Source organism: Rissa tridactyla, chromosome Z (genome assembly GCF_028500815.1).
Source record: "Rissa tridactyla isolate bRisTri1 chromosome Z, bRisTri1.patW.cur.20221130, whole genome shotgun sequence".
NCBI classification, from domain to species: Eukaryota; Metazoa; Chordata; class Aves; order Charadriiformes; family Laridae; genus Rissa; species Rissa tridactyla.
In genome coordinates this window covers 17,489,615-17,633,793 of record NC_071497.1, presented here as the reverse complement: position 1 = coordinate 17,633,793, position 144,179 = coordinate 17,489,615, and the positions used below count along the sequence as shown (strand labels likewise).

The following is a 144,179-nucleotide window of genomic DNA, read 5'->3' as shown; positions in this document are numbered from 1 at the left end:
AGATGAAGAATATTCAAACACAAGTATTCAATAAAATTAATCTCTAAGTTAGGTTCCTTAAAGCGAGATGGGGTTATCTCAGAGTGTCATTTTAAAGTGTGAGAAGGTAATTTGTCTCTGGTTCACATCCATCTGCCTTAGTATTCATACATTCAGCAGGAGAAGCGGGAGGTGATACCAAACAAGAACTCCCACAGGCTCAGGCTATAAGCAGCATTTCTAAGAGCAAACGAGGTGCCGGGTCTCCGATTTCTTTCTCTGTTCTCCTTCTGTTGCAGTGCAACTGCAACAGCTAACGCAGCGGGGCTGTGCCATAGTTGTCACACACCGTGATAATTTTGGAAGCCTGATACATGTTCAGACAAGGAGTTTGCTTTGCAGTCTCTTGTATTTCGACATATGGACAATTGCCATCAGTCCTTTGATAGGGCCCAGTGTTGTTCCGCTCTAACCAAACTACGGATGGATGTAAACAGCCAGTGGTTTTCCTTTTGATTATAAGATCATCATTACTTCTTCAGTTCATTCTCATCTCTTTGTTGGAAACTAGGAGAGGACAGTGTTTATACTAAAACATATCTATATATAGAGAGGGTACTACTATAGATATACACTACTATACTATATGTATATATATAGAGAGGGTATAAGGTTATAAAACGTCAGCACTTTTTCTTTATGTAATGACTTGTAACGGCATTTTTCTCTTCCTTTCTTTTAAGACAGTAGTGGTCAGGCCTAGGATACATTGTACCAATAAGTCCAGGAGGATTTCTCCATTTTTCCTGAATATGTTTTATACGTTGACTTGCTAGAAACTCTGTTTTTTCAAGTTGTCTTTGGGCTCCTATCTGAAACTTTGAAGTAGGTGTTAACTAAGATGCTACCTACAGTCAGCAGTGAGGGATACAAGCTTCCAGAGGATGACTTAGACTTGCAGATTACAAAATCTGAAATTTCTGTCGTTTCAACAATGGCTTTATGTCCCTGCTCTGCCACCCACAGATCTCCTAAATCTTTCTTCTTCCCCATGTCAGACAAACTCTTCTTTCCAGATTGCCTCCCTGCACCGGAGTCCTTGATCTTCCCCTCCCTTTCCCCTAGGAGAAAATCTGCCTTGTCTCTGACTCACTGCCACGTTTAGCCCCCTCATGCCGTTGAGTGTTTGTCCCACAGATCCAAGGTTGTTTCCTCACCCCACCCCTTGATTTGTGACTGTACCCAGTCTACCCCTTGTATTCAACTTCTCTCTCAGAGATCTTCCTATACCTCTTTGAAGATTACCCATCATTAAAAGTCATAATTAACATAAAAGATAAAGTATGCAGGAGTAGGAGGCAAAGCACATACTCCTAAGTGCTGTTTCATACTGACTATATATCTCAGTTTTCAGGTTTCTCCTGCAAGTCCAAGCAAGCAACTCAGTAAGCTCAAAGTATTTAATATACTATATGGTGTTCTGTGCCTTGGTTTGCATTATTTGACAACCAGTTTTCAGGTTAGTTTATGTGAATCTTTCAGTAGTGCCAAGTTCTCTTCAAAACTCACTACACTTCAGCAGAAGTATTTTTGGGTATGTGTCTGTGCATGTATGAATATATACATAAAAATATTATATACATATGCACACACATTTATCCTTACAGTATGTTAAGATTTTTAGTATTTCCTTGTCTAAGCTAACTGTGCAGATACGCACGGCACTGGCAACGTAAACAACAGTAGAAAAAAGCATGCAGTTTCAGAGCGATTACTGATAAATGTCAAAGAGTTTTTGTAGTGACTAATATTTTAGAATGAGGAATTACCAATTAATTATCTGATGAGAAATGGGCAAAATTGACTGATTGCAGTCATGACTGCTAAGTAGCAGGCTCCTGTGTGTTATACTACCAGCAAAAGCTGCAATGTGGAATACAGCTTTCATTAGAAAACTGCTCCTTTTTTTGGTCCAGATAATCTTTCTCAGTTATTATTTGGATAAAACCTTCAATACTAGGACCAAGCTCAGTTGTTTCCCTTCTAAAAGGCATGATTCGGTACTTGCTTGTGGTGGAGTATGGGGCTTTGGGGATTTTTGCACTCTGTTTTGTGCCATACCTGTTGGTGGGGTCGGGGAGGGCTGTGGACGGTCTATCTCTAAGCAAAATTTGGGTTTAAGGGACCGTTCTGGTTTACTGGCAATCTTTCTAAAATGTCCTATGGACTTTTGCAATACCTTTACAATACTGTATGATATTGTGCAGCTTCTGACACATTTTTAAAGGCTTTTGATTAGATGCTAATCTGGTTTGCAAGAAAGTCCTCAAGGTGGCCAGGCAGAACTGCCTTCTTTGTTTCCTTTCCTTTTATTGCTCACCCGTGCCGTTGTGGACTTCTTACAGAAATCAGACTCATCCCAGTCTTCGCATAGCATCACTTTATTTTTCAGGAAGATTATGTTGAAGCAACCTCGTCCTTTTTTGTTTTCTATCTCCTCTGGTCTTTCACATCCCTCCCCTGAGTGTTGCATGAGTTAAGTAGATTCAGTCGAAACTCAACTCCTTTTGTATATCTCCTTGAAATCTAAGGAAGAGACTTGTTCTAAAAGAATCAGTCTAATAGTTTTGCATTCATGAACAGTGAACTTATCTTACCTGCAGGCACAAAGCGCAGCTTGCTTTCCTCCTGTGGTTGGTCTCTGGTTCATAATATTTATGTGCCATAGTTTGGTGCTAGCTGATAACCGCTGCCAGTGTAAATTAAAGTAGCCATGGGCTAGTGAATTTAGCACCCACTGCCTGTGGCCCCAAGGGACCACCCCAGAAGCCAAAGATGAGTTGGACTCTGTGGATGTCCGAAACCACGTTCCTTTTCACTGGTTCTGCCCCTTACACAAAAGCCCAGGAGGGAATGTTTAAAGATTATCTCCTGGGGATTTCCTTACGCCAAAGGCATAATTTGATGGGCAGCTGAGGTAAGTTTTGAACTGTATAATACCACTGGAACTGGTGCAAAGCAGGTGGAATAGACCCAAGATCAGCCCACAGGCTTTAATTGCATGATGACTCAGATAATGCTTCTTAGGCATTTTCTCCTTCCCCCCCCTTCACAGCCTTGAAAAAAATCGTGCTCCATATTTTTATTTACTTACCAAGCCCTAATTGCCTGGATTGAGCCATTTCATGCTCCACTTATTCCCATTTAGATTTTTATTTCATTTTTATTTCTTTTTTGCTGAGCAGTTGTCTAAAGGTATATCGGCTGTGAGGTGGAGTGGATATGTACTGATGAAGTAAAATTACTTGGGCCTGACTTCTTTTTTAGAAGATCTTCGACCTCATAGTGTCACTTGCCATAATACAAAAGTTATATTTGTGATTTTGTCCTTCAAGAGACAGACCTACCTCCCCCCTGTAACATTTTCTAACCAGAACATCAGGAGTACAGCTGCTGAATGAGCTAAATAGCACTTACTTCCTCCCCAATATTAAATATATAGATTTGTTTTACTAATGAACATTGAAAAACAATAATGGTTCGTATCATTTGAGATGTTTTGATAGCACTGAAACTATTCATATAGGTTTTCACCACTTACACTTAAAAGATTTTTAAATTTAAAGAAATTAGATGTAAAGAAATTCAGTTTAGTTTTACTTACAGTATTGGTTTATGTTTCTCCATGTTAGAGAAAATATTTTTAGTTACAAACTTTAAAACCAAATGTTTGGAAAGCTGGGTGAAAGTTGTGTGAAGAGATGACGGTTGTCAAGCTTGAGCTTTTCCTGGCAAACACTTGTTTTCAGTGAACTATCATTTTCTGATGAAAAAAGCAGGATCTGGAAAAATTCCCAGGTTGGTCCCTTCCTGATCAATCTGCCTTACAAATATATGTGAGGTGTATATTTTTGAAGCTGTTCTTTAATCACCTGGAACTTCAGATTCCTCTTCCTGCAGCCAATAGTCATCTGGCTATTGCACCCATATAGTGACACCTCTCTTCTGGAGGTATTATGATACCATCCCATGACACTTAAGGTCTGCTGCTTATCGCACCTGGACCTTTTTTATGGGCATACCCCTCTATTGTAAAGGTATGGTTTTTCTACTGACCCACCAACAGGATTCTTGTTTCCCACTAGACTGTTTTTCCTTGCACAGCTGGTCTAGATAACAAAATCAAGAAAAGCCATAGCTATTCCTATGTAAGGAATTGAGTAAAATATCACCTGCTTTCCCATGTCCACATGCTGCTACCCATGACCTTCTTGTTTCTTACACACCCTTCTGCAGCATTCTCAGCTCTCCCGTGTGGTGACACCATGACCAAGCTCATTTGAGGATTTACTCATTAGATGTTGCATGCCAGGAATTTTCGTGGATATGAGTCACCAGAAAACCTTGCAATTACTGTGTCTGTGACTTGTCAGCAATGAGTACATCGCCTGGGACAGAAGGAGAAGGCTTGAAGAACATCCAGGTCTTTAGATTTAGATTTCAGATTGGTAATCATGCTGGTTCTCTCATGCTGGTTCTCTCAGCTTGGACAAGCTCATTTATCTATTCCTAGTAATTACAGTTGAGAGGGGGTAGTTTCTTCTTTTTATGTAATTTCTGTCTTCTGAGACTGTCAGACACAGACAATTGCACTGGAGTGGTTGATATGTTACATGTTGCCAGTCAATAACTGCCCCATCAGTTGCTTATCAGTGGTGGAAAGGTAATGGGCTTGTTAACTTTGTGTGACTGAAAAAACGAGTCATGTCAAGAACATTTCTGTCTCCATCTAGCATTTAGTTATCAGTGGAGTTGTACCAGGATGCAGTAGGAAGAGCCTAATTGTCTCCGCACTGACAGGTTTGCTGTCTGCACAGGTAGCTGATCTGTCCCTGTGAGTGGCTTTGGAGCACTCTTGAGGAGACAGCCCATATGTATTCACCAGGTCCAAATCAGGATTTGTGCTGCTCTTTCAAAGCTGGGGAGCTACCCATGGCTGATCTTGGTACTTATGACTCAGAAAGAATAGGCTGGGGAGTCTTGGTGACAAAAGGAATCCCTGCAACTACGACCCAATGAAACATCTAATGTCACCTCTGTGCACCGGCTTGTCTCTTACATGAGATGTTGCTTCAGGTACATGGGAGCACCTCCAGAATGATGGATGTGTGCCATGCTGTTCTTTGGGTTGGACCGTGAGTCTTTTGGAGTTGAATCTATCCCATTTGTAGTTTTGTGTATGTATTTATAGATAAGTATATATAACATGTTCTTCTTTTCAAACAGCAGATGATCAGAGAGGCAATATTTCCAGTGCCCCTGGACATAAGGAGATAATACTCTCTTCAGTTAGGTCAGAAATCTCCAAAAGGCATTACAAACAGTAAACACACTTCTGAAAATTCCAGCGTGTGCGAAATTTCCTCCTTGCTTTCTTCCCAGAATGGCTGCTAATCACATGAGGGGAATAAAAATTAATATAAAGCATATTCAGACTCGGCTGCCTGCCATAGTGGCTGGCCCTTATGGAAAAAAAAAAAAAAAAAAAAAAGCAGAGGTAACACAAGGCAGCAAAGACTGTGCAATTTTAAGGAAAATTGAAAGAGGAGGCCCAATGGGACAGATGTCTGGTTTTCCCTGCTGCTGGAATGACAGCATTTTTGTCTCCTCATTAATGAAAACCTTTTAAAGGTAGAAAAGGAAATCACCACAGTGCTAAGGACTGAAGGGACCATAAGAGAGAAAATTCATACATTAGATGAAATGACAATCCACATGCAGACTTCCTGCCACCGGTGAGCTTTGCATCTGTATAAGCAAATAGGTATGACGGTAGGTAAGTTAGGAGACAGCAAGTACAAAAGTGGCTAAGTTGGCTCTAAAAAATCCAGCAGAAAAATGCATATTACCCTCTTTTGCAGAAATACGTGGAAGCCCCAGTTGGTTCTCCCACGGTCTACGCGGACATTGTAGAAAGGAATCCCAGCCCATGGAAGACATAAACATTCAAAAAAGGAGGTGGGAGAAGATGTGCAAGGAGTTATTGATAAAACACAAGTAAAACCCAGCTCTTCTGACAGGGGCATCTGTACAGAGCCTCATGGCTGTGCACTGGAACCCCTCTGAACACCAGTGTATGAATTTGTTCAAAGCAGAGATGAACCCAGGACCTTTCAAAATCCACCTACATATGATCATTTTTGTGAGGAATAAAACCACAATCTAGCTGTAATAGAAATGGGTGTGGTTAGAGCAAACCTCCTCACTGATGTGGGATGTGTGACGGGCAGCAGAGCACCGAGTTGGCAGTCATGCACGAGGGTACCTGAGGAATGGGTGGGCTGCTCAGAGGGTGATGCAGGGGCTCAGGGAGGCTTTTCTCAAGTCGTGTGCTGCTGAGGGACTGAAACACAGAAAGATATTTCCCAACAGCCAGCACTTCTGCTCTGCCTTTGAAAGGAAAGGTCTATGGTTGGCAGCCCTGCTCTGACAGACTGCCTTAATTTTAATCATTTGTAGCAGGGAAGCCTTATTGCCCACTACCACCCCTTAAGGACTGTCCCCTACATCTGACGTCTTTGCCCAGGAGCTCTGTGTGCGAAGGTGAATATGTTATACCCTGAGTTCACTTGCACCCAGTGGCGTCTGGGTCTCTGCGTGTTCAGACTGAAGTCCTGCAGTTGGAGATGTTGGCTGGAAGGTTTTATTTCATATCTTAGCAGACAACGCTACTGGGCCTGTAATCTAGCTAATAGGCTAGTAATCAAAATAGATGTCAGAGACATCAGTGGACCTTAGATGTAGATTGAAGCACTACGGTATGAGAGAATAAGCATCTACTTGGTCTAAGAAAGATCTAAATAAGAACTGAAAGAAAATAAATTTTTCATGAATGGAAAGTGGACCGGGTTATGCCTCAAGGACAGGACCACATTCAGGAGGTAGCACTGCCCATAAGGAAGGAGCCGTGATGGCCCAGTCTCCATGCAAGCAAAGCCTCATAATGCCATTACCACCTCGCACTGCTGCCCAGCGCCAGCTGCTCTTGAAAAGGCACCAGTCTCCAGATAACGTCACACAAGGGAAAAGGTGCCAAAAGAAATTGATTTTAGTCTGGCTGCAAGCTCAGCATGTTTCAAGTTTGCTTTCTTAGGTTAAATTTCAACAGTTTTTTTGTGCAGTAAGACCTTGGCACTAGCTTTCGTCATGTTCCTGTTGAAATAATTTTTTCCACTGCAGAGCCCTGGGCTGCCCTCTATTCTTTCTGTGCTCCATGGGGGTACTAGGTTGTGAAACTTAACCCTCCTTGTCCCACAGGACATGCTAACCTCAATCCTCTGTCCTGGTGGTGGCGCAGGCACCCCAGCATGGTGGCAACCTGTCGTGGCAGCCCATAACTGCTCTTGCTCAGCGTGCTCCAGAGAGACTTCCAGCCCTCAGAGTGCCATACCAAAATGTCCTCCTGCAGAGATTCTTCTACCAACATACTACAGCTGGGAACTCAAAAACAGTTTAAAGCTCACTTGCACCCCAAGGAAAGTCTTTGTGCAATGCTGTGCACGCAGCTAGGGTTTTTCATCCACCCAGGCATTCATCCAGGCTGAAACCCGTGTGTGGGAGATGGAAAGGTAGAGGAGATGAGAAACAAATGTCGTTGTGTTACCACCTGGACAAAGGTTCATGATCTCCTCTTGGAAGAATCTGGTTTTCTTCATGTGTACTTGTACCCTCTGCATGGTACTTTTTGCCTTCTTCCTTCTTAGATTCCTCTGTTGTAGCGTTTTTTGGAAATTGTGACAACTTAGTTTACGCTTTGTTTCTGTGTGATTGCTGTCTGCTGGAATATGTTTCTGCGATAAGGACATGTAGCTGCTCAGTGTTTGGCACTACCTTTCCCTTAAAATCTATTAGCAGCAGGAGCAAATCCCAGAACATAGCATTCACATTCTCAGCAGGCCAGAACTGATTTTAGTTTCCTTTTTATAGAATCATGTAAAGTACTGCTTACCATTCAGTACCTTGTAATCCCTTTTTGTGTTTCTTTAACACTTTTTACAGGGATTTACTGATTAAAGGAAAAATAGTAATGGCAGCTATCAGTTGGTTTCGTTGTCTTAAGATATCATTGAATGTTCCAAATGCAAAGAAGAGCCACTTCACATCCAGGAATCCGATTTTTCTAAAGGATGCAAATATCCTCCCAATTTGAGAGTAGTATTTGAATATCCACATTGTATGCAGGAGTGGGCAAACAAAACAGCCCATTTCTGCAAGCTTGTGGTTTTAGAGGAAAGTGCATCATTGGGATGGTGCAGCTCTGGCCCTTACGTTTGGTTTGAAGTAATTAAATAACTTGCAATAAAAGGGCTATTTCCTTTTATGAGTATTTTTAACCTCTGCCTCCAATGTGTATCAGAAAGATGTTAAAATATCTAATCATCTCTAAGTATTTATCATATTTTGAGTTAATTAAAGCAATTTTAAATACTCTATGGAAGATAAAGCTATAATACATAAATATGTATTACAGTATACACAGTGCGGCAAGTAAACTTCTCATTCAGACCATATTTCTGATTGCTTTTCTATATAAGTGTCACAGTCATCATTATCTAGACTGTATTTACAGAGCACATGGGGACCAAGACCACCAAATTTGCCTAGGGGAATTTAAGTGGGGTTATATTTTTGCTGCACTTGTGCGAGAAATGGTGTCTCGGCTTTGATTTGTATTTCCTGTTGTTTGTCAGTTTGTGAAGAAACATCCGTGTTATCTGTGTCTTGCAGGAAGCCTGCACTGCAGCTGGTCAATATGTCTGTGCTAAAAAAGCATAAAAACATTTTAATTTGCAGCACTTTTGTTTTAAAAAATGTGATACTGTTATTTCAGAAATTCTGCAATTTCTCTTTCCTTCATTTGTGTAGATCAAAAAGTACTGGCAGCTGCCAAAATTTTTACTTTCTTTGCTTTGTGTTCAATAGTCACTTATTTTTACCAAGGAACTGTGAAATCCTTTACAGCAGTTATCTACAAAAAGCTCCTGAGCTTTGTTATTTATGTTGCTTCTATTCTTTTCCCTACCTCCTATTCCACAAAAAGGTTCCAGATGCATTTATTTTCAGGCAGTTAATTATCCCCAGAGATCAGACGTTTGGCTGATTCATAGAGAAACTTACAGCCTTCCTTACGGTTGTGGTTTTTCGAGTAGGAACTAGCTTCCAGATTTCACCTTCTTTCCTCTCACGATCTGATTCTTATTATGAGTAAGGGCTTCATCTCACTTCACTCTTATATGACTGCAAGATTTTCACTGTAGGTAAGGCTGGGGTTTATTTTTTTATCTATATAAATTTATGTATCTATGTGTATATAGATTTTGTACATATACAGAGAGAAACTTCTATAAAAATATGTCATAGGCTTGAGTTCTCTGTAGAATTCTTAAAAATTGTATTGCTTTTTCTTTTTGAGTGGAATGATACAAAAGTATTGTGATACTTATAAGTAACTGTGATGATCTTTTTTCAAATCATTCATTTTAGCAAAGGGCACTGTGATCCTGTTTATAGTAACACTTGGAAGTGCATAGCTGAAAAGACAGAATTTTATAGCCATAACCTAAGAAATTGCAATTTTTCAACAGTTTCCTTTTTTCCCAGTTCTTCATATTATTTTCAAATATTGCCCAAAGCTGACATTATATTTTTGTTAGTAAAGTAAGCAAGCACTGCGTCCTCTTCAAAGGAAATTTGGGGCAAAATGGCTCATGAGAAGATCACTGCCTGAATTGAAGGGATTTAAGATGTGTCCTCTGTTCAGACCTGTTCTTAAATAATGAGTTTTTCAAAGTGATAATCTGCAAAGGGGCATTTGATCGTCTGAAAAATGTAGTGCTTTGTTCTCAACTTGTACCACACCAGCAATTATGCAGAAAGGCAACATGAAGATTCTGGAGGACACGGTGAGATCCACGGTAGGGTACATTCATTCCATCCCACGCGGACAAAATGGGATTACCTCCCAAAACCTCACAGGATAATCCCTGAACATCATTGGTCAAATGGCTAGCTGATTTAGCTGAGTTTTTATCTTACTTGCTGTCATTCAGAGGCTTCTGCCCTACCTATGAGTGATTCAAAATTATTTGTAATAGGCATATGCAGAGTTCCCCACAGCACTGTGCATGTAATGCAATTGTTTTAATATAATTTTGGAGGAGGTTTTTTGGTTGGTTGGGTATTTTTTCAGAAAAACTGCAACAGACTTTTCAGATTTCAGCAGAACCATGAGTTAATTGCAGGCATATTATTGTTGATAAGTGATATGGAGCATACTTGGAACATCTCAGTCCTCTGTAGGCGGCATAAACAGCTTTTGGTCTGGTGATTTTCATACTCAGAAACTCTCACTTTAAATAGGGGGTGGAGTGCTTTGTGGCAGCTTTGCATTTGCTGTAACAAGGAAAAGACACACAAATTCTCTCTTTGACACCCAAGATCGGCTGTTTAAATGCTACTGGTGTTTCTTTCTTCATCCAAAGTATTTTTTTCTGGTACTTTTTCAAGTATAAAAAAGAGTAAATGAACAACAATAGAGTGTCCGGTTCCCAAGTAGTCTCAGGGCTTCTTCTTTGGAGAGGTAGCTTAAATTAGGCAAATGAAAACAAGTTTCACAGGCTTATTCTGCATGTAAAAATGGCTGGTATTCTCAGACGATTATGCTTACTCACTTTATTCAAACCAGCAACTGGTGAACCTCTGCGAATTTTCTATGGGCAGCAAGGTTTGGTCCAGCTCTGAATTGGTGAATGACCACCTGATGTCTCTCCAAATTTTGTAACCATCCTTGCTTCCTGCAGTCTCCCTCTTGCCCTCATCTGCAGTCCTTCCCTGGAACAAATCCCGCATCCCACCCACTTCTCTGCCTTCAACTCTGCTCCCTCCCACCCAGCCCTTACTGCTGTGAGTCACGGATCTTCTGTGTCATGCTGTCCCTTCCTCTCTTCAGGAGGGACAAACCCAAATCTCTGGCTCACTAGCCAAGCTGTCATTAGCCAACTTTCTTGCCCCTCTGGAAATGAAGGCTATAATGGTCTTCCCTCTGTTGCCTACGGGGACCTTGTTTTCAGCATGAGAATGTTTTAGCCAGGACAATTGTGCTTTTATGGCCCTCATCTGAAACAATGTGTTTTCCGAGGGTTTCAGAATTTCAGCAGAGGTGTTCAGAAAGGAGTCAGAAAGTTGGTTATTGAGGACATTTTTTATAGTAGCAGTAACATTTTCCCTACTTTTATATAAACATTTTTCCCCCAGTAGAGGATTTTTCACACACAGACAAATTAAATCTTTGTAATACGATGGAATTTTTAATTTTATATGTTTTGCTTATTCTTTGGGGTGATGAGCTTCCCTCGGTAATACTCCTGGTACCTTTTATTCTGTGTCGCTGATGAAAAAATTAGGTATCTACTGATGGATATCAGTCAAAAAAAATACTTTTTCAAACCAAAAATTGAAACAATTGGACATCTGTGGATTCGTACACCCAGATGAGAGAGCCAAATATTAAATTAATATATTAACAATGTTTATAGTTTTATTACCCTGTAATTATATCATACTTCCTGATTGTTTTTCTTTTCATCCCAGTCTATAAAATGTAGCTGCCTGAACCTGTTTTGAATGTCTACGCTTCTAGTTTTAGACCTAGTGATGTTTTGCCAGGTTCAGTAGAAGAAAAAGGCAGTTGCTGGGATGGAATTGTTACTGTGGAGAGTGTCGATGCCTGCCAGACATCAGAAGCTGAACGAGACACAGCTGGAGACTTGGTTTGGGCCAATAGTTACGTTTGGCATCCTTTCTGCCAGGCTGAGTGTAAGGAACAGTTAAACCCAGCCTTGAATAGCAGTGGCTGCAAAGTTACAGCAGGGCCAGGTTTCAGGCATTTCACTGGTACTACCAGCAAAAACACAGGGAGGAGGGAATTATCTGTCAACTAAGCCATCAAAGAAAGCGATTGCGAATATGGTGCTCTCAAATGCAGAGCCCGCTGAGCACGCTGTTGACTGAAATTTACTGCTGTTGTTTATTTCTGTTAGATGCCAGGAAATTTGTATGTGTCTATATTTTTGTTAAACAAATATCCATAAAACTGAAAATTATACATACTATCAGTTCATCTTCCAAATTGAAATAACTCCACAGAAGCCAGCATATTGGCTAATCACTGAAGCCCAAGATGAAACATCATCATTACTTGGTCATAGCAAGAGAGTTCTTCTGATGGTTTGATGATCCACTGGGACTGGACTTGTCTGTGTTTCACGGTTGTTGTGCAATGGTTATTTCATCCTAAAATTCTACTTGCATGCCATGAAAAAGACTTTATTTTAGTTATTGATTATTTATTAATTTAAAATGCTAACATAAGTTTTAGTTGTATTTTGTGACTGACATTAAATGTTAATAAATACTAAAATAGAGGTTATGCACTGATTACATTGAATCACTTTCATCAACAGTCCGAGTTCCTTCTGTTGATTTTGGACAGCGGCTTCTGCAATGAATGTCCCAAAGACCTTCGTGGAAACAAATCTCATTACCCACATAATTTCATAGAAGTAAGGCAGCATTTTGCCATTGCTTCACCTATCTTCTGCAACTGTCTGTGGGGTGGAAAATGGGAGGGTTTTGGCACTGAAACAATTGTGTGGTAATTTTTAGGAGGAGTACAAAAAATTTTTTTCAGTTGACAATAAAGGCAAGATAGTTGGGTGAATGAAATAACAGAGAGATGCCTCCTCTTTGGAAGAAAAGCTGCAAGGCTTTTAACGATTACTTGGAAGAAAGATTTTGCTTTTATATTATACCTGGCGATCTCTGAAGTTTTTATGGGTTAAGTCTTATAACTCATGCTACACAGTTTATAGCAAATGTGCAAAACGCTGTACCACCATATATACCTGCCTTCGGTGAGGACAACTGCCTCCAAGTGGACAGAGCTGGAAGAGCTGGAAGAGAAATATCTCAGTTATGGTTGAATAGTATGACAATCCAGCAGGTGGAGGCTACTTAGCTTTCTGGATTTAATATGATATTAGAAATCCAGTGGTGGGAACTACAGAATAACATGCAAACAGGTAAAATTCCCCCTCCTCAGCTTCAGCTAACTTTAGGTGTTTTTCACACCATGGTTGCCAGTTAAGTATTTCTACTAGCACTACTGCAACCACCTCATCATCAGCCAACTTCCATTTTAAGGAACCCTATGGCTGAATTTAGTAGAAGAGCCTGACTCACTGGAGAATTAGATAGAGTTTTAATTAAGGACTGGAGAGGGGACGCCCATCTGATACATTCCCATAAGCCTGAATTGCTGATGCTTATCCATAGAAGCACTGGACCAAGCTGTCTGCCATTTTCAGCTTATTGTAGATCAGAGAGCTCATACCCACCGTGTTGACAGTAGAACGATTTAGCGAAGCTAGATTTTTGTAAATTTTTTGTAAATTACCCACTTGGCACAGAAGCATGGCAAAAAATAAAGGTTGAGCATTGGACAAAACTTCTGCTGAGTGACTTGGCCATGGTTGTAGAGGGGTGGTTAGGAAGGAAGGGTGATAAGTTGATGCATAAACTGTGTCAGGAGAGGGAGACCACACTTTTCCTCTTCCTTCGCTCCCTGTTCCTCAGATACTCTGCTGGAGGCTCTCTGGATTAGGATGCAACGCAGAGAATTATGAAGATGTGTGTAGCTCCTTGTTCCCTACAGAAGACTCAGCTCTGACCTTCACACAAATGGCAGACATGCACAGATCCTAGGGTAAAATTTCCACTGCTACCTGTGGGAACTTTACCACGGGAAGAAGTACAGGTCTGGGCCCGGCATGTGAGATTGGTCTGTGTTTGCCAGGGGTTTTGTTGACACAGAAGTTCCTAAAGAGAGATAACCATTATGACGGCCAATTGATATGTAGTGTCCTGTCTGGGCTTGCCTGGATGTATGATTCACTTGAAATGCTTTTTGCTTTGAGTCAATCGTATGGCTTCTGGCACCAGAATTTTTAGCAAAGCGAGGCGTTTGCTGATTTTGAAATCTTTTGAATACGCAATCATTGCATTAATTTATGGGGGTGCAAACATAGCCTTGGCTTCCTGTGATGGTGCAAATGTGGTGCTGTCTTCTTGGAGGTGTTTTTCTTTAGCCCTTGATCCTATGTGTCCATTGACTTGTGACCAAACATGATAACTTTAAATGGTGCAGCTCAGGGCTGTGGTTCAGGAAACGGCTACTGCCTTGGCACCTCTACCCTTCTTCTGACTGTGCTCCAGTCATTATTGTGGAATTTCCTCTCTTCTCTCTCTTATACATGTAATCCTTGGCCTCAGATCCAGCCACACATTTTGCATGGGAGTTATCATATTTGCTCCCATGGGACAACTCACATGCTTAGAAAAATGCATGTGGTAAGGGCTTTGAGTCCCCGAGACCTGACATTCTCATACCAAGATAGCTACATGACATTACCAATCAGAACAACTTGAAAGCTGCCAAGCAATGTGGCTCATGTATCATTAGTTATGATTTTCAAAACATTGGATTTAGAGAGATTTCTTCCCCAAAAATTAAACAGAGTATTAAGAGAATATTACAGGCAGACTTCACTAGACAATTGGGATATTATGCATTCTGGTCGATCCTTTGATCCACCTTTCAATTGCCATGTTAAACAAAATTTATGCCAGGTACAAACATGTGAGATCTCCTATCTATTCCGTTGCTGTTTCAGTAACTGCCCGTGTCTTTCTCTCGTATTTTGGTTCCTCCTGTGTCAAAGTTTGGAATGGTTGCTCATTTAGTAGCTTGGTTTGCAGCACTGTAGTCATAAATTACTTATTGTCAGACCTAATATAGTAAGAACAAGAAAATGATGTGTTATTTAGATATGAAGTGTAGAAGTAAGAGGGGGCATAATTCTGGCATTTTCCTTTTTCCAAAACCTAAAAAACCAAATTTCATTCACGTTTACATATTAATATGAAAGGATGCATGAAATACGGTATTTATAAATGAATTATACATTACTTTTATTGCAACTCAATTTTTTCTAAATAATCATTTTTAAATGTCAGCTGTAGTCCAGCTTCTGCATTTTTTAAATCTTATGAAGTGCTTTGTAGTAAAATCCCCTTTGCAGTATAACAAGCAAGAAAGAATCTGCTTTTCAATTCCTATATTCAGAATGTAGTTCCAGGTCCTGATCTTTGGAAATCTTTGCTTATGGGTTTTTATTCATGCAGTAGTCCCACTTGAAATTAGTAAGCCCTTAGGTGATTGAGGATTGTTCATGGATGTACAGATTCGTAGGACTGAAACTCAACTGTGTCCCTGTTGAAAAACAAAACAAAACTTCCACATAGTTTGCCCTATATGGAAGAACTGGCTAAAATAACTTCTCCTTAAATGAAGAGGCGTCTTTACAGTCATTAACTAGTTTCAAAAAAAAGTGTTTTGGGAGAGGGAGAAGAGGGAAATAACCACAAAACATAGCTTATTGTTAACCTTTATTGAGAAATGATTACATGACTTTGGACCCACAGCTCAATTTTCATTGCTTTAATCCTTAGACTGGAATCCCCACAAGGGGAAAACTTTAGAAATATTTCCTTTTTACTTTGTTTGGAAGTGATTTTGTTTCACTGGTTTGGTAAAACAAAGCGCATGAACAAAGAGCATTCTCCCTGTTAGATGCTAAAATACACAGCTATACTCTTTCCGTGTAGTCAGATCTTGAGCCTAAATTAACTGAAGCCTGTGGCAAGATTCATATTCTCTTGACCGTATTTTTCTCAGATTTATCACTGGAGCACTGATTTGCATTTTAGAAATCTAGCAAATTATGCAAATGGAGACCAAGTTGCGCTGCTGTATCTGCAGTAGTCCTCAGTGCGTGTCCAGATCCTCTCCAGAGAAAAAGGTTTAAGTTGCAATGACAGCAATATAGAGCTGAAAGTCCCTACGAAAGACTGCGCTTATGTGAACTGCTGTTAAAAATCTCCATGGTAGGTGATTGTGCACTGCCTTGGAAAGCCTGTTTGACTGTTTCTACCAGAATTCTTTTTTTTTTAATATTTCATCCAGATTTTTTGGCTGCTAATTAAGTCAGTCTCTTCTTTCCTGGGCATGGAGAGTGATTGATCGCTTCATTAAAATCTTTTACATAACCTCCCGTCTCTGTCTTTTTATACTGAAGTTAAACTTATCCACTCATCTCACTTTTTACTCTATAGGTTATATTTCCCCAGTCTGTTACCATTCTTGTTTTCTGAGCACTTTGCAATTAATCTCTCTTAAAAAGTCAGATCCTAGAAAGGATACAGCACTTAAACAGTAATGAATGTTATAATAATTAGCTCCCAAGTCTGCTATATACCACTCCTCTGAATAGCATTCCAGGATAAGTTCCTTTTCCTGATTCTTTCTAAGGAGCTTATGCTGTTCCCTATCCCACTCCATATCTGCCAGCTTTCTTGAACAAATGCTTAACATATTTGTCTATTTCAACCAAATTTGACAGAAGAATGCATGAGGATCCATAGTTCTTAGGAGTTTTGTGAAAATCAATGGCTGGGAAGGCAACAGAGAGCTCAGTGACCCTCCTGGAGATACCTGACTGCGGGAGGGGTTGGCATGTATGTCCTGTCCGCTCTGTCCTTATGCTTCACACCTGGTTTCCCCATTGCCTAGGAGTGTGAGGCAGATAAGGGACCATAAAGAAGGGGATTCGAAAAACGTGACAATGTACTGCAAGTATTTTTTGGGGAAGGTGAAACTCAGGAGGGAGTAGCTGCAGGTGTTGGTTTGGAAGAGAATAAATGCAATTTCACACTTCGTTAGTTCCACCGTTGACTGCAATTTGGAGAGGATTTTTGTTTGTTTTGATTTGTTTTGCTTGTGGGTTGGTTGGTTTGTTTGTTGTCAAAAGCTTTGATCTGCTGGCTAATTTTCGATTGTCATCCACTGTAATCCCTATACGATTCCCTTCAGTTATATTGCTGGACTGCCTGGTGTTTCAGGTCCTCTTCCTAAATGCAATTTGCACATCAAAGAACACGGTCAAAAAAAAAAAAAGTTTGGGGGATTACTTGAGTTACTGAAATGGAGCATTTGGATGAACCCGCTGGGCTGTGTTGGTTACTGGACGCTACAGGACAGAAAAGAAAAATGTTGCAAAAAATTGTTTTCCTATACCCTCATTTCATGGTACTTATTCCTGGAGGACATCCTTTCAGCAGCCTGAATTTACGCTGACTGCGTTTTTACAAATTTTGTACCAAAATATTTAACATACGCTGCTCCTTACTCACCCCAAAAGCTATGTTTACTGTATGAAAGCTCTTCTGTCATACAAATAGATTAGGTCAGCCTGCTGAGACTCCTCTTGCCCCGAGAAGTGGAACGAACTGAGCAGGGAGAGAGACCGACGATATTCTCATTACTGTCGCAATGATCGCCTTTAACTCCAAGGTTACCCGTGCACTTGGCATGCTGCAGAAAAGAGTTTTATTCTGTTGCCTGGGAGGCACATGTTGTTTGGACAGAGAATTTCAGCCTGCAGAGCTCAAAACTTTCAAGAGAGTAGGGATAATTCAAGTGTGACTATGAAGCAGACAAAAGTCAACTATTGCAGTAATATCACAGTTTAGTTGTTTAGGTTCGATATAAATTAACTGCTGATGCGTGTTGCCTATACTCTTCTTCCATTTCCTCTCTTACCAATCTGATGCTGTATTCATAATTCAGAGAAACTATAATAAAATAAATTATAATAATAAGAAAAATAAGACAAATTCCAACTGTAAATATTAGCATGTTCAAATGCTGTATACACTTGCAATATTTGCATTTACTGTGCTTATAAAATATGCCAGAGTAGACAGAAGTTGCATACTTGTTCTATTCATAACTTAATTTTGGAATTATAACAGAATGTTTATTTGTTTTTTTATGAGCTATGTTGTAGGAGATTAAAGCTTTTCCCCAAATACCGAGAGGCAAGAAATCAGAGCAACGAAGAGCAATAGAATCATTATTTGGTATGACTTGAAACAGTCCATTTGATTATATTAATTGCTCATCATGGTAGAAAAATAGCTGCATTTTTCATGTCCTTTTTAATGTCAGAGATAAATTTGAAGCATGTTACTTTGTCAAAGGCAAAACTCTATTGCTTTTCAAAGAACGGGCACTGGTCTTAAAAAAGCTCATTTTGAAACCAGGCATCATTGTGCGTCCAGTCTACATGGAGAAGGAAATTGTAAGGATGTGAACTGACAGAAGCACCCATGAAAACTGGGTCTTGCACATGTGCAGTGTCACAATAACTGTCAGGATTTTCACTTTGCTTGTTGGTTGTGGTGGGCAGAAGTGCAGTAAAAATATGTGATCATCTAAGACTCATGTAAGACACCAAAACCGATACTGATGGTTTGGTATGCTGACCATTGCTCCTAGGTTGAGTTTCCTCTTGAGCAGGGAATCACAAGGATGAGAATGTTCGCTTTCCTTCACATAGGCATGTTCATGCACGCATGCATCTGCACATGTGCATATGTATAAATTACATATTGACATTATGCAAAATTCAGACATGGCATGGAGATGCCGTCAGGCTGGAACGGAACCACTTGTGCAGCCACAGTTTGTACTCCAGAATCGCCTACTTAACGTTACATAGGATTTTAGCTGATGAACACAGCCGCTCGGGTATAAATGCAGCAAAAGAGGGCTTGAAGATTTCCCTTATGTGCAAAATCTCATGCATTCCCTGGGTATGCTCAACTCAAGCGCATTTAAAAACTAAGAAACCAGCATGCTAATTCAATGCTGAGGGCCATTCCACACTGACAAAAATTTCATAGACATTATCTTTATTTCAATGTATTCGTCACTACAGTCTCTGCTGCTCTGTGTTTGGCCATTTTAGAGAGAACTGAATTGATTTTAGGCCAGAGTTCCTGCAGAGGTTTCTCAGGATCCATATATGGTATTGGATGTCCAACTTATTTCTAGATAACAAATGAAATAAAGGCACTGCAAATAGGTTTATGGCGAGAGGCTTCTTTATAAGCAATTGTATCTGCATTTGTGTGAATAGGGAGAGAGGGGGAGTCAGTACATATCTGCTCCTCTGTGTATGTACCAAACACAGAAATATGCACACGCAAACATATATATTTATGTATAAGCACACATAAAACAGCAGAAGTGAAGGCTGGCCTATAAAGCTCAATCAAATGTTGATGGCTATGAAAAACAAGTGCCTTTTCCTTGAAATGAGACAGACTTAAGGACTTTGTGGTCTGCAAAACCACTTTTTGCCATTTTGGAGTCCTCCCATTTAGTAGTATCTGAAGCTTCGAAAGATTCATTTCACTTCTTTTGCTCCCCATTGCTTCTCTGGTCTTACACAGGGCTCAGAGGCACTTTGCAAAGAAAAGCACAGCATATAAAGCTTCAAACAGATGGATAGAGTTTGGAGTGGCAAAGGGAAGCACAGCATGAGCCGAGTGGTGTAGGCTGCTCTTCAGGGACGGGTTGTGGCTCTGTCAGACCCTTCTAGCCAGTGCCTGGTACAGAAATGACTGTTCCCAGCTCATACAAGTTGCCTGCAGCCGTTTGTGTAAAGTTACGGTTCGTCTTGTCTCACAGCCACCGCAGGCTGTCGGGTTTGGAGGAGTGGTATCCGAGATTAAATTGTTCCTGCCTGTCTCTGGAAGTCTCGTTCTGCTCCCAGACTCTCAACGCTGGTCCACATTCTGTGCCCCAAAGAGCTGTAGGATGGAGCCTGGGTTGTTTGCCTAATAACAGGTTGTGGTGTGAATTTGCTGGCTGTATTTTCTCTGAAATGCCACAGCTGATCCTCTTTTGCTTCTTGCATGTATGCCAGTGTCCTTATAAATTTGATATATTTGAAGCGGATGATTCTGTTCTTTCCTCTTCTTACCCTGAATTCAGGACACTGGATCCTGGAAGAACTTTGTTTAGATGGTATTTTGCTTGGATTTTTTTTTATTTATTTATTGCTTCTTTGAATACATTATTCAGATTTACACGCAGCAATGTAGACGTGTGAATGCACTTATAGGGGAGGTCAAAGGCTTTGCAAAGGTAATTGCATCCTCCTCTTTCCCGACATACTTAGCATGTTTTTTCATTTGTACACTAGGTCTCCCTTATTTCATTGTTTTCTGATATCATAGAAAGTACAGCATTTATTATTTTACATCCTTTGCTGTAATGAAAATGTTCCTGTGTAGGAGTAAAGGTGGTCTGCTGAGCATTTTTTGGTTTGACAGATCTCCAGTAATTGTCCATAAGACTATGCAATACTGTGATTGAACTTCATATTCCTTATCTAATTTACAACATTTAAGGCATATTCCCTATCACCTAACAAGTAGGTGCATGGTAAGTGAGACAGTCGTTTTATTTAAAATAGAAATAAAAAGATGTACAATTACAGTGCATGAGTCTACCACCCCTTTACACTAAAAACAGGTTGCTTGGGTGAGTAAGAATGACTCATGAGAGTTTGATAATGCTTAAAAAACCTGACATTAAATTTAACCTAAATTTTAAGAAATATTAACAGAAACTTCAGAAGCAGCTTATGTTGTTATGGGATCCTTTATAAAAGAAGTCATGGTATGGTATGTAATGTCTGGGACTGCCTCAGATCCGGGTTACACAACTTGCTTAGGTCTTTTTCTTCTCTCCTATTTATAAATTGTTGGTGGGGTAAGGTGCAAAAGTTCCTGCAAAACCTTTGGCCTTTCTTGGGGAGCCTGTTCACACTTTCTTATTGCTCTGTGTGTGTGACTATGAAGTGACCTATACACATAATGGTGTTTACTTAGCCCACAGTGACATCATCACCTTATTTCATTTTTCAGTGAAATTCTGTGGAAGCTGGAAATTAAAATATGCTTTCTTTAATAAATTATATCATGTGTGACTGCTATCTCATGTAGCTTTTGAAGGCTCCTATGCCAATGGATTGTTTCTTCTTTCTCAATGATTACATTTTTTCTCAGGAATTGAAATAGTTTTTTAAAAAAGGAAAGAGGGCATTTTGACTTCCTTGTGATTATGACCTATTTAGGGACAGAACAAAATCAACATGATACAAATTAAAAAATACAAGATTGAAAAAATTGTGAACCACTTGCTTGTATGTCTACTTTAAAAGAAAAATGGTGTTATTTGAATCAGCCCTAAAACCATAAATCAGGAGAAATATTACAGAAAGCTGAGTTTTGACATGCAAAGTGTAAGCCCCAGGAATCACACTTTTGTTTTAGGGAATGTAAGGAAAATAACTCTTTAATTTCTGAAGAAAAACATTTAGAGGCTTCTACTTTACCTATGTGCTTCCTACTAGTATTTTGCCAGCCAATATCCCCGTTGGCTTCAACTAGAGAAATTTGCGAGAGAGTCAATAATGTGAAGTGAAAGTGGTTTATGTAAGTAGGAGTGCACAATTTATAAACAATGCCTTATTAGCAGTAGTTAGAGAAGCACAGGCTAATATCAGCCCTACTTGAAGTCAGTAAGATTTATCTCTGATGTTAGTCAATACATAAGAGGATCAGGCCCTTTGTAGCATGGTGCTTTGATGCTGCACAGATTTGTCTTTGAGACTGTTTCTACATAACAATAATTAAAAATCAGAATAGCAAACTTCCCTCCAGTTAGGTAAAATGCACTGTATATACTTGTTCTAAAACAGCAACAGGTGGGTTCAGCAGGTTCTAAAACAGCAACAGCAACAGGAAGAAATAATAATTTCTTCTTATACTGTTACAGATTTTTCCACTGGTTTCTGGAAATAGCAATTTATAACATACCTCTGCCCAGGCATGTATTCAGAAAGGTGATTTTCAACAAGCCAGAGTTTTCTCTTCTCCTTCATGACTGAATTTTCTTTGCCCTCACAAGGGACAGCAAAACTTCAAGTACTCTGAAATTTCACGCATGAGACATTTCCAGGACCAAGACGATCTTTGCAAAGACGTTTTATGTAAACATCAAAACCTGAAAAAAGCCAAAAGTTTTCATTCAACCTTACATGATCATTAGTGCTAATCATGACTCAAAAGCATATAAAGGTGGGGAGAGCTGGTTTTGAAAAATTTCAGAATCAACTGAAAAAAGTTTTTTGTGTTTAGCAAGCCTGGTGCTCCCAAAATGTGTATTCTGAAAATCTAAAAAATAGATAGGTACACTGTGGAGGTGATTGAAAGTAAGGGTATTTTTTGTTTGTATATGACCCATTTAAATAAATTATGATAGTATTGTGCTTAAGACATCAAACATATGACTTGAGCTGATTTAAGAATCTCAAATTTGGTAGTAGGGAGATAATTTGTACCATTATATCTCAATCCAGCAATGCATTTAAGCACATCTTTGCTCTCAGCATGTGCACAGCTGCATGCAGTACATACTTGCACATTCGTTTGGATACGTAGCTTTTACTGTTCTTTCCTTAAAATAATTTGCAGCTGGTCATTACAAAGCGTTGTGTGCTAATATGGACAGGAGGCTACTCCAGGTTAAGTCTTACCCTCTTCTTATTTGCACACTGCCAACAAGGACAAAGTTTGCCATGAAGATGGCTGGAGGAAAACTTGATAATCCCTGTAGGTTTTAAAATGCTCATTAGTCTCTAAGTTCTCAGGCAATGATACACCTACTGGTAAAAATCCTATTCAATAGAAATCCAGACAAATGAAATCTAAAGACGTCAATTTAGTGTCTAGTGCCCAAGGCACTCACAATGAGTTTTAAAAAACTTTTAGCCAAAAATGGAAGATTATTTTTTTCTTTTCCCCTTTTTTCTCTCTCCCTCGTCACAAGGAACCGACGGCCACAAAAGACGCCCTGTAAGCTTGTGCCTGGCCATGCTTCAGGTGCCTTCAGCTGTAGGCCAGGTGAAGTGGTGGACATTTTTAGTCTCCAGCATGTTTGCCAACCTGGTTTGGGGCTTGCTGTTTGCAGCAGCAGGGAACACGCCAGCTTTCGCAGATCTGTACTTGCAGGAGGAGCGCTAGACCTGCGAGGCAGCACTCTGCCATCCGGCTCCTGGCTGGCACCTGGGCGATGTGAGTAATCCTCCGGCGGGGGATGCATTCCAACTGAAGGGAGCCATCTCTCGTCCCTCAGGCCTCGAGCAAAACCCAAAATGAGCAGCTGTTTCCACAGGAAGAATGAGGGGCTCACTGGGCATGTGGGGCTCTCAAGAATGGTTCTTGCAGAGTTTTTTGAGGAGCAGTGGCACCTATGCTTAGGTAGGATGGGAGGAATTCCTCTCGGGTGAAGGAACCAGGACTGCAGATCTGCTGGCCCCTCTTGGCTTGATGGACCTTGAGCTGATTTCAAGTCCCAGATGGGTGTAAAAGGCATGTTCTCATTTCTCCTTGGCATCAGGTCAACAAGACAGAAGTGTAGAGAGCCATGCTAAGTCCAAGATGGTAGGAAAAACGGCTTTCTGGTGCTCTCCAGCAATGTCGCCTTGGTGGTCCATGGGCAAGATGAACAGCCAAGGGCAGGGTCAGCGGTGGTCATGGTGTCCCCGCATCACCCACAGCCAAGCCCAACACCTAAAAGACACATGGGGCAAATGGCAGGACCACGGGTCTATCAGGCAGGGCTCAAAAGGTGAGCAGGCAGTTCAGCCATGCCATCACTCATCCTTACGCCTGCAAGCAAAACTCATTTTCCGCGTATTCTTTATTCCACTGCCAGTCCTCTGAATCACCGTGTCCTTCCCTGCTTCCCCCTCACTTGTACCCACCCCTAGCTTGCGTGATGTTTTTTAAAAGATGAAAAAAAATCAAACTTTGCTGCCTACAGATGTTTTGGGGATATTCCTTATATAACCCTGCCTTCGCCTTCTTCATTGGGCAAGGCACACGGTACAGCAGAAACAGAAATGTGTGACGTTTTTCTTGACCTTTATGCTTCATACTAACTGGCAGGGATAATTTCAAAATATCAAGAAAGCAATTAAAAGAAAAAAAACAAACTTGACATGTAATAAATAATTTAACACCTCACCCTAATGCAACCTTCAACGTCTTTCAGTCACATTATAGATGTATACTCATCATTTTTTGTGGTGTTTTGCATAAATTTCATTAGTAGGAACAGAGTAATGTTAAAACACACACATATACACAATTTGCTGGCTTTTCAGTTCATTATGAAATACTTCACCTCTGGGCAGATGACTAATATGCTATTAAACTTCTCTATCCTTGAGTTGTGTCGTAGCCAAAAAAGGGGTGCAGTCACTCACGATCTTTATTAAATGAGCTGAATACACCCACTCAGGGAAAATGCTGTTGTATGACTTTCATGTGTCCTACGGCGGCGTTAACATGCTTTTGGGTCATTTAGCTCCACATTGTGGGGCCACAATAATAACTCTGTAGTGAAAATTGGGGGAAATTTCCATTATAACCCTGTGCTAAGTAGTTTGGGAAGCATTACCCAGAAGTTTTAAATTTCCAATTAGTGGAAGGAAAACTTTGGCTGCATATTGATTGGATTGTGTTTGGACCTGGGGCTGCCCTACCGTCCAGTCCGGTTGACCATCGTACACTGTCATAAAAAGATAGTTGCTTTTGTTGAGTAATAAAAGGGAGGTGTGGACAGTTGTATTCCAGTGCTAGCAAATTTGGATGATCCCAGTTTAGATCCTCTCTCTGGCAAAGACCCCTCTTATTACAATTTTCCTTATTTTCCTGGAACTTTGGTTTCGTATCTGTAAACCAGGATAACGAAACTGTTTTTTTTGCTACTCCAGCTTGCAGCGGGTTGTGTGAGCCCGATCTGCAGAGGCTGGTGTGGTGCCCCCTCCAGCACACCAGGACTGTGCCTGGAAGTGGGGGGGTTTCACTGCCACTGAGGTGCTGAGGTACTGCAGCGCTGGCAGCTAATTCCTCTTACTTTGCCACCTAATCGAGGGATAAAATGAATGCTGAGTTTTTGGTGTAGCAGTTCACTGCTGCAGACTACAGAGTCTGTGTACCGGGGGACGCAGTGAACTCAACCGTTTGCGTGGGGCAATATAATCCCAAAGAAATTTTTTGTTTCAGTTTTTCTATTATGTATGGATTAATCTTTAATAGAATTGATCTCAAACTTGAATCATTTCCTATTGATTTTGTTATTAATTCTGTCTAGAACTAGACATATACTCCTTTTTTTTTTTTTCTTTTAAGATAAAATGTTCGGGAAGAGGTGAAAACATGCAACTGCTGTGAATGATGAATAGCAAATCCAAATGGCTCATATAATACACAACATGTCAGGAGACATTTTGTGAAAATAATTTAGACCAGAACCAGCCTATTTTCAAGGGGGAATAGGAGACACTTTTCACATTTACGCCCATTAAAATTGCTCTATAAAATACTATATACTATATAATATATAAAGTACTATTTCTCTATAAAATACTAGATTAATTAAGCTCTGATAACTTGGGTTTAAGAAATTGTTTCTTTGTCACTGTAACTTTTTGTCTACCCTTAAAGCTGCCCTTATTAAATGTTGCATGAGAGTGACTCAAAGGCATTTAGAAGAACACTACTCTAATTACCCATACAGGACCAAACTTGACAGAAAATTTGGGATATTGTTCTGGCAGTAGCTGACAGTGACGACACTGACAATAAACTCACCTTATGAGCAATTCCATTCAGTGTGTTATGAATGGAGAATCATCTGATTTGCTTGTGTTCAGGGATATATTTTTGTCTGGGTAGGAAACTTATTTTTAAATTAAAGAAGTAATATTCAGGACATTTTTCCTATTGTTTATGTTTTTTTTTCCCAAGCTTGTGTTTCTTGAAATGAACTTGGAATACTGTAGACATTTTATTTCGTAAATGAGGAGTTCCCTGTCCTCTCACTGGGGCGTATTCTAGTGATAATGCTGTAAATTCTAGGAATTCTAGTAAATTCTAGTTATTCTAGTCATTCTAATGACAGAATGGTGTAAATTCTGGTATTTCTAAGAAATGTCTACTGCAGTAAGAGAATGATATGGGAGCTAAATTTTAAATCTTTCCACAACAAAAAAATAAAAGCAAAACCTATTTATTCCTCTGAATAACTTTGTCAGTAAGAACTCTTTCCTTTAACCTTCTTTATTTTGTACACAGCATTACTATGGAAGTACCTGAATTGAAAGCAGTTTGTTAGCTATTACTCAGCATGAACAAAGGAAAAAAATATCAGGAATGAATCAAGGGCCTTTTTTTAATTCGTGTTCAAGACACGTATTTATCGTGAATGCCTCAGATTTACGACTCTAATCTTTAGCCTTACAGTGCTATGCAATAGATCCTGAATTGTCTGTGTGGTAACATTTCACATTTAATTCCTGTGACATAAATTGCCTAATGTTGATCTTTAAAGAACTTTTAAAGTGTTTAAACATTTAATGGAAAAGATAAAGCAATATGATTATGATCAGAATTACATTGAGATAAAGGTGTTTACATTGCCACAGCTACTCTACTAATGAAAGGCAAAACCCATCTTTATCTCATTACGATTGTCACCACAGTAAAGGTTCTTATGGTGAAACTATTTTAGTTTATTTTCTGAAACTATTTTAATTTATTTTCTGTTTTTTTATAATTTGCAGCCTTAATCAAAAAAGATACAATCAGAAAAAAAAGAAACCACCATGTGGTCCAAAACAAAGTAAATATTTTGAACACTATTTCAAACCAAAGCTTAGTCTTAAGGGTTGTCATTACATCTAAGGGATTGCAAATTACGATCCTATGTATTAATTGTTGTTTCATAAAGCCAGGCTAAAGAAAAAGACAACAGGAGTTCAGCCATATGATGGTATGGTCATTATTAAAATAAAAAATCAACAGCTCACAAGAACATTAGCCAAAAGATGAATAATTTAGAGGTCAAGCTGACACATATTGGACTAACTTCCTTCGCCCTTAACATTCATAAGTCTATACAGGTCTCATAGTATGATTCAGATCTCATAATTTAATGAAACAAACTTAATCAGAGGTGTTCATTAAATAACAATTCCGATATGGAGATAATTTAGAATGACTAATTAAAGACCTACTTTCTTTTCCTCTATCATTCTGTGAAAAGTTCTACAAAGGTGTAATTTGCTAATTAAATCATGAGATCCAAATCAATGTTTCAGGCACATAATTGCTCAGTGTTGTGCTCTTCTCTAAGAAATCATGGAAATTTCCATGAGAATTGAGGAGGTACGTCCTTTTTATTACTTTTTTAAACTATGTTTTCTGTTAAGATGCTGATAACATCTTTTTCTTTACAGTCTTAAAAAGAAATGGACTAAAACCAGGAAAGGCTTTGAATGTGGAATATATTGAATTGGGCATGCTTGAAGTTGTGCATTTGAGAGCATCTCTCAGGAGCAAGCTGGCTTTCAGGTAAAGTACAGCAAAGCACATAAGCGCACCCTTATTTCTGTCCCTGTTCATCAAAGGACAGAAGAACATATTCCACTTGAAGGATGTATTTCTGTAATGTTGCACAACTAAATTTTTCTTTGTTTTGTTCTCCTTCCCTCCTTGCTTCTAGGTGGAAAATGAATGCCTTAAAAATTAGTGAAAACTCAGCATTGATATTTCCTTGTTCCTTCTTGATGTAGATAATTTCTACAGCCATGTCAAGAATGAAATGCAATTTCATATTGTGTGCCCGTGTGAAGAGAGGTCTATTTTTGAGAAGATCCATAATCAAAAGGTTAGACGATAACTTGATAGGTTAAAAAATGCCAAATACATTAAATATTTCTTCAGTTACAAATATGGAATTTGCCTTTGGAAAATGTTAGATTTTAAAACAGCTTCCAGCAGTGTCCTGAATTTCCAGGAAGTATACTGGTTTCCATGTGGGTATGACCACATGATAAGAATAAATACCAAAACTCTTTCTAAAGTATTCAAGGCTGCAAACCAGGCTGAGTGTAGCACATAATTCTTACTAATAAGGAAATTTACAAACTGGAAACATACATTCTTGTAAAAAAAATGTAATCCTATTTTTAGAGCAGTTTTTAAGGGGTTTCCCTCAGGCTTTCTATTTTACTTAGGAACAGACCTGGATTTCTTGCATAAACAGTGTAAGTTCCCTGGATTTAATTCACTGTTTTTCTATTTGAAATTTTTTGCAGGTTTCTAGCATTATTATAATTAAAGAAAATAAATAATTCTGACAGATCTTATGTGTTGTATCTTTTGTGACACCACTGGGGTATTAACGAAAAGAGAAAAAAAAATTAATGGGGCTCACATTTGAACTAAAATTGAATTTTCATTACAGAAATTTTTTTACATGTCCAAATGCAAACCAGTGTGCTGCCTGCTGGTTCCTACCATCCTGTTTTCCAGTTAAGCAAATGGAAAGGCTAAGAACAAGTGTCACAGAGACTATACAGTTTCTGTACTTTCCCAGAAACTTTCTCTTTACTTTAGTGATTTGTCTTCATAGTTCTTTTGTCTGATTTGTGATTGACTCCTTGTGCACTCTGGGTTTTCAGAAATTGCCTAGTTAGCCATAGTTTGAGTTTAACATATACTTAGAAATGTGACTAGCAATTCAGTTGTATTTATTTAGTTTCCAGTTGGTAGCCTGCTCCTCGATGAGTCCCTGAACATTGGCTAAGCAGTCTTTAGTTTTATAAATACTTGTGAAGAAATGTTGCCTTCTTTTTTTACGGGTATTATGTAATCTGAATTAAAAAACAAGCAAACAAGGTAAGTGTAAATGCTTGAAATGCTTAAGACCCCACCTTTTCCATGGGGAGTTCAGTGAGTTAACCATTTCCCAGCAGTGGGATTTCAGGGTTTTTTTTTGGGGTGGGGGTGGTGGTGTCTGCAGATATTCCAGTTTTCAGAAAACTTTTTCAGAGGCAATACTGCTATGGGCTGCAGGGGTTCAAGGCCGACAGACCCTCAGCCTTGCAGCTGTTCGTGTGCTGTGTTGATTTTCACACTGTGCTCAGAGTCATTTAGCACCTAACCATCACAACTGTGTCAGGTCAGGGTTCTTAACCTTATTTCGCTAGTCTGGAGAGAAGTTAAAGTCAGCATTTTCATACCCGTGTTTCTGTGTTGTATTGGGGCTGCTCTTATTTGGCTGTTCTAACATGTCTCACTGGCATCAGTGACCACCTGAAGCTCAGGAGTAATGGGTTAGCAGTGCCTGGATATGCCTCATCTCCATACCTCTTCTCCTGGCAGTCTGTGCCTCTGTTTACCAAACTGAATTAAGCATCGGGGGGAGACTTTAAACTGGAAACCCATGTGTTATGGTTTGAGAAACCCACAACAATTTATTGTCATTTAGACAATTATCCTATCACCTGATGACTCCTCCCCACTGGGGAAGGGGAATCAGGAAAAAACAAGGAAACCCAGAAGTTGAAATATAAACAGATTTAATAGAATAAGACTAAATAAATAACATTAATAACACTAAAGAACCAATATTGATCCCAATACCAATATAAAATACACAGGGATTATACTCAGCCCATTCTACCAGCAGGAAGCTGTGTGCCCCCAGCAGGGGACAGCAAATGTGGGGCACTGCGAGCGCTGCGGCTTTGGGAGGAAGGGAAGGGCTCAGGGGTCCGGCCCCAGGGCAAGAAGTTCTCAGGATGGCAGCCATCAAGGGAGAGAGAGCTCCTCAGCAAACTTTCTAATTTTTTCTAATTTATATTGAATGTACCATTCATGGTATGAAATAATCCTGTTGGCCAACTTGGATCAAGTGCCCGGGTCTTGTTCCTAATCATCCCCGCACCTGGCAAGGCTTGAAAACACCGAGACCTTGAAAGCCGCATACCATAGCTGAATATGAAGTAAATATTTTCACAAATTCAGACACCAGTCTTCTAAAAGCACAGTTTTCCCAAGCATTAGAAGAGAAATTAGTCCTGTGTCACTCAAACCAGGACACCACGAAACTGGATGTTTTCAATAGCCATTCTGAGAGCTTTACAGCTTTGCATTCTCTTTATGCTTCTTCACTAGAGGTGAATGACGTGGACAAAAACTGCAACACTGACTTCACATCTCAATGTCTCCATTAAGCTTACAAGGGAGGTGACATGAAGACATGCTAACAAGACGTCATTAAAATATCACCATCATGGAAAATCCCAAGAACCTTGAATCATGACAGAACTATGAGTATACATGGCTCTGCATAAGACAAAGCACTTTATTACCCATTTGCAAACTTCTTATCTGAAAATGTTTAAGCATGGTACCATGCCCTGAAAAAAAAATCTCTGCCAACTATTTCTGAAATTCGTAGGGTTAATATGAAGATGGCAGGATTAACTATATCAAACCATCTCCTGTTTTGTATGAACAGTGATAACTCCTAAGTCCTACGTACTAGGTACTACACCTTTATTAGACATGACCTGACCAGGCTTGCTCTTCTATTGTAGCTCAAGATTAAAGCATTTCTTACCACTACATTTTTTTGACTAATCCTCTCTCTGGCTGACTCATAACAGCTGTTAAATAACTAGATATTTAGCTAAAGATGAACCGAACCTATAAATTTAGACATGTGATATAATAACCAACTCCTTTATGCATAGCAAACTGCTTCTGTCATGATTTGAAGGCTTTATGCTGACCTCACTGTCTGCATCTGATTGAACTGATCTAATGTCATGACAAAAGATGATAACAACGGTGATTAGGTATTTCTGATGCATTATGGAGGAGGACAGAGACCACATAGGAGTGTGAGGCATTGCGTGGGGGGAGATGGAAAGGCTGACATAATGTTTTTGAAACATCTGAAAGGTTGTTTGGAGTTTGTTCCCGAGTGTTTCAACAGCAGCATGTGCAAAAGTTCACATGCCTTGTTTTTTCTTATTTTCTTTACCCCTTTGCTAGTTATCTGATAGTCTTTCCTACCACGTGACTGCAATGAAGTCATGGCCTTGTAATGAATGTAACGGTACATTCACAATTTTTCTCTGCCTTCCTAGAGGTTCCGACTTGTCAGAAACTTACTAACAGTAATACTAACTGGTGCTCCTGCAGCAGTTCATCGTCTGTAGAACATAGTGTCTTGCAAGCATTGACATTTTATGGTGGGAGATGCTGAGACCTAGAAAAGTAAAATTACTTGCGTAAGTTCATGTAGGACAGATACAGTCCTTTTACTCACAGCTCCCTCCTGCCCTGTATCACACAGAGCCCCCATGCCTTTTTTTCACAACGAAGAGACGACACGAGCACATAGAGGTTTTTATTAAAACAAATGTATGTAAAAGCTCAGCCAGAAGAAAAAAAGCCTTTTTTTTCTCTTGTTGGCAAAAGTAACTTGCTTGCTTTTTACATACTTTCTTGGTTCAATTTGCACTGGTCCCAAAGTCCCCTTTAAATAAAAACTTTGTAGCTATGTTTTAAAATAGATCATCTATTGTTGGAACTAAGTCTAGGAAATGTGAATTTGTTCCATGTGAACAAGTTTCATGAAAACTAAAGTACAGTGGCAATTTTAAAGATTACAGGCACATTCCTGAAACCTTTTAAAAACACGCTCAGCTTTAAGCTTGCAAAAAGTGCCTTAGGACTTAAGGTTAATGGTGTGAGTAATGTGTCATCTCGGCGCAGACCTGAATTCATAATGTAGTAATTCATACCCAGAAGTGAAAATGCTCGGGTTTGTTCTTCCTGCAGTAAATGTTGAAGCACCAGTGGTTGTCAGCATCAGTGGCTAAAACTTCAGGAGATCTGAATTCCTTCTGTTCTGAGTTGTGTTTGTATTGCCAGGGAGTCTAAGCAAGGTTAGTTGTGCTGCACTGTGTGCAAACATAGAATGAAATAACAGCCTGTTTAAGAGCTGATAAAGCATAGCAAGGCAATTACGCAGAAGCAGCTATCATGTTACTCGTGTGAGACAGGCGATAGTATAGCTCATTGATGCGGTTTGCTGAGTGCAAAGGGCAATGGAAGAAAAAGTCTGAAGGTGTTCACCTGAAATGGAGTGGAGAAAACTCTAGCACTGTGAACTACTCTGTAGTATCAATCACTTTGTAGATATAAAAAGAGAGAGAAAAAGTAGACACTGGAACATGAAGAGCCTTTACAGTGACAAGAAGTCACCTGTATTTGGTGAGAAAGAAGAAGAGGGAAGCAGCGTTGTGGGACAAAGAGTGAGGTTGTCTAAGTTGCTAAAAAAGTGATCTTTTGCAGCAGGAAAAAGGAACATAAAGGGTTGATCTAAGCCCCTGCTTGCCAAAGACAGGGACAGTAATGTTGTGATGAAGGTGTGGGATTTGGAGGGTGGAAGAACTGAAGTATGTCATTTGGAGTAGCCATACCTTTGAGAAACGGAAAACATGGCACAGCACGTGTGCCCAAGACTTAAAAGAGCAGGCACTGAGACTCTCAATTCAATATTACTGACTGAAAATCTGTGTGGTAGGTAAGTGTGAAGAAAGGAAAGTAAGGAAAGCCTACCAAGACAGAGGGGTGGCTCAAAATCTTGTTGAACTTGAGCCAACAGCCAGCCATGCGGAAAGAGATGAGAGAGACACAGGACAAGACCTCGTTTTTGAGAATGAAACTGACCTGGAGTAGCCTGTGGCTCCCTCGTCTCCCTCATGTAGCCTTGTCTTTGTGTAACCTTGAGGGTTAAATAGGAAAATCTCTTATAACATTAAAAAAATATATAGAAACTCTACAGACTGCTGTCAGCTCAAGTGGCCCTAATCAGACGCAGCATCTTTTTACTCATTTGAGGACATATGTGTGAAGTAACCCAATCGAGGAACCCAGTGATGACAAGTGTAATGTGCTCAGTGATGTTTTAACCAGGGAAAGATTAACCTGGAATGCTACTGGAAGCAAAACTGCTTAACATGAGACACGGTCAAAGCAGTAATGTGGACAGAGAATTGCCCCCCGCTCTTGTCGACAGGAGGCCATGGATGTGCAGCACTGGGCAGGCTCTCAGGTACACCACAGCCCTCTGACCTCTTTCCCTCCCCAGCCCCACGTGTTTTAGCTATGCATGCAGGCACTGCTTCTCTATATGTAGCCTGGGTTCCCTCAGGAAATAGCACTGGAGCTACTTTGCTTAATAATAACTGTATTAATTCCACTCTTTGCCCGTTGCTTAATAACCCATTGACCAAATCTGAGCTGATGCGACAAGGTTCAGGGATGTGTTTCACAGAGGCAGCAGAGGGAGGCTGACGGTGACGCTGCAGAGAGGGGATTGCAGATTCCTTCACTTGCAGGTGTTCAAGTAACGCACGAAGGTCTTCCTGGCTGTGCACATGGATGGAGTGGGGGGTCCCATCAGAATCAGGAGTCTCCCCTCCTGGGAGAGGATGGGGTGTGAGGGGAGGGGGCAAAGGGGACATAGCAGCATCATGTAAAACTAGCCTTGACTAGCTGTGCTGCTCATAGGGCAATTGCTGCTTTGGCGAGGATCCCCAGGGGGCTTGAGCTCTGCTTCAGGGCTGATACGAGTGGGGCAGTGACCCACTAATAGTAGACATGGGGTCTTCTATTAGCCATCAGGAGAAATTAATAGCCCATACTGTATGGTGTTCAAAGCCCATACTGTATGGTGTTCAAGGGCTTCTGGAAGAAGTGTAACAGTTTTGTTACAGTCGTAAGTCTTCCCATCTTTTCCCCTCTCCCTCTCCATCCCTTCATGTACTGCCAAGCAGTCCCTCTTTAAACAGATCCACATCTCTGTCCCAGACTCAATTCCTGTCATCATCTTTACTTATCTGCAATCATCATGCAATTGAAATCACACTCTCAGAGGCACCTAGTAAAATGTACAAACAAATTTCTCTTCCAAATAGGTTTTACAGTCAGACGCACGTCCAGATGGCTTATAAACACAGGCTTGAAAAGAGGAATTTTTCAGCCCATTAGTGCCTCACACTTTTGCTGTACACAGCAGCTGTGCTGACATCACGGATGCTTGTGGCTTTGGAAGGTCCGATGCAGCTAGATTATTTACATCAGACACACAGGAGTGACTGCCTCAGAGGGCTGAGCCAAGCTCCATGCTGCCCACCACTCATCTCCAGGTGAGTGCCCACCACTGCCCACTACACAGGAGATGGTGTTTGCCTCTGCCTCCTGCTCTCCCCTCCACCCTCCCTTTGGAGGATTCAGCACCCTGCCCCAGACACAAAGCCATGGAAGAACAAATACCACCTTTTTTATTTTAAACACCCTCATGGGTCAAATTCACACACATTTGAGAGGTCAGGACTACCTCCAGTCTCCCTCCTCGAAGCCATGCCCTTTTGCCCACTCACCAAACTGCATTTTGTGCCTGTTTACATCAGACACGCAGGAGCATTATGCACTATGGACATACGTCTGGTGATGAGAGAGCCCAGTAAGCAAACAGAGGCAGGAGCAATCTGAACACGTGTGTGAACTTGTTGTGAAGGTGAAGTGCTGTAATGGTTTTTCAGAACAGAAAATCTAATACTCATCTTCCTTCTCCCCGGAGGGAGGACTTCCTCCCAAGACAGCCAGTAAATACTGTCAGGCAGCAAGGCGGGGAGGGAATATGTCACAGGCTGAAGAAACCAGAGGACATTGGTGGACATCAATAGACAGCAAACGGCAGAACAAGCTGCACCCCTGTAGTATGTACAGCTCCCAGAAGTGTTTCTAGCCCCTTCTCTCCATTGAGCTACTGTCAAGAAGGGTCAGTCCTGGAGAACAAGAAAAGGAAAGAAATACACTTCAATTCCTGGCTCATGCCCTAGGCTATGCCAATGGCTGAGAGACATGGCTACTGGGGAAAGGGTGGTTTTGAGGGAGAAAATAGTTCTGGGTGTGCCACGTATGATACTGCAAACCAACTGATCACAACATGACTTTTGAACCCATGCGTACAAAGATACCGCCCCCCCTCCCCATGACTGTTTTGGTCTGTATGCATTGACCAAAATATACGCTGATGTGTGTACACGTGGCTATGAGGTACTCTTAGGAGCACCATGGAGAAAACTTCCTAAAAGGTGAAGGTGTATATTTTGTCCTCTGCTTCTGTCACCTGCTGTGCTTCTCTGTAGCCACCATGCTGTTAGTATCATTCACTCCAAAGTAGTTCTGACACTTCCTCTGAACTGGAAATATATATATTTCCAGGATAAGCAGGATATAGAATTTAAGTTGATTCCAGTTACTAAATCTAATCCAGCTGATAAATACAATTACTGATGCTTTTAATTTATGATATGCAATGGTGGTGAACTGCTACATAAATAAAGATCACAGAAATTTAGACATACATGGAAAAAGACACTTGGTAAATGTGCAGTCATGTGTTGGGTTTTATGTGATGTATGTTCTGTAAAGTCAGAGGAGACTGTCTAATACTTTCAATATTCAAGAGGGAAACTCAATATCATGAATTCATAGACCCTCAGCCATTTCAATTTGAAAATAACCTTTTTGCAAATCAAAAGGTCCTTACTGCTGCTTTTAAATACTTTGTCTTCTTTTTATGGTATGCCCTAGACATTTTTGCTACTCTGGCAGTGCCAAGCTCCCCTGAAGTTGATGGTTTGCTGGGAGGAAGCAGATACAGCTATGGTGTTGCTGTGCCCTGGCAGTGCTTAGCTGGGCGATTGGGACATCCCTTGGAAAGATGGACACAGAGAGGTGAAGCCTCCCTCTATTTTGCAGCTGCTTATTGTAACGCCAAACCTCCTTTCCCTGGCTGTAGACACAGCCTGGATACGGGTGAGGAGCCGGGACTTTTCTTAAGGGTGCTGGGGTTCATGGTAAAGACTAAATGAGTTCTGAACATGCAAACATATTTGCAAGATGAAACAGTAATTATACCTAAATGTTTGTGGTTTGATTCACTTTTTTAATCTGTCTGGCAGGAATAGACATAATATCCATCTCCATATGGCTCATAATCTTTCTCTCTCTCTTTCTTTTTTTTTCCTCCTTTTTTTTTCTTCTGTAGGCAGACTGTTGTTCTGTTTTGTATTTTCCAGATTCCTTTGTATTTGTTTTCAGCTTCCTTTATCTCTGGGTGAGAATTCTTCAGGTGGGAATTTCTACAATTGCAGCATTTAGTGCATTAGTATTTTAATCTTGATTTTTTTATTGTTTACAAGAAGAGTAAAAGCCATAAGCATGCAAGGAATCCTAAATGAAGCCTAATTGAGTGTTCTCTAAGGAACTGATGAAACTACTTAACTGTTAATAGAACATCTATGTATCCAGAAGAAGTGCAAAGGAACACTTTCTAAGTCAAGGGTTTTCCATGTTTGCCATGAGATAGACTTTTCACAAGCACTCAAAACTGGCAGTAAATTTTGCTCCCTTCTTTTATCATTTAAGAGCAGAGGACAGCATCCCAAAAAGTCAAATTGTCTCTTCTGCACGAAAGGCAGAGAATGAGGGGTTACGTATATTTTCAGCACCTCACTACTCCATTACCATGTTGAAGATGGAGCCAAAGTTTTATGCCAAGTCTCAAGAGATTTGCTTGTGGAAAAATTCGAATGTAGGCATTATTCTATGAAAAAGCCTGTGATTATCTTTACTCATCCCTTTCCTTCTGATCTGTGTCAGTACTGGAATGGAAATGGTTTTATCCAGATGTCTTTGGGTTTTAATGTCTCTCAGGTAAGTCGAAAACTCAGCAAAGACAATGTTGTTGCTGGAGTCGTAACTGTACATTGGCATTAAAAAGTCTCAGTCTGCTACTCAGTGAGCTAAGCTACAAGACCAATGTATTAGCCCGCAAATAGCTATCCCAGAAAATGGTTGGGTTGTCATTTAGTCAAGACGCTGGGACTGCTAAAATTTCTACCTGGCACAGATAAAATTTTCCATATTATTGCAAATTTTTAAGTTATCTTTATGCAACAAGAAACTCTCTTCATAGATTAGAGCAAATAACACACCTGTCCAGAGAACAGGCATTTGAGCATCGTGTTCACGTCAGTATTTGCAGCTCCTCCATCAAAACAGGTTTCTCTAGTTACTTAGAATTAATCCGTAAATTTAACATGCCATGAAACAAAACACTAGGTCCATTCCTGGTATTCACAGCACACCTTCTTCTATTAGTTTTTTCGCTTCATAAAATTTTTTTTTCTAGTTTGATGGGTTTATATCTCCCTTTTTAAAACACCTGGAGCATTTTGGAAAGGCAGACCTTGTTTACAAACCATCTGCCCACTCTGACATCTTGAAATGTCACTGTGAATGCTGACACAGTAAAGAGGATATGATTTACAGGTGCCTCTAGGGGTGGGTGGAGAAGGCACAGGCAGAAATTTTTACACAGCTTGTCCTGGAAATTAACTATGTTGTAGGGGTAGCAAGAGGAGCTCTGTTTGCAGGAAGGAAAGAGCATACAGAGGTATTACACAGCAAGAAAAGGGACTGTGACTATGTCGGGTCTATAAAATGATGTTCAATAGCATACGCAGTGTGATAGTTTATACAACCGTAGTATATAAATATAATAATGTAAGCATAACAATAGTGGTTACAATTACGGTTTAGCAGTATTCAACTGTAAGATACCTATGAGATAAGTATGACGATGGGAGTGGATAGCTACAACAAGCTTAGCAGCATGCAATCATGGAAGAGTTGGTAGTACACTGCTATGGTTATGATAGCTTCTCCCAAATCCCTGGATCCTCCAGGCACTACAAGGTCTGTCTTTTGTTCCTGAGCCATCATCCACATTGATGGCACGGGGCCTCAGGGTGTCACACATGGTCATGGTGATCTGGAGAAGAGGATGGCCACCATAGCAGCTGACGCTCATGACCCAGTGTCATCAATGCTGGCCCTTTTCTGCTGATCCCACCCTTGTCATCCTTGGGTTGTCCATTTAGCTGTTTAGGACACCATGACCTATGGCCATGTGGGTTTCATTTCCTCCATTTTATGGACAGATTCATCATTCCTGAGTCACTTGCTGAGCTGATCCAAGAGTCACCAACCACAGCACCCCTCCTATTACTGTGTCTTTGTCCTGCAGCTCTTTCCCAGGGGAGTTTGTTCGCTGAAACCAGCTCAGAAGTGAACACTGCTTTCCTCATTGCTCTAGGCGTCTTAACCATGACATTATTGCACTTTTTGTCCTATGTTCTACAGATAATGTTAAATTAACAGAACGCTAAATCTCTATGACAATGCACATCAGCGATTTCATTGGGGTCTTATAAATATACTAAGGCTTTACACTTAGTCTGGGTCAATGGTACATTAGTACATTAGTCTTTCGCTACAAACAGTGTAAATCTATTCGTTATGTTTATTACATAATATAAGCAAAGTTACATCAAGGCCTTATAGTGGCTCAGTGTTCCCCTCTCCTTGCTTTGGAGTGAGACCCCTACTACCACTGGGTTTCTTGTCTTACAAATTCATGCAAGGATTGTTCCCTTTGCTTTGTTTCTTTGTCTGTGTCATTTGTAATTTACAAAGTATGTATCACCTTATGTGCTATGTAACATAACACGGACCATTTAAAGTGGGCTGAGTTTCTTCTTTCCTAAGTAATTACAATGAATCAGACACAGACCTGATCCTCCCTAAGCGGTAGCCACAGAATTTCTTAGTCTGTACTAGTTTCTTTATTACAATGTGGTTTTGTCCCATTACATCTCCCATCAAATGACAAAAATTATTTTTGAGGTGTCAAGGAAGAAGGCGGCCTGTCTTGTGACTTTTGAGGAAAATGTACTTTGAATGAAATTTGTTACAGAGTGTTATCCCAGTGATCTGATTTATAAAACACTCAAAAAAAGCTTTGGGAGATTTTCAGATCAGCCATAATATTTGCACGCACAAATTCACCAGCCAAGGTTGGAAGCGTGAAGAGATGAATAAGTTGGTAACCTCTGCCCTAATGTGTGTGCTATACGGAGTTGGGCACACATCCAAGGCGCTCATTTGTTTCTGTTGTTCTTATGCAAGCTAACAGCATATTTGCTATAAATTGCCATTGGTTGGGATTTGCTGAGTTGTGGCTAAGCAGGGCAAAATGTCTACAAGAGTCATGACTCATCAGCTTGGTTTTGTTATGATAGGAGAAGGTTATTATTGAAGGCTGTGGGAAGGAGGGCTTGGGATGCAGGACCCCCATCCCTGTCACCCCTCAGGACACAGCCTGATTGAATTCACTGGTGTTTATCTTCCTTCTCATCCTACCTGAACCCAGCGAGGCCCATGGGACTTCAAGCCTCATTTCACCTACTTTTAGGTGGTGTCTTGTATGCACTCATTAATGTTCTCTAAGAAGAGAACACTTATATGGTAGTACTCATGTATTATACAATGATTTATTGCTCTGAGCATTTGTTGTACATGACCATCCAGCATTCCCATATTATTTTTCTTGTTCTTCCCAGGGTCTGGAAATTAGTATCTTTCCAAGTCATAGTTAGTAACGATCCCTTTGTGAAGCTAAATACATTTTCTAGGAGACTAGCTGCATATTTGGTACCTACTAAAATTTATGGCATATATTGAATCTAATACGGCATTTCCTAGATGTATGCATATAAAGAAGTTTGTTGGTTTTTTTCTTCTCATTAGTATTTCTAATGAATCTGTAAAATAAAGAACTGTAAGTTTTCTGCAGAACTAACTGCTTTTTTTCTCTGCCCCATTTGTCCAGGAACTGGAAATTGCATGTTTGATCCATGCAGAAGCTGTAATTTACCTGCCCCATAGCTCACATCACCCCTGAGCCGTGTTCCCAGAGGGCACTACAGCTTGCGTGACTGCCTCCCTCTGTTGCCTAGCTGTTTTTTGAGTAAGATTATCTCTCCTACCCCTTATCACAAAAACTTTTCAACTTTTTTGAAGTTGACTCTTTAAAAAATAAAATATGGCTAAAAAGAATGATCAAATGAAAAATGAAATCAGTAGAAAAAGTAAGAAAATCTTAACATACAGAACAGCAAAAAGTTAAACTTATCCTGAAATATTTTCTTGATTAGATTTTGAACTGCACATGTGCTTCAAACATTTGTTGGTTTAATAAGGTGCATTTTATGGAAGTAGCAAATTTTTTCTAAAATAAGGAATTTCGAGCTTCTTTTGTTTTTCTTTTCAGTTATAGAGTATCATAACATAACTGTGTTTTATTTACACTTTTGTAGAAATGTCTCCCTGCAATAATAATTTTTTCTTGGGAACATTGGCAATTCCATAGATTTGAGTACATAAATTAATAGATGGGTATGTGTCCAATTTGCACAGGTCATTAATCATTTGCAAGCACTTACTACTAATTTAGTGATTAAATTTATACCAGCATTACCAGAGTGAACTGTCACAGAGCATTGGTCACTTTTTTGCATTGCTTTGGTGGTAAATGAAGTGGAACTTCTGGGAACTATAGAAAATCCAAAGCCATATTAGTAGTGGTGGCAGCTCATATTCTCAGCATGCGTCCTCATAACTGCACTTCTCCTGGATAACAACCTCCTTTTTTTTGTGCCTTAGAGAAGAGATGAGCAGTTTAATGCACCATCTCTTAAATCTGAATTGACTGGGGTTTTTAAAAAGTTTTCTGCTAGTGCTTTACCCGGTCATTTGCCAGACTCAATAACCTGACCTCCAACCTGTCAATAAATTGGATAAAATCAACAATATAGTGTCCTCTTTTTACCAATTTGTAAATAGGTCTCCATCAACAATTTCAACACTTCAATCACGTAAGTCCTGCTAGAAAATCTCAGTAGTAACAACCATTTAGCTGTGTCATGTATGAAGACTTACAATTCCTCCATATTTTCTTGAGATTCATGCATTAATACAGAGGTAATTTACTTTAATTGCACATTTTGCTTGTATTAGTTTTGCAGTTCAATTAAGATGATATTCTTATTCTTCTTCACAGATCTGAATTATTTGCTGCTGGAAAAGCCCTTCTAGATTTGAACACAAAAGTGATCAGAGTACCAATTGTTAATTATTAGGTGAATGTTTTAAGTAATGTTTTTCAGATACATAGGATCATACATTAACTTATGTGAACTGCTAAATAATAGCTCTTTCTCATGGTGGGTAGTTTATCTATGGGTAACAATTCATATCTAAAAGTAGTGTGAAATACTTTTTATGCCTGTAAAACAATTATGTTCTTCCTGAATGTAAGCAGGATTTCAACCGGTGATCCCATGTAGTATACTGCTGTTTTTTTCTGCAGGTTCCTATTATACGATACAATACAATACAATACAATCAGTTCTTTACAACTGCTAAAAGAATTTGAGTGTATTTTGTAAAAAATATAAAAGGTATGTGTCAGACTACTTTGAGGAAAAGTCAGGGTAGGGCAGCAAATAAGGCCATACCATACCGCCAGCATTGTACTAGTTCCTTAAAGACCTTTTTTTCAATTGTAAAGCATGTTGCCCCCTGACACTTCCCCGACAGTGTATAAAGGTGCTAACTACATGAGCAGTAGTTGTCAAACTTCCCGCTCTGCATCAGCCAAACCCATTTCATCAGGAGTTTCCCAGTGAAATCCAACGAAAGAATCAGTGAAATTGCGCAATCAAAAGTAATTTTTGGTGAGCAGCCTAAAAGGGAAGAAAAGAAGCACATACTGTTAGACCTGAGCAGGCGGTGTTTTCCAGTGTGAGCTTTGGTAATCAAAGCAAATGCTCAGTGCAATAAAACATCATGTAATACATGAGTACTACCAATCTCTATCACTTCCTATTCAGAACAGCGTTTTCAAGGTATTTAGGAAGTCAATTTAAACACGTCAAAGCACAAGAACAGTTATAACTGACTCATTTAACAGGTTTTATTTTAGACGTTTTTTACGCTGTGAATGGCAGCATATCCATGGGCCTAAGACCTTTAAAGTCTTATTAATACGCATGCCAAGCCTAACAGAGTCAGCAGCCTACTGCTATAGCAATATATCAAGATCCTGTTTTGGGAGAGCTTATACTGGCATGAGAAATTATTGGTATTATTGCTAGAAGCAGCAGCTGACAAAGGAGAGGTGACTTTGTAGTGTGGTCCCCATCTATTTGACAATGAACTGCCAGTTGCCAAACCTTTTTACACGTGTATCGCCATATTTTTCCACCAAAGCAGGAGGACTCAAACCACCAACATAAAGAGTTGAAAAGGTCTTTCTGCCACTCTCTCGAGTACTGTATTTCATTAAGGAATACCGTTACTTCTGCAAAGTGACAGGGAATGCCTTCATCCTTGGCCCACTTCTGCTGCCATGAGGATCATCCCAATATCAAAAGAAACTGAATTCATGGCAAAGCAGCTAAATGAACAGAAGTAGGAACTTCTCCCATAGTTAAAGTTCAGCCGTGGGTGGCCACCCATGGTGCTTCCCCCCATTCATTTTGTTTGCTGACTATCACACTTCAGTGTGGACACCAAATCCTTAATCTGCTTGACTACTGGGCATTGAATGCTTGGTTCTCAAGTAGCTGTGAATGGTATTCATCAAGGACACCAGGGTTTATTTTAAGTTCAGGCATTTTATACTGTTTGGAGGAGTGGTGGTGGTGGTTATATAGTTTTTTTCCTCCAATTCTGCATTAATATATATTGCTTGAACAGGGGCTGTTTGATTCTGCACACAATTTTCAGTGCTGAAGTTAATGCAACTACATCCATGCCTAAAGGTCAATATGGATTTAATACTCATGCTGACTCAGTCATATAAAACAATCATCTGGACAAGGAAGCAAAAAATAATGTTTCCCATGCTAGTTGCTGGTCTTATTTCAAAATCTTCGACAAGCGCCAAAAATTTCAGAAAAAAACTAACACATCTAATCTGAATCTTGTAGGTGTTCATGATTTCAGAGATTTCACAAAAAGAATAATTTTTACAGTGACTAGGGTTGAAGAAAAGTAATGTAAGGCATATGTGTGCAATTTAAGCTGCACAAGAGATCAATGAAGAAATTATTCAGCTTATAATTTGAAGTAATAACATTTGCATCTGCTGCTTCTGATATCAAATTGAAGGAACTCAAAACCAGTGCTGATTACTTTCAGTAATACAGCATTACAAAATCAATAGTACTAATGGATGCTTAGCAAATGTTGTGGGTTGAGCTCAGTGCCAAAAGATTGGGAAGGCGAAGTACTTCCAATTTACAGAAATTAGATTTGGAGAAGCAGATCCTGAATGATTTTGCTAATCATTTCTCTTGTAGTAAGATTTTTTTGAATGTTGTATATCTTCAGTTCAAAGGTAAAGGAGCGTGGTTCTTCACACCAGCTTTCCATTCTACAAGCAGTTGATGGACCCTGTTCAAAAAGCTTCATGTAATATTGTTGCTCTTTGCCCATGCAAATCTAGTCTATTATTAACTATGGTCTCTCTGTCTCCATTATACATGCATGAGACCAAACCATGTATTAAAGAAATAGCCTGAAGCCTCATTACCACAAGTCTTTACCATGGCATTTATACTGTATTTATGTGGACAGAATTTTTTTTTTCCTTTTTTTTCCCAGAAACCTCAAAATATAGGTGGAAGAATTAATCAGGCAAATTGGGAAGACAGAATGAGATGGACAAAGCAGAAGCCTAGAAACAGAGGAGAATAAGAAGAATATAGGAATATATGATTTAAGCTTTACAATGAACAAGAAGGGAAAAAGTACAAAAAGGAATAAAACCTGCTATTAAAAAAAACAACTCATGGCGTAAATCTGCACTCCTTGTGCCCAAGGATATGTTTTTTCTCCAAGTGCTTCTTAGCTTGTGGTTTAAATCAATAAAAAATGAGATTTCCATTTCCTTTCATGTTGTCCAGTCATTACATCCTGCAGAGATGAAAAAGATTACCACTGTTGAGAAAAGGTAAAGAGAACTTGGACTGGAAGCATCTCTTTAAAACAGAACCTGACCCAACATGTCCATTCTCTCAAAGCAGTTATCTACAGTTATCCCTATTCTTAATGATGAGCATGCACATACTGTTGCTGACTTCAGCTTAATGCGTTTTAACTCAGTTGCACACTTATAGGTGGATTTTAAAAATGTGCCTTGGTACCTGCTTGCTTCTTTGGCCAGAATGTAACTAACTAAAAAATAAAAGTACTCATCTGAGTAGCAGAAACCCTGAAGCTTGGTTTCCAGTACATTTCAGAAGGATTTTCTGTTTGACAATAAAAGGACAGGATTTTAGCCTTTTCTTTTGGAAGAAGAGTTGGAAATAAGAGATTATTAACTGGCCTTCCCTTTTCTGCTCAGCCACATCTTTTCACATGTCTTAAAGGAATCAGTATATTTGAAGCTTCCCTCCCTCTTGGTTTGGATTGACATTGGACAATAATGTCAAAAGTTAATGGGAGGGGGAAAGAAAAGAGGGTGCAGATACACACAGAGGCAGAATGGTTGAATATGTTCAATAGTTCCCAGGAAAATCCTCTATGTGGAAAAAAACTATGTGAAGTTTAAGCATTAATTCATTTTTTTCTGTCCTTATCTCTTTCCTTGCTCTTCTTTGTAGAGGAATGTCAAGGCTGAAAGCTTTCAAATTGCTATGTTTGTCTATAAGGATCACAAGCTTTGTGCTCTGTTTCCATAGGCCTTGTCATCTTCTGTTGTGGTCCAGGACATCAGAGCACATGCAATGCAGATCACCAACTCACCAACTCATACCAAGAACACTGTTCTTGCATTCTTTTCGGTTCCTTACCGACTTAGAGAGATAACTAAATAGAAATTTCTCCTAACAAGAATATCAGCTTAAAAATAGATTAGATAATCAGGCCAAAGTATCTAGACATATTAACTGTGTATTCTAGTTTGGTGCTTGTTTTTTTTCCTTCCATAGCCATAATTTTCTCTGTCTTATATAAAAGGCTATTAGAGGCTAACTTCACTCAAAAGTGCATGACACAGCTGTTAATAATACCAAAGATAAAGGAGCATTCACTGCTGGCTTTCAGATGGGCTTGAAGTTATTCTGTTCCCAAGGAGTCAGTAGCTCTTTGCCAAGAGCTTTTGAAATCCCCTGCTTCTCTCCTGCCATTTTTTTAAGCTAGCACCTTTTTCACAATTGTAAGCAGCACATTAAGACCATCAGTATATACACCCCCACAGGACAGCACTGTGTCCTGCCTGCTCACACATCAATTTGTATTTATTTTGTTATTCTGCCAATCTTTCTTTGTTCTCCCAGTCAACCTTCCTTTCCGCAATTCAAATGAGTCATGGGATCATGCAATCTGTTCTAGTGAAGTAGTTTTCCTACATACTTGTTGAAAATGGTTTCCTTAGAGCCCCACCAAAGGCCTTGACTTTAAGTACTTTCTAAATAGCGCATTGCGAATTACTTCTTTAGATGACACTTCACTTACTTAGCAGCTGACGTACTCCAGCTCCATAATGCATCCTCCAGCAATATTTTTGTCTTTTAGCTCCTACCTAAATCCATAAAATGTGTTATATCCTGTTTGAGGACTGCCAAGAAGTGCTCTTCAACCACGTGGTCTCTCAGACTGCACAGCTCCTAATTTCGCACAAATCCCAATCACAGGCCTGCTGCAAACATCCCCACAGGGGCCCGCAGTATGTCTATGCAGTGCATTGTTTCCCCTACCCCTCTGCTTTTTCTTCATGGCAGGACTATCAACACACGAAGCTTCTTTATGGCTGCAGGGTTTTACACCGCTAACAGCTTTTGACAGTTTGCTAAAGCTTGTTAAACTCAAATGATTTTGATAATGCATTACAGTAACAAGACAAATCAGTTACCCCAGCATAACCCTCCCCTTTCTTCATCCAAAGATATACTAATTGCTTAGAAAAAGAAGATGATCTTGTTAAATAAATCTACTCTTATTAAATCAGAAAACAGGAAAAAAAGATATTTTAGTAGCACAGTGGTGATTCCACAGGGCTCACAAACATGTTAAACTGTTCATTATACCCATGTGGTGTTTTAGGTTCCTTAGACTATTCCCATTTCATTTAATTGAGGCTCATCAACTCTAGAGACAAGACAATCATGGTCTTCTGCTGCTGTCCTTCTGCTTTTCCAGTTGTTTGAGAATTCTCTGAAGCCATTAAAATTTAAGTCTGTTGTTAGGCACTATCCCAAGGAAAGCTGGGGAAGCTTTGGCAAAGTCCTTTTCTTCAGCAGGGAGGACTGCAGGTTGAGCTGTTAGGAGGGCGGAGGGGCAATGAGTGCACAGGAGCATCAGGATGAATTCTTAATGTAAATGAGTTCAAAACTAGGGTTTAGACCACTGCAACTCATCATTGCTTGAGGAAGCTCGCTGGCTGTAACTTAGTCTGCCTCAGTGGAAGTATGGGATTGAGAGTCAGGAGACCTGGGTTCTGTGTTTTCACTGCTCAAGTAGCTTCAGGTGCTTCTGTTTCTGTCTCATGTCCTCTCTGCCTGTTTGGGTCTGTGTAAACAGAAAGCTCTTTGGAGCAGCGACTGTCTCAATACATGCTGTGCAGTTGCAAAGCACTGCCCTCACAATTAATAGCACTTTTGCTTGTACACAGTGAAGATTTTTCCTTGCAAAGGTGCACTGGTGGCTACAGCAAGGCATAGTTTCAGAAGAGAGATGCCCTGTACGACAATACTCTTGTTAATCATGTTCTAGTTATTACAGCAGCTAAAAAACAGCAGCAAAGGATGTTGACCCCAGGACCTGAGATTTTTACCTTATAGCTATCTCTTAAATCATGCTTAAAGACAAATAGTGGAAATTAGATAGACTCTTCTTCATAGACAAAATTTCAGCTTCTGAAAACTCCTTGTCACATGAGCATCTGACAGAGATTCCCTGCCACAATCGAGTTGTTTTCCTTGTCCCTGAGTCTGGGTGAGACTCAGGTGCCTGAGCAGTGATGTCTCAGGATGCACCTCTGTGTTTGCTTGAGACCCAGAGAATTCTCCTGGAAAAGGCTTTTTGGGGAATTCTTTCTCTTCTCTACGCAGATGTGACCATGGCAGAATTACTGACTATGATTGCACTGCCCTCCTGCTCGAGATTGCCGAAAGACTCAACCTGTAGCAGGGAAAATACAGAAATTACTCCATGAGCTCTGGGTGATGTCTCCCTTGGTATTTGGGATACTTTGCTCTCATTACGAGTTGCGCAGCCCTCCCCATTCACTGATCACCTACATAGAGACCTAAGCACCAGCTGAGGTCTTCAGTATTTCAACACCCTGACCTCTTTCTTTATCAAGCCTTTAGCCTATCATCTGTAAGTAGTTCTCCCATCTCATTTGGGTGTTGTTAGGAGAAATACTTTTAAAATACTGCATGTTTCTCAACTACAGTAAGATGAATGCCATACATGTAATGGATACCAGCAGACATGAGCTCTATGCTTAAAGCATTATCCCTTCACTAAGCTGGAAAGTAATCTGTCCTTTGATTTAGGGGTCTTATTTTACTCCTATTACTACATCGTGTTGGTCACCCTCTTTAGCTTCACTCCAAATATTTTACAATAGTTACTGAATTAAACTCTTTTTTGAGTTGTCACCTTCTGGGCTCAAGCCTCTCATTATTTGGGAAGATGGCAATAGAAAGAAGACACATAAAGTTCCTCTTTTGCAGGTAACATGCATGTACCTAATTTTTAATTGCTATTTAAAGCTGGATGATGAGCTAGAAAATGAAATATACATGAAGGCCTAACCAGCTGCCTGCCTCCACACAGGCTGCATTAGCAAAGAAGCTGCTCATACAAGGAAAAGGAGCTATTCTGCTGCTGGAGTTAAATCACATTGCTGACGGACATAAGCTGTACCTGCAATGGACTCACATGGAAGAGTGATGTGGGTTTTATTTGGCGTAGCATAGTCAGATGTTGTCTAGAAATACCAGCAAACCTCAGAACAAAGTGTTAAATGCCCAGGTACCTATTTACCTCCAGAGAGGACCCACAGGAACAGGGGTCTAACCATAGAGAAAGAGCGTGAGCCCACTTAATGGGAGCAGGCAGAGGCATGAACGAGGTGGAGATCTGGCCCCATTCCCGCTACTCACCGTCCACGGCAACGCACATAATAACTGAAGGATGCTCTAGGCCAGCAGTGAGTGACTGCACGCCTGGGGCGGGGAGGAAGCGGGGAGGCAGCCTGCGTCAGGCACCTCTGAGTCACCGTGCCTCCCGGGCCAGTCCCCTGGGCTGCAGCTTGCAATCGCCAGCACCTAACTCACAGTCATCAACGTCATGCAGAAGGGATGCCTGAGCAGATCCAAGGAAGGCACGTGAAGTCAAGACACAGTCAAAGTTAAGGGGGTAAACAAAGTCCATCTAGTGTTCAAATAACTGCACCTCAACAAAAACCGATGGACCCCTTTTAACATTTGTGTGATGGATGTGGAGCTAAGCTGAGGCGTATGTTAAAAAAAAATGCTGGAAGTAGAAGCATGCAGATGAGCAAGTTCCAGCTCATACTGTAGCTACCTAGATTAATTTTATAGGCACTTCTATGCACAGGTGATTCAGATGCACTCATGTACTCCATGCACAAAAACTAATTAACTGGTATGGGGGCAGTATTAGGGAGAAGCACACACCTCTAATTCTAACAGACCAGTGCAGCTATTAACTAAAATCCTCATCTTCTGTAATCCTTTCCTACATGATCTGGGATTCCTGTTTGTCTGGGGCATCACTGAAGATAACGGGGACTCTGAGGCCATACACCACAATGGGGAAGAAAAGTATGACTCCGTAATTGCAGAAAGGATTTATTTTCTGAAGTAACTTGTGTCAGTAAGGTCAAATGTCAAGGTTCTGGACCCAACTGTCTTATCTTGTAGTAGATTTCATATACCTGATCTCATACAGTGTGCACTTCTTTGCATGGAAGCTTTCCAAAATACTACATCAGTAAATTACCTGTAAGCTGAAAATTCTTCTCCTTTCACCTGCAACTGGCAGAACTGCTGTGTCTGTGGACTGTGCAATCTTCACCTCATTAAGGTTATTTAGCACTCAAGGAGCACATCACAGTTTTGATGATGTCAGCTTCTTGACGGTTCCTCCTTGAGAAAAAATCATGCTAAGGAAGGGATTTTCTGGTGCTTCTTTGTTGCTAAAATGGTCCCTTGAAGATATTTCCACTTGTTGCAAATGAGGGACAAACCAACTGTTCATTTTGCAAAGGGATGGACCAACATAAAGTGTTACAGTCCCACAGCAGCGTCATAGAATCACAGAATCATAGAATGTGCTGGGTTGGAAGGGACCTTTAAAGATCATCTAGTCCAATCCCCCTGCAGTCAGCAGGGACATCTTCAACTAGATCAGGTTGCTCAGAGCCTCATCAAGCCTGGCCTTGAATGTCTGCAGGGGTGGGGCCTCCACCACCTCTCTGGGCAACCTGTGCCAGTGTCTCACCACCCTCAGTGTAAAGAACTTCTTCCTAATGGCTAATCTAAACCTACCCAGCTCTAGTTTAAAACCATTGCCCCTCGTCCTATCGCCACATGCCCTTGCAAACAGCCCCTCCCCAGCTTTCCTGTAGGCCCCCTTCAGGTACTGGATTTATTATTTTTTATAATTTTTTTTTTTTAAGAGAGGAGCTTTATTTCTACGTAGAGAGTTGTTTTACAAATCAAGTTTAAAATTTTAGCAGACATCAGCAGACATGCTGCCACGGTGGACCCTCCAACACAAAACAAGATTGCTCCTGCCAGCTTGCATATATCCAGGGACCCATTAAACTGAGCGACGTGGGTATCCACCACAACAAAATCATCTTTCCCAAGAGCTTCAATTTTCGGTGGCACAAGAAAACCCACTACAAGAACCGTTAAACCTATCAACAAAAAAGCCGTCCTGGAGATGAGTCCGACCTTCCAGAACATAGAGCTCCACCTGCCAGGCAATCTCTGAATCCGAAAATCATCCTCATATTCCCAAATGGAAGCTGTGCAGTCCTCATAAAACTGATGCACGTAGGACCGAACTCCATAGTGTTGGTAACCTCCCTCAGTGCTGCCCTGCGCGTGCTTAGACACGCAGATGTCAGCATAGGAGCTCATCCTTCCTACCTGTCCCTCCTGCTGCTCTCCTCGGCCGGCTGAGCAACCGCAGCAGCGCTAGCTGCAGCTCTCCTGCCCTGGCTCCATCTCTGCTCTGCACCAACGTGTCAACGTGGAGACAGCCACTTCACTTCAGCTATTGATAAAAGGTTGCTTGAACTTCCTTGGTCAGCGTTTGGCTAGCATGGTTTTGAGGGTTCACAGGGCTTCCTGCTCCACAAGAGACCTGTAGAAACAATAAGCTCCAGGTAGTGGATCCTAACAAACAGCTGGAAACTTAGGTCTTCAAATATTTGTGAACGTGATGCTTGGATGCTTCCACACAGTTGTCTTGAACTTTATTTATGCTTAAAATGTATTTGTCCTAACATCACAGACATCCATTTTTCTCTGAAGCCAGTTGAAATCTTAAATTACTCTGGGGACAGGGTCCAACAAACTGTTTCCAGTATACAGCAGAAAACATAAAACTTACATGGAATGTGCAAGAGAAAGCTACTGTCATAGTAAAGAGCATACGGTTACTACGGACTTCCTCTTTGGGTCAAGCCTTGGCTGATACAGAACACAGACAATGCTCTTCTTTTAACATGTGCAGTAATCCATCCCGATTGAAGCAAACTGTGAATTTTTAGGACAGAAACGACAAAGTCTACAAGCAGTACAGCATAACGGGAACTCTCGACACTGAGATCTGCATGAACGAATGCAGAAGGTAAATGCGACTTGACTGAGCCTTTATTTTCCCCCCTCTTCTATGCGAATGTTGTTTCTTTGAAGTAACATTAGCAAAAGCAACTCAAAGCTCAGATGTCTACACAGCACTGTTATTGCTTTACAGCAACTTTTTTTGCAACAAAAGAAAATAATAAGACCTTTTACCTTGCTACAGTGCTTTTCATCTTCAAAGCATTTTCACAAATACACTCTAGTTAATATGAACATCCCTTTAACGTAGTTAAGGTTGATTATCATTATGATAATGACTTTACAGGAGGGACAGAGTTTAAATTACTTAAATGAACAGAAGTATTTGATGTCAGAATTAAATTGGATTAAAAACAGATTAAAACTCAAGGGTCACTATGTGCTAATTATCTGCCCACAACATTAGACCCTCTTCTCCCAACCTGGCTTTTCATTGTGAAGAATTATCTTCTTATGCATAGGCTGTTTTCTATATTTAACTAAATAACATACTATTTGTATAATTAAAGTGCTTCTTACACAAACAAGAATGGTTCTGTTCATTTGGCCAAGATTTCTCAAATCTCTCAGATAGTTGTGGGGACCTTAAACTGTCTAGACCTTGCCATCAGCACTTCCAAGGACAGGGTCTTCAAGTCTTCACTACATGTGGCCTTTCACCATGATTCTCTTGAGTCATGAAAAATAACATTTCACACTTAAGTTTGAAGGGCCTTAATCTGATGTATAAATTACTTACATTCATCTTTTGTTCTTTTGTATTTTTGAGTGGCCTAAGGTGTAAATGAGACTTAGTTCTTATGCACAATTTTAACTTAAGGCAAGGAAACAACACAGCCCATGAGAAACAGCCACCTGAAATACCAAGAAATCAAAGAAGAGAGACTCCAAGTCATTGTGCATTTATTTTATTTTTGAAAAAGTTAAGTGAAACTCCACCAAATGATTCATTTTTATCGAGATAAATCGATTTACATTCCATTATTTAGAATATTAAGTACAAAGTGCACCCTCTGGGAAAATACAAAGCTATCATTTTATTTCAAGGTTTTCTGTAATGTCATAAATGGAATTGTGAACTGAAATTGCAGCCTCTCTAGTAATTCTGTAACTGGTGTCTTTTTAATAGTGTATGTTCATCCATGTTCACCGTGTTTTCCTAAATATTATGGTGGTGGTTTTGGTGGGGTGGTGCTTGTTTCCAATTTCAAATGGCTGCTGTAGGAAGCTGACTACTCACAATGGTAAACGATGCATTAAGAATTTCTAGATTACAGTTTACTGATGAACAGGCACAGAACCGCATTCCATCTCTCAGCCCTATAACAGGATTTTAATTATAAGCTACTCAAAACTGAGTTACCAAAAGCATATTGTCTACAGAAATGAAAGCATTTTAAAATGTTTCTTTCACAAAGCACTATTTCTAATCTGTTATTGAACAGTTAATCATTTTGAAGACTTAAATGCACATTAAGTAATGGGAGTTCACTAGCTGTTGATACACAGTGAGCTCACGTGAAGAACTGCAAAATTTCATATTGATACAGGTTTTCCTTACTGGTTAACTGCTAAATTGAAATTAGCATGGTATTAAATTTGACAAGGTACTTAGTCTGCAAGGATACAGTTTTTCAGCTCCTTTTTTTGATTCTGATATAAGCTGTCCATCCACTCTCTGAAATGTGCCAAAACAGTGGCACAGACCAGGCAACTTCGGAGACCCCATCTAATGAAGTTTCTTTCAAACTTCCAGCTCTACACTTCTTGAAGTATTTATGTCATTAAAATTCACCATGAGCAGGCTCTTCTGTGTTTAGATTCACCCTGGATATATAGAGAGCTTTACATAGAGTAATACTCCTACAAAGTACATACAGTACAGAGAGCTCATAGGCATGAAGTTGGAAAGCTGGTACCCCTATGGACACCTACCGTATCAAACTCCCATAGGAACAGCCTGTGCAGTAACAGCTAGCACAAGTTTTAAATGGGAGTAAGAAAGGACTCTCTTAACTGGTCCCTGAGAGTACAAACAGTGAGTATTTCCCCGCTATTTAAACAAAGTGAGCTCTCGTATTCAAAAAGAAGCAAAACACAGAACAGCAAACGGATTGCAAATAGTTGTGGTAAAAAGGAATACGGCAACACAACTGGCAAAACTTTTTATAAGCAGTTCAACAGAAGAACTGAATAGAATTAAACAGAAGCAATTGCCCAAAATTATTCTCTAAAAGATTCTGTGCACTGAAAGAAGAATCATAGAAACGGGGAAGGTATACCCTCAATAGAAAGGCCAACCTAGAATGAGAAAAATAGGGTAAATTTCAGTCTTAATATGGTATTATGGCTATACTGCACCACACTGAAAAAGTTAACGTGTAATCTCACCCATGTCCTTCCTTCTCCCTTAATGTTAAACTATGATTTTCCAAAGTCCATTTCTCATCAGCATAGTCTCACATTTTGAACTGCAGTAAGAGACTTCAGCCTCTGTGTCAAACGTTCCAGCTGTTTATGAAGATCTCTAACATACACTGAAGACAAGAGTTTAAAGCTGCACAGAGAGCAAATTCCAGCTGAAACACAAGTTCAGCACTAGCTGCTACTGCCTTAAGTTATCAGGAATATCCTTCTACGTTTAGTGATGAATCTGAGCCTGCATTTACTCGCAGATACGTGACATTTTTTAACAGACAGGTACCGCTGAGCGGCACATGAGAATGGCACGTCTGGATGTCTGAGGTCTCTCCAATAGATAAAGTTGCTTTGAAGAAAATCTACGACAAATACTTTTAAAAATAAGTACTTCCAATTGACAAGATACAGGCTATTTTTGAAAGCTCTACATTTGATATTTATATCTAAATACAGTAATAAAATACATAAATATATCAAAACCAGTGATGTTTCTCAAAATGTAAGACCATGTGATAGTAAAAAAAATATTCTGCTTAAATGTTTGGACTTGTGGCAACAAGAAAAATACCACAAATAGGAAAACTGTAATTATTAATATATAATGACATATTTCATATCACTTAAAGCTATATTTAGCTTGCAGAGCTAAACATATGTACTTTCTATGTAAGTGTACTTCAGAAAGAAAATAAAACTTTTTTTTTTCCAAAATATGCTCCAGTTTCTTCTCAGAACAATTTCTGGATATTGAAAAGACCACCCTTAATTTAAAATCATATTAAACTTCTAAATGAATTGCTTTTTAGTTGAAAACAAACCTCTTCCACTTAGTTACTATATAGATACACTATACTATATGTTCTAAAAATACTATAAATTAGGAATTTTCACATAGGTTAGAGCTGGAATTTTGGTCTTGTTTTGCCATTTCTGGCAATCCAGGACTAATCAGCATTTCTTGCTTGATGTCACTGTTTTATAGGATGTTCCAGGGATTTTGTGGTGCTGTTGAGTTCCGCACTCTACTGACAAATTAAGGAATTTGGCAGGGGTGAGGGGGGAGTCAAATAAACCACAGTGCCTCCAAGAATATGGTAGGTGGTCCTGCTGAAATACAGACTAGCTGAAAGTTTTCAGAGAGACCAAGCCAATGCTTCGCATTTTCAGCACGTTTACACACTCAAGTAGATAAATTATTTCTATTATACCACGACATTTGCAGAACACTGTTTTCTGGAACTGCAGCATAATTTAGGAAAGTATTTACATACCACCAGCTGCAGCATCTCTCCGTTTGCATGCCATCAGTGAAGATTCCCAGAGTCGCACACAAACACGCATATCAGAAATATTAAAAAGCAAGCAGGATGGGTACCCTGTCTGCGATTTCAAGAGGTATTTAAAGACACCAGCATTCTCACAGACTTAATAAAAGAACTCCCAAGATGAAAGCTTTTAAAGAAGTATTAAGACCGTCACTGAGGGTACATTTCAAGGATGTAATAACATTTCAGGGCTTACGGTCCAGACGATAGCGATGTTCCAAAAGCAGGCTGGAGACATTCTGATGAAGCCACCGGTGAAACATAAGAACAGACACACTCAGAAATGACGGGAAGGCAACATCCATTTCTGGAGAGGAGATATTCTGGGGGGGGGGGAAAGGGGGAAAACAAGCAGTTATGTTGCATGCTGTGACACAAAATCACCATAACTGTTCTGCCGTCGCATGTTAGTAACCGTTCCCAGCCGTGCAAGTTGCATGAGGCAGGACAGCCGGTACCGGCCTCACACCCGTACACCGTTCCCTCAGGCCCGGGGAGAGCGGAGGCCTCGGCCGTCCCTGGTCTTTCCCACCCGGGCGGCGGGCACGGACCCGCCGGGCCTCCCCTGCCCTCCTCGGGCCGGAGGTGTCGGGGAACGCCTCCCCTCAGCGCGGGCGGGCGCTGCCACCTAGCGAGGAACGCCGGGCGGCGGCGAGGACGGCGGACGAAACCCCGCCGGGAAGCGGGGGCGGGGCCGGGCCACACGCGGCGCCACCGCCTCACCCTCGCCCTCCCCGCCAACATGGCCGCCGCCGCCGCGGCCGTGAAGGTAAGCGCGGGTCCGCGCCGCCGCCATGGGTTGGGAAGGAAGCGATGGTGGTCTCCCGCCTCTCCTCCGCTCCACCCGCCGGGAGCCGCCCCGGCGGCCCTCAGCGGTGCCAGGCGGAAGAGAGACCGCCATGGCGGGCGGCGCCGGGCCGAGTGCCGTCCCCCCCCCCCCCCGCCTGGCGCCCCAGGCCGCCGCCTTGCCTGCTCGGGGCCTCTGCCCTGGCTCTACCGCCCGGAAGAGGCGAATTTTTAATTTTTAGTTTTAGTTTTTTTCCTAAAAATTAAAGCTGTATGCCTCTCTTTGTCAGGGTTTCCGACCTGTCCGCGGCGTGTGGGATCTGTCCGTGAGAGGAGGCGGGGCGGGTTGGTGTCCGCGGCGGGGCGCGCAGACCCCGCGGCTGCCCCAGGGCAGGAGGCAGCCGGCAGAAAAGTTTCGCCTGCGCCTTGTCCGTCCCATGTGCTTAACAAAATGGCTCCAAAAGGTGCCCGCCTGCGTCAGGGGTGAGCAGGCCACTTAGGCTGAAACTCTGGGTTTGTGTTCTGACCAAAATACGAATTAAGTTTTCCGAGGTGAAGCAACTCTCCCCGTCATTTTGGCGTGTAGAAATCAGTTCTAAGCTGTCTTTATTTTACAGAGGTTGTCTTAGCTGTAAATTGTATGCAGCTTGCTGTTTATCTCCTTTTACGTGAAAGTCTTTAATGCCATCCTTTTCTCATTATCCCCAAAACAGATGGTTTTGTTGGTTTTTAGTTTGCACAAAGACTCATAGCTGATTGCGACAATGCCTAATATACACTAGTGTTTCAGACCCTCAGATGGGCAAGTGTAAGCTGTTACCGCACTGATACTTCTATGTCTTGTGCCAAACAGCAGGTGAAGAAAGGCATACACTACAGTGTGGTCATCATTTAGACTCACACAGAGAAATGCTGTTGATTTTGTAGTTAACTGGTGTGATAACTTTTTGTTAGGTTTCACTTTTGTTGCTCTTCATCCCAATGTTTGAGGCGGACTATACCGTAGTAAAATACTTAATGTTTCATTCTGCTGCAATGCCATTTTACTTTAGATTTAATTCCAGATAACCTCAGCTACAGCCTCCAGTAATTTTTACAGGTTATGTCCTTCATGTCCCTTTGTAGGATGCAAAGTTTGGAATGGAGCATACAGTCTTGCATCTCTCCATTTTTGGGGTCACTCCTAGATGTGACTGTCTCTGCCTTTTGAGGAAAGGGGAGACTTTTCTCCCTGAGTCAGCTCCTCTCTGCCATCTCTTGCCTTCAGTGCCTGGGCTGCTTGCCACAATGCCTGTGGAAATAGACCTTGGCTCCCTTGGCAGGAAATCTCCCCACTGAGCCTAGAGCAGCTGCATTGCTTTTGATAATTCACTAAAAGGAAAGGTCTGTAAAGCAGAATTTAACATAGAATCAGATTTTTGGGTCTCCAGCCCACAGACATGGCTGATATTCCTGGAGATTACGTAAACTGGAGGAAAAATAATTCTCTTGCAGGGAGGTCAAATTATTTTTAGGGTTGGAGCTGCCAGCTCCAAGTTGGTGTTACATGGTTGGAGAAGCAACTGCTTCAATAAATCTCTGCTGGACGAATTTTGCTTCCACTGTAGTAGCTCTCCTGTGAATTATAGTGAGCCCAGTGTTTCTCTAGCCAGTATTGCCTAAGGTGGCTTGAAGGTTGACCAAACTGCTGCTGAGGTGTTTGAGGAGGAAGGCAAAAGCAAATTCAGGGTAGTCTAGCTCTTCTTCCATGCTGTGGGTTCTCCATCTGGTGGTTTTGCCAGCTCATTGCACTGCTGCCATTTCTGACAGCATGGCCCTTGGTGTAAAAGCCTGCTCTGGAACTGAGCTGTGCAAGCGCCGGGAGGCATTGATGCCACTGCAGCAGGAGAAGTTGGGAGCCCAAGAGCAAGGCTGAAAGGAGCTTCACCAGGTCTATGCTGCCCTGAACAAACCAAGCTCTGTGCTGCCACAGGTCAGGTGTCCTGCTTTCTGGTACAGGAATGGTCTGTTACGGTGCTGGATCTGTGTGTTCATAACGACCTTAAGGCATTGCAGTTCCAAAATAACTTTTATGTCATGTAGCTGTAGCTGTTACCTCCAGCATTGCACTGTTTTCCTCAGTCCCAAAAGTGGCGTTTTCACTTCGTCAGACATAAAAATTCAGGCAGATAAGCACTCCCTTTTGAATATTCTCGATCTGAAGTCATAGGGCACAAATAAAACAAGCATTATACCAAACTAAAACTAGTTAAGTTACTGAAGGAACCATTTTTTTTTCTAGATTAAAAAAAAAAAAGCGGGGGGGCACCAATTTGACCCTGGCTTCTGTTAATGTAGTAATCTTTCATGTTTACTGAATGCATGCATGAACAATGTTAAAGGTGGTCTTTTGTTGATTTTGAGTTTTATGATTGCTCCTTTTGCACGCTTCTTATGTGATTCTTAAGGCAAAAAAAATTATCCTAAAATTTGTGTAGTTTTCAGGATTTTTGTGAACAATCGAACAATCTGAATGTGAAAAATAAGCAACGTGGGAACAGATGCATCAGTACTACTGCAAACAATGATCTAGGTCTTCCCTAATGCTTGAGTATATTCAGGGTTGGAATTTGTGGATTTTTACTGGTATTTTCCTTTGTGCTGCTCCTCGTGCTCCACAGGGGGGTAGCAAAAAGAAATAGGCAGTCTGTTAAAACTGATTCAGCGTATCAGCGTTTACACCATCTGGTGTGGAAAGCTTTCTCAGAGAGGTATTTGATGTATAACGAAGACCACAGGGCCTCTGCTTGTTGAAACAAAATGCTTGATGAGCCAGCTATTATAGTGGTTGAACAAATGAGGTCTCTCTGAATGTGAAAGTTAAGAAAAAACTAGAGTGAGAGACAGTTGGGTGGGCGTTGTGGAAGGGGGCTGTTTTGTATTGAAGTCTGGAGGTTTTACTTGAGAAATTTTCTGTCTTTAAAAATAATAAAAAAATGTGGAACCGTGCAGTAATAAGTCATGCCAGAATGGTTCCAATTTTTTCTTCCATGGTAAGCAACTTGGGCATTATATGAATTGTTCAACTTAAAAGTGAGACAAACTTTGCAACAGCTGGTCTCATTGGAAGTGGGGAAAAAAGCAGTAGCATTTGCCCTGTGTGTGATAAGTGGTGACATTATTTTTAAATACCATTACTGAGCTTGAGGTTGTGAACGGCCTGAGAGTACCCATTCCATCCAAAGAGCTAGAAGTGTTCTGAAATCAAGAGAAAAGTTGACTTGATTGAAAATGGAATCGTCACTAAAAAGACAAGGCCAAGATACTTTCCAATGATGAACTAGAAACAAGAACATTGAGATGCATTTTTCTTTAGCTGGAATATGAAATCAGAGGTGAGTTTAGTCTCAGTGAGATTATATGTTTCAAATTACCTTTTTTTTTCTTTCCCCTTTTTAAAAAACAATTCGGACAGATAAGCAATGAGCAAGAACAAGAAATCAGTGAAAGCATGACAGATAGGTGGTAGTTGTGAGTCACTTCATGCTTCTTCACTACAAGTTATATCAAACTCGTCGTAGGACTTTTAGCCTGATTTCTTAAGGAAATAAAATATGTTTTATTTAAGTGGCCCATTGCTTTGCCCTCCCTTTTCCCTTTCCATTATGCCTTGAATTTGTTAGTCAATTTCATAAAAAAATTTGGGGAAAAGTCATTGAAAAGACTTCATTAAAAAAGCAAGAGTCTGTTAAGTTTCTACTTGGGGAAAGGCTGTGAGTTTAATAAAAAATGACACTAGTGCATCTACACAGGAGACAGTTAGTGACACAGCTGCAGGCAAAATTTGAATGAGCACTTAACCTTCCTAGGTACCAGATGACCTAACTGTAAATAGCAGTGCTCCCAGCAGGTGAAATTGTCAGCGATTCTTTTTATTTCATTTGTGAAGATGCTGTTGACCTGTCCTCCTTTTCAGAGGCTATACAGAGATGACTTACAGAAATGGTGAAGTGCTTAGATCTTGACAAGTCAATACAAAACCCCTTCTGATTTTTTGAGAAATAATTTTTCATTATTTTGTAGGTATAATACTATATAGTAATGCCTGGTATTCAGTATGGTAGTTATGTATAGGACTATTTTTCCCCATGTGAACAAGAAGTCTTTGTTATAATGTGCTTTATATAGGTATTTCTCACTCATTAGAGGCATTCCAAAGTAACACCCCTCATTCTTGTATTGGGAATAAATGATGAGCTGGCACATCTTTGTGTATTTTCCATAGGTTTTTTAATGTGGTATCTTTAAAAAGGAGAATCATAGTGTAGAAACTGGCAAGTTAAATACAGTTGTTTAAAATCAGTCATTTGAAATTTCCTTTCTGGGAAACTGTGCTGGGCATACTATGTTTTTTTGATCTGTAGTTTAGCCCCATCTCGGTCAGAAAATACATTTTTAGCTGCCTAGTTAGTTTTTCAGACATGCTGTTAAATGAAGTGTGATCTCAAGAAGACTAATATGTACTTTTCTGTTTAAGATTGGAATTATTGGTGGAACTGGCCTGGATGATCCAGATATCTTAGAAGGAAGAACAGAAAAATATGTTGATACTCCTTACGGCAAGGTATGTATAACCTATTTTTTTATTACTGAGACTTTTTGCTGGTTTAAAATATGTTTGTATACTGTAAGAATTTTTAGACTGTTAGAATGCATAAAGGAGGTACTGTCACAAGACTGTTTACTTTTAGTTGCTATGTATTGTGTGATTCTTAGTTTGTAGAAACAAGGTGTTACAAAGATGATGTGCAGAGGAGGCTATACCTCTTCTTGTTTGTAGATTGGATGAATTTATAAACTCAGTCCTGAATTTGCAATCAAGAGGTATAAACCCTCTATCTCAAATTTGTGCAGTTGTGTGACCTGTAGCATGTGTCAGATTGCTCCAGGAACCTCTCTGAATTGCAGAAATCTGTCCTTTGAGGCGTATGAGCCACCATTTTCCCTGTTCACCAGAGTCACCTGTTTCCCATTTTCACTGAATTATGCTTTACGTACGAATGCTGTCATTACAGTCATACTTAGAACCACATAATTTGAAACTGATTTGAAAATGAAGCTCTGAAACTGTGTTTGTGGCATAGGTATTCTTGACCAGCTCTCCTTCACATTGCTTCAGCCCTTTTCCTCAGCAAAAGGGAGTGGAGGCTAGTGGTGTTTCTCTACACACAATGCCAAGTGTCTTGTGAGGGACAATTCCTGCCCCAAAGCATTTATAGTAGGAACAGATAAGACAAAGGATGAGAGAGAGTTTTATAGGCAGGAAATCAAGGGGGAGAGGGGTTCTAGTGTCATAAGACCAGGCGAGTCTGGCTGCTTTGTAATTGCCATCGAAATTATATCTTACGAAATCTACCACTGTAAGCTAGTATACATACAATAAAACATCTGGCCTGTGGCAGCAAGAGCCATTCTATGGGTAGAAGCTTGGCAGAAAGCTCAGAGCTGTAGTGTGTGATTGAAAATCTGAATCTGTGCCTGCATTCAAAATGGTTTAAGAAGGAAATAAGAGTGTGAAGAGCAAGTGGGGTTTTGTGTGTGCACCATTCAAGAAGTGCAGAGAGATAAAGATTGAGGAGAAAACATAACCAGAAAAATACATTTGACTTTTCCACCATCCTTAGAAATCTCATAGCAAACTGCAAGAGAATGAAGGGAACTTGTCTCCTCCATTTTCTGTATCCTGCTCTCCAAACGGTAGCCAGTGCTGGTCTTAAAGTAGAATCCACTGGCTAAACCAAACCAGTAGGTGGCCTACAGCAGGGTTTAGTGTTAACTGAGAAGAGTAGGAATACCTGCAGGATGGCTTCTACACAAGGGAGTGGAAAAATCTTCCTCAATCCTGCAGCTTTGGTCAGTATGGAAGGCTTTTTAAATTTCATTTAGGAAGCAGGTTTCTGTGTTCTTCACAGAGTGCAACATGAATAGAGGAAAATAAATTTTGGTTGCCTGTTGTGGTTCGTGAGAAACTTTGATCAATGGACTGGCTGTGTCTGAGCTTGTGTATTATGCATTTAGCATAGGCTCAACTTAAAGAAAAAGCTTGCGAGTATTCTGGTTTTGTGTATGGGGCAGGGGTATAACTGAGGAGTCATAGTAGGAACCCAAGTGTGGATTCTAGATACTGCAGTGGGCTGCACTGGGACTGTTAAGCTCACCTGGATGGAAAACTGCAACTTCGTGGGACGTCTGTATCTGTGCAAGGGAGCACAGCCCTACTGAGCGTTTGTTCTTTCCCCTGCTGGCCTGTCTCTTTTCTCTCTGATGTAGATCTGAACTCCTAACAACTCAGGCCATCGGTCTAATGGCTATTTCCTGTAGATTCACTCCTGCATAGAATTGTGTTAACTTCAATGTTTGAATACAGTTTTCATCCTCGTGGAGCAAATGGTGCATCAGCCTTAGTGTTAAGATGTGCAGGACTTAGACCACAAGTTACAGTGCCATAAAGAGCATTGAGTGGCTCAAGTTGGTGGACTCGAATTGAAGCAAAACCCAACCTCACAGATTTAATTGGTATCATTAAGTGGATTAATGTTTGCTTATTTTGCTGCTGAAACTTTTTAGCATTCAGGAAGGAGCTGTTACACAGCCTACCTACCTCCCTCATTTTTGATAACTCGAAAGGGTTGTCAAACATTGGAACAGGCTGCCCAGGGAAGTGGTGGAATTGACATCCCTGGAGGTATTTAGAAGGGTAGATGTGGTGCTTAGGGACGTAGTTTAGTGGTGGTTTTGGCAGTGTTAGGTTGATGGTTGGACTTGATGATCTAAAGATCCCTTCCAACCTAGACAATTCTATAATTCTGATTCTATGAACTCTAATTTTAGAATAACAGAGATGAGAGAAGTAGCTATTGCTGAATGCGAAAGAACAAATGAGAACTTTTTTAAGTGTGCTTGGAAATGTTTAGAAGCTTGTGGTTTATGTTAGTATATTTTTCTAAAGGTGTATCTTGTTCTTGATTGTTACTGAAGTAAAGCCAAATTGAGATTTTTCTGCCATAAAGATGCTTCTGCATTAGAGCTGTGACATCAATGGAGAGAGAATCTGCCTGAAATTTTAAGAGGTAAAGGGCTTAATCTAAATAAACTGTTCAGAACTTTGTGGTCTTTTAGTTGTAGAGAGAATTAGAGATGGAACATCAAGCCTATTTAGTTCAAGCAAAACTAGGAAGAATGAAAATGAATGTCTGAATGCCAAAAGGAAAATACAAGACATAGTTTAAAAAATGCATGTTTTTTTAAAGGAAAGGAAAATTCTATTTCTTTAAGTTTTGGGTTTAAATTCTCAGGTTTCTTGGCAAGGACATAGCCAAAAGACTTTTAGCTGAAAACGTTTCTGGTGGTGACTTTCCTTGTCACCTGTGACATTTGACAACAGCAAAATAGATGGGTTTTTTTAATGCTGTTTCTTTACTATCAGAGGCAGAATAATAGCTTTTGTTTGTATAGAGTCCTTGAGTTATGAGAATTTTTGCAATTCTCTGTATTGACTTTGGTTCTCATATGGTCTTTCAAGCTACATTAGTAATACTAGTGAAAATGCAGTACGTTAGGTTTTTGTAAAAATAAAAATGCTTACAGCTGTTAATATTCCGGCCTTCTTTTCTCCCTTCTTTCCTTCCACCATTTTCATTGCATCAAAAATTTGGTTTTCTATGGAAAATACCCTAAAACCTATTGGCATTCCATCTCCAGATATGGAAAATATTGTTCTCTTACAGGATAAGAAAGTTGCTTGCAACAGGATTTATCTTCATCCTTGAATTTTGAAACTACTAATAAAACTTTTTCAGTATATACTTTCTGTTAGATTGTTTTACTTAGTGGATAACAGAACTTGGTTGAGTCACCTTTCCCCAAATAAGCAAAATATCTTCCTGTTCTAGAAGATGATTTTAGATGCCCCCCCTCCCTTTTTTTTGGTGATAGGTATATCTGGCAAAAAAACCAGGGGGGGGTCCACCTTGCAAATGAGCATTTCCTCGCTTGCCTCAGGAAAATCAGATCATGTGACATAACACTTAAGCTCCTCTCCTGCGAAAACAATGTACATCATTTGGTTCCTAAACTAGATCACAAGTTAAATGAAGGCTTGGGGAACCTATGAGATACTTTTCCATCTCAAGTTTTCGCTATATTTTTATTTTGCTTGTTCATTCTCTTTTCTGTTCTAGCTTGTTTCTTAGGTGAGACCAAGAAAAAATGAATTCTGCAAGGCGCGCATTAACAATACTTTGTGTTTATTTATGTTGCAAACAAAGGGGATTTATTCCAGTTGTTTGTCACTGTCATGATTTAGGGTTAACTGCTCAGGGTTCTTTGCTTCCTTTTCTGTTTTGCAACACTGAGTAATATATATCTGACTTGGATTTTGTGGAAGTGGGGAGTAGTGGAAGTGGGGAGTAGTTAAATAAGTATATGAATTATTAATGTTTGAGAACTTTTTATTGGGCCTTTTATTAATCCTGCTTTAAAAATACTGTATCAGAGCTTTAAATTTGCATTGTGACATTGGAAGTTTTTATTATTTTATCAGCATTTCAAAGCTCCTGACTACAACTGAGATAATAGTAGAGAGGTACAGCACTGGAGAGAACTTGCGGGAGAAAGAGCAGAACGGAAGCATACACTAGCTCTGTTACATGGTTAACATATAGTTTGAAATTTCTGTGTCTTTCACTTCCTCATAGCTTTACACACTCTGATTTATCCTTAATTCCTCTCTTTTAATGACCCACGATGCAGTTATCTGCAGATTCTTTTCTTAAACTGTCAGTTCATCATTTAGCAGTGCATTCTTTGTTGCAAATCTTTCTTTTTCTCTGCCATGTTTCTTGCAATCCTGTGCAAGAAAGGTGTTCAAGCAGTCACTTGGAAGATGCCCTGAATGTGTTCTGTGGAAATGCGTGTAAAGATGGCAATGGGTCCTATTACACAGCCACCCTGAAGCCTTTTGAAGTTACTAGGATGGCAGCAGATAGGGAAGCTGCAAGTAGATTTTGAAGCCTGTTAAGATTTCAAAGCTGTTGCGTTCTTGCTGCGTCAGCAGCAGCGTATGCCAGAATTCAGTGGAGTTCTGTGGTGGGGGTGAATATCAAATAGCAGTTAGATTGCACCTTTCTACCCCAAATCTTTTGGAAATTTATATAAACTTGAATCTATTGCTTGCAATAGACTTGAGTCTGTCACTTGTAAAGCAAAGGGTCCAGCCTTGAACTTACTGAGCTTTATGTATTCATTTTGATAGGAGGCAAGGAATTTTGGCTGAAGTCCTCCTTAGTTTTTAAGAGTATTTTTGTATCCTGATGTGAGCCAAGTTGCATGCTTATTACTACACGCAGCAAATGTGTGCTATCTAAATGAAACCCTAAAAACAAAACCCCAAATGCCAATTATTGTGAACCTTCATTGTTATGGAATGTTGCAATATCAAAATGCCTTGGCAACTGGACAGCAAGGGATTCACTCTGTGTGAAATTTCACTCTTAAAGCCACGTCTGCTTCAGAAGAGTATACGTAAAGTCAGGTAAATAGATTAAATGTTTAAGTGTCAATAGGTTAATATTAAATGGAGACTTTTTAAAATAAGTCAGGATACACTACAGTTCTAAAAATAAATTTTCTGGAATGTTCCCTTTAAAAAAAAAAGGCTAATCTGTGGCTGGCAGAACTTAAACCTAGGTGATTGAGTAAATTATGGTGCTTTGAAGAGATTACACTTTAAAAATGACTAAAAAGAGCTGTGCAATAGGGAGTAGAAAGTGCTGAATTTATTAGAAATCACTGTCTCTAAAATGCAGCTATGTGGGACTCACATATTACTTTATTATACATCTCTGCAAATTTTCAAATGTGTAATAGAATTAACAGCTGTAAAACTAAGTGCTGATTGAAATCTCCTAGCTAGCATTAAAATACACATAAAACTATATCAAACAGCAGGCAACAGAACATTTCTAAATGCAAATGTGTGAGTCCTTTCAGACACTTGCAGACTTGTGATCAGTAAATAAATCATAATTTTATTAATAGCTATTTCAGCTATAAATCCCAGGGCATGGAAGGAAAGATTGGCAGAGTGGCTTCCAGCTTATTTACGGTTTCTTCAACGCTGCAATACAGAGTGAAACTGAAGCAGTTCTGAATTGGGCAGGAGAAGCAGCACATCCAGCTTCACTGCTTTTCATCACAAGTGCAGTTTAGCATCTAATTAAATAGACGCCTGTTTCTGCTGCTGGTACGAGGCATTCCCTGTCATATCACAGTTCAGTTCCCAAAAGCGGGGCCCCCAGCAGCAGGGAAGAGGGAGGAGTAAAGGGTGTGTTGGAGGAGTCTAGGACATAAATGTGAGCTAGGAGGCCATGGTAGAGAGCGGACAGAGGAGTGAATGGGGAGTGTTATGGAATGGACAGATTAAATGTGATTTCTGTTGGGAGGGGGCTTTCAGTAGGGAATGGCACCTGTTTAGCAAAAAGCAACCAAAGTTTACAGGAGAGAGTGAGACCTGCTAGCCAATTTAAAGGCAACATGTACATGCTTTTTTTTTCATGTTTGTGTAGCACTGTTTGAAATAATACTGTTTCAAAGTATTTGAAGTATTACTGTTTCAAACCCTAAAGTAAGGTGTTGCAATATTAATGTTACTACAAACAAACAAAAAAAAAAGTGATAATCTGCTTCCCCTTCCAGACTGTTTTACTAACCTACCATATCAAATTACAAGTGCTGAGCTGAAGAAAATGTGAGGCTATGGTGGTAAACAGTATTTCCTTTTCGTAACTATCCTGCTTATGTTTAACTAGCTGTTAAGGTGTCTATTGTGTTTGTCACTGTAACTTGTTCTTACTTGCTTGTTTTGCAGCCATCAGATGCCTTGATATTGGGAAAGATAAAAAATGTGGACTGTGTGCTGTTGGCAAGGTAAATGAGCGTTTTAAGGTGTTTTATATTATGTGTCTTGATGTTTTCTCAAAAGGTTTTTCTTTTTACATTAGGCTAACTGAATTTTTACTCTGACTTCATCTTACTCTGTGTGGTTGGTAGCAAAGTCCAACAAAAGTCTGGTTTTTTTCCTGAAAAAATTTGATGCTGCAGGGAGTGAGAGTATTAAAAATAACATCTAGGTTAGGAAAGAGAAGTCTAGTGGGGGATGCTGCCCTAGTAAAAACGGCAACCTGCAAGGCTGTGTGCTCAGGTGGTAGGTGGGTGATGCCTAATACCCTCACTAATCTGTCTGCTCCCTGTGTTTGCAAATTTCCTTTGTGAAACTGGGAAGTTGCCTGTTACCAGATGAACTGTGTCTCTGGTACCACTGTAGGCTCTTTCAAATCATTGCCTTTGGTTGAGTCCTCTGGCTCTTACCTTTGTTGCTTAGGAGGCTGCATCCCCTGTAGTTCTCCCTCCTGGGGTCATTTTTATTCAGACATCTCTTACCATACTTGGAAGAGACTCTGGAAGCAGGATCTGCAGATCAGTGCATGGAAATTTCACACTAATGTAACCATGGATATCTAGGACCAATGTGCTACTAGATCAAACATAAGAATACTAACACAGTTCTCAGCATCTGGACAGCATGGGCAGAGCCAGGTGCTGATAACAGGATCCCCATCAGCAGTCCCGCGCAAGTCAAGGTGATGAATCAAGTACAGGATCCATCCAGGGAGTCCAGGCAGGAGCAGTAGGAGATGAGGCCAGAGGCAGGGTTGGAGACAAGGCTACAGCGTGTGTCCGAAGTCCACCAGAAAACCAGTCTGGAGACAAACTAGGCAAAGTCTGAAGGCCATCCAGGAGACAAGGCTGGGGACGGGCGCAGCTGTGACATGGCTCAGGCCAGGAGTGAAGGCTGGGGCCTGAGCTTGGAGGCAGGAACACCTCGGCTCATGGGCACCAAGTGTTTGGGTGGAGGCCCAGGGTGAGGCTGGCCAGGGCAGTTACAACCCAGTGGTGCACTCAGGGCCCCAAATCTTTTCATAACAGATTTTGCCGTTAAGTTACTGACTGTTACCATCTCTGCAACTACACTCCTGACTGTGGTTTTACTTTTCTTATCTTGCATGGACTTTGCTTATGTAGCTTATTACCCCTGGACAACATTTTTCTCATTTTCTCAAATGAAATGCTAAGCCAAGATCTCATAGCGGTGCTGTATCAAAGTAGGCCTTGGGCTACAGATGGCTGAACAGCTCAGCCGTGGTTTACGTCCTCACCGGGATTTATCATCATTCCCATACAACCCTCATGAGTTTACTTTTGGGGCTAAGGTACCTGCAACTTCACTTCATGTTTTTGGGAAAAATAACAGACTTGCTCGTGAATGCCGGATTGAAAAAAAAAAAAAAAAAAGGCATATATATTCTAGAGGAGGATTATGACAGCAACTGCAGCATTAAACAATAAATCTACGTGCGTAGTAGCTTATCAGAAATGCTAATGACAACGTGGGAATCCTGCCTGACAGTGCTCGGTCATGTTTTGTTCAACTCCCGGTTCCAAATTGATGGAGTTCTTAAGACCTTTTGGTCTCTGTGAAAGAATCAGTTAGGAAATTAAGTTCCTCCTTTCTTCTAACATGATTGAAAATAATTTTCAAATGTGTTTAATCATTATGTGACTGATGTAGCTCTGTAGCAATGATGGAGATAACACAAAAGCTTGTGCTTATAAGACTAAATATTTGTTGTCTTGGTGAAAAAGTATACTGCAACAGTATGAAGTCATTCTTACGGTTTATGAAAGCTGTCAGATCATTTTAAGAATAAAGAGAAAAATGTGGTGATTCTACTCTTTACTTTGGGAAGGTGACAGATTAAAACATTGTGTTCTTTTTGCTTTTAATTTCCTGTGATGTGCCACTTTTTTCTGGGAATACAAACAGCACTTCTGAGCAGAAAATTTGTGCGAGTGTATATAAATCTTACAGATTTGTTGTAGTGTATGAAACATTTAATTTGCTACACCTGGGTTTTCAGAATCCACAGAACTGAATTAAAAAAATCAGAAAAAAATGCTTTTTGGTCTCTTGAAGCTATCAAAGTGTATTTGGATTGTATCTTCAAGATTCTTTTAATTAGTCTTGAACTTAAAAATTTTGCATTTAAAAAGAAAACTGCACTGCTACTTCTTAAATCAAATGCTGAGAGAACCTTAATACAGTTAGGAAAACAAGGTACACTGAAAGTGGCTGAAATGATCAGTTCCACTTCCAGTGTTGTTAGGGAAATTACATTTCCTGGAATTCTCTTCATCTGGGAGAAGGAAGGCAATTTCAGTCTGATTTATTTTACTCTCTTGCAACGTGTATCTTTGCAGGCATGGAAGGCATCATACGATTATGCCATCGAATGTCAATTACCGTGCCAATATCTGGGCATTAAAAGAAGAAAATTGTTCTCATGTATTAGTGACTACTGCCTGTGGTTCATTACGAGAAGAAATACAACCTGGTGATCTTGTCATAATTGACCAGTTCATTGACAGGTGAGTAAAATTTGTTTTTAATTGTGCTTTTAGTTTTTGGGAGAGAAAAAAGGGTCCAAGTGAGGTTAAGCCATATAATAACGTGTTAAATTAAGTTCTTGTGGAATGAGGTGATAGCCTCAGTTCTTATGGCAAAAGGTAAGATTCATACAAGAAGACATGATAGGAAACAGGAATGAGATTACAAGTATAACTCTAACACATAGAAGAAATACGAGGCTTTGAGCTGTATAGTTCCTTGGGAAGAGTCTTCTGAAGAGAAAAGATCTCCTATTTTCAGATGTGGGGAAGGATAAGAGTACAAGCTGTTCTAAATTCTGAGCAGAATCCCAAATGAGATGGAGAGGTGCAAGAAAGCGTAGTAGGAGCTGTGTAGGAAAACATACACATTAATAATGAGTCTCTACAGAAGAGAGATCGACTGGAACACAGTGGGAAAAGAGAGGAGGTTGTTTTAAAACAAGGATTGATGCTAACGTTTTTTATTTGCTAAGAATCATAAGAAAGTAAATTTTTTCCAAAATCTGTGTACTCCAGTCAGTCCTCCCCTCCTTGATTATCTGATGTTTAGAAAAATTCAACCAAGTGGAGGGGGGTAGGGGGAAGGGGAGGGGGAAGCTGCATTTAAAGGTCGCCAACTACAACAAGTATTTAAAAAATGTAGTTGCACATTTTTAAGAGGTAAATTTATTCTTAGTATCTATAAGTGTACTATATCTGGAAGTCTTATTTGGGTATTACACCCAATTTTAAGTGTTCGGAATGGTTTATTCAGCTTCTTTGTGCTTTTGGGGGTCTGATGGCAATATTTCATTGCCAACTGAACATGTATACTTAGGTTTGTTCTCTGCAGTGTAGTGCTATTCAAGTTTTGACTTACTGACAGTTTTTGTGTGTGTAACTGAACTGCTTTTTCTTGTAAGAGAGCATGTTTTAATAAATACAGTGTATCTAAATGACTAAGTACCCTGCAGGAGCAAGCCCCATATAAACTGCTTCCTGTTATACTAGAGTTGATTTATGGGTGGAGAGCAGCTGTATTACTGACAATGGTCTTTTTTTTCTTATTTTTCTCAAGTCTAAAAGTATTTAGGCTGATCACTTTGTTTATACAGATTACATCATAATCATCCTTATTCTGGCAGTAGTACTTGGAAATTAGTAATTTTAGTATAGATATTGATTTATCTAGGAAAGATATTAAACATAATTTGGTACACGGTTTGGATGATTGCGAGTAGAGCACCAGTTATTTTGACAGCATTAGCAGACTCCTAGGTAGGTAAGGGGAGCCTAACCATGCAAAGCTGTGAATTGCATGTATGGTAAGAAGTAGCCTCTGGCGCGGAGAGCCTGCAGTTTTAAACAAGAAACAGTTGGAATGATTGCAGTTGTTATCTGCTATGGATGAGGGGTGGAAACATGGAGAAACTAACTCTTGCAGAGGTCAGGCACAAAGACATTAACGGAGCCAGGAAATGAACCAGATGTGAAATCTGACACCATCCTTCATCTAAAATGTCATTACCAAAATTAACAATTCATTTTGAAGCTATCTAATCTCCTCACATAGCTTTACATTTCCTAGCACTTACCATTCTGCATCATAACTTCTGAGCTGGAAAGAAAATAATCAGCTTGGTTAAGTTTGGGTTTTAAGAACATGTCCCTTTCCAGAAAAAAAAAAAAGTTATAGAACAAATAAGTATATTTATCTGATGTGAAGATGAGTGAAAGGACAGGGATCATTTACCTCGCAGCAAAGAAGGCAAATAGTATTATCTTGGATTAATAGGGATGTTTCCAGCAGGTCGAAGGCGGTGATCCTTCTTCCCTTCTGTTCAGCACTGGTGAGACTGCACCTGGAATACTGTGTCCAGTGCTGGGCTCCCCGGTGCAAGAGGGACATGAACATACTGGAGACAGTCCAGCAGTGGACCACAAAGATCCTGAAGAGACTGGAGCATCTCACCTGTGAGGAAAGGCTGAGAGATCTGGAACTCTTCAGTCTGGAGAGCAGAATGCTCGGGAGGGTGGATGTCATCAGTGTGTATAAATACCCGAGGGAAGGGTGAAAACCAAGACAGGCTCTTTCCAGGGGTGCCCAGTGACAGGACAAGAGGTAATGGGCACAAACTGAAACACAGGAGGTTCCCGCTGAGCATCAAGAAACCCTTTGTCACTGTGAGGGTAACCAGACACTGGCACATGTTGCCCAGAGAGGTAGTGGAGTCTCCATCCTTGGAGATACTCAAAAGCTGCCTGGGCATGGTCCTGGGCAACCAGTTCTAGGTGGCCCTGCCTGAGCAGGGGGCTTGGACCTGATGACCTGAGAGATCCCTTCTGACCTCATCCACTCTGTGATTCTCTGATCTGTGTCTTCATTTAGAGTTTATTCAGATGATCAGCAGTAGTAATGGCATAGCCCATAGATGAGCAGTGTTTAATTCAGGCAAGTAAATTTTCATTTTGATACAGGGGAGTGGGAACTTGCGGGGGCTTCTTTCATGGCTTCAGGAAACCAAGAAGCTTCTCACAAAGCATGTGAGAATGTTTCAGTGTGGAAAACAACACGTAATGTGAGTTTTAAATTCTTTATTGCCTTGCCCTTTAATTCAGAAAACTGATAATTCATGGTAGTCTGTTTCATTTGAGTTTGAGTTCTTTTGTCTTTTTCCCTGATGTTCTTTGCCAGTGGGTGTTAGACTGCTGGTTCTTTGGGAGGTAGAGTCTGCATTTTTGCCTTTCACAGGTGTGTAGCATCTGTAAAAGTGATTGTGCTATGTATCATAAATCATTATGAAAACAATGCTGCTGACGGGAAGATACTCCCACGGGACAAAATACATTAATTGTCCACCAAAGTCTGAAAAGATGCAAATTTCTGAAATACCTTCTAATGAAATACCAGGACCTGCAAACAAACTAAGTTGGCAGACATGGAAAGAAGGTACTGGTTAAAGCTGCAAAAACAGTCAGTTGTTTTTCATGAAGGGTACCCTGGCTTCTATATAATGATTAACCAATGCCAGGCACTACATAGGAAGCAGGCTTTGGGTCTAGTTCAGAAGGATTTATGCAAGCTGCCATTAAAGTCAGTCCCTTCTAGGTGTCCAGGTACCTTTTGGTATCTAGGCTCTAGTTCTCAATAGACATTTGCTGCAATTTAAATGATCCCTGTCTCATCATAATTCTCCTTTCAGGTATGAAGCAAGAAGAAGGAATAGTGCATAGAAGAAGAGCTAGAATTGAGCAGAAAGCAGTAGGCAACAACTGTAATTTTATCCCCTTGGGGTCATACGCTCTGTGGCATTAATGACACGATCTCTGTATACGGAGTTGTGTAGGACTTCTGTCTAGCTTAGGGCATAGGTTTGACACAGGTTTAGTGGGGAACACTGAATAGGTATAATCGGAACTATGCAGCATTTCCAAACTTTTGAGATCTTAATTCTTTGGATCATTAACTCTCTTAGAAAGTGTTTGATTTCGTATATACAGTCTCTGCTTTCTTCATGCTTATGTATTAGTGTGTGTATTTAAACAGTGAAAGATACATTTTGTTGAATAAGTACCAAAATATTTACAATGGTGTTCTCCCTACTTCCAAATCCAAAAGTAACCACAGGTACTATTATGGGCTACAACAGTTGTTCTCTTCTTTGAAACAAGTGCATAAAAAAAAAAATCTGGAAGAATTTTTTTTCTTTGGCTCCTGTTAGTTTATTATAGCACTGTTAGTCGACTGGCTAGGGGCAGATTAGGGGCTCTAAATGCTTTCTGTTTGGTTTGCTGCTGATGTTCACTAGGAAAAGAAGAGTAAGAAGGTAACTACTTAGATGACTCAGATCAGTAAGGAAAATGCAGAAAATAGCTTCATAAAAGAAATCCTGTAACAGCTGCCAGCTTTATTGTTTGAATTCTTTGTGTCACATGTATCATTACAGTTATTACAGTATTGTTGCACTCTGTAAAATTTTTCGTGGGAGAATTTTCTTTCAGTGTCCCTGAAGAGGCAGAGCATGCTGAGACTCCTTTTTATACAGCAGATGCCAGTAGCTTGTTGATAATTCAACATTACTGAAAGATAGAGGAAGGTGATGATGCAAGTGGTAAGGACTGTCTGTCACAGATGGAAGTGATTGGCTCACTTATTTGACTTGGATTTTGCTTCCTAGCATCAGTCATAGTTAGCATTGCCGGAAAAATCTTTTGTCATTGTGATAAAATCAAAATGAAGGAGCAAAAGCAACCTTACTGTCTGGTTAAAAGTGTGGCTATTGCCACAGGGTGAGGAATGCAAATTCTGGGAACACCTTCAAAATTGCAGTGTGTGCGTCTGTGAATCTGAAACAGAGGTAAGGGCAAGGCAGGCATGGCAAAACTATGCAACAGTGAAAGGTTTGCTGTATGAGTACCACTGTGGTCTTGAGCTTGACATGCAAGCATTTATGCATAAAAACATACATGCCCCTTTTCCAGGGAAAGAATTCCCTTTTCTCCTGTACCACCATCCACTGGTTTGGCACAGAGGCAGCATGAGGGTCCAGTGGGGGTTCTCCATAGAGTCCTGCAGAGGTCACATGGTGTGGTGAATTGACCTTGGCTGGACACCAGGTGCCCACCAAGCCACTCTATCACTTCTCTCCGGGGAAAATAAGATGGAAGAAGACCTCATGGATCAAGATAAAGGCAGTCTAATGAAGTAAAAGCAAAGGCTGCATGCAGAAACAAAACAAAAGATTTATTCTCTACTTCCTATTAGCTGGCAATGTTCAGCCAGTTCCCAGGAAGTGGGGCTTCAGTACACGTAGTGATTGCTCCAGAAGACAAATGTTGTATTAACAAATGGCCCCCACTGCTTTCTCTTACCTTTTATTGCTGAGCAGGCGTCACGTGGTACGGAATATCCCTTTGGTCAGTTTGGGTCAGCTATTCTAGCTATGTCCCCTCCCAAGATATTGCCCACCCCCAGCCTACCGGTAAGGTGGGGGAATGTTGGAAAGACAGCCTTGATGCTATTTGAGCATTGCTCGCAGTGGCCAAAGCACCGGTGTGTTATCAGCACCTTTCCAGTTACTAATACAAAGCACAGCACTGTGAGGGCTGCTATGGGGAAAATTAACTCCACCTCAGCCAGGCCCAATACAGATGGACAGCAGGAGCTATGCAGCCCTGGCTCTTAGCTGCTTGCTTGTAATTGTCAGTCCAGTGCTTTCAGGTGCTGCTTCTGATCTCCCCCACTGGGAGTATCTCTGTACTTTCCCCTTTATGCTGTGCTTGATCCTTCTGGATTGTGCGCTTCTACTATGAGTAGTGTGGCTAGTTTCTAGGCAGGCACTTGGTGACTTCTTCCTGTTTTAATGTAAACAGTCAGGCAATTGTATAACATTCAGTCATTCTCTGTTGTTAAGCAGGCTCGCCTTCTGATGGAGGGGATGCAAACTTCTCCACGTTTAAAACTGTTAGATCGAAGGAGCAGATTGTCTTTGAAGAGTGGCTGTTGAGTTCCTTATTTCTTGTTTCCTGCTGGCTTCATAAGGAGTCACTCAGGCTATGTGCAGAAGGTCTTGAAACTGATTAATGAGAGGAGCCTTAGGCAGATACTGTCCTTTGCTCTCTGGCGCTTTGCCTCTGTGACAGTAAGGCGAGGAAAGCATCTGTGATTCTGTAACCTTAATTCTCTCTACAAGGGCTACAGAGAAATGGTATTGAAGCATTGGAAATTAGGTACTGCTGCCCTGTAGCTTGCAGACAGGTGAGTGGGACAGATCAGGATGGCCAACTCCTGACTTTCGTAGCAGGGCTATAGAAGGGAGAGCCTAAAGGGCATTCCTCTGTGCCAGTCGTCACTTCATAGATAACAAGAATCAGAGATTGGTTCAAATCTGCCTTTATTCTCACCCTGAGCCTAGCAATTTACAGACATATCAGCTGGCAGCTGGCCCTGTATCAAATAGCTGTGGCCTTTGCAGAGTTGCAGCCTTCCATGCAGAAGAGAAATTGTTGCTCTCTGAGTGCAGACACATGTGGTCCATTGCTCAGAGCAGTCATAGGTTTTACCGTTGTTACTTATCCCCATGCAGGTTGTATGTATGGTGCTAAACATAGTGGGATTTCTTTATTGGACCGTGTAGTGATGTGACCATTCTCTCCTAAGAATGGCCACAGGGTATCTGAAAGTCAGAGATTAATGTTTGCATATATGTGATCTTTCCTTAGGGCGTTCTGAGTGAAAGAGCCTGACTAACAACATCTGAAATACTGTAATGCAGGAAATGAATTATGACTTTTCCCATTTCCTGCAATACTAAATAATTCATTAGCAGACACTGAAAAAAAAGTGTGTAAAATCAGATACATTCTGTTTGCAGTTCTTCAGTATCCCATAAAGGAAAAATTAATGTTAGTGTTTCAACCAGTGTTAACAGCTGTATCCCATTTTGCATATGTTTTTAATTTGCTGATCTCTTTTCCTATTTTATAATCTAATCCTTAAAGGTACCCCATTGATTCTCTTTTTTTTTCTATTTTTTTTTCCTTTTTCAAATTTGCTTTAATATGTAAGTTGTATTTAAAACCTTCTTTTAGATATTTGCTGGTGATTTGTGTGGGGAACTATTGTGAGCAGTATTACCAGCAGAAATTTGTATTTTAACTGTGGATTGAATTTGGCTGTTGCCTTTTCTCCTATAAAGTATAATATGTGACACACTAGGAGGAAGAAGGGAGTGTCTCAAAGAATTTTGTTTCAGAGGGTTTTCACCATCCACTTGGCTGAATTAGCTTGAGGCAGTGCATTTGAAAGTAAAGTGATAGTGGGTAACAATTCCAGTAGTTGTCAAAGTGGCTGCTGGATGGTAATTCCTGCAGCATGTTTTACCATTGCCATGCAAGGAAACAGTTTCTCAATTGAAAGAAGGGAGAAAAAGGATTCTTCTGTTTGCAAGCTACCAATGCATGTGTGTAATCTTTCTGAGAATACGTAGACATCCTGTTCCAGGATTTTTCTGGTTCAGTTCACACCTCTTTTGTTCAGGAAGCAGTCCTGTTCAGGACAGTCGTATAAATTCCCATCCTTTCAATGTAAGAATGCAATGATATGAATAAGCTCTATTTTGACTAGCTTTGTGGTAATTCAGACTTGATCCCTTCCCTTCCTGAAAGCTTACTGTGTCCTTTTTTTCAGAGATTACTTGCCTGACTGTTAAATTTAGCTGATTCTTGCATATAATGTGTCTGTTTCTGTCATTTAGGAACAAATCATCATTTCAGCGTCTTGTTAACAATAGATTTTCTCTATAATTAGTTGACAGTGCTCTACTGGAGTCACAGTTTTACACTCTTGGGCTCAATTCTGAAAGATTTGTACAACAGGATTACAGGTAGTCATTAATATCATACTGATGTTTTTATTCCCTTGCAGGAATGCCATGGTTTTGGATTTGTGTCAATTTCTTGCTTTCTCTTCTGTTTTCTACCTGTTTTTATCTCAGAGCATGTTTTCTGCTTTTCTAGGACAACTAAAAGACATTGTACTTTATACGATGGGCAACATTCCACTCTTTCAGGAGTATGTCATATTCCAATGGCAGAGCCGTTCTGCACCAAAACCAGAGAGGTTAGTGAATTCTGTAATAGTATTTAGAAATGTTATTTTTATGGCACTTACTCATGATGTAGTAGTCTAATTATGCATTCTTAGAATACAGAGGCAATCTGCACCTATTTATTCCTGTTCCTCAGTGATGTCATGGTTTCAAGGAAAAGTGTAACATTTAGAAGACATGGGAAGTAAAAGATCTTGTGTCTGTAGGAGCTGTCTTCCTAAGGGAAGATGAGAGTTGGCAACCTAGATTCTCACAGCACCTTAATAACAGGACAAAAGATCTTTATTTATCAGGTAACAAGCCAGGAAAGCAACAAAGTGGAGAAAGCAGGAAAGTTAGTTGATTTTTGTTCCTAATAAAACTGTACCTATGGTAGAGGCACTCTACATACTTCATACAAATAATTAAATAAATAGTACTTTAGCATTCATAGAAATTATAATATTGCTTTTGTGCGTTGTAGCAGTGGGTGGTGGTGGAGAGTCAAGGCTTAGTTTAAAGGATGTTAAAGATAGAAACAAGCCACATGACAGTAGCCTTTTATTCTTAACTGTTGCTCTTAGTTCTGTCACTTCAAGATATTCAGGCTTTAAAACCGCTTAGACTAAGCAGTGTGAAACACTGCTCTGTTTTTCAGCACCTTTATAAACTCTGGGAGGAGTGTATCTGTGATTAAATATGCCACCTTAGCTTATTCTTAGACCTGAGGAAAAGGGAAGATGAAGACTGAACTGTGCATTTTGTGCTGTTGTGGAATGCTCTGATCAGAAGCTGTAGGGAGGTACATTCTGCAGGGACACAGCAATACTTAACGGAATCTGTCATAACTATCCAAGAGGCTTGTCCTCTGTGCAGTCAGTTACTACACTGAGCAGGACAATATTGAATTGGGAAGCAGGTGGCCCAAACTATACCCAGAGCATGTATAAGTATTTGTACTACTGAGCTATTCTGTTATTGTCACCAGTACACTTCAGTGTCATTATAGCCTTTTTTATTAATTGGCTGTGTGGTTTTGAGATATCAACCAGCAAGTCCACAGCACTGTTAGCAGACCAGTGCTTCAATGCACTAGGGATCAAGGTGTTTTGCAATTTTGAATCTCATGAGGAAGAAAACCGCTACATGTTATACATATGCATGCTTTTGCCCTTCTTCCATTGAGCAGCAAATTATTCAAAATACTTCATGCAACAAGAGCTCTTACTAAAGATTAGTTGGCATATAGTTTCTTACTGACTTTGAGCATGTCATGTCACAACAGATCAAAGGAATTTATTGAGAGCTAACTGTACACTTTCTGAACTGGAATAAAGCCACATGTTATTACTGAAATGATTGGCAGTACTTCACGCTGTGTCTCTTTCTCATTTTTTGAAAAAGGTAAGTAGATACGCATAAGCCATTTCCTGAGGTTGCAGGAAACACGTGCCAAGGCTAGTTTTCATTCGATTGTTAAGTAGCTAGAGACAATACTCTTTGAGTATTACATTCTTTGAAAAGCCAACAGAGAAATGCTCCTTTTGAAACAGAGAAAAAACATTTAGGTACTTCCCAGTCTTACGTGATCATTATCTTATTAGCCTATGTGTTCTAATCAGCCTAACAGATGTTTTAAAGAACACATGGGTTGTGAGGCTGAAAAGGGGTACTTTCACTTCGTTTGAAAATACCAGATAAAAATGACTTAAGCTTTTTTCCTGGAACTATCCCTGAAGATTTTTGAGATCATTTCATCAAAGTTTATCCTAATTCAGGGGAAATTCATACATAAACGCAATAATAATAAAGCCAAAACTATGAATGTAGTAGGCTAATTAAGGAATTTTGCATGAAAACATCTGAAAACTTTGTATTGTGTATGTGCAAATATGTGAAAATACTCTGGTTTATTTGGTTTATGCACTGTAAATTAAATGAGAATTTGAAAGAAGTTTATCTTTTCTCCAGCTGCAAACTTTTGAATAACATAGGGTGCCCTGGTTATTGCTGCTTTCAGAAACTGGAATTTACTGCAACATCTTAGAGAGTAAAGTTGGAACTTTGTAAAGAGTTTCAGGGAAATACTGCTCAACTGTAGCTTAAGTGAAATCACAATTGAAGTTGTCTGTTGATGTATTAGCAATGTGTAATTAACTGGCATTCAATGAATCATACATTCAGAATGCATGTCAGCAATAAACCACAATATTAGGTGTGATTAATATTACATTAACTTACAGCATGTTAATAAACATCTACAAATTTCTAAGTGTCCTTCTGTCGCTAAGCCCCAGAAGCTCTGTTTTACCCTTACACGCGTATTCACATGGTGGCATCCACAGATACCTTTCCCCAGCACACGTGGGTTACATGCACACCTGCCCTCTTCTGGGAGTGCAGGTTTACCTGGTTACACGCATCAGGAGTGGGAGATGTGGGTACTCCAGCTTTATCTGTACTTGGGCTGCTCCACACAATCCACTGATCCCACATGCCAGCAAGGGGGCACCCCACAGGGTCACACATAGCACCCTCAAGGTATCACTGCTGGTTGCACCTCTGTATGGCAGGTCCACCAACTGGCAGGAGGGCAGACTTCTCACAGCATTTTGCAGGGAGGCCGCTCCACCTTGCCTGTGTGAAGGTCGTGATGCTGATAACGCAGCTTCTGGTGGTGTCAGACTAGGTTTTCACTGCTGCTGTGTTATGGTCTCTCCTGTCCTGTCACAATTTTTCATGCTGCTTTTATACTTCTTTTCGAGCTTTGCTTTTCTGTTGATGGTCATTTTAAACAGATACCATCATAGTTATGGGTGTCTTAGTCCCATTTACACATGCTGGTATAGTCTTATTCCTACTGTACAAACTGGTGTTAGCCAGGCCGTTTACCAAGAGAGAAAGTAATGATGGTTCTGCTATATACAAGGTCCTAGTTGGATCTGTAAAGATTAATGTGAAGTACATGGTATATGACTGACCACTCAGTCACAGGCATGGGAAGACATGGTAGTAATTTCTCTGCAGATTCCCAGAGTACTCTTTGAAGTATATGTTTGTAAAGTTTTACTTTCAAAAGGTGAATTTCCTATTAGTGTTCTCACCTGCTTAACTCCACCGTGTGGTAATATGGAAATTCCATGGAAATTCTGTATGGAAAATGCTCAGTGAAGCATTTTCACCATTCTGTTCTCAATGTAAGCACAGGCTAAATATCGCTCTAGCTTCTTGATCTGCATTGAAAATGGTAATCCAACTGATACTAACAAAATCAGATGAGTTCAAGATTGTTCCTATTAGCAGGACTATTAATTTGTATTGCTGGATAAGGAAACTGAAACTGATCCATGGTTTTGGACAGCTGTAACCATATGAAGCTTGACTGCTTTGTATAAAGCTGATTTCTTTTGTATGTAATTTTTTTGATGGGATGTAAAAGCAGTGCACCAGGGGAATTATTTCCTTTTCCTGATATTGGCATGTTTTGCAGGTTCTTATTGAGACTGCCAAGAAGCTTGGGCTCCAGTGTCATTCCAAGGGGACGATGATCACAATTGAAGGCCCGCGTTTCAGTTCTCAAGCAGAAAGCTTGATGTTTCGCAGCTGGGGAGCTGATGTTATCAACATGACCACAGTGCCTGAAGTGATTCTTGCAAAAGAAGCTGGAATGAGTTATGCTAGTATTGCCATGGCAACAGATTACGACTGCTGGAAGGAACATGAAGAAGCGGTGAGTGAAACTTTTTTCTCTGGGTCTTGTCCTGAAGGATCTGGGTTAGAACCTGTGGGTTTTGGTAAGAGATCACATACTGAACTAAATCTGTTCTTACTTACATCAGTATCGGTGAGTTATTCTGGATGAATGATTGTGAAAGTAAGAACAGAATCAATTGTTGCTACCTCATTTATTTTCATAAACTTACCTTGCTGCTAATAAACCTTTTGTCTCCTCTTGTCTGAATCAGAAGGTCTGTGTGTATGAAGCTTGTCAGCTCTGTTTATGAGCTTGTCTTCCCATAACTGGTCTGGTGTTCTTTCTTTGCAGCTCTGTTGAAAATGATGGATCTGTTTTGGTTCTCCTGTTTGTGTAAAACGTAATCAGACATTCACCCACAGAGGAAAGAACTTTTTATCGGCTAAAATGATTGTGGCATTTTAAGGCTTCATCTTTTCACATAGAGATGCATGAGTTAAATGAATTTATTTTAGTATTTAAAATGCATGCCATCCAAGTTGAGAGGCGCCACTTAGTTTTCTTGTATTTCTAGGTTTCAGTGGATAAAGTTTTAAAGACGCTGAAAGGGAATGCAAATAAGGCTACTAGCATACTCCTTACTGCTATACCTCAGATAGGTTCCATGGAATGGACTGACACCCTGCACACCTTGAAAGTAAGTACACACATGAGGCCAATGAGTACTGGGGACAGTGTGTGCATATATATGCATAATATAGGTATATGCTCCAAGATGTTTCTGCTTTAATCATAACTTCTTAGAGTAGATGCCTCAACAAACCAAATCCATTCAAGATAGGCAAACAGATTAAGACTCTCTCAAGCTTTATGGCAAAGATCTAGCTTCAGTTTTACAAGTGTTACAAAAAGTAAAAAAAAAAAAATAAGGACATCTATATATGGTTGGTGAAGTGTTATCCTTCACAGCACAGGTAAGATACAAATCTATGTGAGTATCCAAATGAAAAACCTGTACCTCTACTCAGCTTTAGCTTAGGTCTTAGAACAATGGAGAGCCAAGTGGAGAAGACTGAACGAAACCAAAAACATTGTGCTCTTTAGTATGTAGAAGGAGAGAAGTCTGTTACAAGATAAGGGTAATAACCCCATTGAAATTATTAGAATTGTGTTGTCCTGCAGGTTTAAGATCCACAGTGCATGAAAAAATGAACATGGAAAAGAAAAACATTTCAAAATACATTGCTGAGGGGATTTTTAGGCAGAATTTTTCTTAGACAAGAGTTTATTTACATGTTTTATATCATCTTTATTTCACAGACGTGCTTGGGATTCATTTCTGGCCATAGCATAGAGGGAAAGAACAGTGTTTAAATAGTTTGGATGTCTATCCAACTTCTCAACAAGCTTTTTGTGACAAGTAGGCATTTCCAAGAGTACAAGAGTGTGAAGCGCAAAGGAGGTGAGGATCACATTAAGATGGTGTGGGAGACAAGGAAAGAATTGAAATATGAAAGACAAAGAGCAGACAGAAGTGGGCCATGAGGATCTCTGTTAGTTGAAGCAGCAGCAGTCTGAAAAGGAGGAAGCCTGCTGGGGAACCTTTTGAGAGTCCAGTCTCTGATAACTCTCCTCTCTTGTGTTCTTTCTTTATTTTTTTCTGAAAATCACTGTGTTGACTGAAATTTGGATGGGTAACAAAAATGAACAGAGACATGTACCTGAATTTGTCTCCCTGAAATTCAGCTATCAACAGAACTGCATATGCTGTAAAAATCTTTTGTGTCTTCTGATCGGGATCAAATTTTCAGTTTTGTTACCCATGTAGTTCTCTTATCAGTGACTCTTAACTCTAGTTTAGTCAGTGTCCTAAAGGAAAGACACACTAAGCAAAATTCACCCCAGACACTTTTTAAGCGTACTTGACCAGGTCAGGTTTGCGGAGGTCAAACCTGAATCCTTGAAATTACTATTTTGCTGATTCTTCTCTAGAAAACCTACTTTTTATTAGGAGGCCTTGGATTATGTTTATAACTCTTCCTCACCTGGTTCTCTGAAACAGCTATTTTGATGTCTCCGCTATAAATTTTTAAGAGGTAACTGACTTTTCCCTTTCCCCTTTGCAGTCTTTTGGAAGTTGTGTCATGGATGGGTAAAGGAGACAACAGAATCAGTATTCCTTTTCCCCTCTACTACACAGAAAACATTTTCAGAGGACTGGACCACACTTTTTGTTTAATATAGATGCTTGGCTATACGAAAAAAAAAAGAGTTTGAACAAATAATCTAAAAAATGTGCCAGATATTCCTCAGCTACTTTAGTCATGCTGGCATGCAAGGAAGTTTCCCAAGTATATAATGCCGCTTAGGTACTGAGCGATATGCCTCCAGTTCTGCAGGTGTCCTTCAGTAAACAGTGTCCTGTTGGTTCACCTTGCATGATTGTCTTGATTCTTCATCAGGAGTAAAAAGCAGGTGGCTGGGAAGAGCTGGCAGTAAGTTTGCAAGGTTTCCCTTTAATGAACGCTAACCCTTCTTTTAGTTCATTGTCAGCTGTTTAGAACACAGATTCAAGTGCTTCTTCCAGCTTAGTCCCAGAACTGCTGTTTGCTGAAAGTATCATGCACCAGAGGAAGGGTCACTCCATTCTAGTGTAGCTTCTTACACTCTTTCCCTTAAGCATCTGCTACTGCCTGGTATCAGTGATGAATACTGAGATAGTTTCACTTTGGCTTGGCAGTTCTTATGTTTTTGTGCTCTTTGCTGATAGTGGCTGGTTTGAGCGATAATATACTGAGAAAGGGAGTTGATCTGAAGGCATTAGAAGAACTGAAAACAGGTCTTGGTATTGGTATTGCAAGTGGGACTTGAGATTTTATGTCAGGAGAGGAGTAGTCACAATTGTTTCTGGTTTAACACAACCAAGTACCCTGGAAAAGTAACAGGAAAACCTGAGGTTTTGGAGTCTTCCTCTGATCTCTTACTTATGAAGGGCAGGAAAGGCTAAAAACCTTTCTGTTTGAAGCATTAAATAGTGGTAAAGTAGATGAAGGATTGGTCCTAGGCTTCTGTGTTAGTGAATAAGGAGAGAGGCAATTATGCAATACAGCAGAGAGAGATACGTATGCATGTGCCTCTGTACTAGTGTGTGGTTGAACCCTCAAGATTTTAAAAGATTGTTCTCTTTGTAGATGTGATGTGTTCTTCTGTACATTTTAATCTGGGCATTTTGAAGGTCAGATGGTATGGTTTTTCGAACTGATCTTTTTCGGAGGTACCTTTTCCTAGAGCTCAAAGGCAGCACCACTTGCATGCCCTGTGGTAATGTAGTAAGGAATGCAGGCAAGGAAGAGCTGGGCAAGAATGCAGCTGGCAGTCTGCCATCAGTGACGATGTAAAGCCATGCCAGCCTACATCCAGGCTGCAGCTGGCCATTTGCCAATGTCTGTGTCTATTGCTTGGGGAGGCATGTGAAACCATAAAGCTCTACGTGGACGCAACTTTTCCTTTATGAGCTCTGTAATCTGGCTGCCCTGCCTGGAGGAACTTCACCAGGCAGGAGAAAATATGCTGCCAGTCTGTTTCCATAGCTGCATTTATCAGTCTCCTGCCGTGGAGGTATGCATCCCACCCACACACGTGATAGTGTCACCTCTGAATCTCACAGTAGTCTTTAGGAAACCCTGGAATGTTGAAGCAAAAGTTGAAGGGCTGGTTTTCTGCTAAAGGATAGGGCTGCCTGCCATCCATTTCTTTTCATGTGTCTTTTCATCTGAGATATGCCAGTGAGTTTAAGTGTAGTTTGAATGTTAATATTTTTTAACTGCCTAAGATGTCTGTAGGCCAGTATTTCCGTATTTCCTGGCTTTGTTGCTGTAAAAAAAGGTAATTCTCCAGGCTTAGGTAGAATGACCTTGAAAAAAAAAGTTTGGAGCAAACTCTTCTGCAGGCATAGCATCTTCCTACAGCCTGTCATTTTGAGGCGTGGCCAGAGTACAAAGCCCTTAATGTTTCAGAACAGGGTATGACCACCTTGTATTTGTCTCATGGATCAGGAAACACAGGTGATGCTATTGATCGCAGTGGTCTCAGTGATTTCTGGCTGGTGTCAGGGAAATTTCTGGATAGGATGAGACAGCCATGGGTGAGGATCTTCTGTTCACTGAGAAGAGTTGTTTAGTGATGTGATGATTACTGGCAGTTGTTGCTGTAATGCTCATGAAATAGTGACGTTCAGCATCCTGTGGGGAGTGAGGAAGGCAAGTAGTAGAGTACAGATGCTGGAGTTCAGCTGAGCATACTTGGGTTTAACAAGAGAAGTAGTAGGTATTGTCTCATGGAAAGCAGCTCTGAAGGGGCAAGGAACTACAGAAAGCTGGCAGGACTTTAAGGGCAGCATTCTCCAAGCGCAGGAGTGATCCACAGAAAGACCAGTCAGGAGACTGACTTGACTAAACAGGAAACAGCTCCAGTGCAAAAACGCAGCATTCAAGGATTGGAAGCAGGAACAAGCTACAGGGAAGTAATCCAGAAGCAAGAGCAGGCATGTAGGGACGTTTTCAAGTTTGCCTGTAGTAGACAGTAGGACATCAAAAGCAACAAGAACGTCAGCCACTGCATTGGTATCAAAAGCTGATCAAGTAAAATGTGGGCTTATTGCTGAATAAAGTAAACAAATCAGTGACAACAGACAGTTTCAAAAGGAAACCAGCGTAGTAGATTTTTTTTTTTAATCTTTATTAGGAAAAGTATTGGTGAGAGAGAAAGAACAGTCTCGTGGAAAAGAATTATAACTCATAACAACTGGGAATTGAGCTGTGTACCTTTATTACAGTAAGGTTCAACACCATGAGGATCAGGAGAGAACTTGTACTGGGATGATAAAAGGAATGGTGTGTTAGAACTGATTTTTCTTACAGCATGCGTGTAAGAAAATCAGCTTATGGTAAGGTGTCAGACCTTCTGTGAATGCTTCTCAGATAAACTTCTGGACTCTGTGAGGATATTAACTGCTGATATTAACTGCCTGTTTTGAACTTCTGTACTAGCCTATGTGAAATTATATTTGTCAGACCTCTGATACAAGAAATAATGTTGTACTTTGATAAGCAAGCTTGGTAAGTGAATACTGTGGGATAGTTTAGATTGGATGAGGTATCTATAGATGTGTTTCAGCACCCTTCATCATTGACACACTTGGACTTTAATATGTTTGGTAGCTAACAAGTTGAAGGGCATAAAGGTTAACATTTTTCAGTCATTTTTTCTAGTCTGTCACAAACTGAACCTGATGTTTGTAATTTATGTATGTAGAGCTGATCTTGTAAATACACTTAAGTCACTTTCTTCCTCAAAAAATATCTCAGTGAAAACAGTGAACATACTTATGTGACTACAGTGAATTGGCTCAGGTGAATAAGGTGGAGGGGGCAAATTCATCAAGGCTTCACTTCATCTGTAGTTGCATTGGTCTACATACTGTGGTCCTTGCAGGTTAAGGACCTTTTGAAAAAGCTGAGATTGAAGTGTTTCTCAGGCCCTACCCTTGAATGTGGCTGATGTCAAAGTTGCCTGTCCCTCCATAACACAAGTATTTAATTCACTCCAAATCAGTGCACCTTTAGAGAACAGTTTCTATTCTTGATAGCTGTTCTTCAAAATTGATGAAGAAACATGTAGAAATCACTTTCGTTTAAGGAACTTCATTTTCAGAGCATTCTGATTATATTTGTGAAGACCTTTCAATGAATTTGGTGCATGTAAGCCAGTATGCTAGCCTTAAAAATGAAAAGCAAGCTGCACAATTTTTAATTTGTGGCTTGTGAGCCTAAAGTCCTTAACTTAGTGTTTCTGCAATATGGTTGTGTGGTGGGTTGACCCTAGCTGGATGCCAGGTGCCCAGTAAAGCCTGTCTAAAACCCTAAACAGTGTCTAAAACACTAAAACCCACTCTATCGCTACCCATCCTCAGCTGGACAGAGGCAGAGAAAATGGGACAAAAGGCTTGTGGGTTGAGATGAGGACAGGGAGATCCTCAGCAATTGCTGTCACGGGCAAAACAGACTCGACTTGGGGAAATTAATTCAATTTATTGCGAAGCAAATCAGAGTAGGATGATGAGAAATAAAACAAAATCTTAAAAAAGACTTTCCCCGACCCCTCCCTTGTTCTCAGGCTCAACTTCATTCCTGAATTCTTTGCCTTCTACCCTCAAGTGGCACAGGGGGACAGAGAGTGGGGTCTGCAGTCAGTTCATCACACACTGTCTCTGCCTCCCATTCCTCCTTGTTCTCTTCCCCAGCTCCAGCGTGGGGTCCCTCCCATGGGAGACAGTCCTCCACAAACTTCCCCAGCGTGAGTCCTGCCCATGGGCTACAGTCCCGTGAACTGCTCCAGTGTGGGCTCCTCTCTCCATGGGGTCACAGCCTCCTTTGGGGCATCTGCCTGCTCCAGCATTGATCCTCCATGGGCTGCAGGTGGATATCTGCTCCACCGTTAACCTCTGTGGGCTGCAGGGGCACAGTCGGCCTCACCATGGTCTTCACGGACTGCAGGGGAATCTCTGCTCCAGCGCCTGCAGCACCTCCTCCCACTCCCTCTTAACTGACCGTGATGTCTGCAGGGCTGTTGCTCTCACGTATTCTCATCCCTCTCTCTGGCTGCAGTTGCTGTTGCACAGGTTTTTTTCCCCCGTTCTTAAATGTGTTCTCACAAAGGTGCTGCCACCATCACTGATGGACTTGGCCTTGGCCAGCAGTAGGTCCGTCTTGGAGCTGGCTGGTGGTGGGTCTGTTGGACATGGGGGAGGCTCCTAGCAGCTTCTCACAGAGGCCACCCCTGTAGGCCCCTCGCTACCAAAACCTTGCCATGCAAACCCAATACAGGTTGTTGTTCTCAGTACCAGTACACCTGTTACAAAGTTGTAATGACAAGTGATTGAACTGTTGTAGGGTATGGCCTCCTTCTAATTCTTTTAACGCTTGTGGTGTTGGATGAAGTTGGAGATACTATGCACATGGAAAGAGTTATGCCTGTTTGTAATCTAAATGGAAGCTATGTAGTCTGCCTTTACATTGAAAAGTAAGCCTGCTCTGTATTGACAGAGGAAGCATTCATCTACTTTGACTTTGTATTTCAGACAACAGTGCAGTGTTCGGTCATCCTGCCAAAGCAGTAACCACTTGGATGGACCTTGAAGTTTGTGTGCTTACAAGGAAAAGGGGATCATTTTTGAACTTCCAAAGGCTATAATATCTTCAAAAATTGTTACAAGCATAAAAGAATGGAGTAAACGTTGACCAATGATAATGTGTAAGACAGCTTTTATAATCTTTATCATGCTTGATAATATGTAAGATGCCTAAAGTTAGATTTTGAGTATGTTTTAAACTTGGAATAGCTATACTATCAAGCTGGATCAGACAGTGGCTGAAGAAAAAGTTAGTGAGTTGTCATCCTCTACTCAGTGATACCATTTAGTTGATGAGGAAAGGCTAGGTAATTGTTGCAGTTTCATAAAATAAGAGCTAAGAAAGCAGATTCACAGGTATGCTATTTGCTTTGCAGTTTCTGCCTCCCATCTTTTCCTTCAACAAAGGAAGGCAAATGGTTACATTTCACTTCAGAAACATACCATAAAAATTTCAGACAATTTCAAAATAATATTATACTATTTTTATACGTTATGCATATTTTTGTTGTTTTTTTTTTAAAAAAAAGCAGTGTTCTTTGTGTGCTAGGAGACGTGGTTTAGTAATTGTGTTGGCTCTTTCACGGCAGCAATTGTGTACTGAATGAATGTTCTCATTAAAAAAAAAAAAATTATGTAATGCCTAAGCCAGATTTGTGCCTGAAGATGTACTTCCGTGACTTACAGAACTGTACAGAAAAGTACTTAACTGCCAGTGTTCTGAACACTGTACTGGCCTTTTGCTACTTCATTGATATGAGGGTTGATTGAACCTTCATTGATATGGACAACTCTGGGTTTAGTTGGTGTTCTAAGTGATGAATGTGCTTGAGTGCTTTGAATGTATGCATTTCATTTTTTAATACAATTTGACTTCAATAAAATAATCTGCTGCTGCTTGTGTAGTAAATAAAAGGAATGGAGCCTGTGCTTCTCCAAACTGTGTGGAAATTGTGGGGTTTTTTTATTTGTTTCTAGTCATTCTAATCACATTAGTGAGTGAATTTTGTTCGTCTGACAATGACTTTTGCCATTCACAGAACAGGTTGGTGGAGATATCTAGAAAGACAACTTCTAGAAAATACTGTGCTGCTTAAAATTTCTGGTTCTAAGTCCCTGAAAAACCAGGGATTGCTGAGACGTAAGTGAATCAGAATGCCATCCAAGGAAAGCAAGGGAAAGATAAGAAATATGAAAGCTGCGGATTCTCACAGTAATGTAAAAAAAAAAAAAATAATCCTAAGGACAATAAAAAGAAAGCGGGTGCATAAGCTTTTGAAAGCCTTTAGATTTTGATATATCTTCCTTAGCAAAACCAGTACAGATGCTCTTCAGATACTGGGGAAAATAGTTTAACCAACTTTCCATATTTGGGGTGTTTTTTTTAAAGAACTCAGATTGCAGGATCCAGAGCCTGATGGAAGATGGGAAGAAAGCTACAGATCTAACATGTCTTTTACTACCTTTTCATATCTAGCCAAGTCAGATGGCTGACCTTAAAAATGGTTTTCATTGTTGTTATCTTTGCCCTCTAGACAGTGAAATGGATTGGAGCCATAAAGTTCATATTTGGATGTTCTAAGAGAGAGTTGTATCTGAGTTTCCATTTTCAATCCCCATTGGGTTTTTTCTCACATTCCTTAGTGACATATAACTGTTGATTTAATTTTCTTGTTTTATGTACTGAGTATTTACATTGTCACAGGACAGTATGCCACAGAGCAGGTACACAGTTAGTGTTTTTTCTTACACGTTGCTGTTAGAAATTCTTCATATGCAAAGCTGATGATAACACTAGGTAAGGATAGAGAATTGGCTGGATGGCTGCATCCAAATAGTTACAGTCAATAGCTCAATATCCAAATGGAAACCAGTAACGAGTGGTATCCCTCAAGGGCCTGTAGTGGGACCAATACTATGTATTGTCTTCATCAATGGTATAAGGTAGTGGGATTGAGTTTGCAGGTGACACCAAGCTGAGTGATACAGTTGACATGCCTGAGAGACGGGATACCATCCAGCGGGACCTGGACAAGCTTGAGAAATGGGCCCATGTGAACCTTGTGAGGTTCACCAAGGCCAAGTGCAACATCCTGCACCTGGGTCGGGGCAACGCTGGGGTATCAAGACAAGCTGGGGGACGAAGGGATGGAGAGCAGCCCTGAGGAGGACTTGGGGGTGTTGGTGGATGAGAAGCTCAACATGAGCTGTCAATGTGCACTTGCAGCCCAGAAAGCCAACCATATCCATCAAAAGAAGCATAGCCAGCAGGTCAAGGGAGGGGATTCTCTCCCTTTACTCTGCTCTGGTGAGACCCCACCTCGAGTACTGCGTCCAGCTCTGGAGCCCTCAGCAGAGGAAGGACATGGACCTGTTGGAATGGGTCCAGAGGAGGGCCACAAAGATGATGAGAGGACTGGAGCACCTCTCCTATGAGGACAGGCTGGGAGAGTTGGGGTTGTTCAGCCTGGAGAAGAGGAGACTGTGGGGAGACCTTATAGCAGCCTTTCAGTACTTGAAGGGGGCTCATAAAAAAGATGGAGGGAGACTTTTCACCAGGGCCTGTAGTGACAGGCTAAGGGGCAACAATTTTAAACTGAAAGATGGTAGATTTAGATTGCACCTAAGAAATTCTTTACTGTGAGGGTGATGAGACACTGGCATAGGTTGCCCAGAGAGATTGTGTGTGCCTCATCCCTGGAAGTGTTCAAAGTCAGGTTGGACAGGGCTTTGATCAACCTGATCTACTGACAGATGTCCCTGTCCATGGCAGGGGGGTTGGACTAAGTGAGCTTTGAAGGTCCCTTCCAACCCAAACCATTCAGTGGTTTACTCTGTCAACATAGGCTTGGTATCGGAAGGTATCTCATGCAGAATTAACATAAAATCAGTAACACAGTGGTAGTGTGTAGTGTGGTTTTGCAAAGTTTAGTATACATTTTATACTCTTTGAAATCTATTGGGAAATACTTTTCCAGCGGACTACATGATGAAGATGGTAACTGGCAAGAAAATCACAGGTAATGTTTAATTATATGAAGACAGGCCAAATAACTATTTTTAATTGTCTTTCTAAACAGTCCTGAGAAAGGTATGAAATTTATTGTAGGAAGTACTGCTCGTATGATAGAGAACAAGAAGATACAAATTTAATGTACTGCATTACTAAACCCGAGTAAACATTCTAGCAGAGAACAGTGGCCGTTCTTAGACTCAGAATGTCTGTGGTTTGACAAGAGTGAGACAATGACTCTCCATTGATGGAAATTACCTCTCTTCGGTTAGACTGTTTCTCCATGGCAATTTTACTTTTTTTCTAACCACTCCTCAGTCCATTTGCTGTGATGGACTTGGGGTGCCACCTTCTCGTGCGTAGTATTGACACTGCTCCTATATCGTAACATCAGAATCAGCATTAAAAAAGATTGGCTTGAGGTTCTTGGAAAATCACGCCTTGGCCCGATTTTGGCTAACCAGACTGGGATGCTAAATTGTTGCTGTTGCCTAGTTTTGAAACATCTCAGCCTCCAAAATGTATGCCTCTCAAGGTTGTCATTTCTTCTCTTACAGAAACTTTGTGCCTTCTGTGTGTTAAACATAACCTGGAATACACTTACTGCTACAGTTTTACGCTGACATCTCCTATACCAAATATTGTCTCTTACAAACATTAAAAAAAGCTTTCAACAAGACCTGACTGGTTTCTCTGTGGATGTTTCACAAACTCTTACATTTTAAAGCCTCATTTAAACAGTGACTGTTTCAACACAGGTACTTACATAGTGAGGGCTGAAGCAAATGAAGTATCTCTGTGAGAAAATTGCATGTCTCATGCAAGATAAGTTAGAACCATGGAAAGCCTAGTAAAGTTTTAGCTAATGAAATTTAACCTTACATTTTTCAAGCCTACTTCTCATTCGCTGGTGGAATTGTCCTCAACTAACGCACTGATTTTTATAGCTTAAATGCTTTCAAGGCTTTTGGGGGAAAGACATCATCCCTAGAGCTGAAGAACAGGCCAGTCGCTCATGCTCCTGTTGGGATTTGCCTTGGGGGAATAGAGAAATGCAGCTGGAAAACAGTGGGTGTATTAGAAATAAATGCTGAAAGCCTAATTTTCTTCTGCACGTATACAGAGGGGAGACTGAACGGAAGTGAGTGATTGTTAAACATCACGGGTGCACAAAGCAGGAGGCATGCCAGTACTGGCCAAGGACTGGGAAATACCATATCAGTAGACAACTGCTTCCTTGTAAAATTTTCCGCCAGTGTCCAAAGGAACTGCATGAACTGTCCAGATCCACGCAGACCGCAAGCAGAAGTGCCACTGCAGAGGGAGTTCAACATGCAAATAACAAATGCCAGAGGAAGACGTCCACCCACTCGCAGGAGCTTTTGTCCAGCTGTCCCCACGGCAGCATTCGTTAGGAGTTCTGCTGCACCTCGGTGCTCGTGTCACAGGCGGCAGATCTCCTTCCGCTGTGATGGAAGAGGCTTGTGGGTCTGGGCTCAGTAGCATTCGGACCCAAACAACCCTTGTCTATGTTCCCAGCCAGCACCCCATACTTTATGATGAGCGTTTGCTGTCTGACCATGGAGGTGCTGTTGTATCCTGCCCTGCTTCTCGATGACTGGTTGGATGTTGTATTTTGCTTACCCCAGCTATCCAAGGCTTTCAAAGTCCTTTTCTCTTGGAGGAGATCTCCATTTATTTCGCTCAGAGCATCCTTCAGCGTGTGTGCTCACAGTGTAAGGTACCAATGCCAATGCAATATTGCAGGTTCAGATATGGCACAAACTAGACTGTGAGGCAAGCCATTGGATTTACCCTTTCTCTCCTTTCTCTCTTTCCTCTAAATCATGCTGTGCAGCATAACATTGATCTGTCCTGACATGAGATTGACCACTCATATCTCATTTTCACTTAGCTAATGCTTCACGCTGTTTCATACTATCATCCAAAGCATCTCTCAGCATCGGCACAGGTGGCATGTGACATCAGAATTTAGTTTTTATATTAGTATTCAAAACAGACAACTGCTCAAAAAAGCAGTTGGGGTTCCCAGAACTGTAACCAGTAAGAGAGTACTTTGTTTATCGAAACCAGCTGAGTATCAGTAAGAGGATAAATTCATTCAGGAGGTGCTCAGCACTGGGCAGGATCTGCCCGGAAACGGAAACTCTGGCTTAACTGTTTTAACGACTGCTTCCTCTCCCAACTGTCATCGCGGTACTGACTGAAGCAGGACAGTGCAAAAGAATTGAAATTAACACTTAATTGCTCTTTTGCAGAAGTTTGCAATTGTTTATTTAGATAATTGTCAAGTTCTCCACCACCTTTGCTATGAGGTGGCTCAGGCAGTTTATGGTGCAAAGCCATGCGTGACTAGATGTGTACTTGGAAATGCATTTTCTGCCTGAACATCAGGGTGTCATAGAGGAGGCCCAGCTGCATGAATTTAGGAGATTACAAAGATTTCTGTCTAGAATTATTCACAGGTATTGGTGGGGTTTTTCGACTCTCTACGCTGCATCTGGTGTACTGATGGGCCTGCTGTTCCCCACCTCTCCTGCTCCTCCCTGCTGCTTATTTTCGTTCTAGCTCCGATGCACGTCAAACTCCTCTTCAGGTTTCATCAGTTCACAGGACCAGAAAAAAAAAAAAAAAAAAAAAAGATGTAGTCCCGTTCCCAAAATGGAACCGCTTCCACCGTATTAGCAAGTTAAAGCAGGTTGTGAAAGAGTGCAATATGGCATCAGCACAATGGGGCAGGAGGAAAGGCTTTTCCTTACATCACCTGTGAAAAATGAAGTCTGCCAGCTGCCCCAGAACTGCACTCCAAAAGAAAAGCAATTTAGTTTTCAGCAGTCTTGAACTGATTCTGGAATTGACCCCATTTCTATGGGGAAAACTTTAGGCTGAAAAAAAAAAAAAAATCCAAAAAACAACCAACTTTGGACTGTCTGTTTTCTACTAATTCTTGTAAATGAGCAGTGAAGTCATTGTTCAATGGCCCAGTTCCTAACATACAACTGGCAGTCTGGATCTCTTGATCTTTGTTAAAATGTATGGGAGAAAATAACACTGGTTTGGTGTTTTTACTGAAAGAGAGTAAAAGGATTCTGTGTAGGTAAGAAAGCCCACACTTAACCCTGTGCCTGTATTTTCTATTGTCTGTCAACTTTATCCTCATGAAAGTAAGGAATAACATTATTGCTCTTGTGACTACCACTGAATACATAACCTGCTTCCAGAAACCTTAGGCAGGTATGAGTGACAACATGAATCTTCAGACTCAGTTTTCTACTCAGGGGAGAGCGAGATAAATGCCTTGTGGTCTCAGTAGCAATACCAGAAAACAGAATGGTTTAAATTCACGTGGAATAAATCTGAGTGGAATCCAGAAGTATCTCCATATTTTTCTTTAATTAACATCATCTATTTTTTCCATGGCTATGTGAACTGTGATTTTCTAGAAATTGTTGTTGACTGACATAGAATGTGAAAGTAACTTCTGCGTATAATTTCTGTGAACTAGCTTGCTGGACTGTTCTGTTTGCAGGATGTCCTTTTTGGATGCATACACCTCTCAGTATTTTCAAACGTCCAGGCATTCCTCATGGAATCAGGTGTCTTCTGCACATTGTTTAGCATGAAATTATTTAGCTTGACGTCTGGTGAAACAGTTTACCATGCTAGCTATGAACAGAACTGAACAAACATTTACTGAAAACAGACACAGAAGGAGCACATGTGCAAATGAAATACACTCATAAATTGTGATACCTTGTGTGCTTCTGTACAGCTGTAGAAAAGAAATGGATGATGCAAACCTGTGGAATCTCTTAATGCCTACAGTGTTGAATAGCATTGCTTAAGGGAACAATATGAGTTAAAAAAACACTGGTTTCTAGGTACACCTTGGAAAGAGAGAAAGAAAAAAGTAGTTTGGGCATAATGTTCCATCCCCAGATTTAGCCACATATGGAACCAAGAATAGTGCATGTAGTAAGTGAGATGTATCTTAGAGGACACATGAAGTCTGTCCAGTTGTTTCATTTCCTACAGGATGGTTCCTCTAGCACAAGGAGGAAGACATTTGATCTCATGGAAATCTTTTAATTTGACCTTAGATTCTGTGTTTTATTAATTAGTGCTTTATAGGAAGTTGCTTTTGTATGGGCTTTTATCCAATGCATCAGAAGGTTCTGAAATACATTTTATTTGTTTTCATACCATGGTCAAACATATAAAAATGATTCTTTTATATCTGCATGAAAATAAGCCAGAAGATAAGCCAATAGGACGTAGGTGATGGTAGGAGTTGCTTTTCCCTTAAAGTGCATGTGAGGAGGACAGCAGAATCAGCTCTGTCCTTGGACCTGGTCCACACTTGATACAAATTCTCCTCTCCATGGTGTTGTTAGTACCTTGGCTTGACTCTATATTCCTTCTCTGGCCCTTGGGCTGCTCAGGCCAAAGTGAAAACAGATGTAAAAAAAATTTAAAGCTAACAGTGTTCAAATGCCTGATCTCCGAAGGGAAGGGATGCCCTCTCTCCCAGGATTTTCACCAAACAGCGTTGACTGTCTACTTGTGAGTGCCGCTGCTAATCAGCCATGTGCATTGGATGTCTGCAGGAATGACCTTTTTTTTTAGAAGCCACACAAAAGCATTGACCCAGGTTGGCATGGGGTGGAGTAGAGGTAAATGTCTATTGTGCATCCCTTCAGGCTTTGTCAGACTCTGCCATGTTTGTTTCCCCTTTGTCCAGGCACCTCTTCTTTGAGCTGGAACTGCCTCTTTTTTTCCCTGTTCTGGACACCCTGTGCCTCTGCTCCATCCCCACAGCTCTCAACATGACTGTTTTCTTACCTTTTTGCCTAGTCAGTGCTGTCAACCACCAGCACCACGTAGAGAAAAAGATGGTTATCTTGGGACTTTCCCCACCTGGGAGATGAGACTCTGGTGTTCTAGATTACTACTCTCACCTCCTCGTGTAGCAATGTCTTTGTTCAGAAGTCACAAGTAGGAGGCTGCTTCCTGAGAAGAGTGACTACATCAACGGCAGCACGAGCTACCTAGTTTGGTGGTAAGAAAGCAGGATATTTCTAATATCATGACCTCTGCTGACAGTGTGAGCTGAACTCTAAATATTTTGTCCCTTGGCCCTTTGTGGAAACCCTCTCCCTGTGTTGCACAGTCCCTGGCTGGAGCAGTAGGTGCAGCTTCTCACAGCCCACCCTCAGTCCGGAGCTTACGCTCGTTACCAAGAGCAATGCATGGTCTAGTGGCAGACGTCTGGCTACCTTTCTGTGAGGCAACCTGAAGCCTCTAATTTCAAGGTTCTTGGTTTTCAACTCCTAACAACCACCTTTCTTTTCAGTTTACCTTCTTGGGCTTTCTCCAGCTCAGAAACACTTTCTTTGCAAGTGTTTCTACAAAAAGCATTCAGGTACTTATGAATACATGTTAACAAAGGGAGAGAAATGCAGATAAATTTGTCCTCTGGCCTCTTTTCCACAGAGAAAAAGAGTGTTCTGTCTTAATGTCTTTTCATACAGTATCTTAAAGTATTCTTACCTCTTTTTCCTGTAAGTTCGGGTAGGGGAAAAAAAGAGAAAAAAAAGAAAAAAAAAAGAAAAAAGAGGGAAAAAAGAGGGAAAAAAAGAAAAAAAGAAAAAGGAAAAAGAAAAACTGTGAATTATTTCAGTGAGTGTCAGATTAGGACTGATTGAGACCTGATTTAAAAAAAAAAATCTAGAATCACTAAGTATATCACCCCTCATCTCTACTGCTGTGAGTGATTGCCCCACCAGAGCTCTAGTAAGATATGAGTGTCTTCAGAGGTCCTTTCTCCAGCACCAGGTCCTGTGGCTTACCTGTCTCATCTCCAAATTCATCACTCTTCTATGAGGGCTCTGAGCATTTCCATTTTCCTCCTGAGACTCATAGTGCTTGAGGCTTATTTTCTATGGAAATAGGCCAGTGAGGTTGACGTATTTACACAGCTTTGGCCCAGTGCTGCAGATTGAAATATTTGACATGGTTATGATTTAGTAGCAATTCAAACTTCATTAATGATTTGAGGTAGATCAAGAGGTTAAGTTTTAGCAGCACTTAATAATTAACCAATTTAGGTATTTACAAGGATTTAACAAAATAATTGAACAGCAATGTAATTACAGATTTTAGAATGGCAAAATTCACACTAACTTACTATAAGGTATCCCAAATTAATACATACACCTAAGAGCACAAACATACAAACACACCGCTCGAGGGGTCACACACACACAAGCAAGTTTTTAACTGCTAGGACCAAAGGTCCCTTTGCAACATACAACTCCAAGGAGCCAAGGGGTGCCCCTTTTACACCCTTACAGACAAATATATGGATCCAGTAAAGTGTAAGAACATCCACACTCGTGAGAGCTAATGTGTATATAGAGAGGTGGATGAAAGAGAAACACCAGTATGTAGTTAAAATTTCCCTCTTCAAGTGTGGAGTACATTCTCACAACGCATCGGCGTTGCTCAGCAGGCGGTAAATGAGACTCGAGGTGAGTTGACTTGCCCCAGCCTTTCAATCCTCGAGATGTTTGCCGGAGCAGTATCTCAGCTCAGGGAGGTGTTGGCCACAGCCCACTGTGATCCAGGAGAGCGCAAAGGATCTCACTAGAATCACTACTTCTAGGGTCCGAGATTATTGACTTTCATCAGGTATTCCACCCCGACCCAACTCGGACAAAGAGATACTCTGGTATTTTCCACCAGTTGTGCAAGTCCAGAACTTGGTAGATCTTGGAGTACTGGCATCACCTCCCTTTGGGCCACGATCCAGGTACAGATGTACCAGGCTGTCGGGGGGTGAATGATTGTCATTACAGTTTCCAAGCGGTAGGGGAAGCAGGAGCGAGGTGAGATAGGGGAGTGCCTTAACGCTTTCGCAAGTCAGCCTGATTTCTAAATTGGTATGTGGCCCAGGGATGGGGAATCGCACCAATCACCGAGTGGCCAAAAGTGGAAGGGAGGGGGGGCGGGGGGAGGAGGGGGATGTTGCACCACCACACCGAAGCAAGGTCAGGTGATTACTTTCTTTCCTAAAATGCTTTTTGTTTTTCGCTTCTGTGAAGCTTTCAAGGCTGTGAACGCAATATTCAAAGCCTATGGACCCTTGGACACAATAAACGTTATTAAATGTAGGTGAAGAGGACGATGCCTGTTTTAAAGCTTGGGAGTCATGGTGTTGAATAGTAAATTTCCAGCATGTTTTTCTAATGCCTTTACACCTTGAGGGTATTTTTATTTAAAAAAAAAAAATAAAAGCTTGACAGAGGATACCACAATGGAAAACATCTAGTGAAATTATCTAGGTGCTGGCGTTCACACACAATTGAAGGGTGCTTTGTGATACATAGTGCTGCTGGATCCTTATCCAAAGAGTGAACATTTACGACAGAAAGGAAAGCAACATAGAGCTGCTACCTCAACGTGACGAACCTATCTTTTTAAGGACCTTTTTATAGAGACAAAAAAGTTGAGAATATTTTTTTTCACAGAGGTTGGGCGGGACACCTGGAGGGAGAAACCTTTTTGCTTACTTTTCTAAGCAGTGCGAATTCTTCCTTTCCTTCCCTGTTCACGGTAAAAGGAGGGTTGTTCACCCCGGCGAATGCCGTGCCCCGTTCCGTCGCCTACCGCACTTATACCGCCTCCAAAATCACCGCGCCTGACTCCGTCCCCAAAACCCGTCATCCTCTTCTCTTCAGATGACATCCCGAGGAAGTTTTGGGCTTCGGCAGCTCCGAGGCCAAAGCCTCTGGGAAAGTCAGGTTCTTTCGGCACGGCTTTCCCCGGCGGGGAAAGGCTGCGTGGAAAAGCCCCGTGGGCACCCCGCTGTGGACGCCTCTCCGCCAGACTTGTTTCTGAAGGGACACGCCGGGGCTCTGACCCTCCTTCCCGCGGGGAAGGGGGCTCCTTAGGTGGGCAGCCGTCGGGCAGCGGGGGCCGTAGAAGGCAGGGAAGGATACTCCGCGCCCCGCCGCACCGCCCGGGGTCCGCCGGCAGCGGGGACGGCTGTGACCGCCACCTGCTCTCGGTCCCCACCATCCAAGGCTGAGCTGGACTGCATGCAGCCCGGGGGAGAAAAAGAAAAACACACCCGTCCCGCCCTCTCTGCCCTCGCCCCAGACTGATTTGCTGACCCCGCTCCCGGCGAACGCCCTCTGGGGAGAAATAACTAGGAAATGGCTAGGAAATAACACTTTTTCTTTGAGGGGAGAGATATTTTTTTCCCCTCCCCCTTCTATTTTTTTAAAAAAATGAGCGGCAGAAAGCCGTTCTTTGGTAAACTGGAGGCAAAAAATCGGGGCATTGGAGCGCGTCTTCTGGCGCCGCGATCCCTGCCCTGAGCAACCCACGGCCAACAAAAACACCAACGTATCTGCGGTAATCGGGAAAAAAATAACCTTCAGGCACAGCAGGCGCCCGTGATGCCTTATTCTGTCTGTAATGTGTGCTTGCCATCGTTTGGAGTTTTTTTTTAATAAGGAAACGAAACATAAAAAAAAAAATCCGCTTTTAGAAAGATCGTAAAGTCATGCAAAAGTACGAAGTGCAGTCGATCTTTCCTGTTGCTCTGTAAGCGTTGTTTTAAATACGGAAATTAATGAGTTTGATGGATGCTTTTAACTCGAGTATGTATGTGCGTGAATAATATACACCCGCGTATTAAGCCCTGTGTATTCGACCAGCGTGAACATGTTGTGTGTGCATACAAGTATTTATGCACAGACATAAAAAGTGTAAGCGACGAACAAAGTGGAAATAAATAACACCGCCCAACACCGAGTAGTGCTGCGTACAGGATCGTTTAATAGTTGAACACAAGGATTCTTTTTAGCCAACCTCTTTGATACTTTACTGTTGAATAATAACAGGTATTTCATCATACATCAGCGGTACGAACATTGAGGGGATGATGGAAATCGCGTAGGAAAAACAGAGGCAATGCGTGTGAAGAAATTCAGATTTATAACCAAGCCCAGTCATTTGGGTTTTTTTTCCAAATATCTGGTTTAAAGACATGGAAAGCTGTCTTAAAAATACCGAGCTCGTTGGCCAGATCTTCTGAATCAACGAGATATCCCCAAATGTTAAAACTACCCGGTAACTAAACGACTACCCATTGGTTTCTCATATGGATAGCCTTCCCTGAATACATCTATACAAAACATTGGCAGTAATTCTCAAATTGTAGTCTCATTCAGTGTTACATGTTTTAAGACTTTCCAAGTTGAGCGGGGTGATGAGGGGAGAAGATTTGGAGATGAATTAAATTTTTAAACGGGATGACTAAAGCGTTCGCTATTTCCTAGCGCTATAGAGAAGAATCTCAAGCTAACACTAAAACGCAAAGCTCTCCAGGACTGTGTGAACATGAATAAAATCAATACCGCTGTGAATAAGACAAGTATCTGGTGGAGATCGAGGCAGTGGATTGCAGGGCAGTGAGCAAGCCGCTAAGGGAAACAGAGCGTTTTCACTTCTCTAAACCGCATCAATTTAAAAATAAATGGTGCGGGGGAAACGACGAAATTTCCCCGCCTCGGAGCACTGGAGAATCGCTTGCTGCTTGTCCTCCGCCTACCGGGAAGGACCAGGAGTGCTCCCCGCCGCCGTCTTTCGGTTCTTTCCGCTGTTTCTTAGAAAATTCATCAGTATGCCTTGCCTGGCAGAAGCAGGACACGGAGCGCCCTGGGGGTGCCGGAGAGGGACAGAGGGAGACCCTCCGCAGCAGCCGGGCGCCCGGGAGGAGAGGAGACCTATCTAAGGGGAGGGGGCGTCAGCGGGGGACACAAGCAGCGGTGGGGGCGTGTCAGCGCTCATCCCCCTCCGCGGCCGGCCCGGTTCCCGCTGCGGCGGCGGGGAGGGACAGCGAGTGTCGCAGGTACCGGGCCACCGGTCCGTGCGGGCCCCCCGCCGCCACGTCGAGGGGGAGGAGGCCGCGGCCGTCGGGCAGGTCGAGGCGGGCCCCGGCGCGGTGCAGGGCCGCCAGCGTCTCCAGGAAGCCGGCGCGGGCCGCGTCGTGGGCCGGGAGGCAGCCGGTGCGCGGGTCGGGGCGGTTGGGGTCGCCTCCGCGCTGCAGCAGCAGCTCGGCCACCCGCGGGCTGCCCAGCATCATCACCTGCGGGGAGAGACAGCGTCAGCGCCGCCCGGCAGCGCGGGTAGCCGGAGGTAGCCGGGAGCGGGGAGACAGGGGGCTGGGGGGCAGCGGGTGCTGGCAGGGTCTTTAGTGCCTGGTTTTCGTCTGGCAGCTGTTCGTAGCCCTGACCCGCGTAAATGCGCGCAGCTGTACGCGGTGAGGCTGGTGGGTCCCTACCAACTAGAGTTATTCTCTGATTCCACGATAAATTAAGATATTAGCTACGATGCGCGTGATTTCCAGACGAGGTAATACGTACGTGTATGTTCTGTTCCACATTTTATACGATTTATATATGCCATGGTATATATGGTGCTTGTGGGGTATCCACAGGTGCATACATATATATATACACAATATATATGTGCCATTTACATATACCATATATATGTACCCTTTATTATACCATAAATAGTGTGGTGTAAATATATGCACACACTATGCAGATAAATGTATGTACCCACTGTGCATTCTGTGGCAGCCCTGAGGAGCCTTGTGTCAAGCCTCCTCCCACTTAGGATGCGTTACTGCGTACATAAATATATGTGTGTACGTAAATATATGTACACATTATGCACATAAATATATGTACACACTGTGCATTCTGTGTCAGCCCTGAGGAGCCCTGAGGCATCCCTCCTGCCGCTTAGGATGCGTTACTGATTTACCAACGAACAGCCGGGCAAGGCAGCTGGCTGTAGCCTCCCCAGCACCAGTTCGCCTATTTTTGGTATGGTTTTACCCCACTCCTGAATTCTACCGCTTTTCTCTCTCTCAGCTCTGGCTAAACCTGTGCTGCTTCTCACAGGACCAAGGAAAGCAGCTGAGCGCCCATGGGTAATGCTCAAAACCGTCTTTCTGAACCCTGATGCCACTCTGCGGATAAAGCGAAAGCAGAAAGCTCTGGTAAGGTCTGATCATGCACGATTGTGCAGAAGCACAACAAACAAACAAACAAACAAAAACCAAACACCCCCCCCAACAAACAAACAAAAGAAAGTGACACTGGGGGTTTTATTTCCTGCATCCTCCTGGTCATTTTCAATGGAATTTTAACCTCCATAAATTGAATCTTAACACTGCAGAAAATATCTTGAGACAATAGGTTTTCTCATTACTTTCTTTCTCCAGAGAATTTGGCTGTGGACTACAAATACTTGGTTTTGTTTATAATAGAAGTGTGAAAATGCTTATAAATTTCACAATACATAAATTCCTGTAGAGGTTAAGTTTTTGAGAAAGATAGAAAGAGTCCACATGTCAGAGTGGCAGCCATTTTGCAAAGTGCTGGTAAGGGAAACAGAACTTAGTCTCACCCTGAAATGAGGGGAGGAAGGAGAAAATTTACAACGACTTGGAGACCCTTTTCATCTGGAATTTGAACCTACAACAGAAATAAAACGAATAACTTTCTAAGAGTCTTTCTGAGTGACTTACTTTAAAAAAAAAATATTCCTTTTCTATATAAAGTGCAAGGACCAAAATGGCTGTTCAGTTTAGCTGGTGAATCATTAAATATGTTGCTTCAAATGACAACTCGAGAAAACCTTTTCATACACAACTCCAGTTTAAATCACAGTACCTGAATCGTTCAATGAGCATTTAAAAACTTTCAGCTTAAGTATGTCGATTAATATAACACACTTCTAGCACACCAGTCCTTATTACATCTATCTATCAATATTACATCTATTGATGAATAGTGAATAGATTTAAAAATACTAGTAATAATAGTGAAGACTATTAATACTATTTTCAAGTTACAATTTCTACACTGTGACGATTGCTACGCCGTCTTCTGTGTCGTTCTTTCACATGAATATACTAGTATGGGACCACACTTCGATTTCCTTGGGGAAAAAAGGCCCGTTAAGGCTATATTTAAAACAAACAAACAAGCAAGAAAAGTTGATCGAAGTGCAATCAACTCCCTGCACCCATCTGGAAACCGATTTTGCAGTCCCACTTCTCCTTTTCAGTATCCTCTACCATAATTCGTTTGCTGCCAGCGGCGCCCCTCTGGATTCCACCTTGTATTTGCAGGAGGGCGAAGGTTCAGAAAAGCACCCTCTTGTATTTTAGGCAGCTGCGGCTGGAGTCCGAGTCCGGTAAGAACAATAAAAATTCGTTCAAAACATGAAATCCCTCCCCCCTCCCCTCCGCCAGCGTGGCAGAGGACAGCTACCCCCCTCCTCAAGCTCCCCGCCCGCCACCTCCACACTCCCCGCTGCTCCCTACCTGGAGCGGGGTCCTCCCGAAGGAGTTGGTCCCGTTGGGATCCGCGCCCGCGTCCAGGAGCCTCCGCACCTCCTCGCGGTCCCCCGCGGGCGGCGGCGCTGCACAGACGGTCACCGGATCCCTCTCCCCGGGGGGACCCCTCCATCGCCCCCCGACGGCCCAAACCGCGCGGCCGCCACCGGCTTTTCCCTCTCCCCTCGGCCGGGACCTCACCGCGCCGCGGCTCCTCCTCCCCGAGGGCAGCGGCCGCCCCCTGGCCCACCCCACCGGGGGGGTAGGAGGCCCCCGGCCCCCGCGTACTGCCCTACCGACCCCCCCAGGGCGCTGCAGCATACCGCCCCGCCCCCGGCTCCGCGCGCGGTGTTGGTGACTACGTTAAAATCCGCGCAGCCTCCTTGGGGGGGGGGGGGGTACCGGGGAGGCGGGGGGGGCGGAGGACGGCGGGGTGCCGGCAGTCTGCTCCCCAAGCTGAGAGCCGGGGGAAGCTCGGCACCGCCACGGGGGAGCGCGATTTCATATCCCACACCACCACAACCAACACCGCCCCCGCCTCCTTCCCCCGGAGAGGGGCTGCCTCCCTCTGGGGGTGCCGTCAGTGCGGGAGAAGGAGGGGAACGGGGGCCGCATCCCTGGCCCCCTCAACCTTTACCACGGGGCGGGGGGCTGAAGGCAGGGGAGCGGGGCGCAGCCTCACCGGCAAAAGGCTTCTCGGGGCTGCCCGGGCTGCCAGGTGGGACGCACCGCAGTTATCTTGTGTGGGGCGGGCGCAGGGGGGACACTTCAGAGTCTTCCTGGGGACCCTTGTCCCCGAGGATGTATTTGGATCCGAGGGATAGTTTTGGCTTCTGCCTCCGGAGCTGGGGGAGGGGGGGCGGGAGGGGCTGCCCCGCCCCGAGCCCCTCCAAGCCACGGGTCTGGGGTCTGTCCCTCCGTGCCGCCGCCGGCCGGGAGCGGTCGGCCCGGATGAGGAAGAAAGCCGTGCCCGCGGGAAGGCTGCCACCCGCCTCACGGCACAGGGCAGAAGAGCACCGTTTCTCCCCCGGCCTTGCCGAGGGGAGAGACGGACGGCTCCATCCCGGCAGCCAGAGGCTGGCCAGGGCCTCGCCTTGCCGCTGTGAAGCCCAAAAAACCAAGCACCTGACTCCTCCCGCAGCTTTCCGCCCTCTCACTCATCCCTCCTGGACAAGGCGGCTTGCCCTGACACCCCCACTCCCTCCCAGACGACCCCCCCACTACGAGGAGAGCGGGGTGTCAGCACCGGCGCCCGCGGGAGGATTTATTCCGGCAGCTCGGAGCTACGGGCGGGGCTGGGCAAGAGGCAAGGCGAAGGAGAGGGGCGGGGGGGTGGGGGGGGGGAGTTTAAGGCTCCGGCATTCCCGCAGAGCGATGCGGAGGGTGGGGGGTTTCGGAGCCACCGCCGAGGTCGGACAGTGAAGTGCGAAAATACAGAAAACAGATTAAGGAAGTTTTTTAGTTTGTTTGGTTTGGGTTTTTTTTTTTCTTCCCTCCCGTGTCAGTTCCCCATTTTCCTCTTTTTAATTGCAGAAATCCGGTGCGATTGCCACAGAAGCAGTATCTGCCGCGCAGATGCACCTTTATTCCCTTCGGCGTTAATCTCCCCCCCGCCCCCGCCGCCCCCGCCCGGGCACAGGAACGGGGCGAAAGGGGAAAAACGACGATTTTATGTCTACGTGTACCGACGGCCGAAAGGCAGGGGCATCCTTGGATGAGGAGAAATAAACACAAATTTATTGCCCCCGGCAACAAGTCGGGGGTTCCCCAGGTTTCTGCGGAAAGTGGCGTCAAATGTCGAAAGGTGCCACATTTGAAGGGGGCTTGGGTGGGATGAGGGACCCGCGACGGGTTCCCACCCACCGTGGCTTTGCTGCAGCGCATGGTGGAGAGTGGGGCCCGGGGCTGGCGGGCGATTAAATAAAACAAACAAACAAACAAACAAACAAAACCAAATAAACTTTAAAAGTGGATTTTTTTAAAAGTCCGCAAAGTGTGTGAAATTAAGAGGAAAGGATCCCCCACCCAACAGGCAAAGTGCCCTCCCGTCCTTCGTGTGCTCTCTGCCATTAAGGGTAGCCACGTAGAGATAAATCCAAGGAGACAACCTCCTTGGTTACATGTGTCAGGTGTCTTGAAATTTCAAATCAATATTGAGGAGCGGCAGGGTTGCGTATTATCGCTGGCTAATTTTACTTTTTGTGAAATAGTATCGCTAGGGTATTTTATGCATCTGTGTGCGTGTATAAATACATGCATATGTGTCTTTTTGTGAATATGTAAGTATAAAAAAATGTATACACTCACACGTCAACACATTTGTAAGTAAAGACGTTACTAGAGGAGTCAGATGGCCTGTCTGCATTTCCATCCCTGCTAAAATCCGTGAAAAACCACGAAATCGCAGAATGGCGTAAAACAGCAAATACGGTCCCGTGCTAACGATTACTGACCCTCCAAATCACTTATCAAGCTAGTGTACCATTAAAATGACACAATTTAAAGTTACATTACTGAAGTCATACTAATATCCATCCCCCCCCGCCTCCAAATGCAAATCCTATTTTGCACAATCATGGTACCACCAAACGACCTCAAAATACTCGAAACATAACAACACACGGTCATATCTGAAGTTGGGGAAATAATAGACGAGCCCTTGATGATGTGTTTTGAAAAGGACCCTTGTATCATACTTGTATCTTGAGGCAGGAGAAACCACCTTCTCTTCCCAACAAACCTTACTGCAAAGATATTTTCACGAAAGAAAGAAAAAAAAAATGTTCCACGTTAAGAAGTCTTCCTGTCCTACATCTCTCGTCTGATTTCTTTTTAAAGTCGCTGTTCAACAATGCACATCTTTGACACTGAAAACAGATCCATTTTAATATTACAGTACACCAATCCTGCAAATTGTTCTGAGATGTTTTAATAATAGCATACAGGACAGAAAAGGTAATGTTCAGTTACTAAAACCAGCCACCTTACGCCCTGTTTAAGGCTTAGCAAGTACTAACCTTTTAATGACAAAAAAAAAGGAAAAAAAAAAGGTATTTTACAGCATTTAACATTTACGTGAGTTATTTTATCATCTAACGAATATTTCGGTAATAAATTTAGGGTTAATTAAATACTACAAAGATACAAACCACAGAGAACAAAATATTAGGATTTCCTCGGCTGTAAATAGGCAAAAAAAAAGGTGCAGGAAAGGCAGGGGTGGGGGGTGCAATGGAGAGGTTGCATGGAAGTAGCCTGATTTACAATTAAGGGGCGAAAAAATCAATTGTTTGGAGTTATGCTAAAAATGAAGAAAAGCCGATGAAAAGAAATAGTTGAAAGTGTCGTTCTCTTCGGTTTAAAATATTAATATATTTGCAAAGATAATTTCCCTCATTACACATATTGTGTAAGAACAGGAAAATCTAGCACCTTAATTTTAGACCTTTATAACTTGTGAGATAAACTTGTATTTTGAACATAAAAATGACCCCCCCCCCAAAAAAAATAAAAGCCCAAACGCAAAAAACCCCACTCCCCAAAAACCAACCAACCAACCAAAAAACCCCAAACAAACCCCAAATAGAAACAAACAACTTAACCACCTGCATTAATAAATAATAAATTCTTCTGTCTCTGTTTTCCAAATTGTGTGATATAAACTTCAACATAGCGCATTTCTGAATGTAATATGCTGCCGGAAATAACTGTGAAAATATCCCTAGATATTTTTACTTTTTTATTAGAAACCTTCCAGAAAATGTTAGATGCGTATTATTTCGGTCCCTCGTTTTGGGCTATGGAGTCATCGGAAAGTAAAATGACCTAATTGGTTCTGGATAATCACCTAAGAGTTTACAAAAAGTAATTAAGCGTTCGTCAGGAGAAATGTTCCCTTCCTTAAAAAACAAACAGCAAAGCGAAGACAAATAACAGATAAACACGCACACTCAAAAAGGCAAAACAAATAAAACCTCTCCCATCGTCCTAAGAAATAACTACGTTTAGAGGTGGCAAGTGAAATATCTCATGGCGTGCCCGGTTTTCTGGGCGGGTGGGTGGCTGCAGGGTCGCCTCAGTCAGACAGATTTTCAGTGTCATTCCCTGTCTCGGACCCTCTCGGGGGTCAGAAGCAGCTTCGTGGACTCCGTTTCAACGAAAGACACCCCTCCCCGCCTTTCTCGCACTGCTCGGGGCATGACATTTTTTTTCTTCATTCTGTCTATTTAATCAAGCAAAGTGATTTTGAGCAAAGCTTGAGAGTAGGATCCGTCTCTCTAAATAGGAAATAAGGGCAAAAAGAGCTGTTTTCCCTTTATTGCCAAATTTATTCCCCCCCCCCCGAAATAGATTTGCACCTAATCCGAATATTAAGCCACCGTCTTGCTGCAGACTGTGGCCTGAAATACTACGGGTTCGGGGTTCCCTGTCTCCGAGCTGCCAAAATATTTCTGCATTACTTTTGTGACTGTAATGTTGTTACACCCTATTATGGAAAGAGTGCGGTTAGGCAAAAGGGAAAAAAAATCTCATATTTTTTTTAGATTAAACACACACGCTTTCCTTACCCCTCTCCAGCCCCTTCAGAAACAGATTTTCAGCAAATTTCAGTGACTATTTTAGACCTAACCGGCATTTTAGAAGAACTCGGTCTACCCGATGAAAAGCTCGGGGTGGGGGGGAGAAAAAAGGAAAAACAGAAAAGAAAAAAAATAAAAGCAAAGCAAAAGGAAAAAAAAAAGAGCAGTATTTACAGCAAGTGTGGAAATAGAGAGGAAAAAAAAAAGCCACACTGCCTCATCAATGAGAGTGTCTTGTCCTTGCTACACCTAATTTACTTCGAGATAATCAGCACCTTCGTATTTATGTTTCGTACTCGAGATTCGTGCATTTCAGGTCAGCCAGAGTTTATAGTTTCTTTTTCCCCCATTTAGTATAAGATGAAGAAATTCGGCCTACTAGAAATACAAAAACCCCATGGGATTTGAAGGTAGCAAGGAATACTGGGTATTGTTTCTGATTTTTATACATATATATATAAACACAAGTGTATGTATGTGTGTATCTCCCCACAATTGATATTCGAAAGGCGCTGAAAGTGATCCAACCAGAGACTAGTGCAGGCAAACTGTGAATTTCTTTATCTCCACACCTCGAGTCCTATAGTTGAAGGGTTAATTTTTTTTACGTATATTTATATATACACAAAAATATATAATCTCTATTTTTGTAGGTATTTTCAGGCAAATATTTCTATTTCCTTCTCTTCTACATCTGTCCTTCTCCAGTCTGTGCTCTGGATAGAGGAGGTTGTGGAACCCTCTAATGACCTTCTACGAGAATTTTGTGGAACAATGCTCGAATACCCATGAAAATTAATATTCGCTTTATTTTTCATTAAATGTTTAATTATGTGTAATGATCGAGGCCTAAGCCGCGCCGTGCAGATCCACAACAATACGATTTTGCATTGTGCAATCAGGAAAAAGTCTCTAAAAATGCCTCTCATGCTCCTTTACACGTGTGTATTTTAATTACTCTTTCTGACGCTGCTCGGCTGCTCTGACCCTTATTGCGCATATTTATATAACAGTAAGGGAAGGCAAAACAGGCCACTGTATTTCGCTGTCATTTACAACAGTGGAAAGCAATACACACGAAACAGTGGCCATTTTCTCTCTTCAGAGCATTATGTTCCTTGTTCGCAAGGAACCGTCTGCAAATGTTGATAGGGGCTGGTGGGTTTATTTCTTCTAAATTAGCCCGGGAGAAAAAGAAATGAAAAACTTCTCCGGGGGGGGGGGGGGGGGGGGGGGGGGACGCGGAGAGAGCAAAGGCAGAAATAAGTCACAGTAACTTTTCAAGAACCTGTCGTTTTCTATTGCGTTAAAAAAAATAGGGAAAAAATAACAAAAATAACCCCCACGCCTGTGCAAACCTCACGTGTTCCCGGTGCAATCTGAGCATGTGGCGCGGAGGGTGCTCCGCGGCGCTGCACGGACGCGGCCGGGCCACCGCGGGCAGCGGCGGGCACCCGATACTCCGCGGGGCGACCACTGCCGCCACCGCCTCCCGCTCCCGGCCCCCGACCTCCGCCGCACTCCCCCCCCCCCCCCCCAACCCCAGAGCAGCCCCGGTCCCCGGTGTGGGGGCCCTCCCTACCTGGGCCGGGGGCTCCCGCGGCGCCTCCGCCGCAGGACCAGCAGCAGAGCCAGGCGCGGCGGCGGCCGCCGGCCCAGCGCCCCGAGGAGGCGGCGGAGGATGCGCCAGCCCAGCGCCCGGGCCCGCCGCCGGCTGCGGGAGCGCCCGAAGCGGACGGTGCACCTTATCCGGGGGGGCATGGGTGCGGGGGAGCCCTCGGTGTGCCGAGGTAGAAATACCTCCCCGGCAGGGCCCCACCGGTGAATCGGCCCCCTCACCCTCCATTCATTGGAGAGGATTTTTTTCTTTTTTTTTTTTTTCTTCTTCTTTTTTTTGGTTTGGTTTTTTTTTTGTTGTTTTCCGTTTGACTAATTTCTACTCCCCATTTCGCCTCACCTCCCTCCCTCCCCCCCCTTCTTCTCCCCCCTCCTCCTCTGCCCTTAAACGCCTCCCATGATGATGGCTCCCGCCTCGAAAGCGGGCGAAGGAGGACGGGGCGGCGGGGGATGGGGACGGGGGAGGCCGCCGGCTCCTCTCCCCTCCCACCGGGTGGCCCCGAGGAGCACCACCACCAAACGGGCGTGAAGGGCGGCCAATCGCAGGGCGCTCCCCTGCTTTCAAATAAAGCCTTGACGACATGTCCTTGCCCTCCCCCCCCCAGGGCTGTCCCCTCCAAACACGCCGCCTCCCGCTCCGGTTGGGGGTGTGTGTGTGTGTGTTATTTTGTTGTTGGTCTTTTTTTTTTCTTGTTGCTCCGTTGGTTTTGGACGCCGCTCCCTTCGGAAGCCCCTTGGCGGGGCGAGGGCTACGGCAGCCCGGCGCACCGCGACCCCCGCCCGTCCCCCCGGGGGCGGCGTTGGTACCCTGTAGGGGAGGCGGCTAGCGGATCCCTGCCGCTTTAAAAGCGCAGGCCAGTATTGGCCCGGGCGAGCAGCTATTTCCTTGTCACATGGTCATTTGAACGCGACGCGGGGCCGTTGCGTAGCGGAGCGAAAAAAAAAAAAAAGCGGATCTCGTCTCCCCCCGCCGGTAACCGAAACGGGTAATTAACTCTTTCTTATCCCCCGACCCTCTCCCCGGCCGTGCTCCGAGTTGCCGGACCGCTTTGTTTTCCGTTTGAAGGGTGAGATTTTGGAGCGGGGGTGTGTGGGGGGGAAGCAGCAGAGAAGTGCTGAAAAGCCCGGAGCAACCTGCCGGCGCCCCCTCCCCCGCCCCGCCGGGCCGTCTCTGGCTCCCTCCCGGCCGGAGGGGCTCCGAGCCCCCCGACAGACGGTGCTGAGTGAGGCCCGCCGCCCGGCAGAGCATCTCTGTGTGGCGGGGAGAGTGGGGGTCCCGCTTCCCCCCACCTCGTCCTCCCCACCTCGCCGGGAGCCCCTCTGTCGGCGCACCCCCCCTCCCAGGCTGCGGGGTACCTCCGTGCGAGGCGCGGGGAAGAGTGATGGGCAGGGAAGGTGTCGGTCCTGCGGGCGCATCTTCTCCCTCCCCCGGTGCGGCGGGGCCCGGCACGGCTGGGCGCGGAACCGGGGATGCGCAGGGACTGCAAGGAGCCGGCAGGGAAGGCTCCGGGGGTGGGTGGCGGGGAGTCCCGGGGCGGGCTGGTGAATATATGCTTATGCAACACCCCCCCTCCGTAACAAACACCTCCTTCTCTCGGCTGGACAAACAGTAGTAACGCCGATGTCGATAGAAGTTTCCTTCTTCTGCCTGGGCACAGAGTAAAACCCTAACAGCGGCGCTAATGAAGAAGAGCCTGTAATGTTTTCTCCTGGACTGAGTCCGATTTCAAGCCTGGGAAATGAGTGAGTGAAAACAGCCATTTCGAAATGAAAACAGTTCTTCGAGGGATGCTTTATTTATTTATTTATTTATTTATTTATTTTTATCCACCCCACCCTCCCCAGCTCCTCTTCCTTTCCTTTCCCCCTCCCGTGGCGACTCGTCCGCCACAGGCAAGGCAAAAGAGAGCGAAATGAACGCCTGCCCGGGTGTACGGTGCAGGTGCCGGGGAGGCGGTGGGAGGATGAGCTGACAGTTGTGGCAATAGAAACCAAATACCCACCAACGCTGAATGCATGGCCGAGCCGGGCCACAGGAGCACCTCGCCGTGCCCAGGGCGCCCAGGTCGTGTATGTGTGTGTGCGCACGTCCTCAATTACAGCTACGATATTAAAAATGAAAAGCGCGGGTTGTCTGCCACGTTAAACTTTAACGCTTTTCGGGCTTTCTCGAAATGTGTATTGCTGCTCCTGCTGCTGCTTGCTGCTAACAATCACTATTTTTCTTCCCAGGGAGGACTCCAAGACCTGGAGCCGATGCCGCTGCCGGAAGGAAAGGTGCCGGTGGAAGCTTCCGGAGCCGAGCGGGATGGTGCCGGGGACCCCCACTCTCCCGTGGGGTGAGTACCCCCCGCCATGGGCCTGGCCCGGGCAGGGGCTCCGCACCTGCGGCGTCAGGCACATTTATATAGCCATTCGGCATTTAGCCCTGCTGGGTTTTGAGGGCATATTCTGTTCTTTTGGTGCGGCCAGCCTAGAAAAGTCTGTTATTTCCCTGCCGGTTTTATGCGTTGTTATTATTGCTGTTAGCAGTGCTGTTTGTTAGCAGTGCTGTTTGTTAGCATTATTGCTGTTATTATAGTTGTTAGTATTTTTGTTATTACAGTTGTTATTATTGTTGTTTCATAAGCCGTAAGGGAGATACTAAAAATTTTAAATAGAATTCCAGTTCGTGGAGAAACCGACTTTTTAAAAATAAGAATACTGGTCTAACTAGGGTTGGAAGCGTGGATTATTAGACCCTTACTTTTCTGTAGAGAGAGTGGTGGGGTTCTAGCCTTGCCCTATCTCTATGTCTGGTCCTGGCTCCATGCCAGTTCCATCAGGCATAGGATGCAGGCTCTTGACTGCTGTTGTTCCCAGTGCTGTCCTTGGCTATCTTATGGCTATCCTGTGCGCTAAGACAGAATACGGCACAATTTCATAAGGTGTTATGACCGCACATTCTAATTTTATGTATTTCCTACTTAAAGATATGTATAAAATATATATTCTAGGCGTTCTTATAATAAACAAGCATGAACATAGACTAAATATAATGTGAGGCTTTGTACATATTTTATATGCATATAATGTAGTTATAATTAAACATAAGCATATAAAAATAATTCATAAGCAAATACGTAGGCTTTATACATAATCATAATGTTTTTATATGTACGCATATTATGCATATTTTAATATAGGTGTTACATAGATGTTTAACGCACATAAACGGCATAACTACATATTAATAGCGTGCCAACTTATGCAAAGTAATTATAAAGCACGCTTTGTATGAAACTGTGTTGTGATAAATTACGTCATCCAATAGGTTATATAAAAGCATATATATTATTTTTAATGCCTATGTATGAAATAACTAGGAGTTGGACACTCGGTAGGAATGCAAAACGAAGAGAACCTTTTTCTCCCCTGTAATTGTCTAGAGGCAGCTCTGCAGCGCGCCCAGGATTCGCTGTGGGGAAGTGTACGAGCGTTCTCCCGCTGCCCCGCCATCCTTCCCCTTCTCTGTCCTCAACGGGCGGGACGAGCGAGCACTGCCCGGCGTAGGGTCCGAGAGGGAGGCAAGGTCTCCCAGCTTCCCCGCGCCGGGGCGGCCAGTGAAAGATGGATCGTCACCTCCCAGGTAATTAATCTACCCTCGGCCCCCGCTCCTCCTCCAGCAGCACGGTCGTTACAGCCACTTCTTATTACAGCGGCTTGTTTGCTTCTTTACCAAACGCACCACCCTTCCAGCAGCTTGGGGAGCCCTGGGGCCAAGCTCGGACGTACGGTTTTTACTTTTTTTAGTTCCACGCCGCCTTCGTTTTGCAACCGTCATGATTTCTTCAAAATCCTGTTAAACTCGCAGTAACTCAGGGAAGGTCACCTGCAAGTTGGTAAAACACCTATCACTTCAAGCGAGGGCGGTATCGGGCTTGCAGAGACACAATTCGCTCTTTATTTTCTCCTTCCAGGTCCCATGTTTACAACATTCATGAGAAGAACCACGGATGCGCCCCGGGCCCATGCACAGACATGCACAGCACCGTACGTAGTTGTACGAAGGTATTTGCCAAAGCCGCAATGGCATCAGGAAGCCTCAATTCCCCGCTGTCCCGGCCGGTGTTGCTAGGGTGAGGCAGAGATCGGCTCCGGCGCCCCTTGAGTCCGATTTAGCCGGAGCCTCCAACCAAATGGGGAACAGCCGGCTCGGCACCGGGAGAGCCCGGAGCCTCCTCCGTCCCCTTCAGACGGGGAGGGCTGGGAAACGCGAGCGGGGGGACCCGGGGAGGAGGGTAAACAGAAAGCCCAGACGCCGTCCTGTCAAAACACGAAGGGTTTATTTGTTTATTGTGCCATCTCTGCGCGGGGGTTTTCCTTCATATTTATTTCTCTTCACAGTGTTTGGACTCTCGTGTGGGAAAAAAAAAAACAAAGAAACGGGGGGGGGGTGGAAGGGGGACAGAACGTGGAGGGGCGTGCAATTTCAAGTACAGGATAACATACAGAAACGTGCAAAATACAGCGTACAAAACCATGCGTATCCCACCGGTCCTTCATGCATCCGAGCAGGGAGAGGCGACCCCGGGGACTATTCACAACACGTGAGTGCTGCTCGACTTCGCGTCTACCGAGGCAATAAATTAGGGGAGGGGGGCGGCCCCGGAGGAGGCTAGGCGCGGGGCGGCGGATGTCGCAGGTACCGGGCCACCGGTCCGTGCGGGCCCCCCGCCGCCACGTCGAGGGGGAGGAGGCCGCGGCCGTCGGGCAGGTCGAGGCGGGCCCCGGCGCGGTGCAGGGCCGCCAGCGTCTCCAGGAAGCCGGCGCGGGCCGCGTCGTGGGCCGGGAGGCAGCCGGTGCGCGGGTCGGGGCGGTTGGGGTCGCCTCCGCGCTGCAGCAGCAGCTCGGCCACCCGCGGGCTGCCCAGCATCATCACCTGCGGGGAGAGACAGCGTCAGCGCCGCCCAAGCACCGCCCGGGATCTCTCGTTCGGCCCCGCGGGAGCGGGGGATCGCCCGCGGAAAGGAGAGGAGGTGGGTCAGAGGGGTGCGGGACCCCCGTCGGGAACGGGGGAGTGCGGGACTGGACCGCGCCGGAGCTGCTCCGCGACAGGAGCCGGCAGCGGGGCAGAGGGACCGGGGGAAGGGGCTCGCCCTCCTCCCGCCGCACCCCCGCGCAGGAGCCGAGGGCAAGTCCCGGGCCGCTTTGCAACGGCCAGCGCGGAGCCGTGCCGGTGGGGCGGCTCCCGGGGGCCTGCCGCCGTCCCGCTCTCACCGGGGACGCTTTTCCAGGGGGCCCTTAACAAAGGGACGCTCGTGTGCACGGAAACTACCCTCCCCACAGTGCGGCGCCCGCGCTTCCCTTGCCCCCCGGAGAGACTGAAAAACGCACTTTTAGCCCGACTTCCCTGCACAGTGCAGCACTAAAATGCCCGGGAGCCCTCCCCCTTCGGCTCGCCGTTTTCTAACCTGCGTTCCCCCCCGCGCACCCGGCAGTGCGTTCAGCGCATGGGCTAAATCCCTGCTGCGCCAAGGTGCGCAGGAAACAAAACATGTCGGAGGACGGCAACAGATACGTGTTTCGAGTGAAATGCAATACCGACATTTTGTAGGAGAGAGTTTCGGAAGGACTGGCCTTAAAACTTAAATATAGCTTCTCAGATTATTCCAGTTTCGTTTTATTTCGAAAATCTAAGAAGAAGCTGGCTATAACTACCTCGGAAATTACTCGGCTTTATAAATCTAGTACGTACGACTCCACCGGGCACTACATCTATCTACCACTTCACGCGACTGTAAAATGTGGGCGGACTGAGCCCCAGGGGGACTTCTAGCTCTGTACCTGCAGGGTCTGCTGGGCAAGGCTACCGCACGCGGATTATTTCCACTCGTAAGGGTCAGTGAATATGTCGTGAGAATCGGGGAATATACTTTTTTCATGGGAAAGGAAAGGACAAATAGTAATAGACGTAGACAGAAGAAGACGAGGCACGACGAAAGGGTAATTCTTGCTGAAAAGGCGACTCCTTACTTTTTATTGCACGTTTATTGCGAGATGAGCATTAAAGTTCTCGGTTTTGAGTCATCCTATCTCAGTTGGTTAAAATAAAGTCAAGGGTTGCTAAGATTAAAACCTCTCTGTTGCGGCCGTCGCAGACTTTCTCCTTTCCAGAAAGGCGACAGGAACCGCCGCTCAAGCAACAGCCGAGCCCAGCCGTCGGGGGGCGGCCGTCGCCGGAGGCTGCCCCGGCGCTGCCGCCGCCGCTCCTCGGACGCGGAGGGGCCGCTGCCCCCCCACCGCCGCCCGCACCCCCCTCCCGGACCTCCCTACCTGGATGGGGGTCCGGCCGTAGGAGTTGACGGCGTTGGGGTCCGCCCCGCCGTCCAACAGCTCCCTCAGGCGCTGCAGGTCGCCGCGGGCGGCGGCGTTGGCCAGCTCGTCCGCCGCCGTGCTGCCCGCCCGCCGCGCCATGCCCCGGCCCTCCCCGGCCTCACGCACGCCGGTGGCCGGGCTCCGCGGAGCGCTGCAGCCGCTGCTCGGGGCTGGGGGCGATGGCGGCCCGCGCGGGGGGTCCGGCCCATGGGAGCGCCCGGCGCCGCCGCTCCGCGCACCTGGCAGCCCGGGGCAGCGCGACCCGGCCCGGCCCCGGCCCCGGCCCGGAGGTCGCTGCGCGGTGCCGCCGCCGGGGCCGCCTCCGCCTGCCGAGGACGCGGCGGAGCCTCCCGCCGCTTTTTTCTCCCCACAGCCGGTGCCGCTCCGCCCCGTCCCGGCCCCGCGGGACCCGCCTCGTCCCTGAGCCCGTGTCACCGTCACCGCGGCGGAGCGGAGCCCAGGGGCCGGCCCCCGACCTTGCCCCCGCGGGGCGGAGCGCCCTGCGCTGCCCTCGCAGGGCCGGGAGGGCCGGGCTCCCGGGCGGGCGTCGGGGCGGTCTCTCCATTTTATGTTTTTTTTTTTTTTTTTTTACTTTTTTTTTTTTAAATAAAAAAAGAAGCACCAGGTCAAGACTTTGAACCTTTCCTCCAAACAAAGGCGGCGCAGGACGGGCGAGGTCTCCTTCGGCATGACAAGGCGCTGGCGGGGACCCAGCCCCGGGGAAGAGCGGCGGCGGGGGGGGCGGTGGGAAGCGGCGGGGCGGGGCGGGGCGGGGAGGGGCGGGGCGGGGCGGGGCGGGGCGGGGGGGCGCGGGGCGGTGGCAGCACCACGGACAGCTCCTCCCCCCCGCCGCTGCCGGCCCGCGCCCGGCCGCCCCTCGCGTCAACCACCGGCTTTTGTCATCCACCGCTCCCGCGGGGCCGCGGGGGGGACCCCCCTGGGTGACAGGAAAAATATCCTCTGCGGAACCCACCGAGTCACCCACCAAGCGCGGAGCTAAAGGTTTTTTGGGCCGTGCGGCGCACGGTGCTGTGCGGGGGGACAGAGGAAGTAAGAGCTCCTCGCTTTGTTCATTCAGAGCTCCTCGCTTTTTTTCTTCATTCAGGTAGGCTGCACAACGCTGCTTCTTGAAGCTCACAAGCGCCCTTGCTTCTTTCACTGTGAAGTGTCATGGAAGTTACCTGTTTCCTCACTGTAGCACATGGACACAGCCTTTGATACATGGGATCTATGAGATACACAGGATCTTTTGCTCATTCTCTTGGGAAGTCTGCAATCATAATCCTACTCCGTATCGCCAATTGTCTTCTTTTTAATCCTTTGCCAACCATGCTGCCAACTTGTTTACCCACATCTTTAACTGAAACAATTAGCACATATTATCAAAACAACGAAATTACTTTCTTGGCCTAACACTTTAGAAAGGCACAGCTATACTAGCAAGAAAGCTCCCTGTTTTCAGTACCAAATGGTGCAGGCAATTTCCACCAGCAGCAAACAGAAGAATGCTAACTGGTATGGCCAAAGAAGGCTGTCCGTGTGAAGGTTAAATTTGTGGTTTTATTTGCAATGCTTGCCATGTTCTTATAATCAAATTACCCTAGTGACACATTCCACTTCTTCACTCACACTGGCCACCATTTCCATGATCAGATATGTAGAAATGAGTGGAGTTCCACTCATGATAAAGAGCTTCTTGATATAAATAGTTGCTTCTGGTTAAATAATTGAGCATTTATACACAATATGGTGATTTCCTAGTGTTCTGTATGTTTTGGTTTGTTTTTATTTTTTTTTCCTTTTATTTCCTCTTTCTTTACTAATGAATTTGTGATTCAAGCACCGTGTGCCATGAAAATAAGAAAATAAACATCTTTCAGACCTCTATAGTAAAGAAAAAGGAAACAAGAAGAAGAGCTAAATCTACATACACTGGTAAGTAGACCACTGTACAGCGGAAACACCCAAGCGGTGAAAGCTATACGTAAAAAGAGTGCAAGCTAATTTTGACAGAATCTGGAGAAAATACCAGTGTTGCAGAATCAGTTCATCAGAGTTCAGCATTCGTACTGCTCCTGACTGTCAGCTACAGGACAGCCACACACTAGTGATAGAAAGATGGTTCTGACAGGGCTTTGGCAAGGATATAGCCATAAGGTAAACAAAACCAGTCTATATCTACTGACATATTGCTAAAGTTTTAAGCAGGGCATGTTATTTTAACAATCAAAAAGCATGAAAATCATGTCTAAAGAAAGGCAGGCTTTCTACTTATTTGTTTAACTGATTTGTTACTCCAAGGCTATGTGGTAAATAGGATTCCTTCACACTGCTTTCAGAAGAGGCTGGCGTTTCTTAACAAACCTCAAGAAGTAACACTGTCAAACATACATGAATGACAAAGTGAGGAGTCCGTGCTGGTTTTTCCTGCACTTCAGAAAAACCACACCATGCTATTAGGGAAAAGACAACTGCCTTCAAAAAGACTGTCTTTACAAATTCATAAATGTTTATTCTCCTGACCAAGAACTGAAAACCTACCCATGGAGAAAATAAGGTACTTCAGTTGCAAACTACTTGCTTTGGAGCTTGGGATCTCAGACAGTGTTTTTTTTTTTTTGCTCTGCAGTTCCTGGCTGAAGGACAGTTTCAGTGTCCAGTTGAAGGTAGCTTTAAAGAAGCTGTTACACAGTTGGAAGTGGCTTCTTCCCATTTCAAAGTTAATCGTGCAAGGGTAAGTTGTGCAATCATGACCTTAAAGCAGTCATTTAGGGAGGCATCACGCCTTTCATAACTGCATCACCAATGTGTGCTGCAGGCATATTAAATGTGCATATAGACATTGACAAAATGCCAAATAAATACAAATCACTTAGCAAGCAGGTAGACCTTACAAGCACTGCAATGGTACTGATTTCTACAGTCAAACGGAAAAAAGGGAAATGTTGAGAGATTCAGGAAGGTAATTTTTAGTATACATGATATGTAATTAGCTCAATATTACTCAAAAGCAGCTTACCACAGAGGAAAATGTTACTCACAGCAGATTTTCTTAGTTTACAGTGATTTGACTGCAGAGAAATTGAAGTTCTTCCAAAACATTGTTTTACAATTAGAGCAAACAGCTCAGTGCCACAATGAAATGTGATTTAATACAGGTTAAAGAGCTTTGGATTTTGAAAAACCTGACAATGTTTTTTTTTGTTTTTGTTTTTTTTTTCTTTTTTTTTTTCTACAGAATAATCTTAATGTATCATCTTCTGATAAAGTAGGTGCAGTTGTTAGCAAAAATCGCCATCATCAGTTGTGTTACTGCTTTCACCAGGGAGAATAAACATCATTGACTCCTGTAGGAAATCACCAGGGATGTCAGCTGAGAGGAATGGAATATCATAGGATAACAGGAATATTTGGGGATACAGTAGTAAGGATTTGAAAACAAATTAAAATCATACAAATAAACAAAACAGGCAGAAAATTTTTAAAATCCTTAAACTGGGTGATAACATGACTGCAAGAGAAATGGGCTTCCGGTTTCCAAAAACATCAGCTGTTCACAGGCCAGTTCTCCTACCAACTACACCTCAGAATAGTTATGTGTGAGCTCTGGCAATCTGCTTATCTGTAAGCCCCCCTCAAATACTAAATGCCTACATTAGTATCATAGATATAATATGTATCATGGATATTGCCTATATCAGGGAGAATTAATGGTAGCAGGGGAGAATCTGGCTTTGTGAAAAAGTCTGTTTCTTCCTCAGTTTCTTCTGCTTGGTCTGGCACAGAATTGGGCTAGTTATCACTGGGCAGGAAAAAAAGTTATTGACAGGTTTGTCACAGATGTGTTTTCTTCCAGGTAACACCCTTTAGGGAGTTATATCTGGAGTAGGAGGTTCTGTTCTTCCCTCAGCTGGGTCTCATTCTTTGGGAAGCGGGAAGAGAGACAGCACTGGTGACCTAACATTCCTTAGCCGGATCAACATAAACATGCAAATAAATCAGAACAGAAAAACATGCTAGTTTTGGATTTCTTTCAAGTGGAAGCATAAGCACTAACTCAAATTTAGATGCCTCTCTTTAGTTGTCTCTCTCTTTTTAATAGTATTGACACTATTTTGGAAGTGGATTTTCTCTTTTTTAACCAGTGGTTCTTCATGTATTCTCTCAAACAATGTGTACACAAGCGCTACAAAACACTGCATAGACACACTTCTGGCAATTTTATGGCTGTTTGCCAACATTTCTGATTCAGTGAGAGCAACCTTGAAACTTGCTTCCATGTTTGGTTACCATGTTGGATATGCCATTTGTTTCCTTGGGGCTCTTTGACAAAATATTCTCCCAGAATAGATGAATCAGTGGTCGAGGAAGCGCTCAAACTAGACAACAAATCAATGACTTGCCTATGTCAGAGAGCTGTAAGCTACTGAAACACAAGCAGGTGCTAGTGGACTATCTCCTCTGTAAGCTATCCCTGATTTTGTCAGTTGGGCTTTAGTTTCGTTCCACCAGAAAGAGTTTCCCAGTCCATAGATGGCAAAATGATTTGGTCCTGTGGCTTGTGCTATGGAAATGCTGATAAACCACAGCATCAGAAATTACGCTGTCTAGATCTCGGTTTTTGATATTTTATTTTTTTTTATTTTAGATTATTAGGTATTTTAGATTTCATATCCAAAGGTTTACCTGACTGCAGAGAAAGACATGAATGCAGCATCTAGGAAATATTCGCCAGTTCACAAAGTCTAGCAAGCCCCAGCTTGTTTTTGTGGTGTCTGTGTAGCAAAACAACTTGGAATTTAAGTAATAATCCTCATGTCCCCATCAATCAGCTGTACAGTGCTGAGCAAATCCCCCTGTCTCTTTGTCCCACTTACACATGCAAGGATTGTGCTCATAGGCCTGTGGGACAGCAGGAGAAAGGCTACTGAATTTAAGATATGTTTTCAGTATAGAAAATTAAATGGTAAAAGCTACTGTGCACCCTGTCGATGGGCTTTGCGATTCTGCAGTTGCAGGGAACTGTCATCTTCGGAGTGTCTGGAGAAGGGGGTGAGTCAGGCAACATCTGTCTGAGAGCTAGGCAGTGCTTAACATGTCAGGCAGATGTCAGGCATCTTCCACCATCAATGACTATGTTACTGAGTTCCATAAAATTCACAATAAGCAGGTTATAATTAAACATTTAATCCAGTCCTCAAGTGTATGTACATAGATTTCTATTGTTAATGACAACTCTTCTGCTTAAGCTGTAATGCATCTATCAAATTGAGATGGAGAATCCGTCACGCTGTGCCATTTTTTTCTATCTTGATCAGGAGTGCAGTGGTTGAGTTTAGCTGCTAAAAGCTGCTGACTTTGTCACTATAATTTATCTGCATATAAAGACATGCTGAGAATCTGTAGGTTCAATTTCATCTTGTAGTAAATTATCCTTATTGATTGCTCTTTCTCTATAGCTATGTATTTGTATCTCCACAAGGAACAAAAGAGAGATTTTCTAGTTACAGTCAACTCTCAAGGATGTGAATCATTCCAAACAGGCTTGGAGGTGGTGCAATTTAGTGCATTATTTCAACATACAGAAATCTCGGAATATGAAATTTTTATTTACCTGAGCCCATGGACATCAAGGACTAATTAGTTCTTATCAATTTTTATTCCGACCTCCTGTCAGCTGACTGCAAAGTGAGGTTTGCTAGCTGAGAGTTTAGTGGTTGTTTCTCAATTTTTCACTTGTTGGCTGTGCCTGTCCTACCTTTAAGTAAGGAACACAGGGAGGAGGTCAAGATATTTTAAAAAACGTGACTTGCAAAAAATTTGTATTAAATTAGTTTTGTCTTGTTTTTGTAAAGCCCTCGAAGTTTTAAGAAAAAGAAAAGCATTAGGAGATTTCTTTCCCTCTAGCCTGCTCTCCTTTGTAGATCATCTTGAAAATTAATTGTTAGGAATACCAAACCTGATCTTCCCAAGCTGTCTGCAGACTGCTGAGGATACGGAGAGTCTGTATACTGTTAGTCCCGCTATTGTAAAGCCCAACCCATGAGTCACCATGTAACACACTTTCAATTATCACACTATAAACCCCAAACATACTGGTGATCTTTAGCTTGTCTATTAATTATATCAGCTCCTGGGGTCACATTTTCAAGTCTATTGCAAAAAGCTAAGATCTTTCTTTTACCTAATCATGTAAGCCCAGAAACTGTGACTATCAAAAAGCGGGAAACAGGATAATGTCACTCCGCAGACTGGCTACACCAAAGTTCTTAAAAATTCATCAGAATGGTGGAACAATGGTTTGACTCTAACCACAGCATTCTTTCTCCAGAGCATTCATTAAATGCTGGAAGTAAGTGTTTAGCTGGAAACTAGAATAATGTTTTCAATTCCTCAAGCAATTTCTTTCCAAATGTTGAACTTTCAATTCCTTGCCTCTTGGCACGTCATAATGTCCCTCATCCTCCAGGCTTCATACAGCCTTCCAAAATAAAGGAGATGTGCACTCTGAAAAGTCATTTACCTGATGTCTTTTAAACATCAAAAATAAGTCTGCCACTGGCTTTGTCTTTTGCTATTTGTCATCCAAAGCCCTTCTGCAATGTCTAGAAGGCATAAACGTGGAGAGGCAGCTGATGTCTGAGGCTTTGGTCACACCCTGCTGTTAGGCAGGATGAAGCGTAGGCTTCTGTGCTGGAGAAGGGATGGTGCAGGAGAGAAAAAAGCCTAGGATGAAGTTTTAGTTTCTGTCTAGCTTGCATTCCACTTTTGAATATGGGCTATTTTTCTCTTTCTTAATAAATGTGCTAAATAATGCAGGGTATGCTGCCAAAACTAACAGTTGGCAGCATTATGGGCAGAGTGAAGGGCTGAGGGATGAGTTTTGAGTCTGAGCCTGAATCAAGGCCAAAACTGTGGGGGAGGGGAATGTAGTAGATCTGACTGAAGGCATTTGTACATTTCTGTATGACTGATGACGGGATGTTGTTTGGCGTTTGGGTTCCTTTACTATCCTACAGTTTTTATATGCAATAGGCTACCCTATAAGACCCAGTAAAATGTTGAGTGCATATTATGTGTGCAACATGTGCTTTGTAGAGTTCATACTTACTGCTGTACAGTACTGATGAACAGTTCATACAGTACCACTGTACTGCAGAGCACACGCTTACTGTTTATGCTGGGCAAATCAGGCACTGTTAAGTCTTCCCTACATTCCTAAGACATGATTTAGGCTCTCTGTGCTCCGCTTTGGGTTTACTGCTGTTTCTGGCTCATGCCTTGTGACATGAAGTATGCCCTTTCTACACTTTTGAACACAGTTAAACGCCCTGTTTTATTGGTAAGACTCTTTTCTGTCTAAATAATTTCAGGGGATGCCTGTGTTATGATTAGGTCTGTATTCGCAGCTGATAGTGAAAGTTAACATCTCCCACACCAAAACAAGACTAATCAGGCAATCAAATCTGATGTTACATGTGTACAAACATTTCAATCCTCAGTGACAAAGTTTTCTATACAGGAATCTCTAAATCCAAAATTCAGTTATAAAATCACTTTTATTGTTCTTAGCTGTCATAATTATGGATAAGCAAGGAGACTCCATGGTCAGGAAAGGTATACTTTGATACTCTACTTGTTTCTAAAAGTCAGACCTTGGACTTAAGATATAGAGGGTTTATTTTTAACATGAGAACACAGATGCTTTCTGTAAATAGAATCACGAAAGAGATTTGCCTTGTAATTTATCAAAGGGTCAGCGAAATATGAGTGGATGGAAAAATAAGTGTGTTTTAGTACCAAAATCAGAGTGTCTTGACAAAAAATCTTTCAAAATAACGTCAAATTTATAATTTGGCAATGCTGACATTCTTGTGATTTAAATAATGCACATATGATCTCATCAAACAGAATGGGATATTTCATAATACATGTACAGCTTAGGTGGTTTCAAGCAATAAAGAGAGCACATTATGGTATCGTTTAAAATGAAACTGTTTCTAACTGAGATCTCTGCTATCTGTGATTTATCCCTTTCTTGTTAAACTGAATAAGCTGTTAATGTGTCTGTAGTTAAAACTTCATTTTGGCAGATTTTTTTTTTTTTTTAATTTTATTTCAGTGGTTAAGCATGTTAAACTTGTGTCACATTGCATTTGAAACTTATTATGTATGCAGTGTTTCCTACAAAAGCTTCGATAAGACTACTTATCAAAGAACAATCCTGTTTAGAAATGTGGCTTGAGTCATCTTTCTTTACCAACCAGCATAGTCTTCTCAGGGTGGAAGAGGCACTGTGACTCTGGAGATCCTATCTGCGGGGTGATAGCAGACTCCTCACTGATTGCAACTTTGTGATACTCTCTTAAAAATAGAATTACCTGACTAGCTGTTTTTTCTCATGCTGCTATATTACAATATGCCTTTTCATGTTTCCATTTAGCGCTGTTAGATATAGTCATTATTCTATAGTGCCACTCCCTTTTGTAAAATTAATCCCTCTAAAGCTGTTTTTCCTGGCTATAAGCCACAGAGGGTGCTCAAAGTGGGGAAAAAATGATAGGTTTGACACTCTGTGTGGGTGTGCATGGCTTGGGTTTGGTTTTTTTTTTCTGTGAACAAAAGCAGCTCAGGATGATTTGTGACGCTGAACAACCAGTTAGTGGCATCCTGTTTCAGGGGCAGGGATAGCTTCTGATTCCCTCATTGCTTTCCTGCAGAGGTCGACTAGTCAGCAGAAGCGGCTGCTGTGCGTGGAGGGAGGATACGGCTCATCTGCTGCTTTTGCTGCACCTGCTGATGCTGCAGTGCAAGCTGCCGTGTGTGCTACGACGAGTTATCACACGCTGTTCTGGGTTTTTTTGGGGGGGGGAACGGCCTATGATGGCTGCCATCAAGCACATTTGGGCATGTGTTTGTTCTCAAGTTACATATTCACGAAAGAGACAATCGCCTAGGAAACACAGGTGTTTTGCTTTCTGTCGCCTCTGGAATGGCATTGTGCCCACCTGTCACAGCACACACGCACGTTAGTTACCATTCCTAGAGTCTCGGATACCTCTAACCACTGTGCAGTCCTCTATAAAGCCGTATGTATTTACTTCTAGGTTTTATTTAGGAGTGGAATGTGATTGGAAATACTTGCTTCTACTGAAAAAAACCAAACCTGAAAGTCTTTATTTACAATAAGGGAAAGCTGAGTTACTAGCTGAGTTACTATCTTTCTCTTTTTTTTTTTTTCTTTCAGTTACTGATTGCTGCTGTGTTCAATACATCTTCCAGACGGTCTGTAATCTTGCAATGAACCTTAACGTACTAATGCTGCACACCTGCTTGATCACATCCCACACTCCAGTTCCCCCCTTTGAAGTCTAACACTTCACAGCTCAGAAGCCCTCCTTCTACCAAACCCCCAGCTAAATTTTGTGATGTGAGGCGCAGGTCCCTGTCTGACACCTCACTGAGGAGTGACAGGGTTTCTGCAGCTGGCAGCACAGCTTCTTTTCAAAAGCTGACCCTTAATATCACATCCTAAGCCTGCTTGTCATGTCTTCTTTCATCAGGTTGGCAGCAGCCGTTCTGGCTGGATTCCAAAGCAGTGACTGTACCAAACAGAGAGGCAAAAACCCTGGGCACAGGGGTGTGCTGGCTGCTGCAGCTTGTGGAGTGCTGGCGTCCCAGGTGGTTGGTGCTGGTTGGTGGCACTTTCAAGTGCCTACAGCATGTACCAGGCATGTGATCTCCTCCACAAGTGCAGGATAGAGCTGCTCCATCTGTTCAGCTGAATGGAGAGGGCTTCTGACTAGCAGAGCTTTATGTGGTTTTTGAAAGCAAACTTTAAAAGATCAAAAAAATGGTTGCTTAATAGTCAGCACTTAGAAAATGGAGAATCTTGGAAGGCTTGGAGAATTGCTCCTTATCATCTTTTTGCATTCATCTTTTTGCATTTTATGGTTGTATGCATATCTGTATGGCACATGTTGGGTCATGACCTGTGGACATTCTAGGTTTGTATGTTATTAATTAAATCCATGATGTTGCTTAGAGGTGACAGCAAAGCAGAACACCATCACTGTGGGTGCTCTATGAATAAGGCCTTCAACAATAAATATAATATTGATCTTTCCTTATACGTTTTTGCCTTCCCCTGAAAGCATTTTTAACAGCATATATTCAAGTGTCAGGAGTAAGCACCAGGACCTCCAAACACAGAGGTAAGAGCAGAGCAAGGAAGTGGTTAACAAGGCTATTGCAAGACAGCAGATCGCAGTAGTGGAGAGATAGGATGTTTGGTGAATGTGCCATTCATCTGTGGGCAATGCCTGCAAGCAATGAGATACCACTTTTAATGTCAGTAGCAGACAGATGGAGGTCATACCTGTAACAGGTGTAACCCCTGACCACATGGGCTACAAGAACAGACCAGGCAGAGGCAGCACCCTCAAAGCTGTTTGTCACACTTTGGGGCTGATGGTGCACCTCTCCACATCTGCGGGAGATGGCAGGCTGCTCTGGGGCAGAATTGGGCTTTTCTGTATTCTCCACACAGTTGCTCTATTCGAACATCCACTGTTTTGTAAGTCTGACTTTATTTAACGATTCCCACAGTTTCCATGAGCTACCACTGGTTTCAAAGCTTTTTTTTTTTTTTTTTTTTTTTTTTTTGCAAGAACGTTCTGCTTGACGGCGACCTTCGCTCTCTGCGCTCATCGCTTTTACCTGGGGTGGCAAACACACGATGTCCCATCTCCCACCTGCCGCCCTGCCGAGCCCCCGCGGAGCCCCCACAGCCGGGGCAGCGGGGCTGCCTTTTCTTTATTTTTTTTTTTTATTATTATTATTTAAAACTGCAATAACCCGCCGAAAAAGCTGCCCAGCGCGACGCAGGAGGCGGGTGCCCGCCTGTGTGTGGATTTTCGGAGAGGTACGTGTGCCACCTAGAGGAAGCGCCGTCGTTTTGGGAGCGGGGCGGCGGGCACACGGACGACGCGGGGCGGGGAGACGGCGCGCTGCGCTCCGCCGTCCCGCCGCTCGCTGCCGCCGGGTGTGGAGCAACCTGGAGTGTCGGCCTGTAGTACGGTGCCGATGGGGGATCTGCAAAAAAAAAAAAAAAAAAAAAAAAAAACCACCCCAAAACCAGCAATGATTACATTCCCTTAGTAAATCTCAGTAAATGGCGTGCTGTGCCTCTGTGTTTGCACAGCTTTTGCGTGTCCCTGGAAAAGAGGCTGAGAACGCTGTTGCTCTTTTTTTATTCCAGTCAAAGATATAGTGCCTTTGTTTGCATATTTTAGCAGTCCTGACATTTGTTAATGCTGTCTAATTCCTAAGACGCAGAAAGAAACATCTCTGACCTGGCAAAAACAGAATTCATCCTTCCCTCTTGCTAGAACCTTCAGTTTTACTTTGTGTCTCCTTGTTTTTTTGAACCTTACATGATCTGATGCTTCTGGCATGTACCAGCTTTAGATCAGCTGACAGAAAGTTCAGGAGGTCACCTGTTCAGGATGAGGCCACACAGGGAGGAGCAGATAGAAATGAGAGTGGTTGCTGTGAGGAATGGGAAATGTTAGATAGTGGAAGAGAGGAGAAAACAGAATGAAAAGGGAAGAATGCAAATTACAAATACAGCAAATACTAGGAAAAGAGCAGCAAAAGCAAAGAAATTCACAGGGCAAATATGGTTGCCTTTTATTCCTGCGGCATCATTGGTCCTCTGTAGAACAGCTTCCTCAAGAGAAGACAGCTGTGATGGGTGTTCACATGGTTCCTTGTAGTATGTCTTATTTTATTAAGACACAAAGCAACTCCTGGACCAGGGTCGCAGGCATCCAGGTGGCTTCCTCTTACAAAAATCCTGCTTTACTGTAATAGGACCTTGCTCACAAAGAACTGACCTCTGAATGGGACTGATTTCAGTGAGCACAAATAACTTGTTCTCTCAAATTTCTGTTTGCAGTGCTCACTTTCACTGTGCCTGTCCCTTTGTGAAATTGGGACTCTGTCTGAAACTGTTTAATTCAAAGTAATGTTTTTTTTTGTGACAGTGTTAGCAGCTTGGGAGCAGGAGGCAGAGCCTCATAACCTCATTCCCTAATCCCCAGATCTTGCAATGTAGCAGAAAATCTGTGCCCCAGATTTGGATCCTTTCCTTTCCCCTCACTGTAGTTCCATTACTGAGATTTTAGGGGATGACCAAATTCTATTTTGCATAAATAGATAGACCCTCAAGTGTGATTGTACAACCAATGCTGCGAATACTGTTCTAGTAGGATCTATGCCGATAAGGAGATGATTCCCCATGGAGTCATGTGCACAGTTTCTTGTGGGTAAGACACCCTCAACTATTTGGAGGCATGAATCCCCAAGCGCTGCTGGAACCACAAAGGAGGGTTTCAGTGCAGCAGTCACTGCTTGACAAGATCAGCTCCCTGGTTTCAGATCATGCATTTGTTTCAGTGAACTGACCTAGTGAAAGGAAATGTTCCCATCCCTGAGACTTAGGCTCAAGGTGAAGGAGCAGAGGGGAAGTTTTGTCTTGTTAATTAGAGCTCTACGCAGCCCTTGCTCCTTGAAGACACGTACAAGCTGAAGCACAGCAAAATACCCCCGATTGCTTCCGCAGAGTGTACAGACAGTGATGTAAGGCCAACTTGTCACATTTGCTAACTTTCCCCTGATTTTTTTGCACTGAACGATGCTGAAGCCTCATTTGAAGATTTCCAAATAGAAGTTATAGTGACTCAGTAGCTTTACAGGACTAAAAATTTTCCCCAAAGCTCACAAAATAAATTGGAATAACAGTTAATAAAAGATACACTACATCCACATCTTGAAAGCTTTCATGACTTCTCTGATAAGTGACTAATATTAGGGGATGACTAACTAGGGTCAGAGTATATCTGACCTGGCTTTTTTCAGCGACCTCATTTGATGACATCAGCCTCACACACAAGGGCCTCAATCACAAGGAGACTCTATGACATGTATTAACTGTTTGACACCATGGGATCTCCAAGTGTTTACCGCAAACGACAAACCAATGAACAGCAACAAATGGGAAGTACTTTGCCCTGTCGGCACTTGCTAACTGGCAGAAGCTGAGGAAGGTGCAAACACAGTGGGGCAAGCTCAGGTGGGCTTGTGGCTACTCCATGATACTGTCTAACTGGTGTGAAGGTGATGAAGCGTCCCTGCCTGTGGAAGAGGAGCAGGCAGCCTCACCCCCTCATTTAGTCTGTGCTATTTATCGAGGTCGTTGTCATTGAGGTTGGCTGATCAGTACCACCCTGCACAGCAGCAAAAGGATGTGTGTCTGAGATGTTGCACAGCAGCAAGGAGCAATGCTGGGCCGTTGTGCCCACAAAAGCAGGTACCTTATGGCAGCACCAGGCATTTCATGAAATCCCTGCGCATCATCAGGGGACATACACAGACACACTGGCATTGCCTTTGAGCTACCTCGCCTGGTTATTGAAGCCAGGGTGAAAGTGCTTTCAATTGCTAAGTACTCAGTGTTATGCTGCTGCAAATTTGTTCTTTCCTGTACCGACATTAGCTAAAAATTATCTAAAGCAAGCCTGAGAGCACGTACACACTGCAGTTGTGCCTCCCTGTCGCCTCCCTGTATGCAGCATAGAGTGTGCGACAAAACTCATTAGCCTCTTGTGTGTGGAGGAGAGGTAATGTCCAGCTTCGCACTGCAGGGAAGAAGAAAAATACTGACTCCCCAGTATGATGACGTAATAGATTCTCTTCTTAGAATTGAATAGAGGATAAACTCACTTCTTAGAACATGAGGGGTGAAGTCATGAGTAAAGGAAGCGTAAGCAGATGAGGAGGCAGCTGTAACCTTGTGTTGCTTCCCAGCATCTTTGGGTCAGATGCCTTTGTTGAGGAAGTCATCACTGTGTCAGACTTCATATGAAAAATGATATCTGGGGGGGAGTCCTTTTCTCTTTTTAACGTACAGAAGGCTTCCCACACAGGGAAATGTTGTTCTGCTAACCCATCATGGGTCTTGCCTCAGCAAGCAGAGTTTTCAACGGAGTCACTTTGATGCTAGATCTTCCTGAAGAGGAGACAGTTTTGATACTGGTCAGTTCATTTCATTAGTTCTGAGCAGACCCCTGGGGGGTTTCATGGAATTTTGCAGATCTCAAATGACTGATCTTTAAAAAAAACCAACAACCTCACACGGAAACACCGTAAAGAAACTAATGCTACAAAGCAGTTTTATCCATATAGATATTGTCACCTAACTTCCTATTCTGAAAAAGAACATGAAAACACATGCTATGGACAATAACGTTTACTTACCCCTGGTTGACCCTCTTGAGCAACATGGGGTGATTTAAAAATAATTAAGCATTTAAAAAAAAAAGAAAAATGTGTTATGCATCAAATACCAAACTTAATACTGTACACAGTGAATCTGTAAACTGTGACTAAAGGCAAAACATTTTTAAAATGCCTCTGATAATGAAAAGATTTATCATAAAATATGTCTTAAATGTCTTGAACAAAATGCTCATTGTTTGTGCACAAAATGGCTTTATTCAGCAGTCATTCTTGGATTTAGCCCTTGGTGGGGTTCAGATGCAGGAGGAGAAAAGGATTTGACAGCAGGGGAGCTGGAATCCATAACAAACACCTTTTTAATTTAGGGCAATAACAGTGATGTGATTTGGTACAGGAGAGCTGAATTTGATTATTTTTTTCTGAGTGCCTGGAGCTACCACAACATGTGCTGATATTCTCATTAAAAATGTCTTTAGTGTGCAAGATGTTGAGGTCAGATACTGCACACCACGAAACTGCATGGCAGGTTCCACCTCTAGATTAGAAAGCCGTCTTTTTGTCAAGTGGTCACACCGCATGGGGTGTTGTCTTCTCTCTTTCTATCAATGGTTATATCCTACTTTTATATATATATATATATATATGCTATCTTTGCTGACTTGTGCACACTCAGGGCTCCTGCAAAACTAGGCCTTGTGAGTACTCAGAAGAGTGCCCAAATTCACCAGCTGCTTTTGGAAACTTGCATGTACAAATTTTGCTCCTGATTCCCCAGCATGAAACTCTCTCTCACTTTTGCTCATTCGTGCTCTGTAAAACATCCCAAAAGCAAAGAACTGTAAATTTGCCACAATGAGTGAAGAAAGAAGATGCTTTTTGCGTGCTTACTTTGAAAGCAATCAGTTCACCTAAGAGAAAATACATGTTTCTAAACAATGTATTGAAGCTCTTTTTGTTTTTTAAAGCTTTCTTCGCACACAGTCTTTTTCTGAAATTGTGTGTTTTTCTCTCTCTTTCTTATAGCTTCTTATCCTTCTTCCTTTTGCTGTTATTATTTCATTTTGTGGGCCATTTGGTGATGCAGCTGGAAGGAGAGGAACTTCAGAAACTAGAAACCAGATTATACATCCAAGTAGCCCTACAAAACGGGCTGGAATAACAAGTTTTGGCTCTTCTCTCTGGAGAAACAACTTTATTAGCTGCTCTGAAAATCTTCTAATCCTACTTAAACCCCATGTTCTCCCACCCATTTTAGATGCACTGATTGCACAGTCAGGATCCTTAGAACCTGCATCACTCAATGGGCAGATGTCAACATGGCCAGCTGGCTTGGGCCAGAAACACCTTCTTCTCCCTTTGGGTTGCTCTGAAAAGAGGAGTGCTACTTTTTTTTGCAGCTTTGTCTCCCTTACTGGCTCCTGTACCCATATCAGAGTGACGGGAATTAGCACCTCTTCTTGTCTGTTGGCAGCTGGGCTTGCAATCACAGCTGAGTAAATACTGACAGTCTTGTTCTGGATGACAAATTTTGGTGTATCTACATGCCAAGAAAACTTAGTCACAGTGGTGAGAAAACTGTGTCAAGGTTGGGCTTGTGTACGAGGTAGAAGTGGCTGTGTCACCGGAGAACACTGCACAGACCCCCGGTCGCTGTGAACTGCAGTGGAGATTAACATAGACCTAAGCTAACAGCCCTAGCTAGGGATCCAGTCTACTGTTTCCCACCTGAAGATTTTATCAATCACCTGCTACTGCATGAAGTGCCCGCATAAAGATGCTACAGAGCGTACATTTCAATTTCTGTGTTTATTTTTCCTATTTTTACACTTCCATTGGCACATTTCTACGTGTCTGAAAAGGCAGCTTGAATAGAACAAGAAGAAACCTTCAAATACAACACAGAGTGTACGGGCTTAGGTCATTATTACTTGTGGATCATTCTGCTTGATTTTGGCATAAAAGGAGAGAGCAATTAGATAATAATGAAACAAAGTCCACCAGTTGCTGGTTGAAGTCCAACTCTTGCAGGCTGGCTGTTCATCTTCTGCAGTCTGGTGAAAACTGCAGTGCTGTGAATTTGGAGATGCTCACAGGCTTCCTTACACAATAACACGCATGATAGAGGGAGATGGAGGTTGTCTTGACACGGCCCACTGTGTGCCTGCTTCTATGTTTCCCACCAGCTGGGTGTCATTTGGAAATGACCACAGTAAGATGGCGTCATTATTTAACTGCCAAATTTATGTTCTGAAGTTCCTTGCTTAGTTATTGTTTAGCCTGAGAGACATCTGGGGACCTTGATGCACAAATTTGCATTTCTGAAGATCCTTAGCTACCTTACCAGAGCAATCTGTATCTCAAAACACATTGGAGAGCCAAATGTCTCAGCTATGCCTGATCCCTGCTGGAATAACCTAGGCATTTCTGTGCCACTTGGATGCAGTAGGAATTATCACACCATTCTTAGTAAAGTAGGAATTCCACAGAAAAATAACAGTATGGTGTGATGGAGTTGGAGACCTTCTGTTGATTAACCTGAACTCGAATCCCTCCTTCCTTTCTTCAAGGGGTTTGACCACAGCTGTCATTTTCCAGAAGATGTCTCTGACCAGTGGACAACGACATGCTCTCCAATTGCTCGCCAGCCCCCATGTTCAATGGCAGTGGAGCCAACACCTCTGGTACTGAAAGGAAAGGTATCCTCAGAAAAGGAGGCAGGGTTTAGGCCTTGTCTTCACAAAGTGGAGCAGCCTCAATGGGAGACAGGGAAATGTCTCAGGGTCTTTCACCTCTAACTCTGGCTCTGTTTTGTGGAAAAAAAAAAAAAGTAGCATTTTTTACATGCTTTAAGGATCTTCATGTGCTTACTGCTGTTATTATGGTTTGTAAGCTGAAACGACGAGATGTTTGACAACAAGAAGACACTGATGCCCTATAGGAGGGATATGAACAATATAAGGCTCAGCATGGGGCAGCTTGGGTTGAAATAACTTCTCAGATATCCCCGAAGCCTAAGGAATTTTATTCCAGAAAAGAAAACCTAATGCAGATTAGGACAATAGAAAGGAACATAAAATCAACAAAGTTAAACCTGAAATGGGAATCCCCAGGAATTCTGATGAATTAAAATTACAAGAACTGGTAGTCAAGGTGTCTGGTACAGCAGAAACAGAGGTACTAGAAAGAGAATTAGAACTTTTAACTTCTTCAGCTTATTAAAAGCTAGAGAATCTATGAAAAAATTACAGTCTGTAGAGATCCTGGTTTCATTTTGCAACAGCTTTTATTGTAGGCAGACACTCCATGCTCACTATCTTCAAGCAATAGAGATATTGTGATCACCAGTACCTATGAAATAAATAAACACTATTTGTTTAACTGTACGTGTCAAGTAAGAAGACAAAAAGGATAGCTAAGGGATGGGATTAGGTTCTAGTTTGACTATGCTTTGTTGCGTGTCATTGAACAAATTGCTCAAGTTGAGTTTATTCTGTTAGTTGCATGTGCTTATTCTTGTTTCAGAGGAGGTGGTGTAAGGATTAACAAGGAATTTATTAGTATCTTTGCTCTCTCTCTATGTTGAAAGACATGCTTCTGGTCAGAGACAAGGGAGTCCTATCTCAAGACGTTGTTTCTGTAGACCAGGAGGAAATCACAACCTTCCCTAGTTTTCTGGTCTATTGGAAAGTCTCCAAATACCACTGGAAGAGTAATCAAAACATTAGCAGTTTCTGACCAGGTTCCCGCACTTCATTGATTTATTAGTACTCCGGCTTGTTTCATACCATAGCTGGGTCACCATGCTGGGTCATCATTCTTCACGTAATTTCTTAAGAAATTCTTACTACAAAATGTGAAACAGTCTGTTAGGTTACAGGACTCCAGGTGTTTCTGTCCGAAGATTTGGGAACGTTTATGGCAGACTTGCCTGCTGAGATCAGATGCTCAATACCTGACGGGTGCTCAGGGATGGATACGTAACCACCTTTCCTGTGAACAGCAGCATTCAGTGACTGCACCTGGGTGGTTTTACTGCAGTGCTCCTCAGTATATTAGCTCGTCTTGGCAGTGGCAGCATGCTAAGCGAGACATTTTAGGGCTGATTAGTCCTTTTGTAGCATCCTTTCAGGCGCTGGAATGACTCAAATCCAGGGGCGTCTCTTCCAGGATCTTCCCCTGTTTGGGCCACCAAATAAGAGAGAAAGGGAGAAAGAGGAGAGCTTCTGTGTTTTTTTTCTTGTCTCCCAAACCAGTGTGTCTGGTGAAAGAGGGTATGAGAAGGTCCTGAGACATGTCTGTGTTCTCCCAAGTGGAGGAGCTCAGCGCTTTTTTTCCTGCAGAAAGGACTACAGAGGGACTGACTCCATTGATATAATCATGACAAACAGGTGATTGAGGGGGTGTATTCTCAATCCTTCTTCTCAGAGCTTTTCTAAAGCCTGCTACCCGTAGTCATGAGAGGACTTAAAAGTTTGGGTATTGCAAGCTCTTGCTACCTGGGGGTCCAGCACAGGGAGAGGTTTTATTCTGTTTTTCTCCTGTCAGAGAAAGGGTTGTGCAGGTGAGCCATGCCGCGGTGTTGATTAACAGATAAACCTGCAAAGTCAGAATGCGTTGTCAGTGCTTCACATGTGTCCTGCAGCAAACACGAAAGAAAGGGAGAGGGGCACCTGTCAGGTGGTGTTATTGGAGAGGTACAGGAACATAATTCATCTCATCAGAAACTATTATTGATTAGAACGTACTAGTGTGAAGAGCAAATCTCACTTTTCCTTTCCTACTCCGATATTGATATATCTGTTACTGTTTTTAACTCCAGAGAACTTTACATTTTCACACCTCCTCTCCTCCTTCTTACCTGGTATACCAGCTTTACTCTCATCTGTCTTCATACATGAAATAATTAGCATATCACATGCTGAGCTTCCCCTGCTCATGTTGGCTAGCAGATACAACTGAGATCCAAAAATGTTGAGCGATATGTTGAGGCATAGCCACGCAAATCTGACATGGATTAGGGTTTCATGTCTGGTTCCCTTACTTACACTCATTTAAAAATTTGATGAAGCAGTGAGTTGGAGTAATAGCTGCAGGACTTGAAACAGTGCTGCAAATTACAAAGGAATAGGCCCAAGTACAAAAAGTTTTCTTTTACATTTTAAGGGACAAAATGGTGACAGTAATTGCATTTTGCATGTGGTCAAGATAGAAGGTCTTTCCTCTCTCAGGGTTTTATTTCCAATGGTATCTAACTTCAGTTCTGGGTTTCACACATGCTGATGCAGTCATATTTGCCTCAGGGTCAAAATGACTAAGATTTACACCTGAAAAAATAAGAAGCTGGTCCAAGACTCATCTGAAAATTAAAGAAACCAATACATAAACAGATCAACCATTTAAATGAAAATATATTTGAATTGTGAAACCCAGCATTACTGAAGGAGTTGCTTTCAGAGTGATGCAGGGGAAATTTCTGTTAATTGTTTCCTGTTGTGAATCTGATGGGCTGGTGAACAGTGTCTGTTTATTCCTTTTTGCTTTCAGTTCCCATGTTAAGCTCATTTCTAAGAACTGTGTTGGGTGGACACCTCTGGAAGGGAGAGAATAGTAACCTTTCCCTCAAAAGCACCTCAATATGCTCAAGGAGATACGGTCCCAGACACTGAGAGATGCCCTGATACCTGTCTATACCCAGAGGAAAGAGCAGGGACCTTGCAGCAGAGACTGCCGAAGAGGGCAGGGTATGTATCCAGTAAGTCCAAAAGGATGGTCTTATGATGATGGACAGAAAAACCCCAGGAACCAGGGAGTCTGTGTAGCCCCTGTGGTGACTGAAGTCAGGCATGGAAATAGGGACATCAGTGTCAGGAAAGAATTAGTTATAAACATCTTTATGTTTCTGCTGACCTCACTCAATTTTTTTCTTTTCCTAATTCCAAAACAAAACCGGCTTTGTGAGTTTGAAAGCTTTTTGGATTTCTTTAGGGACTCCCACAGCAAGCTGTTGCTGGAGTCTTCACCTTTTCATCTTTATGAAAGAAAAATCAAAGTTGTTTCACAGCAGAAAGCCTCATCATCACCAGTCATTGCTAGACCAGTACTGTTAGAGTAGTGCTCAGTCATTACTGGATCTCAGTGCCACCTAAACCCTTGATGAAGTCTTTGCAGAGCCAGCTGCCAGAGAGAGGCGATTCAGAAAAGCCAGCACACACGTAAGGCATCCCTAGGAAACCCTCTGAAGAGGAGGGGGCTTCATGAGGTAGAAGACCTAAAAGGTGCCAACCAGAGGGAAAGGGGCATCTATTCAGAGTTCACGGCCACAGATTTTTCCTGGAGTTAGACAAAGAAGCAGGGTTGGGTTATACTTCCTTGGCTCTGCATCTCTTCCCGCTTTGTCCACATTCTCACCAGAAGTGTGAAAGACCACAGTTCAACTCTTTTCCTTCCCTCACCTGGTTTTGACTGAACCTTGAAACAGCCCCCTCTCAGGAGGGTGTCAGGTATTTGTCTTCCCTAAGTATCTCCTGCTGAATGTTCTCTGCTCTGTTCAAGATGTGGAGAATCTTGAGGCTGTCCCGACCAGGACCTGTGCTTTATTTCTGCTTCTGATACTGTGTTGTATTTGTGCTTTTCTGGGAAAAGGGTGAAGAACTGGAAAACATTGGTTGGTGTCTCTACTTCTCTCCTCCCTTAGCAGTGCCGTGAAATTAACATTTCAATAATAAGTGTTGACTAACATTTTTATTTAAGCTGTGCTTTTGTTTTCTGGTATAAATGCCCACAGTTTTCATGTCTCCTGTAGCACTGGCTTGTATTTAAAGATACGACTTCCTTCTCCAGTGCCACAATAGCTGTCATATGACTGTGGGAGGGAATTCTTGAAATGTTCCTGAATACATGTGATACAATGTGCCTGCCACAAAAGAATTAACTTTCTCCCTTTCAGTGCATGTGCCTCTTCTGAGACTTCTGGGAACTTCCAGAATGTTAATTACACACAACCTACTTCACAAGTGCATCTAAAGGTTCATTTTAGCTAACCTGATTTTTGTGTGCCCTGTTTTGGAAACATCAGAATCAAAACTTTGCTGACAACAAAATATCAGAAAGAAGGAAATATTATGTGCCTGCTAAAACCCATACTTCCAAAACCAGAAACACTCCCAAGACAGTGGCCTCCCTAAAATATGCTTCCCTAAACGACTTGAGTAAAGCTCCAGAATTTAATAGCAACAGAAACAAGAACTCATGGATATTGTAAACCTTCAGTGTTGGCCTGTGTTGCCTGATGAGAGGGCAGGTCTGAGAATAAACCGTGAGTTAATCTTTTTGTTTGTCTTCTTTCTTCTGTGAGAACAACAAATGAGACATTTCTCATTTGTTTGCTTTCTGGGTATGTCTGCCACTGGATCAATTTTCATTTGTCTTTTATTTCTAAGATTTAAGAACAATATATTGCTTCTAGTGATCCTTGCAAAATTAAAATTTCTGCCAGCTAAATAAATATATTTAAAACTACATAGCAAGTGTATGTATTTACCGCCCCTCTTCTTGCACAGCAAAGCACGTAAAAGGAAGTTGCAGAGGTGCATTGATTTAAAGTGATTTGCCCTTTCAAACATTAAATTGGAGAATTAACATCCTGTTTTTTACTCATCCAGGTCTCAGTGAAGCTGTGCCCGCTCGCTGCCCAGACAGCAACTGGATGACCACTGTCTTTTACACTTCAGTTGCTCCTTTCTCTTTCCGACATGGGACCTGACCCCCTGACCTTCTCTCTGCCAGGTCCCACGTTGTGTGTGCTCAGCCTCCCAGGCAGGACGCCAGTCCTGGGAGACGCTGCCGTTTTGCACCTCCTTATTTGAGGAGCTAGGTAATCACAGATGTCATTCGGAGTAACTGTTTGGGCAGGAGGACGGGAGTTACGAGTAAGAGTGGAGGACATCAGAAACAGAGGCTGGAACCATGGTGGGAGCAGACAGTGAGGGCAGGGAGGCTGCGCTCTCCAATGGTTATATACTCTATTTAAGCAAGCATGACAATCTGAGCCAGATCTCTGCCTGTTTAGCAAAGCGCTTGAAATTCCCATCATCTGCTCTGTCTGTCCCTTGGGGCTGCAAAATAAAAGGCTGTCCTCACCTCCTGTCCCCAAAAGCCAGTTTATCTGAGCTCTGGGCTGCTGACCTTCTTTTTTGGAAATCTCCAGCACACTAATTTTACCCCAATGTAGTAGAATTAGAGTATTCCTGACTCTAGTCCTTCCTTTGTGCTAGTTCTCACTGTTTTATATCATTTCCTCTGTCCTTGTTGAGAGGGAGCTTGTGGGCTTGCCTTCTTCCTGGTGGACCTGAGCTGCAACACATCCCTGAAAGGCTGTAGGGTGCTGCCTTGGAGCTGGTGGCCATACCACTTCATGTCATTGTTGGCATTACTCATGTAAGTAGGTGGAAAACCACATCAGAGTGCTGTGCCGGTGTACAGACATGACTTTTCATGGGGCAAAAAGATGAATCCCTTCAAATCTGGATGGTCTCCAAGGAAGAGTACATGACCTAACCGGTCCCCCTGAAAGCAAAACATGCAGAGACTAGCAGAAGTAATTTCCCACACGTACCAGGTCTGCCTGGGCTTGAGACGTAAGGCTATTTCTGTCACCAGAAAAGGCAGTATTTTCACTGCTGAGGGTGGCAGCACATGAAACTGGGAGGTGGCTTTGGCTGTGTAAGCTGTGTCCCCTTGGGGCAGTTCAAATGGGTCCACAGCAACTGCTGTGCTCACTGTTTTGCTGTAAACATGTAAAAGTTGTCCCTGTTTTCTCCTTTTTGTCAGTGCTCCCTGCTTTGGCTCTTAAAAAAAGCTTCTTATCTTGGGGCTTCACAGTCACCTTGGCCTCTCAGTTTTGACTAGGCTGGGGTTTTGCAGATAGTCCCCTGGATAAGGATACCAATGGCGTTTACTTCATTGACAAGTTTGTCTTCATTTGGCAAGTATTAGCATTTCTCCCAAGCTTGGAAAATTAATGAGTTGGAGGCTTATCAGGGGAGACAGAAGCAAAGATGGACACAGTGAGTAACAGTGACAATGATGTTCCTGTTTACACTGAACAAACTGAAAGCTGTTTCTGAAAAAGGTTGAGGAACCTGCTAAGAGATTCTGTGCCACAGAATCTGTGTCTGCAAGTAGACTGCGTTAGCAAGCTCATGAGGTAATTAATCAAACACAGTCTGTTTCTTTCGTTCATTTCACCATGTGCCTATTCTTATAAAATGGGATTCAGAGTTCATTCTCTGCCCACCAGACTGCAATCATCCAGTGTATGGGCCAAACACTCTACTTTTCGCTACCACTTTACCAGAACAAAAACACGAGGTCTGGAATGATCTATCACAGAATTGTGGAGGTTGGAAGGGACCTCGGAGGTCTCTAGTCTAACCTAATGGCCCATCATGCCATTCTGGCATGAGATACACCTATCCCTGTCTTCTGCTGTTTGTGGCTGGAATTCCTTGGTGAACTCAAGGACTGACTTGTTATCTCCCCTTGTTTGGGCCTGCAGATGGGACTGGTTACTGTCACCAACCTGACACTGCTGTGAGCACTGCCTGTGCTGGGGGGACCCTGTTTGTGCCCACCATGGGGCAGCCCCATTCTTGCTGTGCCCTCCTCCCCACCGATATCTATGAGGAGGTTACTGAGAAGAGAAAACTGCTCCTCAGAGCACCAAACAGCAGGAGGGTGAGAAGCAATGATCATAGACTGAAGTAGGAGATCCTCAGCCTGAGGATAAGGAAAAGGCTTTTCCCCATGAAGAAAGCCCAGCAGTGCAGCAGGGGCACAGCCAGGTTGTACCACCTCCATCCTTAGAGTATTGCCAGCCCCAACAGGATAAAAAGCCCTGAGTGACCTGGTCTGACCACACATTTGAGCTTGCTCTGGGCAGTGGGTTCGTCTGCAGTCCTCCCAAGGTCCCTGATAGGCTGTGTGAGTCTGTGGTCCTCAGGCATGTAGGCAGGGCATCTTGAGATGTGCTTCAGTTGGGAACATGAGCATTTGCATGTTCCTGCTGAGGAAGTCAGTTCCCTACGGACATAAAAGCTGCCTTGTGGTCTCAGCTAATGGCCTCAGGAGTAGAGGGGGATGTGGAACAGCCCTTGTCCTTGTGGTGGTGAGGGGCTCCCTATCCAATGTGGACTGGCAGCTGCAAGTTGAAGTAAACATGAAATGCTGTGTTTAAGTTATTTTGGTAAGGGCAACAGAATTATTTGTGTGAAATCATGGAAGAATGATGCCTACTGCATTTTAATTCTGTGTTATCCTTTTTGCTCTTGCTCTCATGGTTAGTTTTTGCAAGCAGTTTGGCCACAAAGTGAATTAAAAAAGGGTCTTCCATCTTCTTCATGTGCCCTTGAATACCAGGTCAGTTCTTTTTTGAAGTGATCTGGTAGAAGCACACATTTACAAAGCATGTGAAACTGAATTTTAGTTTTTTAAGCTTTGGCACAACTGAACTAGTGACAGGAAACCTCAAGCACTATATTACTAAGCAATAAATAGCAAGTGACTTTCAGTAATTCCTGGAACTCATCCACAGTATTACTACATGACATTTCTCAGTAATTTTGTGAAGGTATTTCCATCTGGCTGGTTTAAATTCTTCGTACTGGTTAAATCTGAGAAAAAAACTATTTACTAGAAGCAAATTTGAACACAAACAAAGGAAATGGAATAGAAGTGGACTGAGTGTCATGAAGTAGAAGCTTTATATGCAAAAGCTGTTGGGTTTTCTCAGGAAGCCTGTATGATCCAGCCTAATCAAAATGGTTTTCAAAATAATCACCGAATGGGATACTCACACGCTAGCAGTGTTCTTTCGGAGCAGGAAGGCAGAGGTCTGAAATGGAAAGCTTGTCTGCAAGGCTGCACTGCTCTTTTTTGATGTTGCGGTGCCAGAGGAGCACTAGGTGAAGTGCCTGCCTTCTTGAATGCAAGTTGTGGAGCTCAGTGACTGAGATGAGCCTCAGAGCGCTCACATATTGCAGAGATTATTTCTAGATGGTAGCACGATTGGAAGACCTTGGCCTGCCTGAGGCCACAGCTAGATGCATGTGGCATATCCAGGATTATGGGAACTCCCAGGTCTTTCCCAGTTGGTAACCAGCAGCAGTGACAGCATCTCTCCCAGCTTGCTATGAGATGTACCTCTCACGTCAAGGAACGGGAAGGAAAAAGTGAATCAGCCTAAGAGACTCAAAACTCAGCTGTGTAAAATTGGTTCTTGGAGAGGTTTCTATGAAGCAGGGAGGGTATGGCTTAAGTGGAAATCTTCCTCTTCAGTTAAAAGGAATGCATTAGCGTTGCATTTGTTGGAGAGCTTCCTCCTCCCTCTGAAATGGACTTGTCCGGTGCCTGGCTCTGCTTGGTGTGAGGCACTGGTCTTTTTTCTTAGATGTGGTGGTTGCAAATGCAAATCGCCAAGAGTTTCTGTTTGTGTCCAAAGACTTTGTAGGTCAATCATTTAACCTTTGTGGTTCGTTTTACCCATTCATAAAGTGGATACAGTGAAAAAAATACACACGCACACATACACTGGTCTCAGGAGTATTACCAGGCAAAAAAGCAGTTTCAGGCTTTGGAGAAGTCTTGATTTTTTGGTTCAAACCAAAATTTTCTGGAAGGGATAAGCTTCCCTGACCACTGCAAAGAGCCTAGGGGAGACCTGTGATTCCAGGCAAGGCAAGAGATCTAACTTGCAGTATTTTAAATTAACTACGCTAACCTTCAAGGAATTGCCCCTTGCTGATGAACAGGTGCTTTCTTCTCTTTATTATTATTTGTACTGAGTTGATGGTTTTCAAGGTGTACTGCATCCTAAATTTATTTAATTAAAATTAAGTATCAAAGGGTATGTTTTCACTACTAAAGCCAGTGAAGGAGACTTCAGTGAATTTCATTGGCTTTTGCAAGTGAATATAGGAAAATGTTTCTGGCTGGAGTATTAAAGGCCACGTGTACATGTATAAATGAGTACTAGGGGTTGCATAAAGCTATTTTCTACATTTTGCATTTGGAATATTGACGTATATGGAGGTAAATGACTTGTCCAAAGTGCATAAAGGAGTACTGGGACACAGCTGGGAAAGGTACCCAGATGCCCTGAGTCCCAGAGTGTTTCTGGAACTGCCAGATGACAGATAGTCTTGCAGCTTTTATGAAGAGGGTTCAGGAAACTCTCTGCTCAGATTTATGTTGTCTGTTTGTTTGAAGTTGGCGCACCTGTGAAAAAGCTAATGTTCTGTGTTTTGAAGAAGATTTTGAGTTGGCAGTCTGATGCTCTAAGCATTTTAAAAATGTCATGTCACTGAAATCTGAGTGACTTCAACACTGGCAAAGCAGGCAACCATGAAAGCTGCACCTCTAAAAGAAATGTGGGATTTTACTTTATTCTCATCCCCTTTTCTAGAAAGAAAAAAGATTGCTTTAAGATGATCTTAGAAGCAATAATACCAGGATATATCCATGGGGAAACAATATAATTTTCTCCCCTCCTTCGTGTTTATGTTTCAGGTCCTTTAGTCATTGCTCCATCACTCAGTGCTTTGATTTTTGATCTTTCCCTACTTTCTTCCTGTGATAGGGAATTTATTTATTTCTTTCCCACAAAAATTCTCTTTCCCCCACTCCAAGATGTTAATATGGCCTCTGCACTTGGCTTCAGGCTTGAATCTTGGCAAGGAAGCTCTCAATTATTAGGCAATTTTTAAAAACAAATGCAGTTTCAGCTGTTTTATGCAGAGGAGGAGCACAAAATGCTAGCTGTTTTCCAAGACAGTCTGTAATGCCCTGAAGGGTAACGGCTGAGAGCAAGGGGCTAAAAGTATTTCAGATCTGGCAGTATTGCTACCACGATTTTTATTCCGATGTGGACCAGGTTTGCTCTGGACAAATGTGTATCTGTACAACATGTAGTAAGTGTATCATTTGCACCTGGCCTCCAATGTAATTGTATGTCAAACAGCCAAGAATACTCTTACCCAATTTGTCAATTGTAATCTGGGGCCCTGTCCATTGCAATATTTCGTAGCTTACTTGCTGCAACAAGAGCAGTAGCAAAACAGGAGCACTGCTGCACTGCGCTTGAGGGCCCTGACTTTCTGTAGTATTTTGAGTACAAGTGAACATTCGAAAGACTTCTGATGAAGAAAACCCCTCAAAAAAGCTCTCTTTTGGCTTCTTTGCTCCTCCACAGAGGAAAAAAGTGAAGTGTGCTGGGGAATGGAAAGCAGTTGAGAAAATACCCCTGGAGAAAAAGGGGAAGAGGAGTGAGGGGCATGAGCTGCTTCCTGGGACTTTCTGGGTCTGGGAGAATGGGCCAGGGCAGCAAAGGGAAGGTACTAATGGGTAAGCTGAAACAAATCCAAGGCTGTTATTGCATGGAGCCAACAGGGATTGAGCAAGGTTTATTAGGTGGGGGTTGGTTTGTTGGGCCCATTGGTTTGTTGGGCAGGTGACTAGCCCTCCCAGGCTTTGCTAAAGAAACAAAGTAGAAAACCAAAACAGCAACATTTTTCAAGGATAGAGAGACCAGAGGGCCTTGATTTCAAAGTCCGGAAACTGAAGTTGCTTGATTAATTAAAAATCCCCACCTTTAAATAGTAATTGAACATTAAAGATTTTCTAGACTAAATTTTCCATCAAAATACTACCACTATTTAATTTTCAACGAGAACATTAATTTCATGGAACTCTGTAGTTCAGGAGGAAATATTTTGGTCTACAGTTTGTGTCTGGCTCCAGAGCTCAAGGCCATTATGTCAGAGCCCTTGTTGGGCTTCTCCTCGTGCCTTGGTCTGTAAACACAAAGTAATTGCTACAGCTCTGGTGGGTTTTATTTTTGTCACTGCAGTATCTTGAGAGAGGTGGATGGAAATCACTTCAGAGCCTACCACTGGGCAAAACAAAAGCTGAGGAGCTGTCATGCTGCTACGAGAAAGAAATCAAATAACTGCAGCTGTTCAGGTGCATGACCCCAAAAACACGGTCTTCACATACAGGGAGGAAACAACATGTCTTGCTGGTGCCATGGCACCTTCCTTTCAGCTGCCCCAGTCCCACCAATGTCTGATTTTGGGAAAGTGATGCCATGCACACCATATACTAACAGTGAAAGATGGCATGCGACTGTTGGTGGCCATAGAGACCTTTGTTTAGCCAAGGAGAAATCCAGGCAGAAGGGGACAGATGAAGAAATCTAGCTTCAGCTAAGCCTTTTGGGGCCAAAGTTGTCTTTGTGGGATTCAGGCTCTGCTTTCATTCTTGCCACGTCTGGTTTCCATTAGAGTGCAAACATTACAGACATCCCTTTTTAATGCCAAAAAGGTGAAAGGCCTTTGTGAAGAGCCTAATAGCCCTGTACCCACTGAGTGTCCCAAAGCTGGGGTCTGTGAAACACAGAAGATGAGATGTATGCCAAAAAAGTCTAGATTCTGTTAATGCCAGGGACAAAATGACTCTCACAGTGC

General features: G+C 42.6%; 3 protein-coding genes and 1 long non-coding RNA gene across 6 annotated transcripts; 1 reads left to right on the top strand and 3 right to left on the bottom strand.

Annotated features, from left to right (window-relative positions):
* Positions 1–51,362: 51,362 nt before the first annotated feature.
* On the bottom strand, positions 51,363–55,783 carry LOC128902635 (uncharacterized). Its single transcript, XR_008463847.1, has 3 exons — positions 55,652–55,783; positions 54,762–54,888; positions 51,363–53,120 (listed from the first exon to the last, which is right to left on the bottom strand). It is a non-coding gene; the product is annotated as an uncharacterized LOC128902635 (long non-coding RNA).
* MTAP (methylthioadenosine phosphorylase) lies at positions 55,208–91,052 on the top strand. Of its 3 annotated transcripts, none has more exons than XM_054185933.1 (8): positions 55,208–55,334; positions 59,868–59,954; positions 66,258–66,316; positions 68,708–68,875; positions 76,394–76,496; positions 79,955–80,194; positions 80,733–80,855; positions 90,918–91,052. In XM_054185933.1, exons 1-8 carry the CDS (start codon positions 55,308–55,310, stop codon positions 90,981–90,983), a joined length of 873 nt encoding a protein of 290 aa, XP_054041908.1. In that variant the 5' UTR covers positions 55,208–55,307; the 3' UTR covers positions 90,984–91,052. The 3 variants fall into 3 exon arrangements, with proteins under 3 accessions (XP_054041908.1, XP_054041910.1, XP_054041909.1); XM_054185935.1 differs by lacking the exon at positions 90,918–91,052 and adding an exon at positions 87,297–88,291; XM_054185934.1 differs by lacking the exon at positions 55,208–55,334 and adding an exon at positions 58,305–58,725.
* An 8,160-nt stretch (positions 91,053–99,212) lies between these two features.
* Positions 99,213–109,231, bottom strand: LOC128903034 (cyclin-dependent kinase 4 inhibitor B-like). Its single transcript, XM_054186914.1, has 2 exons — positions 108,968–109,231; positions 99,213–100,537 (listed from the first exon to the last, which is right to left on the bottom strand). Exons 1-2 carry the CDS (start codon positions 109,229–109,231, stop codon positions 100,229–100,231), a joined length of 573 nt encoding a protein of 190 aa, XP_054042889.1. The 3' UTR covers positions 99,213–100,228.
* Positions 109,232–113,370: 4,139 nt separating this feature from the next.
* On the bottom strand, positions 113,371–115,605 carry CDKN2B (cyclin dependent kinase inhibitor 2B). Its single transcript, XM_054186916.1, has 2 exons — positions 115,318–115,605; positions 113,371–113,923 (listed from the first exon to the last, which is right to left on the bottom strand). The coding sequence occupies exons 1-2, from the start codon at positions 115,456–115,458 to the stop codon at positions 113,660–113,662; spliced, it is 405 nt and encodes a 134-aa protein (XP_054042891.1). The 5' UTR covers positions 115,459–115,605; the 3' UTR covers positions 113,371–113,659.
* Between the last annotated feature and the right edge of the window lie 28,574 nt (positions 115,606–144,179).

Excerpts from the sequence above, each read along its gene's own strand:
- LOC128903034 (XM_054186914.1), bottom strand. The coding sequence starts at position 109,231 with ATGGAGGGTGAGGGGGCCGATTCACCGGTGGGGCCCTGCCGGGGAGGT. Across the intron at positions 100,538-108,967 it reads CGCGGGAGCCCCCGGCCCAG|GTGATGATGCTGGGCAGCCC; the intron begins GTAGGGAGGGCC and ends CTCTCCCCGCAG.
- CDKN2B (XM_054186916.1), bottom strand. The coding sequence starts at position 115,458 with ATGGCGCGGCGGGCGGGCAGCACGGCGGCGGACGAGCTGGCCAACGCC. Across the intron at positions 113,924-115,317 it reads ACGGCCGGACCCCCATCCAG|GTGATGATGCTGGGCAGCCC; the intron begins GTAGGGAGGTCC and ends CTCTCCCCGCAG.
- MTAP (XM_054185933.1), top strand. The coding sequence starts at position 55,308 with ATGGCCGCCGCCGCCGCGGCCGTGAAG. Across the intron at positions 59,955-66,257 it reads TTGATACTCCTTACGGCAAG|CCATCAGATGCCTTGATATT; the intron begins GTATGTATAACC and ends CTTGTTTTGCAG. Across the intron at positions 68,876-76,393 it reads ATTGACCAGTTCATTGACAG|GACAACTAAAAGACATTGTA; the intron begins GTGAGTAAAATT and ends CTGCTTTTCTAG.